At 40.5% G+C, this 144,179-nt stretch overlaps 1 protein-coding gene across 5 annotated transcripts; it reads left to right on the forward strand.

The window, feature by feature from the left end:
• The first annotated feature begins 21,764 nt into the window (after window positions 1-21,764).
• On the forward strand, window positions 21,765-105,055 carry LOC124720290 (zinc finger protein 724-like). 5 transcript variants are annotated; one of them, XM_047245604.1, is made up of 8 exons: window positions 21,765-21,899; window positions 23,812-23,898; window positions 30,051-30,113; window positions 37,574-37,733; window positions 48,146-48,238; window positions 89,616-89,687; window positions 92,639-92,676; window positions 101,029-105,055. In XM_047245604.1, exons 5-8 carry the CDS (start codon window positions 48,173-48,175, stop codon window positions 102,527-102,529), a joined length of 1,677 nt encoding a protein of 558 aa, XP_047101560.1. In that variant the 5' UTR covers window positions 21,765-21,899; window positions 23,812-23,898; window positions 30,051-30,113; window positions 37,574-37,733; window positions 48,146-48,172; the 3' UTR covers window positions 102,530-105,055. The 5 variants fall into 5 exon arrangements, with proteins under 5 accessions (XP_047101560.1, XP_047101561.1, XP_047101558.1 ...); XM_047245605.1 differs by having other exon boundaries at window positions 37,574-37,714; XM_047245602.1 differs by lacking the exon at window positions 37,574-37,733.
• The last annotated feature ends 39,124 nt before the right edge of the window (window positions 105,056-144,179 follow it).

The raw sequence follows: 144,179 nt of genomic DNA on the forward strand, positions 1-144,179 counted from the left end.
TATCATGAGATCCTCAGTAAAGCACAGTCATTTCTGCACTTCTCTGTTGGACTGTGCCGGCGTTACCAAAAACAAAATAGCGGCCAGTTTTCTCCTGAGAAGCTTAGGATTTTGAAACGTAATTAGTCAGTGGAACAATTTTCAGACAGAATTCTCAAAGTCAGTGCTTAGACCTATGTTTCTATCCAGAATGCAGAGGCGAATAACGTGTTACTGCAGGAGGCAGAAAACAGGACGCTAGACGTTTTGTTGCGCAGAATTCCCGCAGAATTGCCACTATTGGTTCATATTGAGAATGTGAGTGATTTAACAGCAGCTCCTAGAATCGTCACTCAATTGCAGGATATTTTGGCATGAAGCAATGGGTAGATCGCTGCACATTCGTTTCTGAGGTCAAAGGTTACAGGTGTGGACCCAAGGGACACATGCAGGAACAGTGTAAACAACCAGTGTTACTTGTATAGCAAAGTGGGCCACTGAGTGTCTAACTGTCGGAATAGAAAGAATGGGAAGCACTATTCAGAAAAGCAGCCATTGAACTCAAACAGGTATGCTTCAACTATCTGAAATCAGTTCTGATAGACCGTAAAACCGCCCAGATAGAACGCTGCTTATTGAATGTAGATAGTGATGTGCAACAGAGATTTATTGTAGGCACAGGGGTGCATGTTTCCATCATCAGTCTGGACCTAGTGAGTAGGAGCAGACTGAGACCATCACAATAATTTTATCTTGGTTAGGTGATAGTAGTCTTGAGTCTTTGACTATGATGGTACTTGAGTTTACCATTGAGGAAAGTATGTTTACAGAGCATATAGAAGGTTTGCCATGTGGATGAAGGATATTCAGTGATCTTTCGACTGGATTTTCTCAACAAACGTCATACAAGGACTGATCATTGTCAATGCACAGTTGATCTCAGTGAAACTTTCTTTCGGTTGGGTTATATAGTTGCAAACGAAGCCATGTTGCAAGGCTCACCTGTCATGAAGGTGTTGCCAACTAAAATGCAGATGAGTTCATTAGAGATTGATCAACAGGACAAAATACTGGCAAGTACAGAAAAGGAAGTGAGGGTTTCAGTGGGTACAGATTTGCCTCGTGGAACTTCATACGTAGCTGAGCCAGTCTCAAGGAATAAAGATTTGGATGGTTCAACAGTTTTGTACGAGAACTCAAACAGGTAAGCTTTTGTATGAGAAGCAAAACGTGCATGAGGAGTTTTAATAGGACATGTATGGTTCCAGTTAGAATAGATAACTTTGGCAGAGGTGAAATAAGCCTAAAGAAAGTTATAGCTGTAGCAGGATTAGAGGAGGAAGACTTCTGTAGATCAAGTCTGGATGTAAACCACAAGCAAAGAGTTGATTCAGCAGTGTCATGTGAAAGGTGGGTCACTTGATGGGCAGTGATAGCTGTGGAAGAAGTACTGTTGACGTTTAGCGACTTGTTTCGTACAGATGGGTGATTCCTAGCAGTTCCAGTAACTTAGCATCACATACCAGCATGGCATAGAACACCAATTTATAGCAAACCACATGGCACAGCGAGACATTTACAGTCGTTAATAGAGGAGTTCATTGAACAGCAACTACGAAATGGGACCATAGAACCTAGTGACAGTCTCTGAAGTGCAAATATCCTAATCTTCCCTCAGAAATCATTGGCTGGAAAGAAGAAATATAAATTTCGCTGTGGTTATCGGTTTATTAACGCATAGACCATTACAGATGCTTATCCAATCCCTAATATTAGAGAAACCTTGGATAATTTCGATCAGTATCTTTACTTACTACAATGGATCTCAAAAGTGGTCACCATCATTAGGAGTAGTACTTGAGGATAAGACAAAGACAGCATTTACCACATCATGTGGGCATTATCAGTATAAGCAGATGGCATTTGGTTTAAAAATGTACGTGCTACTTTGCAGCAGTTATTAAAGGGTTAAGGCCTATGACCTGTATGGTCTATTAAGATGATATAATAGTCATGTGAGACCATTGAAGGATGTTTTTAGTACATTACAGTTAGCATATATGACATTGAGCATGGAAAAGAGGCATTTTGCTCAAACTCGAGTTAGCTATCTGTGTAAGGTGTTTAGTGAGTGTTTTCTGCAAGCTGATCCTCATCTTTCAGAAGCAATTCTGAATTTTCCAGTAATGCAGGCGACCAAACAGGTACACTCATTCGTTGGCTTGTGCAACTACTACCGTAAATTTGTAATTTCGTAAAATTAGCAGAATATTTGAACAGTTTATTCAAAAAGGGTGTAAAGATTCGGTGAACACAGGAATGTCAGCAAGCATTCGAGATACTGAGGAGGCATTGATTTCTGATTTCATGCTGGTTTTTCCTGATTTTGAAAAAGAATTCATCCTCTCTTGTGACGCTTCTCAATGGGCAGTTCGCTGTAATTTGTGTCAAATGAATGATGGACAAGAACACCCAGTAGCAGATGCTTTGAGAAAAGGAAGTGCTAGCAGTGGGTGTTGGACACTAATCCCTATACACCAAATGGAAAGAGAAGAACTTCTTGACCAGATATCATGGACTATATCAGGTCGTGGTGATGACCTCACCAGTTAACACAAAGATACAGTTTCGTAAAAAAACATCTATTGTGCACTACTGTTGAGTGAAACCATTTAGGGGCTGTTACAGTATTAAATATTTCCATGGTTATCTGTATGATAGATTTAAAGTTGTGACTGCTCATGCATCATTGAAATGGTGGCTTGGTCTAGAAGATCCATCTATTCGTCTAACACATTGGGCCCTCAGGCTTAGTTAGTCTTATTGCGAGGTTGTCCACAACTCAAACACACAAATACAGACTTAATGAATGGCAGGGTAGCCATGTTGAGTACAATGAGCAAGAGAGTGTTGGAATGTCAACATGCTGAAGCAGAGAACAAAGATTGTCAGGCTTTTAGATCACAGGCGCACTGTATCATACATGGGGATTTGTTATGCACAGCCACAAAACGTAGGACATGTATCATGGTCCTCAGAGATGTGTTGCAGGAGGCTCATGACTATGTGTCCACAGGTCATAGCGGCTGATAGGTGTGTTGCTGAATAGTTTGGCGGAAAAATTGGAAGCGTGATATGAACAGTATGTTGGAGAGTGTTTACCATGTGCGCAGAAATACGATATTTCGGATCAGAAAATCGCTACACAGAGGCTACCAAAGGTGTCGAAGTCATTTTAAATGTTTGAGCTCGACATTTATGCGGCATGTAACAGAACACCTTCAGAGAATCGGAGTATGCTTACAATCATTGACCATGTTTCTCGCTTTATAGTGGTGATAGGAATTCCTCACCAACAGGAAGGTATTGTGCCATTGGCAGTAGTTAATAATTGCATATTGAAGTTTGGAGTGCCTGATACCTTTGTCAGAGATAGGGGTACGAACTTTGTTTCGTAAGTTGTGAGACACGTATGTCATGTGTAGCGTATTTGGGAGTTATTAACCAGCTGTTGGACCAATGGTAAGACATAGAGCATTCATAAGACCATTTCGAAAATGCCAATATTTGACGTGAGTGGTAGGCACAACGTCTAGGATATCTGTCTTCCATACGTGGTTTGCATGTACAACTCAAAGGTTCATGCAGGAACAGGCTTGTCACCATTTGAGGTAATGTACAGGACGAAGATGCTGTCCCCATATCACATTTTAAGTCTTAAATTAGGACCGAACTGCGAATCAGTGAAGAAGTTTGAGAGAAGAATGCGGGAGGTATGAAGAAATGTACAAAAGGTGAACATAAATGCCCTGGTATGTCAGGAACAGCCAAACAGAAGCATGGGCAGACCACCACAGCATCGTACAGGGTAGTGGATATTGGTCACTAATCTCTATACACCAGAGGAAAACAGAAAAAGTTGTTGACCATATATCACGGACTATATTAGATCGTGGAGATCATCTCACCAATTTAATACAAAGGTACAGTTTCCTACCAAAACGTCCATTGTGCACTTCAGTTGGGTGAAACCATTTAAGGGTATAGTGGACGTGGTACCACAATTAGGTGCCATGGAGCTAGTACACAGCAGTTCAGTAGGGAGAAAAAGGAACCTCTAGCAGCTAGACAGCACAAGACACTGAACGTGCCTTGTGGTTTGATAAATAGCAGTTACTTATGTTGTTATATTCTCTGCAATTTTATGTGAGTGCCAGATTTATTCTTGTTATTTGTGGTATGGATATGCTTTGCATTGAGTTGTGTTCAGATGGATTTAATGTTTTGGTATTTGGGTATTTTTCTTTTATTGTTGTAGGGTTATTTTCTAGTTGCTATTACTGTTATTTCTTGTTTCTAAATGTAGTCAGTTCCTCGTTTCAGAAGAAGGGAAGGGATAAGGGATGATGGACGGTTCCTTTCATCAGGTGGTGACATCGTGAGAGCATCCTGGATGATGTCAATGGTCGTGGGTTGGCCATACTGCATTGGAAGTAGAACAGAGCGCTTAACAATCGTTTAACCATTAGAACCATGTGTTGTTCTTTAGGCAATCGGGTATCTGGCTTACAAGCCATCAATGGACACTGAAATCAATAGTAGAGACACGGGAAGTTAGGGATGAAATCCATAGTTTGTAAGATGCTTTTTCGGAATTATGTAAAGAGGCCCAGGGAAATGACATTTATAGGAAAGTGCATGGGAAGTACCATGAGTTACAGTTTACCTACGATAAATTAAGGACACAGTTATCACAGCTGGTGGATAGCGTACCACAGATCATCGTTCTGAGGAAATTAGTGGATTGAATGTTGGAAGTAAATCATAAAAATCGATGTTTGGGACAGTGGATGACGAGGACATTAAGACTTGGTCACATCCAGCAAATGGCGAGTTCTACAAAGTGTGTTGTAGAATGGCAAGCAACTCGGTTGTCTGTTTTAGAGCATGGTGTATTAAACAATACGACGGTAGTATGGGAGTTAACTATGGTATAGCAGCGAGACAAAGAAGATTTTGAAAATCGATTTGTGGAAGGTACTGCGACAATTAAGTTTGTTGGATAACAAGTTGGCCATTGCAAGATTTGCATGCATTAGCAGATTGGCTGGGTGATGCAAGGAGTGAGATGATCATGTTGCAGAAAGCAATTCATCATGTAGTACATGAAGGCTAAGAACTGGTGTTCATTCCTGTACGATAGTTTACGTAAGAATTATGCCTAGCAGAGAAGGATTTCTCAGCAGAATTAAAGTGTGTAGTGGAAATGACTGAAAGTAATTGAGCATTATTTTTTCATGTGGATAAGATAAGGCTAAGAAAGGATGAAGCAGGGGTACATATAGTGTTCACTTACCTTTAGTAGGGATTGGTTCGAAATTTAAGTGTTACATCATTCATCCATATCAGCCAAAGTGGGGTAATAGGGTAATGGATACAGATAAGGAGGTGGGATGTATTGTCAGTTTCGGGTAGTATTCATATGGTTACGTTGCTAGCAGCCTCTCAATGGAGTACTGTTGAGTGTCCAGGAAGACTACTACAGACTGATATGCAGAAACATGAGATTAGTATGTTTTCAGGGAAAATAAGTGAGACAGTTTGCAAGAAAGAAATCTTGCCCACATGGTCCTACTTCTAGGAGGTAGGAAGGCATTGGCTGTACTCGGTCTTCTCGCCAGAAACTCTATTGACAAACTGCTGTGAAAAAAGGGAAATCTGAGGGGATGAGAAAATTAGAGTTGCAGGGAAGCAGTATTGTCATGAACAGTACAGCTTGGGAGATAATCAGGAAGGATTTCCACCTTATGGACATGCTCACCGGTAGGACTGTGATGAAACTGTTCTAGAATACGGGGCATTGGCTGGAAAGGTCATTAAAGATACTAACTAACCAGAAATTACCTTACCTCAGTGCTATCCCCAACCCCAAACTTAGGTGTTCATTAGACAAATTTGTTGAACCACAACTGGGAAAAATTTCAGTGAAGTAGACGTAACAATATGTTCAAAATTATGAAGAAATCATAATCACGGGATTATATCGCTAAGTATTTCAGCTACTAGTTGTGGCATGTTTTTTACTAGGTATTTTCATATTTTAATTCTCTAATAAATACAGATGAGTGCAGTCTACAGATCGGTCAACCTATCATCTGCCAATCGAGAGGGTAGCGAGAATAGGCTGAGGGAAGACTTGATGAACGTAAAACTCTGTATTAAATAGTATAAGCATTCGATTAAGGATTGTGGTATAATAAGGTCCTGGAGACCGCACTTAGTAAGCTCATGTTAATAGTGGGTAAGGGAGAAATCCGTATGGGACAACTCATGGTTGGACTTGGGTGTTGCTGTTAGCATGGCACAGAGATTTTTTTGGGGTTACAAGTCAGTTTAACTAAAGACTTAACTTGGAAAATTTGGGACGAGTCACTCAAAAAAGGGAAAGTGTACTGTGTCCCAGAAAAATTAGGCACATAAATTGTGAATTTTTAAAGATTTATTCCTATTGTAGCCAGACACAGAGCCCAGCCCAGCTGATGTGCTAATCAAGTAAATCACTGAACGGTATTGTTGACGAAACTCTTTGGGTGGATGAGGGTTTGTGACACCAGTCAGCAGTCGAGCGCATGGGACAGCTAACATGTACGATAAAGAATGAAGTACACTTTGTACATCACACCTGATGTACAAAGTGTACTTCATTCTTTATCGTACATTTTTGAGAAAATCACACATTGTGTGTTTAACTGGGCCTAGCAACCTGTGTTCAGACCAGAGCAAGAGAGAAAAAGCTGATAGTACTAGTAAACTTACTCATCCACCTCTCGTGAGTCCATATCACAAGCATAGCTATAAGCATATACACAATCGAGCTTAGGGGCTCAAAGCATCCAGTCATGCCGTTATTCTCTCTGTATCATCAGATGGAGAGAATGATGGGCTTTTGAATTTCAAAGGAATCATTGGTGATGAAGATTACCTACCATCTTCTGCAGCCTCCTAGCCACCTAGACACCATTGGCCATTATCCTGGTTGCTCCCTCTGGGATTGACTAGGGCATTGTTGCTCAGCATCAGGCATCTGGTGTCGGCTACTGCACTCAAGAGCATGACATGGGGAGCACAAGTAAGTGTGGGGATATGTATCTGTCAAGACTCCAGAGGACCTGGGAGGGCCATACTCGTTCTTCACCAATGGAGCATGCAAGACATCTACTGCTGGTGGACTGCTTGGTAATTGTGGTAGCTACTGCCAATGACCCAGGACAATGAGCATCACTAGCAGACTGGAAAGTCAGTGCATTCGGTGATCACCTACATTTGCCAGCACATAACATGGCCCTAAGGGCGGATGGAGTGCCGTATAAGGTTGCTTGAATAAACACCTGTGAGTACTCACATTGTTTGACTCTATGCCCTAGCGTAAATCTACCTTCTCTGTCACCATTCTTCTCATGCATCCAAATGCATAGTGGCCCGGAATTGGCCAGGTCATTATGGTAGCATATGTTGTGGGCTGGTGAATCATGAAATCTAACTGCATGGTGTTTTCACAAACATCCAAACTATTTTACAGCACCACAAAATGAGAAATTTTGAGTTTCATGCCCACAAGTAATGTCAATAAAAGGCAGCTACAATAAAAAGTCAGTGACGCAACCACTCCGAAAATCATTGGTGTCGTTCGTGATTTCATTTGTGCAATTAAACACTGTGTAACCCTCACCATTTTTCTTCACATAATCTGTGATGCATAAATATTACACTTATGGCTAACAAATACTATATGTGTGTATCAATAAATAAATCTAAAACAGAAAAAACGATGCACCACGAACGGATTATCCGAATGGAACAGAAATCGGTACATGTGTTGTAAATGTTCACAGACAAACAAATGATATCTTCTTCAGAAAAATTGGATGATTTATTCAAGAGAAAGATCTTCACAAATTGAGTGAGTCAGTAATGCGTTGGTCATCTCTAGCCATTATCCAAGCAGTTATTTCTCTTGACATTGATTTGTTGGATATGCCCTTAAGGATGTCATGCCAAATTTTGTCCAATTGGTGCATTAGATCGTTAAAATACCAAGCTGGTTGTAGGGTCCTCCCATAATGCTCCAATCTATTTCAGCCGGCTGGAAATCTGGCCAAGAAAGAATTTGATAAGCACAAAGACCAGCAGTACAAATGCTCGTCGTGTACAGGTCAGCATTATCTTGCTAAAAAGTAAGCCCAGGAAGGTTTGCCATGAAGCACAACAAAATGTGGCATAGGATATCGTCACATAGCGCTGTGCAGTAGGGATGCAGTGTATGACAACCAAAGAGCTTCTGCTACGAAAAGAAATGGCATCTCAGACTATTACTCCTGGATGTCATCCAATATGGCGGGTGACAGGCAGGCCGGTATCCCACTGCCATCCAGGGCATCTCCAGACACATCTTCACTGGTCACTGGGGCTCAGTTCAAAAAGCTGTAGGATAACAACCTGATTGTCGCCCACCATACAGCCCGACAACCAGGAGTGATGGCCTGGGGATGCCATTTCATTTTATAATAGGACTGCTGTGGTTGTCATCAACAGCACCCTTACATCACAGCTGTACATCGACGATACTGTATACCCTGTTTACTTCTCCTTCATGGCATTCCATTCTATGGTTACATTTCAGCAAGATAATGCCCGCCTGCACACCGCAGCAGTTTCCATTGCTTGTCTTCCTGCATGCCAAATCCCATCTTTGGCAGCAAGGTCGCTGGATCTCTTCCCAATTGAGATCGTTTGGAGCATTATGGGCACAGCCTAGTAACTGCAAGGGCCATAGCTGGATAGCTGGAACAACACGTTACTAACTTGCTCAATTTCTGAAGCTCTTCCTCTTGAATAAATCATGCAATTTTTCTGAAACTGTAACAATTCGTTTGTCTCTACATGTACATCACATCTACCGATTTCCGACCCATTCAGATAAATCCTTCATGGCACTTTGCTTCCTTTGCCTTAGAGTGAATGTAATGTTTTACCTGTCCTTACAAGCCACCATACACTTCAAGTGCCAGACTTTTACCACCCCACAGGCATCCACCCAGAGGTTCAAAATACCCTGTGCCTGCAGTAGCCTCAGAGAGTCTAGTTATTATTACAAGGTCTGCGTTTGAACTGCTACTATAAGCTCCAACATCAATTTCCAAAGCTATTTATGTGGAAATTATGTCATGATCCCACTCATACACAGCATGCAGGATAATGCACAAACAGTACAGTTTGTTCTAGAATCTACATCGTTTTAGTTTCCATGCGAAAGAAAAGTGACATTTTAAGGCACTTTCAAAATGTTTCTGCAGTGTTTCGTCACCTGACTACATTCTACACTGCAGCGAATCATTAAAAACTGCAAGTTCTCTCTTAGCTATTACCCGTGTAACAGTAAACTTGTCGTGTTATTCAATATCAATACCAGTCACTGCAAAGCCTAAACTAAATTAGTAACAGTTAACGTAAAATCAAAAACTGCATTTCAATTGTTTTTTCCCTTACAGACATATCATGTACTGCACTCAATCACTGTGCAAGAAACATTTGACTTCAACTTAGTGGGACTACTTTGTACTAATTTCACAAGGTTCGTACTGACAAGTTCTTCTACAATCTTAGTTTTGTGTGTCACTATTTTAAAAAATTATTTGACTTTTCTACTGCATTTTAACACCATTCAGATTCGTGAAACATTTGGAAACTGGTGTACAGACAGCTTAGAACTGTGCTATTTTGTGCCAGAAACGCACACACCATACAAAGTGAGCTCTTAACTCAGTCTATTGGAAATGTTCTCTTTATGCCATCTACGTTATTCTTCAAATTTTAATGTTTGTCAGGTTGCCGTAGATTCAATAAAGTCTTATACTTTATTTATTGTTTTTATATTTTTATTTAGCTATCACATCTGATCCAATAAGGGACCAGGGTTTCACACATACAGTATTTCTTTTACTCTACATTACAGTAACCTAGCAAATAACACTCATTTCATAAGATAAATATTAATAAAATTGCGTAATAAATTAAAAATTATTTGAATGTATGCAGAAGAAATGTTTGCAAATAGTTCTGATTGAGAACTAGTAAAGCTAATACTAGAGTATACTACCTCTACCACTTGCTACTAATAATACTAATGATGTAGATAGTGATAGAATGAGATGTTGTTGTTGTGTGGTGGTCTTCAGTCCTGAGACTGGTTTGATGCAGCTCTCCATGCTACTCTATCCTGTGCAAGCTTCTTCATCTCCCAGTACCTACTGCAACCTACATCTTTCTGAATCTGCTTAGTGTATTCATCTCTTGGTCTCCCCCTACGATTTTTACCCTCCACGCTGCCCTCCAATACTAAATTGGTGATCTCTTGATGCCTCAGAACATGTCCTACCAAGCGATCCCTTCTTCTGGTCAAGTTGTGCCACAAACTTCTCTTCTCCCCAATCCTATTCAATACTTCCTCATTAGTTATGTGATCTACCCATCTAATCTTCAGCATTCTTCTGTAGCACCACATTTCGAAAGCTTCTATTCTCTTCTTGTCTAAACTATTTATCGTCCACATTTCACTTCCATACATGGCTACACTCCATACAAATACTTTCAGAAATGACTTCCTGACACTTAAATCTATACTCGATGTTAACAAATTTCTCTTCTTCAGAAACGCTTTCCTTGCCATTGCCAGTCTACATTTTATATCCTCTCTACTTCGACCATCATCAGTTATTTTGCTCCCCAAATAGCAAAACTCCTTTACTACTTTAAGTGTCTCATTTCCTAATCTAATATCCTCAACATCACCCGACTTAATTCGACTACATTCCATTATCCTCGTTTTGCTTTTATTGATGTTCATCTTATATCCTCCCTTCAAGACACTATCTGTATCTGTATGAGATACACAAAGTATTTGTAGATATACAAAAGTAACCCAAAATAAGCATCAGACTGACAAAAAATTAAAATCATCATTAGAGTTGTTACAAATCAAATTTAGAGATATTCAATAAGTAGACACAAAAATACATAATGATGAAACAACTTCATAAAGGATAACACACCACTTTTATAGTAACTACAGGTTATATAAATTTTAAAGGTAGAATATTTATGAATATAAGCAATCCAATTGTTGTAACAGGTGTTGTGAACAAACAATACTTACAGAATGAGTTATCCAATCTTGTTGGAAAACCAGAATTCACAAGTATTCTAATACACCTGAAAAATTATACCTTAAAATGGATTTTCATAAAAATATTAATCAACTCAATAAAACTAATCTAGCAAATTATTTTGCTAATAAGATGGCGGTCTTTCAGATTATTTCCCAGAATCTCTATACATAAATGAGTTAAGTAAACTTAAAGTAAAATAATTGAATTTAAATTTATACTGTAGGCAAACAAAGAATTCAAAATGTTGAATATGCGTTTAGACTGGAGAGTATTATTGTTGTTGGTAAGAATATTAACAAAGATCATAAATTTGATGATTTTGATATCACTGTAAGTGTATCTGATAGGCTATATGAAAAAGATAATAGTAACCAATCAATAGTGGTGTTTAAGTGGAATTTTCTTACTGCAAGAGTAACAAACAGTTATAACAGTTTCTGCAGATGTAAAACTAATTATATTTTCTCAAAAAATTTAAATATTATTAAATTTTTCTTCTGTATACATGGGCAACCAGACCTACAGTTTGAAGTTTAAAAAATTTTGTAATATACATGATCCTCACAGAGTCATCACTAAAAATGGAAAATAGGATTAAATATCTCTGTACAGTATGTATAAGCCAAAAAAGTAAATCCTTAAAGATTTTTGTAGGTGAATGGGAGAATCAGTCGATCACTCATGAATTATTAATGAATTATATAAACCTAAGAGAAAAAAATTTAAGAGAAGAAATGTAATTTATCTCGGTATTGATAGTATATGGCAAGCAGATATAGTCGAAATGGATTCAAGTGATTTGAAAGGTATTTTAAATATAAATAAAGGATATAAATTTTTGTTAACTGTTGTTTTCTAAATGTGCTTGGTGTATTCCAATTAAAGATAAAATGTTTGAGAGTATAATTGTGTCTTTTGAAAAAATATTTACTCAGACATCACCAAAAAATTTACAAACAGATAACCTGAATGAATTCTATAGTAAGAAAAGATGAGGAAACAATTTGTTCTTATTTGTAACTATAAATGGATAGACATCGTTTCTGAATTAGTTAATGGATGTGGTATACACAAAACATTCAACAGTAAAAATGAAACCGATAGTAGTTAATGATGAGAATTAACTGTTGTAGCAGCTAATGAAAAGTCGAAATTCGAAAAAGGTGATGAAGTTAGCATCAGTAAAGTTAAAGAAATATTTGAAAAAGGATACATTCCTATTTGGTCAACAAACCTTTTTAAAATTCAATATGTTATTAATTTTAAACCAATCGCATAGAAATCAAGAGAATTAATTGGTGAAGATACTAAAATAAATTTTTATGAACAAGAATTGATGAAAACAAAATATCCAGATTTCTTTGTTGTTGAAAAAGTTTTGTAAAAGCAAGTAAATAAAGTATATGTAAAATATTTGGGATCTGAAAATTCACACAATGCTTGGGTATATAGAAATGATATTACCTTACAAAATTTTTTATACATAAATGGAGTTCATTACTTTATCATAGTAACATATACAAAATTATATTGTTTGATGCATGAAGAATTAAAATTAGAGTTTCTAATAGACAAATTGTTTGTTCTCCCTACCTTAAAAGTATTAAGTAAAGAATATCTTTTTGAGATGGCCTTTAGATATAACCATTTCTAGTTTTTTGTTTAACCTTGTCAGTAAGGAATATCGAATTCATATTGACTTGCCCTGGCATTTAATTTTTATTTCCAAATTATTCTTTTTTATATTTATGATTGTCAACTGATTTCTGAAATCTATAGCTAGTTATTCTTTATCTTTATACACTCCTGGAAATTGAAATAAGAACACCGTGAATTCATCGTCCCAGGAAGGGGAAACTTTATTGACACATTCCTGGGGTCAGATACATCACATGATCACACTGACAGAACCACAGGCACATAGACACAGGCAACAGAGCATGCACAATGTCAGCACTAGTACAGTGTATATCCACCTTTCGCAGCAATGCAGGCTGCTATTCTCCCATGGAGATGATCATAGAGATGCTGGATGTAGTCCTGTGGAACGGCTTGCCATGCCATTTCCACCTGGCGCCTCAGTTGGACCAGCGTTCGTGCCGGACGTGCAGACCACGTGAGACGACGCTTCATCCAGTCCCAAACATGCTCAATGGGGGACAGATCCGAAGATCTTGCTGGCCAGGGTAGTTGACTTACACCTTCTAGAGCACGTTGGGTGGCACGGGATACATGCGGACATGCATTGTCCTGTTGGAACAGCAAGTTCCCTTGCCGGTCTAGGAATGGTAGAACGATGGGTTCGATGACGGTTTGGATGTACCGTGCACTATTCAGTGTCCCCTCGACGATCACCAGTGGTGTACGGCCAGTGTAGGAGATCGCTCCCCACACCATGATGCTGGGTGTTGGCCCTGTGTGCCTCAGTCGTATGCAGTCCTGATTGTGGCGCTCACTTGCACGGCGCCAAACACGCATACGACCATCATTGGCACCAGGGCAGAAGCGACTCTCATCGCTGAAGACGACACGTCTCCATTCTTCCCTCCATTCACGCCTGTCGCGACACCACTGGAGGCGGGCTGCACGATGTTGGGGCGTGAGCGGAAGATGGCCTAACGGAGTGCGGGACCGTAGCCCAGCTTCATGGAGACGGTTGCGAATGGTCCTCGCCGATACCCCAGGAGCAACAGTGTCCCTAATTTGCTGGGAAGTGGCGGTGCGGTCCCCTACGGCACTGCGTAGGATCCTACGGTCTTGGCGTGCATCCGTGCGTCGCTGCGGTCCGGTCCCAGGGCGACGGGCACGTGCACCTTCCGCCGACCACTGGCGACAACATCGATGTACTGTGGAGACCTCACGCCCCACGTGTTGAGCAATTCGGCGGTACGTCCACCCGGCCTCCCGCGTGCCCACTATACGCCCTCGCTCAAAGTCCGTCAACTGCACATACGGTTCACGTCCACGCTGTCGCGGCATGCTACCAGTGTTAAAGACTGCGATGGAGCTCCATATGCCACGGCAAACTGGCTGACACTGACGGCGGCGGTGCACAAATGCTGCGCAGCTAGCACCATTCGACGGCCAACACAGCGGTTCCTGATGTGTCCGCTGTGCCGTGCGTGTGATCATTGCTTGTACAGCCCTCTCGCAGTGTCCGGAGCAAGTATGGTGGGTCTGACACACCGGTGTCAATGTGTTCTTTTTTCCATTTCCAGGAGTGTAATATAGTTCGATGATAGTTACATAAGAGAACAACAATTACATAATAAATAATAATAACAAGAAATAGAAGCAATTACTTAATAAATAGAAACTTCTAGTTCTCAGACATTTTTAATTTGAATGAACACCTTTACAAGAAATCAGACAGCCGACTTCAAGATTTGCACATAATTACCATCTAGTGTGAACGCCTGGACTTACATCAGGACTACTCTGTCTGCATGATGTAATCAATTGACATTAACCAATGTGCAGTTCCAAACATGTACGCTTGGGGCTCTGCTGCATAGACCTAGGACTACATCTTAGGTACATCATGTAATACAGGCTTAAAACCAGCTACAAGCGACGACTTCAAGTGACAACAAATGGAAGACAGTTTTTGACAATGTTTATTTTCAGTGATGAAGACAAGTATTGTGTGTCTCGAAAGGTGAATCATACACACGAGATTATAGAAAAAATTTGTGGTTCACCTAACACTAACGTCTTTTGTGCCACGTCCTCTTCAAAAGTTTACAGACTACTTTTCTTCCTGGAGAAAACTGTGCCTGATTTCGTGTACCTACACACACTGCAGCTGTGGCTTATGCCAGAGGTACAGCAAGCAAGTGAAGTGTTCATTTGGCAACTACAAAATCCTCCACCTTACTTTCTTTCAGACATTTATGATTATCTCAATGCCAAACTGCCTCAGTGTCAAAATGCACATGGTTCCCATTGTGACCCTCTTCTCCAGTGCCCCTCCCCCCACAGTCACCTGTCTTAGCTTCATATGATTTCTTCTTATGGGGTTAAGTCAAAGATCACCACGTTCCTGCTTCCATTGCCACTTAATTTGGAAGAGTTGAAAGGAAGGACTAACATGGTCGCTGACAATGTAATTGGTAATATAGATAGAAACTGCCTTGGACAGATTTAAAAGCACAGAGAAAATAACATTATGGCATAAAACAGAAAATTCAGCTTCCAGTTCTTCAGAAGGATGAGAAATGCACTGAACTCTTCCTGGGACTGACATGAAAGAACGCAAAAAACCGATTTAAAAAAATGGATTGGGCTTGTATGCCACACAGTGATAAAAATTTCTCTGTATTCCTATCTGATAGTAAATATATAGCAGATGATATGTATATCTGACACTGAAAAATTTCAAACTAGTATTAGTCATGAGCAGCATGACACCAGCAAATGATGTACTCTAGAACTAGACAACCTTAGGGCACTGCTAATTATTTTGAGCAGCTTGAGCTAATATGAAGAGACTAACACATTTTTATTCTTTCATTTTTCTACAGTGCGTTTGTGGAGAAAGACGTGTTGCCCTGAGTGGCATGTGGCAGAGAGCAAGTGAACTAGTTGTGACATGTTTACCACAAGCAGCCAGAGATGTTAAACAGCACTATGAATTTTGAGTCAAAGGGTTCCAGCATGTCCTTCACTCTTTATGTAAATGTAAACAGTGGTATAAATGTGCACTCTTGCTATACATTATGCATTTTAACAACTGACAAGCATCAAAAGAGTGCTGTGTAGACCAGTTTCACAAGGTGCATTTTAGCTGTGTATGTTTTTACTTGCGACAATTCTATTTGTAATGAACTTTTTGTCAGACCTGTGTGGAATGTGCAATCCGATCTCCACTCAAATGTGAACATCACATGAGTGATGAAAGCACAACGGAACATGATGTAGACCTGAACAAGTTTTTAAAGATGTAAAGGTGACAATCTTAGCTGTTGAAACCAGTCAATAAGAAACTGTTTAGATCGAAATCTTGCCTATAGACTATTTCTTTGAAGTACATAGAGATCGCTGATTCTTGTTTCTCATTACAAAAAATTCAGAGACGTTATATGCCAGTTTAAGCTTAGGGAACAGATGTATAATTAGCAGGCTGGTGGAAATATGGGATGAAATATCACAAAGGTGCCATTATAAAACAAATTTTGTAAACAAACAAAACAAAAATTTTGTACAGCTGCTTGATATGTATTTATGTAGAAATCTATAACTGGCTGTAGTACCTTTCCAATATAAGGAAACTTTTGAAAGTGGAGTCTTTTTAATTGACATTAGCAAATTAGAATAAAAAGTGATTGATGAACTTTTGTCATAGACTTTCTTCTACCAGTATGAAGCTTACAGTAGACGCTCAAGTTAACAAAACACACAGATTTGGAGAGGAACAAAGCACAAACTGAGTGTGACTTTACCTTCTGGATTCTTTTCTTGACTTTATTTCTAAACTAATTTTTAGTAAAAATCTGAAAATAAACAGTTAAATATTCATCTAATGCACTTCACACATTTTTAGCACAATTATTTTCTTACAACATTATAATGTTTTCTGTCATTGTTAGCACTTTCTTAAAGAGAACATTTAAGCTTCATTTGTCTTCTTTTTTTTTCCTGAGGATCGGAGTTTCATGTGACTTTTCAATATAAATACTACATTACTTGTAACAATTATTAACAAAAGGTTTACATGAAGTAATTGTATTTTGAATGCCATTAATCGCTTCCTGAAGCAAAATTAAATCAATCCAAGAATAACAATAATTACCAACTGATGAAACTGTTTCTGTTATGCCACTTGCTGTGGCGTCACTTTGGTTGCAAATCACTCCTGCACCCCACATCAGTTACATAAGAGCAAATATTGAAGTTACTCTAAAACGAATTTGGAATTATGCTTCGTGCAAGTGCACTTAAAGACACTCTAATACAATTCGTTTGCATTGTTAGAAACTACACTTAATCTCTGTAATCTCGTTCATTTCCTATATTAAAGAGTATACTTAATCTGAAGTTATACTGTCACCAGAAATCTCCATACTTTCTTCCTCAAATCCACTAGGTCAGTGTCTAATGCTTTGTACTCTGTAATGGAGACATAGGGCATCTGTGTACACTCATATTTAAATCGCCACCACCTGGTGGCGAGCGTGCCACAGGGAATTGCACAAGCCTCTTTGTGGAAACAATAAGGTCACTGACCAACAATTAGGGTATACATTAAAACAAGAAGTGCACTTTCATGCAAGCATATTTACATAACCATTACAAACCAAAACTTTTCATTGTTTGATATTTTTTTAATCTCTTCAGGGTGGTCTGTTTCTGCTATCATTTTACTTGAATTGTTTACAAATGAAACACTGTCATTATAAAGACTATTGTCATGGAAATAGTTGTTGTTCTAATTTCCACTTTAAGATTTCTGTACAAGCTCTACACTGTCTACCTCGGAAAGGAATGTATATGAAGAATTAGCCATTTCACACCAACTTACTTGAACTTTGTAATTACAACTTTTCTCTCAACATTATGGCTATAGTTCGACACTGAGTTAACACAGACTTCCCTAAATGAGAAGCAGCCAGGTTCGAGAATGGGGCATGTAAGAGCTACAAAAAGCAATATTTGGAATATCGATCGCCACTGGCCATTGGAGTGGGAAGGATTGAGAGCATTGAAGCTGCCAACCCTAAAATCAGAATATACTGCGAATACTGTATTTAGTTTCACCATTTGTAGAAATGAGTGAGCTAATGTGAAACTACAAATCATCTTCCATTAACTATCCAATAATACTTGCTTACTCAGACAGAAATCTTAACTGTGCGTCATATAATGGGACAGCATAAACAATATAAATTAAAAATGATGTACCCAGAACTGCAGTGGCCAAACGTTTCATTGCTGGCAACCCTAAATGTAGAAATTAAATATTATATTCCTGTTAATATACACATCATATAGTCACAGTCAGGGCACATGCCGTTTGGAATAAAAACACGCATGACGTTGTCAAAGTTACTTGGTGCTTACCAATAATGAAATAATGCTCCACATCTTTTTCTCTTTTTTGGCTTAAGTATGGTAACATTATTATTGTGATCAGACTTTCACAACAGTCTCTCTGCATTTCAAAGAATATATAGGATATTTTTCAACATGCACACAAAATTAACTAATAATTTCTTTTAGTAGGCTATAATATAACTTACTTACAACCATACAGTTGCAACATAATTTTTAGAAATAAGTCTGTATGGGTGCCAGTTGGACTGGCAGACACACCACTTCCGGTGGCTGTAGCACAACAAACAGTACTAAAACCGACACTTTTTGTAGAGATCTTTGATATAGTCTAAATCTGAATCTCCATATTATCCTAATACACAGGTATAAATATCAAAGCTATCAATACTGCATACTAGCTTCAGAATCACTGAAACCATAATGGCAATTGCTCGATTTACTTCTGACACTAGTTAGTGTGGGTGAATGAAAGTGATGCCAAATAGTTAAAACGACTTTATCTTTTATGACATAATCAAAAGTGGCTTCTATTGAGTGATGCCACAGTAATCGGGGTGCTGTAATTTCTGCATAGTTATACAGTTTTCTATATGGCGTCTGTGTCAACGGAAATTATTGAGGCAGGTATTATGTAGTAGTATAGAGCATGGCATTCGAATAATTAATTACACATGAAAGAAAATGCAAAGGATACCAAAACGGATTTCAGGCAGGAATAAAATGGAAATCACACATTCACCTTTAAAAGAATTACCATTCAAACCTGAAAATTGTTTTATAAATCATTTCTGAATTACAAAAACAAATTTAGAGTACTTCTTGAATCATGTATCAAGCTACATTTAAAGACGAGGAACACAAATTTTGGACGCAAACCCAGTTTGCCTGAAACTGCAGGTGATAGATACTGGCATGTCAGCGTTATAGTGCCTCTACAGTATCCTCAAAAATACATTTTTGGGGTACTTACATGAGATGCTGGATGATGTTTACAGATGTAGCAATCATAATAAAATTTCTATCTGTGGACCACTTTCAAATAACAAGAACAAATGTTGCATAGTTGTAGAGCTGCATACTGGACACCATAAAAAATCCGATACTCATATTAAAGATGCATTATAAGTTCGAGTGAAACTGCAAATGACACTTCGATATTTGACATGTGGTATATACCTGTCATCTCTCCAAAATTTATATCATGTCCCCAAATACAAATTTTTAAATTCTTGCATGTTCTGTTCCATGTTGTGTACTATGACCAGAAGATACAATTGAGAGCTAATACTTTTTCATCCATGCACCCGATGTCAGTTAAAAATGACAAAACAATAATGTTACTCTATAATAAATTTTGTAGATATGCTTTGTTCAAGTGCACTATAATATAATTGAACATTGAATATCCATGTTCCTGTATTAAAAGCTAGAGTCAAGTTGAAAGTATATTGCCAACAGTAACCTTATTTACTTCCTTTCTGAAATTCACTGGATAGATGCTCAAATGTATGTCACCAGTACTATGATCTGAATACATTTTCAATATTGTGTTGACGTTCAACATTTGTAGAATTCAGTGAGCTGCAGTGAAACTACAAATCCCCTTCCACTAATTACACAATGACACATGCTTACACACAATCAGAACCTACCCATGTGCATGACAGCACAGATATGATACATTTCCACCACATAGATTAACCATTTATCTGCAATCTCAAAAAACTTCAGCTATGAACAACTTCGAAAGTAGGAAGTTGATATATGCTCCTACTGAAATAATTTAACTAAAAACATACATATCATGTTGTAAGAATTGCTTGGTACTCACCTTGTACACAACCTACAGAATGATACCACACTTTATATCTTCTTGTTGCCTCACTGGCTAAGCAGAGTAATAACAGTATTTCTACCCAACTTTCTCAAATTATCACAACATATTTTAAAGAAAATACAGATTGTTTTTCTAACAAAAAAAAAAAAAGCAAACACCATCAAAACAGGCCTTGAAGGTTCAATGGTACTGACTGGCCGCCATGTCATCCTCAATCTTTAGGCATCATCAGGTGGGGATATGGAGGAGCACATGGTGAGTACACCACTCTCCCAGCCATTGTCAATTTCCGTGAGCAGCTTTTGTAGACACATAAAATAAAATAACAGGTTTCTAGAGTACAATTTTTTTCATGTAGTGCCAAACATTTTCAGCAAACAATCTTTTTAGGTGCCAGATAAATCTGTACACATGCCTCTCTTCGAAGATTTTAACGATTTGTTATGTTCGTTGATTTAGACATAGTGATTAATTCTTATTTTGGCTTTTGGCACAAATAAATGACAACTGTAGACAATTTCCCGTGTACCTACATCAACATCTATGCTCTGTAGGCCAGCCTGAAGTCAATGGTACAGGGTATGTACAAATACCAGTTATTAGTGTTTCTTCCCATTTCATTCCCTTGGAACATGGGAAGCATGACTGATTGAACGCCTCAGCATGTGCTGTAATTAATCTAATCTTTCCCTCACTATACCTATGTGATTGATACATAAGGGGTTTTAATATATTCGCATAGTCATCATTCAAAGTCGGTTCTCGATACTTTGTTAGTAATCTTTCTTAGGATAGTTTATGTCTGTCTTCAAATTCTGCAGTTCAGCTTCTTCAGCATCTCTGTGACATTTTCACAAAGCTCAAACAAACCTGTGTCCATTTGTTCTGCCCTTCTCTGTATACTTTCAATATCGCCTGTTAGCCCTTTGTGGGACAGGTCAAACACACTTGAACAATATGCTAGAACCAATCACATGACTGATTTGTAAGCAATTTCCTTTGTAGTCTAATTGCACTTCCGCAGTATTCTACCAATAAACTGGAGTCTACCTTCTGCTTTGGCACCGACTGAGCCACCTCATATCCCTACAATGGGTTTTACCCAGGTATTTGTATAGCTCGCCTCATTGGTATTATAGTCATAGGATACTACACTTTTTCGTGTTGAAGTGCACAGTATTATGTTTCTGATCATTTAAAGCAAGTTTTCAGTTATTACATGCCTTTGACATCTTATCACGATTTGGCTGAACATTTACACAGCTTCTTTCAGACAGTACTTCATTATGGATGACTGCATCATCTGCAAAAAGTCTGAAGTTACTGTTAATATTGTATGCAAGGTCATTAATATACGCTATGAACAGCAAGAGCCTAACACACTTCCCTGGGGCACATCTGAAGTTATTACTACATGTAACGACGACTCTCCATCCAAAATAACATGCTGCATGCAATATATTTTCATCATGAGTGAGGTTCCTAGCTGTCTGTTCTAGTTAGTTTTCAGAGAAGGCAACGGGACCGATGACCTCACTGTTTGGTCTCCTCCCCCAAATTAACCAACAAACGACTTTAATTTTTTTCCTAGCAGATATGCAGCTCTGATTCCAAGAATGTTAGAACGACCTCCGTGGTAGGTTCTTTCTTCCGCATTTATTGACTTTGACCACAGCAGCAGACGGCTGTAGAGTTTAGTAGTTCGTGTCATGCGTTTTTACGGTATTATGTTGCGTTTTCTGTGTAATATATGAGTGATTTGATGGTGGAGACAGGACATCACGGAAAGACGCATATTGAGTATGGTACTAAGTCAATACTTAATTATCATTACAGCTAACTGCCTCGAATGAAGTAGTTAGGCAATGCCTTGTTATGATGCTCTAGTAACTGTTCGTACAGTTATTATATAGGTTTAATTTCATTTATTGGGCTCATTTGAATGATAAGTTTGTTCTACATTTAATTCTTGTATCATCTTTGGCGCCTGTGGTTATGGTTTGAGATAGCCCTAGAATTTCGTAAGTAATTATTTCAGGTTATGTGTATCAGAACCAAACACTTGTTATTTTCAGTGAGCTTATGTTTCCGCATTGCGAGCAGGAGGTGACTAGTGTTTAGACAAACATATTAGTGCACATTACGTACCTGTGCTGTTCGGCAATTACGAGAAATACCAGATAGACGTGTGGGTATGTAATATGCTTGCTGTTTTCGTTCTGTCCGATAAAATTGCAAAATGTTTCCCGTGATTTGGCAAAAGAACCGCCAGAAATTTTGATGTGTTGTCTGTAATTACCGGAAAAGTGTCTCTATGCTGTGGTGGTTAGAGAAAGTGAAGCCAATGTGAAATACTTTGTCATGGACGAAAAATGCCCTCATGAAGTTCACACACACGCTGCATTCATATTGTTATATTTACTTGTGTTGTGCATGCGAAGTTCGGTAACAATATTTTTGAAGGAAGGAATAGGGACAGTAGGAGTTAACTTTAATCTGTAGTTCGCCTGGGATGTAGCGCAAACCGTTGTACTGCCGACACATCAGATTCGTTAGCACACGTTAATACAGAGTATCGGGGATTGGTTATGTTGGTATGAAAGAGAATGCTGTAGAGGGAATTCATTGTGTTGCGTTTTCCATGGATTATCAATGTGCCTATGTGCTCCATAGTTTAGTAAATAGTGTAAACTGCTGTTTGTAGTAATGTGCAGGTTTCAATCTATGGAAGGATATGGGAAATGTAATTGACTCTGTAAGGCCTAATGAGTATGTGTAATTGCCATCGACAAAAGCATCCCAAAACCACAGAACATTGTCATGGGTACGCTTATGAGAAAGTAATTTCACTAAGTCTTGTTAGAGGAATTTAATCGGTGTTAAATCTTGACAGTCAAGAATCATTTATTTTTCCATGCAACGTTCTGGCAGCAGTGTGTGTTTTTTAGTGACTGGGTAAAGATTGCAGCATTGCGCTATATTAAGTTGATAATGTTGAATATAGATGACTGTATAAGGAAACAGTTGTTAAAAATACGTACTAAACTGACTGAAAAAGAAGAAAGTTCTGTCTGTATGGGTGGATTTTCATGTTCTGCTTTTCTGAATACCATGAGCAAATATTGGTTTATAGATTGATTGAAAGTGCAGCCAGTATCATTGAGAAATAATTCTTTTCTGTCCTTGCATACGTTGCTAAGAACATAATTCTGTATATTAAAGAATTTGCAGGATACATTGACAGGCTTAGATATAGCTCGAGACGCATTTTAATCTTTTATTCTTCATATGTAAAATTGTCTACAGTAAATAGATTTGTCTGGTAAATTCAATTTATCTTAGTTGCTTCACATGACACATAGAAATTTATGTGGAAAAAGCAAGCTATGTCAGCTACCATATTCAGAATATGATTGTATACCACAAGCAAATGCTACTAAGTAACAGCAGTAACTGTAAGTCATTTGTTTCCATTGTGTAGGGGTTTTTGTTTTCTGTCAAATTGAGGTGTGTTTTCCATTAGTGACAGTGAGGCTTCAGAGTCCTCATAACCAGAAAGTTGTAAATCAGTTCTTTTTATCAGGTTCTTTGTTCCTCAGCCAGATTTAAATTTTTAATATGCATTCACTCGTTTGCTGCAGCCAGAAAATGCTGCCTGTGCACTATGTTGAATAGTAACAATTTAAACAATATCACTTTTGATTTCTTGTTTTTCAGTGGATTAGGAGAGCACTCATGGACTCCAAGGGAACTACTTGGCTGAAAAAAGAGAAGAATGAAGTATATGCTGAACTAGGCTCCTTGGTAAATAGCTTCTTGTGTTTTTTACCATTGTTTCATTAATATCTCTGTGCAATGTGGTGTGTAAACAAGCAGATTATCTTCCCTGTTGTTTGTCAGATGAAATATTTGGTACTGGCTGTTGGTTTTGATTCTTGACCAAATGAAGTTGCGATGCTTGGCTGTGTAACATATTTGCAATGGATTGGTATCTTATAGTATATAATGCTGCTCTCCAATATTTAATTTGTTTTAAAATTTCTGTAGCTTATTGTTAATGTGATGTTGGAATGCCAGATGTTAATGATTACAGGTTTGTTGTCTACTAGGAAATTGTCACATGTTCTTGAACTATTGTGGTGTTTGCAATCACTTATTACAAATTAATTTTCTACTTTGAGATTTAGTTTGGTGTGTTGTTAATGTCTAGATTTGTTCCTTTCTTAGAAAGTGGTATTATTAATGGGTATGAGTAGGACTTTACTTGCTAGAGTACAGATGATTCAGCTGCTACTGTAGATCAGTTGTATGGCTTGCTGGATTAATTGATCAGATGCTCTATTTGTGGTCAGTTTTTAAGTTGACCATAGTTGCTTTCTCAGACAAGAGGGGATATATATATGAGGACTTACTGCATAGATAATAGTTGGCAGTCTATTTGTCATGGTGCCTGATGGTGAAATCTAAACACATGATCTACAATATTGTTTTCCTGGTGTATTATTTTTGCTATTGATCATCTAATTGTTTTTATGTACTCAATGTTCTTGTTAGCAATATTACTGTTCTTGATCAGTTTTTGATTTGGGGGTAGGTATTCAGAATCTATTAAATATAGGGAAGTGGTATGTGACAAAGAGCTCTTATTGAAATCCTTTGAGGAGCTGAAATACTATTAAATGAAAGAGCAGTTGGTAGTATAATTTACAACCCTAAGAAGCAAATGGTGGTAATGCTGATACTAAAAGAGTAAAGGAGTGTTACAGTTTTAACTACAGAATGTTTGCAATGCTCTTTAACAAGTAGATTTTCACATTACCACTCTAAATATTTGGTAACACATAAATTAATTAAATGTTAGTATAATCAGAGTTAAACCATGTGGGCTCAAATATGACACATCTGTAACACACAACATATGCCTACGGATTTGGTGCTCATAAAAGAAATAATTATAGCAGAATGTCACTGTCAGCTTCTGGCAAATTAAAACATGCTAACACTACTGTTAAAGCTCACTTCTTGATTCAGTATTTCTGAGATCAGCAGGATTTGAAGTTCCCAGTGTGTGGCCATCAACATTCTACGGATAATTCTCTCCTCATTGAACTTGTTTTGAAAATATATTGTTCATTTTTCACTTCATCAAAGTGCTGTAATTAATTTGTGTTTTTGTAGCTAGATCAAAACACTTGTGACCCTATAAAGGTGTCTTTGCTCTGAATCATTCATCTTGAAAGTTTATCTAGAAGCAGTGAAAGCACAAATGTATACCCATGCTAGACAATGTCACGTTATGAAAGTAGCCTTGACAGGTTTTTGTTAGTGTCAACTGCCAATGTCTGGGTCAAGTAGGACCTTTCGCTCCTCCTCCCCCCCCCCCCCCCGAAGGAAGCAAACCTTTGTACTTTCAATGTCTCACTTAACTTTCTTTCTACGAACTTGGTGTTCGTAGTGTCTTGCTCATATTCAGATTGTTCATTCTTCTAGTGGTACTGTAGGTCTAGCATTGATCTCAAAATGTAAGCAGTTGGTAAAGGCAAGTCATCATAGATTTAGCACACATGCCTTCTTATCACTTCTTTTTGGAACAACTACAGAAGTGACTACAATGCACTTTCATATCATGTGTTACATCTATATTGTAAATGTATCTGTTTTTCCATTAGCTCAAAGCTGTGTGACTGAGCAGTCGCTGTTCCAGCTTTTCATGTGAGGTTGTATCTGAACTAGTCCAATGGTGAAAAGCAAAACTCAGGCGCCTCAGTTACATTTTCCAAAGACCAGAGAAAGTAAAATCAAACACAGAAAATGTGGAGGTGATGCTGTGCTGCCTGTGGGATTGGTCAAGGACATAGGGTGACAGAATAGGGCTTCTAGGTGCAGTGTTGGGAGGCTGTACGGGGGGTGGGGGGGGGGGGGGGGGGGAAGTTGTGGGGTAGGTGTGTGCACTGCTCAGTGCTAGAATGAGAGCAGGGTAGGGAATAGGTGGGGCGGAGCATACAGACTAGTGAATATTGATGCTATGGGGGGTCATGGGGATGAGTGATACGTTGTAGGAAGAGTTTCCATTTTGTACAATTTAGGAAAGTGCTATCACCCTCTATGATCACATCCCCCAACACACATGACTTTGTCACTGAACAATACCTTCCCCAGTGTCTGACTGTCTCCTAACCTACAGCCCATTCCTGGTTGCCATGTCCAACTACATTCTCACAGACAATTACTTCTTTATTGAAGGGATTGCCTACAAACAAATCTGCAGTACATCAAAGGCCAACTGTATGTCACCATATTCTGCAAATTTATTCATAGGCTACCTCGAGGATTCCTTACTAACCACCCAGAATCACAAACCATTCACCAGATCAAGATTCGTTGATGACATTTTTGTGATCGTATTGGTTTGTTTATTGAACCTGATCTGATTAAGTCCATCAGACCCTCTATTAAATTGGACCTTGGTTTCCCTTTTTATATCATATTTTTCGGAAACTAAGTTTTAATATGGCAAATAGTAATACAATGATTTGAGTGTCTGAAGTAGCAGTGTAACTGAATAATACTATGAACTAAAAGTTAATACTGGCAGTACTTCTACTACTGCAGTTGTTACCACTAGTGGTTCTGGTAGTGGTGGTGATGAAAGAATTTGTAGGTGTGCAAGGTAGACTTTTTCTGATGCAGAGTGTTAGGGGAAGCGAAATGTAAGGAGACTCCACCAGCTAAGAATATTGGGAAACAATGTGGTTTGAAGGAAATGCTAAGGGTCACACTGAGGCGTGCACAGCCTAAAATTTCCTTTACAGGCGTTGCCCAGAAATGGAATTCCCATGCCTTGTCTTGTCAGTCACAAATACAGAAGCGTCTGATTCCACCCATCTGCTTTGACCCATGACGTCACAAATATGGCGGAAATGAACATACACTAAGACTACAATATGGCGCCTATGATGTCATGACATAAACATGACCACTAACACGAAAATACAATTAGAAACCAACACACACGTTCCACAAAAACCTAAGGAAACTAACGGGACAAGTGTGGGAAATTGGGGGTTTTGGGTGGGGACAAAGTAAATACGAACAAATTTAGACACACACCACCATACTAAATGACACAAAACGACAAAAAAAAAGATGGCACAAAACTACTCAAATTTCATTAACACAATATACTGTGGAATCGGACGCTTCGCTTGATCTACATAGCTCAACAGCAGCTCCCGATCCCACGAATTGGAATCGAACATTTCCCTTCACCTGTTATCCTTAAGACACCTCCACATATAGCCATCCCTGATCAGATATGCCAGAAGTTTATTAAGCCGCATTTCTTCACAACACACTGAACACTTCCAGACTTCATCCAAAATTCCGAATAGTTAAAGAAATTTTATTAGAGACAACGCACTGTCCCCCATCATCACCGACAACCGAAAACTGTTGACCCTGCTAGTCATATCCATACCTACCAAAGACATAAAAAAAGCAGTTTACCAAAATTCACACACACCAATAAAAAAAGTAACATTGACATAACAAAGCCAAAATTGTTAACTCCCTGAAAAATATTCCACTGAAAGCACAGTCACTACCAATACCACACACGTGCAATGCTACCATGCAAATGAACATCATACGCCACGTAACAGGCTACCCATAAACACACCACCAGAGAGAACCACCAACCGCAACAATACACCACCTATAAACACGCCACACATGCAAACTAAACCAAAAACATCACCTAACACACAACACATGAACACACCACCAGAGAGCACCACCGATCACATCAAAACACCTACAAATACGCCACTCTCACAAACTAAATTCCACACCACCATGATGTCACACACCACAGCAGTCTTAAGTCATGGGTCAAAGCCGACGGGTGGGATCGGACGCTTTGGTCAACCCCCATCTCCCACATACTCATAGAGTAGCACTCCCCTTACAAGTCAGTACTACCCATGACTGAAGCAATTGAATCACATTTTCTGCCGGGATTTACCCTACCTCTCATGCCTTGAAATGAGGAATAATCTCTCCACCCTTCCCACAGTTGTTTTGTCTCCAATTGAACTTATAAAATATTCTTGCCCATTGCTACTCCAGCCCTGCTTTCAAGCTCTTGCCTCATGTCTCATATCTCTGAAACAGAGCTACATGCAGGACATGCATGTTTCCTGCAGCCCTGTCAGACATCTCCAACACAAAGGCAGGGCTACCTGTGAAAGCAACCTTGTGATTGGCAACTACACACCTGCAGCCACTGTGCTGAACCCTACATAGGCATGACAACTAAATCACTCTGTCTGCAGGAGTGACCAGTGGCAAAGTGTGGCCAAGAAAGCTGGACCACCCACTTGCTGGAAGTGCCCCCAGCATGTTGTGATTCACTTCAGTAACTGCTTCACAGCTGGCCCCAACTGGATTCTATCTTCTAACACAACATATTATTTCCTGTAACCACTCTAGACTCAGCCTATGCTAGTCCATGTCCTCTACCCATATCCTCTTTCCCTGCTCTCACTTCAGCACCACACACACACACACACACACACACACACACACACACACACACACAAACACACACACACACACACACACACACACACTCTCTCTCTTCTTTCCTCCCAGTGCAATTACTATTTTCCCTTTCTTAATTTCTCTCCTCCCCTTTCCCTCCCACAGTACAGCTTCCCAAAACTACCTTTAGCAACTCATACTGTCTCTGCCACATCCTTGCATGCTATCACTGAGAACACATTATCTTCCCCCCTCCCTTCCTCCCACTTTTACACTACTATCCCTCTCTTGCTGCCCCGTGCCTCCTCATATCTCACAACCCACCCTAACAGATGGTTGCTCATACCAAAAGCAGATGGTCATTCCCAGTTCCTGGAGACAGTGGCCATGTGTGTGTTGTGTTCCTGTGAATGTGTTCTCTATTTCAGAAGGGCTTTGTCCAGAACCTCAATTTTTTAATACTGTTTCATTGTATTTGTCTGCAAGTCAGTATAGAAAGTAAACATGCCAGATTTCATGTTAATGGGAAAGTGAACTGGAAAAAAACACACCAACCAAATCTGCAAGAAAAGTCCTCAAGATTGCTCTACCTCGGGTGTAAACTGAGAGGAGTGTTTGGTTCAGATATGTGTTAATTCCCCTGATATCAGTAACATAAAAAAAGGTCTGTGTGATATGCTAAGTGGAACATACAGTGCCATCTGTATTTTGTTTACCAGGCTTAGAATACTAATAGTTTTTGATATCTCTATGACTCTGCTGTTGGCATCAGGGAGAATGTTAAAGAATGTGTTTCCAGAAAGCAGTTTACAAAGAAGATACTGTAAGTAATGCAAAAATCGACATCCCAAGTCATAGGCTAGCAAGAACAGGAAACTCTCAGTAAGTGAATGGCCTCAAAAATCTTACTTATTATTCCCTCCTTGCTTCATCCACATCATTTTGATATTTCAAAATAAAACAGGTTGATTGGCTGATAGAAAATTCATGTTGCAATTAGTTGTATGATATGGGTATTGTTGATTTTAATATTAAAGCTTCTAGTTGTACCCACTGATTTCATTACACTACTGTTTTTTATATGATGCGCATTTAATATAAAATACTTAATGATAAGTAAATAAATATTATGGAAGTAGGAAATATGACCGAAAAAAGCAGCATAGGAAAATGAAGTGCAAGATGCTAGTAAATTTTCAAATATGTTGTCACTAATCATTCATATAACTTTTTGATCATTACCATTGAAATGCACCTTACTGACTGTCACCGAGAAAGCCACTCTCTGAAAAGAATGAGTCATTTATTCTTTAGAAGTGTCATAGACTTACAATATGTGATACTTGTTTGTAATATATCTAAAATTGTCTTCTTAAAAGAACTCCTTGCAGATATTTTTTTACTATTCACCACAGGTTCAGTTACACACATCTACCATGAAAGTAAAAGAAGAATTGGATGAGCAAGTGAGCAAACAGGTAAGTCTAGAATTTGTGTGACTGTAAGAAATTAAGCAGTGTCATGTTATGGCTCAGTTTTGGTGAATATAGTATAGATTGGCTTGATGCACTTCAGTCTACCCTCTATAAACCTCTTAATCTCTGATGACTGTCACCTACTACATTCATTCGAACTTGCTTCTTGTCTTCATGCCATAGTCTCCCTCTACACTTTTTACCCTCACATATCCCTCCATTACCAAATTGACTATCCCTAGATGCCTCAGAATTTGTGCTATTAACAGGTCCCTTGTGTTAGTGAAATTGGTCCCTATGTTCCTCCCTCATTTGTTTCGTCTACCCATCAAATCTTCAGCATTCTTCTGTAGCACATTTCAGATGCTTCCATTCTCATCTTGTCTGAATTGCCTATCATTTATGTTTGTCTTCCACACAGGGCTGCACTGCAAATATCTTCAGAAAATACTTCCTAACACTTAAATTTATATTAGATGTGAACAGTCCTCTTTATTAGGCACATGTTCCTTGATATTCCTAGTCTTCACTTTATTTCTTTCTTACTTCAGCCATTGTCAGTTACTTTGGTGCCCAAATAGCAAAAGTTGTCTGCTACTTTTAGTGTCTCATTTTCTAGTTGAAACTCAACATTGACTGATCTATTTCAGCTAGATTCTATTGCTTTTATTGATGTTTGTCATACAATCTCTTCTAGTAATACTATACAAATTTTCTCTTCCAGCTTTTACCTCCCACAAATCCCTTCATTGACAATTTCAAGATGCTGGTTTTGTTGATAGAATTACATTGTCATTGGTAAACACACAGTTTCCTTTATCTTCGAGATTTCCTTCATGTCTTCATCATACAGAGTGCATATCAGATGTACGCTACAAGCCTGTCTCATTTCCTACGCAATGCTTCCATTTCATGTCTTTCAGCTCTTACAACTGGAGTCTGGTTTCTGTGAAAGTTGCAGACAAACTTGGGCTTCCTGTCTATTTATTCTGCTGCTGTCCAAATTCCAAAGAGTGCATTCAACTCCACATTCTCAAAAGCATTTCAGTAAATCTGCAAAAGCTGTAAACACAATTTTGTCTTTCTTTAACTCGTCTAAGGTAAGCCATAGTATCAGTATTGCTTTGTGTTACATGTTCCTGGTACCCAAAGTGATCTTATGTAAGGTTAACCCTCTAAAAGCGTTTCCATTCTCGCAAGCATGATATATTTATCTGATGGTCTGGTCAGATAGTATTCACCTCTTAGCAACTGCCTTTCTTCGAATTTGAGCTATTACATTCTGGTTGATGTATAACTTTGTCAGCTATCTCGTATCTTGCACAAAAGTGGAATAATTTTGTCAAGGACGGCTTTTCCAAGTATCCCAATAATTCTGAGCAAATGTCATCAACTGCAATGGCCTTGTTAAGACTTTGCTCTTTCAGTGTTGTATCAAATTCTGGCCATCTCATAAAATCTCCAGTTTTGTCTACAACTACTTCCTTTCCCCTTTCTGGAGCAAGTTTGTTCCCCTTTGCCTTACAACCATTCTTGTTTAGCCATATTGCATGTTGTGTTAACATCATTCCAGTAATGTCTGTGTTCCCTTTTGTCTGTTTTAATAGCCACATGTTTGTATTTTCTCTTCTCATCAGTTAAATTCAGCATCTCATGAGTTGTTAAGGTATTTGTACTAGTCCTTACGTTTTACCTATGTTCCCGCCTGCCTTCACTGTTTCATCTCAAAGCTGCCTATTCATCACCCAGTGTATAATTACCCTCTATTTATCACTTGTTGCCTAATGCTCATTTTCAAACTATCAATGATTTTTGGTTCATTGATCTTACCCAAATCCCATGTACTTAAATTCTACTTTTACCATTTCAACAACATTACTCTGCAGTTAATAAAAACAACTCTAGCCAGATTCCACATTTATCACTGGAAATGTTTTGTAGTTCACAATCCTGTTTTGAAATCTTTGTATTTGACATTACATAATCTGCTTGAAACCTTTTGGTTTCTCCAGGTTATTCCACATACACAAGCTTCTTTCATGATACTTGAAACAAGTGTTTGCAGTGACTAATTCATGCAATGTGCAAAATTCTACCAGGCAGCTTCCCCCTTTCAGTCATTTATGCCATTGGATGTTCTCGTAACTATTGTGCATCCTGTTCCTACTATTGAATTTCATTACCTTCTAGAATTGGCTTTCATCTTCCTTAGCTCTTGAATAATTACTCATCAAACTTTTTCCTATTCCATTCTTCTGCTGGTCTTGTTGCCATACAGATTTCTATCACTCTTGTATTTCCTTCATGCCTATTTTAGCTATGGTAATTCATTGACATTGCTGTTGATAATAGCTTACTTGTGTTCCTATTTTCTTGCTCATTACTGGGGCTCTCCCTGCATGACTCCTATTTGATTTTTTGTAGATAATCCTGTACTGACCTGACCAGAAGTCTTGTGCTTTCTGCCACTGCACTTCAGCTCTTACTACAACTGAATACAACCTATCAATGGTTCCTTTTTAAAGTCTCTAACCTCCCTAGGCTGTTGTCGTCATCATCGTCAGTTGAGAGACTGGTTTCGTGTAGCTCTCCATACTACCCTATCCTCTGCAAGCTTCTTCATCTCAAAGTACGTACTGCACTCTACATCTTTCTGAATCTGCTTAGTGGATTCATCTCTTTGTCTCTCTCTTTGACTTTTACCCTCCACACAGCCCTCCTATACTAAATGGGGGATCCATTGATGCCTCAGAACATGTCCTACCAACAGATACCTTCTTCTAGTCAAGTTGTGCCACAAATTCCTCATCTCCCCAATTCTCTTCAGTACCTCCTCATTAGTTACATGATCTACCTATCTAATCTTCACCATTCTTCCGTAGCACCACATTTCAAAAGCTTCTATTCTCCTACACACACACACACACACACACACACACACACACACACACACAGATATATATATATGCAGGGAGCTGAGACCACACTGCCAAGCTGTGCTTTCAGCTCTCTGAGACCGCATGCGAATGAGTGTCTACTGCTGACAAAGGCCTTACTGGCCGAAAGCCTTAATTATGTGAATCTTTTTATTGTGCCTATTGTGACTCAGCATCACTGCTGTATCATGAGTAGAGACATTCCTTCTCTGGTATTGTTACATTCCATTCTGGATTTTCCATTGTTTGATGTTTGCTTCTTTTCTCTTCTTGTTTAAACTGTTTGTCATCCATTTTGTCCACTTACTTACAAGACTACACTCCAATCAAATACTTACAGAAAAGAATTCCCAACACTTAAATCTATACTTGATGTTAACAAATTTGTCTTCTCGAGAAAAGCTTTACCTGCCATTGTCACGCTACATTTTATATCCTGTGTACATTGACCATCATCAGTTATTTTGCTCCCCAAATAGGAAAACTCATATACTACTTTGTGTCTCATTTCCTAATATAAATCCCCCGGCATCACTGATTTAATTCGACTACATTCCATTATCCTCATTTTGCTTTTGTTGATGTTCATCTTATATTCTCCTTTCAATACACTGTTCCTTCTGTTCAACTGTTCTTCCAGGTACTTCACTGTCTCTAACATAATTAAAATGTCGTCGGCAAACCTCAGTTCTTATTTCCTCTTCATGGATTTTAATTTCTGCTCCGAATTTTTCTTTTGTTTTCCTCACTGCTTGCTCAGTATACAGATTCAATACCATCAGGGCTAGGCTACAACCCTGTCTGATGTTTGTAAGAGGCTTGTGTCGATGTGGTGGGATGCTTGGTCATCCCTCCAAGGAAACAAGCTCCGGGCAGTAAAACCGCTCCCAACTGCTTGGACAACCTCCTCCCGACCATCTCGGCGAGAGGAGGTCCTTCTGACCAGGTTGCGGATTGGGCATTGCCGGTTTAGCCACCGCTACCTGCTCTCAGGTGACCCAGCCCCGCAGTGCCCTTGTGTTCAGGCATTAACAGTGCGCCATGTTTTATTGTTGTGTCCCTGCTTTAGTCAATCTCATGTTGTCCTGTCCCTGCCATCTACTTTACCGGATATTTTAGCTGATGACGCTCGAGCAGCTGCTCGTGTTTTGCGTTTTATAACTTTGACTGGCATGTCCGAAGACATCCAACTTTTTTACTTATTTTATCTGCATCTTTGTCAAGCCTTTCTGGTGCCCCCCCCCCCCTCCCCTTGAGTTTTACTAGATTCCATGTGCTCTAATAACTGTGACTGGGCGCTAATGACCTCAGTAGTTGAGTGCCCTTAAACTCCACCAAAAAAAAAAAAACCCTGTCTGACACCCTTCCCAACTGCTCTTTCCCTTTCATGCCCCTCAACTCCTTTTAACTCCCGTCTGGTTACTGTACAAGTTGTAAATAGCCTTTTGTTCCCTGTGTTTGATCCGTGCAACATTCAGAATTTGAGAGAGAGTAATAAAGTTAACATTGTCAACAGGATTCTACAAGTCTGCAAATGGTAGAAATATAGGTTTTCCTTTCCTTAATCTGTGTTGCAAGACAAGTTGTAGGGTCAGTATTGCCTCATGTTTTCAAACATTTCTATGGAATCAAAACTGATTTTTCCCAAGGTCAGCTTCTACCAGTTTTTCCATTCATCTGTAATGTATTCGTGTTAGTATTTTGCACCCATGACTTACCAAACTAATAGTTTGGTTATTTTCACGTCTGTTAAAACCTTCTTTCTTCGTGATTGGAATTATTATATTCTTCTTGAAGTCTGAGGGTATTTCATCTATCTCCTACATCCTACTCACCACATGGTAGAGGTCTGTCAGGGCTGGCCTTTCGAAGGCTATCAGTAGTTGTAATGGAATCTTGTATACTTTCAGGGCCTTGTTTCGACTCAGGTCTCTCACTGCTTTGTCAAATTTCTCATGCAGTATCATTTCTCCCATTTCATCTTCATCTGCATTCTGTTCTATTTCCATGATATTGCCCTACAGTATATCACCCTTCTATTGACCCTCTATATAATTCTTCCACCTTTCTGCTTTCTCTTCTTCACTTAGAACTGGTTTTCCATCTGAGCTCTTGATATTCATCCAAGTGCATCTCTTTTCTCTAAAGATCTCTTCAATTTTCCTGTAGGCAATATCTATCTTAGTCCTAGTGATATATGCTGATCCTGCTAAGATATGTAATACTCCACACTAAGACATATAGACTGCCTGGCCAGCTTTCCCTGATAACATCCTCCTGAGTAGACTCTGCCTGGAGATCTGAATGGGGGACTATTTTACCTCCTGAATATTTTGCCTAAGATAATTTCGTGCAGTAAAGGAAACAAAAGAAAAATTCGGAGTAGGTATTAAAATTCATGGAGAAGAAGTAAAAACTTTGAGGTTCGCCGATGACATTGTAATTCTGTCAGAGACAGCAAAGGACTCTGAAGAGCTTTTGAACGGAATGGACAGTGTCTTGAAATAAGATGAACATCAACAAAAGCAAAACGAGGATAATGGAATGTAGTCAAATTAAATCGGGTCATGCTGAGGGAATTAGATTAGGAAATGAGACACTTAAAGTGGTAAAGGAGTTTTGCTATTTAGGGAGTAAAATAACTGATGATGGTCGAAGTAGAAAGGATATAAAATGTAGACTGACAAAGGCAAGGAAATCGGTTCTGAAGAAGAGAATTTGTTGACATTGAGTATAGATTTAAGTGTCGGGAAGTTGTTTCTGAAAGTATTTGTATGGAGTGTAGCCATGTATGGAAGTGAAACATGGACGATAACTAGTTTGGACAAAAAAAGAATAGAAGCTTTTGAAATGTGGTGCTACAGAAGAATGCTGAAGATAAGGTGGGTAAATCATGTAACTAATGAGGAGGTATTGAATAGGATTGGGGAGAAGAGAATTTTGTGGCACAACTTGACTAGAAGAAGGGATCGGTTGGTAGGACATGTTTTGAGGCATCAAGGAATCACAAATTTAGCATTGGAGGGCAGCGCGGAGGCTAAAAATCGTAGAGGGAGACCAAGAGATGAATACACTAAGCAGATTCAGAAGAATGTAGGTTGCAGTAAGTACTGGGAGATGAAGAAGCTTGCACAGGATAGAGTAGCATGGAGAGCTGCATCAAACCAGTCTCAGGACTGAAGACAACAACAACAACAACAACAACAACAACAATTTCATGCAGTAGAGCTGCATGCTCTTGAGAAGAAAAACAAAAAGAGCTACAGTTTCGCATTGCTTTCAGCCATTTGCATTATTGGTACAGGAAGTTGGTTAATGCTACAAGGTCAGGTCTGTGGATAATCCAGACCATTGCTCCTGCAACTGATGAAAAGTATTTTGCCCCTCTTGAGGATCCATGTCTAAGTTTGATATCTCCTCAGATAATACTTATTTGTGTTTGCACCTAACACTGTTTTCAATGTTGTTGACATGCAAGCAACCCACTTAGCAGTGTCCATGGTTCATTTGGGGTGGGGACTGTGAACTATTGTTTAAAGTGCTGTCTTTGAGCAGGAGCAATAGTTCTAGCATGTCTATCTGTAGAATTACTTCATTATCTATATGAAGATAAATAACAATTCTGTGAGACTGCATTGGTACACATACAAACCAACAGATGAAAACTGTTGCTAGGTCTCAGATTTGAGGCTGTAACTCCTAGTTTCAGGATCAGTTACTTAAACAATTAGCCTAACCAAGCATGCCTCCAGGCTGCCAAGGGGATTTCACTTGGGTGTCCTCATAGATTTTCGTCTTAGGTTCAGGATTTGAAGGTCAATGGCCAGCCAATTATTTGGTAAAGCAGTATGATGCTGTTCTCCATAAAAGTAGAAACAAGAAACGCATTTGGCAATTGGGTGATTTGTGAGTGGTGGGAAGTGTAAGAAATGTATTGTATAGTTGTCTGTAGCTGAGTGCATAGGATAATATTATAATAATCATAAAATTGGTGGTTCAGATCACACTAAGTGCCACCAGTTCTTTTAGTTTTATTTAAATTCCATATGTAAAACAAATGGTAATTTTAATTCATCCTGAGTCATACTTTTCTAATAGTTATTTTTAGTTAAAAGTTACATGAAAATGCGAGTATTGTTAAAAAATTACATTTTGGTACAAAAATGGAGAGCATCAAATTGAAAATAAATAAATCTCGCATGAATGTATCAAAATTTTTGTTTTAATATGTTGAATGATGAAGAGATATGTGATTTTTACCAAACCATTACAATTCAGTATTTGTTAAATTTGCGAGTTGTTATTAGACGTGAAAGTTTTTAAAAAGTAGTAGTTCCTACTAGGAGATCCGAACCAGCAACTTTTTCATTAAGGCACTTTTATGCTATTCTTTCAATTACCAGCAATTGTCTTAATAAATAGGAAATGTTTTGTAGTAGGCAGCACTCAGAAGTCTTCTGATCTTCAAAGTCAATTTTTTTTAGTTTGGTTACTGCCTAGTGCTGGTTTAGGAAATTGATGTTCCAGCACTAAACTCCAAATACTGGAAGTCTGAAGGAAATTGAAGAGGATGATCTGCAAGATACCCTTTTCAGTCAAGTTATTATTGTCACAGGGATGTGTCCATAATGGTTAAGGTGGCAGCCCATAAAAGTGCAAGAAATCCAGGTATAACTTATCAGCGCAGGTAAAATAAATTTTTACATCTGTTGTTAGACAAATCTCTAATATTAGACAGTCACTAGATCACTATGTGAACGTTTGTGATTAGCTTAAATCACCCGGTATTCAAAATTGTATTGGCTGATTTCATTCAGCAGAACAGTGAGTGAATAGAGCAGTCAATTTTACTTGATGAATGACTGTAGGATTCATTTTTATTCATGCAGACGAACTGTTTTCTTTCCAAAATCATATAGGAGAACAAAATTATCTGCTGTTTAGGTCTTTAGCTCCAAACATGTTTGCTGTGCCTCTTCTTACAACTTGAAATGACCTGTGCATTTTTCTATTCCCATGAAACGCCACTGTTCCATAAAATAACATTTCCATTGCCAGAGGTAATCCTGCCACATCCACTTGTTTTATTTCATCTGATGGCTTCCCCTTCAGGTCTAGTGGTAAATTGTGCAGAAAAAGTTTGGTTTTTCCTTCTCCCTCCTCTCCCCACTTTAGTCAATTATGTATGTGTAATTTTAGTACCTGTGCTGTAGTAAGAAATGTGAAATGCATTTTTATGTTCTTTTGTGGAGAAAATTTCTAGGCAAAGCATTGTAATTATGTCTTTTCTGTTACTGTCTTCCGTTTTGCTACAATCTGCATCATTGTCAACTATCAACTGTAGAGATGTCTTTGATCCCTTTTCTAAAAATTTTCTTCAGAAGTTCTAAGGTTTTCGTTTTTTGTTTCATGTTTTGCAAGATATGATGTTGCTTATAAATTAATGGAAGCTTCTTATATAAGCTGTCTTGGTGGTTCTCATATGTTCAACTTTTGGTTGGCCATGGGGATTCAGGGGATTTAGCTTCATTTGAATTTGCTGTACAGATATCTGCTGTCATGTAACTATGTAATGTTGTTAACATATGCAGGTCCTCACTGTATTCCACAACATTCCCCATGCTAGGTGTATTGTCTGTTACATCATGTCTGATCACTTTATCAGGTTTGTTAGGCAGAAGTATGTTCCTGCCTTCCAGAGTTTGTTTTTAACAGTAGCAATCAGTGATGCTTCAGTAGTCCAGTGCTCATGTTCCAATCTCTGTATTTAGAGAATTTATAATTTTGGGCATGTTTATTGCTAACAGAATAAATATTTTCCTGTTGTGTGTGTTTTCTAAACAGTTACACAGGCTAATTTTTGGAAAACATGTTTTGTAGATTTTCACAGGAATTCATGTTCACAGCTGTGCTAATGTCATAGAATGTGATTTTGAGATGAATGAGTTCAGATTGTCCTCTGGAAATTTAGATCTGTTTTCCATGGATTCTCTAAATCTCTTCAAGGAAATGGATGGACAGCTCCTGATAAAATGGCATGGCTCATGTTGCTTATATTTGGTCAACCTCATGTCATGTTGTACTCTATTGATGTAATTTTCCTCCAAATCTTTTTCACTGTTTGAATTCATGCATCTTCAATTATGTAGCTGAAAAGTATATACACTCCAGGAAATGGAAAAAAGAACACATTGACACCGGTGTGTCAGACCCACCATACTTGCTCCGGACACTGCGACAGGGCTGTACAAGCAATGATCACACGCACGGCACAGTGGACACACCAGGAACCGCGGTGTTGGCCGTCGCATGGCGCTAGCTGCGCAGCATTTGTGCATCGCCGCCGTCAGTGTCGGCCAGTTTGCCGTGGCATACGGAGCTCCATCGCAGTCTTTAACACTGGTAGCATGCCGCGACAGCGTGGACGTGAACCGTATGTGCAGTTGATGGACTTTGAGCGAGGGCGTATAGTGGGCATGCGGGAGGCCGGGTGGACGTACCGCCGAATTGCTCAACACGTTGGGCGTGAGGTCTCCACAGTACATCGATGTTGTCGCCAGTGGTCGGCGGAAGGTGCACGTGTCCGTCGACCTGGGACCGGACAGCAGCGATGCACGGATGCACGCCAAGACCGTAGGATCCTAAGCAGTGCCGTAGGGGACTGCAGCGCCACTTCCCAGCAAATTAGGGACACTTTTGCTCCTGGGGTATCGGCGAGGACCATTCGCAACCGTCTCCATGAAGCTGGGCTATGGTCCCGCACACTGTTAGGCCGTCTTCTGCTCACGCCCCAACATCGTGCAGCCCGCCTCCAGTGGTGTCGCGACAGGCGTGAATGGAGGGACGAATGGAGACGTGTCGTCTTCAGCGATGAGAGTCGCTTCTGCCTTGGTGCCAATGATGGTCTTATGCGTGTTTGGCGCCGTACAGGTGAGCGCCACAATCAGGACTGCATACGACCGAGGCACACAGGGCCAACACCCGGCATCATGGTGTGGGGAGCGATCTCCTACACTGGCCGTACACCACTGGTGATCGTCGAGGGGACACTGAATAGTGCACGGTACATCCAAACTGTCATTGAACCCATCGTTCTACCATTCCTAGACCGGCAAGGGAACTTTCTGTTCCAACAGGACATTGCACGTCCGCATGTATCCCGTGCCACCCAACGTGCTCTAGAAGGTGTAAGTCAACTACCCTGGCCAGCAAGATCTTCAGATCTGTCCCCCATTGAGCATCTTTGGGACTGGATGAAGCGTCGTCTCACGCGGTCTGCACGTCCAGCACGAACGCTGGTCCAACTGAGGCGCCAGGTGGAAATGGCATGGCAAGCCGTTGCACAGGACTACATCCAGCATCTCTACGATCGTCTCCATGGGAGAATAGCAGCCTTCATTGCTGCAAAAGGTGGATATACACTGTACTAGTGCCGACATTGTGCATGCTCTGTTGCCTGTGTCTATGTGCCTGTGGTTCTGTCAGTGTGATCATGTGATGTATCTGACCCCAGGAATGTGTCAATAAAGTTTCCCCTTCCTGGGACAATGAATTCACGGTGTTCTTATTTCAATTTCCAGGAGTGTATATCCTGTCACTACAGTATGATAGAGGATTTTGTTTTGTATACAATATTTACCAGACTATTTCTTAAGCATTAATGTACTATGGTGGGTGGATGTTGGAACTCAAATTGTTACTTTTTCCACATCACATTTGACATTTCAAAATTATTTTTTCCTCACATTTGATACTTACCTGCATGCAGATTCCAAATTTCAGTAACATGCTATGAGATAAATGCAGATTTATCTCATTGTCCAGTACTTATTTTTCATGATAATGTATTACTGCCTGTGTTCTGTGGTGCATCTTTTAGTGGGTCCTCAGCATGGAATGTCTGATTTTGTAGCTAATTATTTCTAGTTTTCCTTCCAGTGTTGTATACAATGCCACTGTTAGTTAATGAAACTCTGGATCTTGTCTTGAATGCATATACAATTTTCTAAGAGTAAGAGGATTCCTTATTGAATGGGTGTGAGGCTACAAATTCAAGTGTTCTGGGTTCCATCCCAGGCATCATCTGTCACTTTTTCACGTGGAAATTGTCTATGTGGAAAATGACAGTTTCCATTCCATTGTGAAGCTCTAGGTCCTCATGTAACTTACTGTGTCAGTGAGTTCAAAAATTGGAGGAAGCCAGTGGTGTACCACATCCAGTAAGACAATGTCTAACAGAGCTCTAAGGTGTTAATAACTAACTCCAGGTTGTTGAAAGCTTTACTTTTACTTCAGGTTTGCATTAGTTTTTGTGACATTAGACATGTATTTTCCTCAGTACCAAAATTTGGTGACCCACACTTAGGCCCCCTGCGGGTTCGGGGGTTAGAATAGGCCCGCGGTATTCCTGCCTGTCGTAAGAGGCGACTAAAAGGAGTCTCACATGTTTCGGCCTTATGTGATGGTCCCCTCTCGGGTTTGACCTCCATCTTTCTAAATTATTCCGAAGAGCGAGCCAATTGGGGAAGGGCGCCTTACGTGGTGCACTGTATCCGTCGTGCATTGAGACCTTTAGCCGGCTTTTTTCGTCGTTGCAATGGTGTCCCGCTCGTTTTCCATCTCTTGGGCGAGGATACGTCCCTGGGTGCGATTCCCACGCTGCACTCTGCAGTGTTTCTTTTAACTGCGACGACGACCTTGGACAGTTTTGCACCTAAGATCCAGCATGGTAGCCAGTCCGTTGTGGTGGGGCCGCCATGTACCCTCTTGGTTGTAGCCCCCTGACAACACAGGGATCGCTCTACTGATGACTGCGCCATTAACTCCCCACGTATGCCAAGGAGTAGATGCCCGTCTCCCTGGGGCATCAGGACTCCCGGCAATGGCCATCCTGCCAGGTGGCTATTGCTGCGGCTGGGTGGCGCCCGTGGGGAGGGCCCTTGGTCGGAGTAGGTGGCATCAGGGCGGATGACCCGCAATGAAGCGTGGTACATCATCTCTCGCTGGCGGCCAGCCGCCAGCAGTCTCTAAGCGTTCTCGGGCTCAATTTAATGCTGAAAAGTACAATCCGAAAACGTTCCCCTCTCTGGCCACGCCGTGGGAGGAGCGTAAGTCTCAGGATGGAGGTAATAGTTATTCGCCCCGATTCTTAGTTTGTACGAGAGCTGATGGGGAGTCTTTTCTCTCCACAAAGCCTCAGTTCTTCGTCGAGCATTTAGAGGACAAGTTTGGGGAGGTGGACGGCTTGTCAAAAATGCGCTCTGGATCGGTCCTGATCCAAACGGCATCCTCTGCCCAGTCACGACGGTTGCTTGCTTGTGACAAGTTGGAGGATGTTGCTGTTACGATCACGCCGCATAAGAGTTTAAATATGGTTCAGGGAGTTATTTACCATAAGGACCTTCTTTTGCAGTCTGATGACGAGCTGCGCGCCAACTTAGAGCGCAGGGGTGTACATTTCGTCCGGCGCGTTCATCGGGGTCCGAAGGAAAATCAGATAGCTACCGGTGCCTTCATCTTGGCCTTCGAGGGTGATACGTTACCGGAAAAGGTCAAGGTGATGGTCTACCGATGTGACGTCAGGCCCTATATTCCTCCCCCGATGCGGTGCTTCAAGTGCTGGAAGTTCGGCCATATGTCTTCCCGCTGCACTTCCAGCCTCACATGTCGAGATTGCGGACGCCAGTCTCATCCCGATACTCCATGTGCCCCGCCTCCCATCTGTGTCAACTGCGGGGAGCACCATTCACCTTGCTCGCCTGACTGCAAAGTCTTTCAGAAAGAGCGCAAAATTATGGAATATAAGACCCTGGACCGGCTGACCTATACTGACGCCAAAAGGAAATATGACAGACTCCATCCTGTGAGAATGACATCTTCTTATGCAGCTGCTACAACAACTGTGCTAGCCCCATCAGTTTCGAGACTTCCAGCCAGCTCAATAAGCAGTAAGACTCCTCCTGCCCCCTTGTCTGTGGGGGGCTCTACCCAACCGGTGGCTCCTGCACCACCTACCTCAGGAGCAACCTCCTCCCGCCCGTCGGGGACGTCCGTCCCCGCTTCTCAGCCGGAGAAGCGTCTAACTTCTTCGGCTACTCTCGCCCGTAAGAGTTCCCTTGGGACCCTCCCTTCCCAGGGTTCCACCAGCGGGAAGGATGACGGCCGCCAGTGGCATAAGTCCTCACCAGCGGCCGGGCGTAGGGCTTCACGATCCTCCTCTGTCCCGGAGACTGACTCGGTGAAGCCTTCCCAGCCGGTGCAACCCAAGGTTCAGCGAGAGAAGTCCAAGAGAAAGACCTCCAAGGCCAAAGAACTTGCGGTGGCGCCAACCCCACCGCACCTTTCGCGCTCTGCGTCTGAGGATGCAGTCGAGATTCTAGCGTCCGCTGAGGACCTTGATCTCGCTGGTCCCTCAGACACCATGGATGCCTCTCGTACGGGTACTGAATCGGTGGCAGTGAGTGAACAAGCGGCGTAAATTGCCTTCCCAGTCCTTTCATGCCTTTCTCAGCCATGGACAATATCATCCTCCAGTGGAACTGAGGCGGTTTTTTCCACCATCTAGCTGAGCTCCAACAACTTATCAGCTGTCACCCTTTCTTCTGCATTGCTCTTCAAGAAACTTGGTTTTCAGCAATGCGAACCCCGCCCTCCGTGGCTATCGGGGTTATTATAAGAACAGGGCAGCATATGAAAGGGTGTCGGGTGGCGTCTGCCTCTATGTCCTTCACACTCTGCACAGCGAGTCTGTCCCTCTCCACACACCTTTAGAGGCTGTCGCTGTTCGGGTGTGGACGCCACAGGCTGTTACCGTCTGCAGTCTTTACCTTCCACTGGATGGTGATGTCTCACAGCATGTCCTGGCTGCGCTGATAGCCCAATTGCCGCCACCTTTCTTGCTATTGGGCGACTTCAACGCCCATAACCCTCTGTGGGGTGGGTCAGTGGCAACAGGTCGAGGCGCCATTGTTGAGCATTTATTGTCGCAGGTCGATCTCTCGATTTTAAATGATGGTGCCTTCACACACTTCAGTGTGGCGCATGGCACATACTCCGCCATTGACCTTTCAATATGTAGCCCTAGCCTCATACCGTCTCTCCAATGGAGTGTGCATGACGACCTGTGTGGTAGTGACCACTTTCCGATCTTTCTGTCACTACCACAGCGTCACTCTTCTGGGCGCCCTAGCAGATGGGCTATGAATAAGGCTGACTGGGACTTGTTCTCCTCCACTGCCGCTCTTGAGTCTCTCTCTAATGACGACATTGATGCGGTGGTTCAATCGGTCACCACCGGCATCGTTACTGCTGCCGAATCTGCCATTCCCCGTTCTTCTGGGTCCCCTCGGCGGAAGGCTGTGCCTTGGTGGTCGCCTGAGATCGCTGAAGCGATTAAAGATCGCCGGCGGGCGCTCCAGCGTCACAAGTGACATCCCTCCTTAGACCACCTTATCGCCTTCAAACGGCTGCGTGCGCGGGCCCGCCTCCTTATCCGCCAAGGCAAGAAGGAGTGCTGGGAGCGGTATGTGTCCACCATTGGCCTCCATGTCACTCCTTCGCAGGTCTGGGCCAAGATTCGACGCGTCTACGGCTATCTGACCCCTGCCAGCGTCCCTGCGCTCTCACTGAATGGAGCAGTTTGTACTGACTCCGACGTCATTGCCAATCGCTTAGCAGAGCATTTTGCTATGAGTTCCGCTTCTGCGAATTACCCCCAGGCCTTCTGCTCCATTAAAGAGCGGATGGAACGTCGGAGCCTTTCTTTTCGCACCAACGCTTCTGAACCCTACAACGCTCCATTCAGTGAGTGGGAATTTCAGAGTGCCCTTGCCGCTTGCCCTGATACTGCTCCCGGGCCAGATCGCATCCACTGTCAGATGCTGAAACACCTTTCAGTGGACTGCAAGCGACGCCTCCTCGACCTTTACACCGTCTCTGGGTCGAGGGTGAGTTTCCGTCGCAATGGCGGGAAAGTATTGTCATCCCCATTTTGAAACCTGGAAAGAACCCTCTGGAGGTGGACAGCTACCGTCCCATTAGTCTCACCAACGTTCTTTGCAAGTTGTTTGAACGGATGGTGAGCCGGCGCTTAAATTGGGTGCTGGAGTCTCGGGGCCATCTGGCTCCGTCTCAGGGTGGGTTCAGTAAAGTCCGCTCCGCCACCGACACAGCCTTTGCCCGCCGTCAGCACCTGGTCGCTGTCTTTTTCGACATGCGGAAGGCGTACGATACGACATGGCGTCATCACATCCTTTCTATGCTTCATGGATGGGGTCTTCGGGGCCCTCTGCCGATCTTTATCAGAAATTTTCTGTCGTATCGTACCTTCCGCGTGCAAGTTGCGGCCTCGTATAGTTCCTCCCTCGTCCAGGAGAACGGGGTACCCCAGGGCTCTGTCCTCAGTGTCTGCCTGTTTTTAATTGCAATAAGCGGTCTCGCTGCGGCAGTAGGAAATTCTGTCTCCGCTTCCCTGTATGCTGACGACTTCTGTCTTTACTATAGTTCTATTAGCATTGCAGCAGCTGAACGTCAGCTACAGGGCGCAATCCGCAAGGCGCAGACTTGGGCTGTAGCGCGTGGTTTTCAGTTTTCGGCTGCCAAGACCCGCGTTATGCATTTCTGCCTGCGCCGAACGGTCCATCCTGAGCCGCGGCTTTATCTTGCCGACGAACTTCTTGCTGTGGTGGAGACCCACAGGTTTTTGGGTGTCCTTTTTGATGCCCGGTTGACTTGGCTGCCTCATATCCGGCAGCTTAAACAAGCGTGTTGGCGGCATCTCAACGCCCTGCGTTGTTTGAGCCACACCCGCTGGGGCGCCGACCGATCTACCCTGTTGCGGCTCTACCAGGCGTTAATCCAGTCTCGCCTGGATTATGGGTGCCTAGCTTATGGCTCAGCATCCCCATCTGCGTTGCGGGTGCTGGACCCAATTCTCCACAGTGGGATACGCCTTGCCACTGGTGCTTTCCGCACCAGCCCTGTGGACAGCGTCCTAGTGGAGGCAGGTGTACCTCCATTGCGGTTCCGACGCCAACGTTTGCTGGCCGCTTATGCTGCCCATGTTTTTAGCTTGCCCAGGCATCCAAATTATCGTGTCCTGTTCCCGCAGTTAGTCGTCCATCTGCCAGACCGTCGGCCCCGGTCGGGTTGTCCGATCGCCGTACGCATCAAGGAGCTTCTCTGTGGGCTTGGGTTTTTCCCAGTTCCACCTCCTTTCCGGGCGCCTCTGCGTACACCCCCGTGGTGTGTTCCTCGCCCTTGCCTTCGGCTCGACTTGGCACAGGGCTCGAAGGACTCGGTCCCTCCAGAGGCCTTCCGCCGCCGCTTTCATTCCATCCTGGCCACGTATCAGGGCTCTGGAATTGTTTACACCGACGGTTCGATGGTTGCTGGTCGTGTCGGGTATGCGCTAACTCTAGGGGACCATTCCGAACAACGGTCCTTGGCGGCTGGCTGCAGCGTTTACACTGCTGAGCTAGTCGCCATCTTTCGTGCCCTAGAGTATATCCGCTCCTGCTCAGTTGAGTCCTTCGTTATCTGTAGCGATTCCCTGAGCGGTTTACGAGCTCTCGACCAGTGTTTTCCTCGTTCTCGTCTGGTGATGGCTATCCATGAGTCCCTGCATACTCTTGCGTGTTGCAGCCGCTCTGTGGTCTTTGTGTGGACCCCCGGTCATGTCGGTATCCCGGGCAATGAACATGTTGACCGCCTGGCGAAAGAGGCCACGAGTAAACAGTCTCTGGACGTTGGCCTCCCAGAGACTGATTTGCGGGCAGTCCTCCGCCGAAAAGTTTTTGCGCTTTGGGACGCTGAATGGCGCAATCGGATCATGCCCAATAAACTCCGTGCCATCAAGGAGACGACGACAGTGTGGCGGTCATCCCTGCGAGCCAACCGCAGGGACTCTGTCGTCCTTTGTCGGCTCCGCATTGGCCACTCCCACCTGACACACAGTTATTTACTGCGCCGGGAGGACCCTCCTGCATGTCGCTGCGGGGCGGCTTTGACAGTGGCCCACATTTTGTTGGCCTGCCCCTTTTAGCTGTGGTCAGGCAGACATTTGCGCTGCCTGATACGCTCCCTGCCCTCTTATGTGATGACCCTGGTATGGCTGACTTAGTTTTCCGTTTTATTCGGGCAGGGGGTTTTTATTATTTACTCTGAGTGTTTGTTCTGTTCTTTTGTGTTGATTCTGGCCATTGGCCTACGATTTTACGCTGAGTTTTTAATGTGTTCTCGGTGGTTGGCTTTTCCTTTTTATCTCTATGGTCGGCCAACCACTGTCACACTCTGTGTGATTTTAATTTGTTTCGTCTGATCTCTGTAGGAGTATTTCTTGTCCTGTGTCGTCTGACGTCTTTCCTGTTGTTCGTTTTTTATTCTCTTTGGGTGGTTTCCCTTTTTTTGGAAAAAGGGGCCGATGACTGTCACAGTCTGGTCCCTTTAATCCCCCCCCAAACCAACCAACCCACACTTAGATCTGCATTTAGCAGCTTATTGTCTTTACAGGTGGTTTTATGACCTAAAAAAACGAATTCTGCATATAACCTGCTAGTTGCTTAGTTTCTTCTTGACCATAGTGCCCTCATTGGCTTTGCAGAGGTACCCTATCATCTTCCACTGAATAACATAGGTCAGAAAATAGGGAGCTGGGATCATCATAAAATCAAATGTTCTTATTGGAGCCTGCACCTTGGCACATTCAGAGGGAGGGGGAGAGAGAGAGAGAGAGAGAGAGAGAGAGAGAGAGAGAGAGAGAGAGAGAGAGAGAGAGAGAGAGGAGTAGTAGTACTAGTAGTAGCTCCTTGGCAAGGGTGAAATAATCTCTGCTTGGTTGATACCTGATATGTCTACCACCAAAGTAAACAGAAATTTGATTTCAAATGTGCATCATGTTTTTCTGACATTTCCTACGTCCTGTAGGACCTCCTCAGTATGAATCAATTGGAATGAAAGTAAATCTAATTTAATGTGACACATTTTCTTGTTACCTAATGCCAGTAAGTGAATACATGTGACCAATAGCTTTTTAGCCCCACTTGATGTGTAACACAAGCACAAGAACAGAAGCTTTGAATTTGCCATTCTTTCTTTTTTCAGTTTCTTCAAGATCCACCAAGGATTGTAATGCCTAGTCTTCTTATAAAGCAAGACCTAGAACTGAAACGGGATTTAGATGGCGTTGAGCATGATGTAAGTTTTCACATCGGTGATGCATTGTGCATGAAGTACTATATGAATATCATGAAATGCATTGGGTGCAGTAAATTCCAGTGATCATAAATGATGAATCATTAAAACCTAGGATATTAGCACTTCTCCAGAATTTCAATTGACTGTAGGTATATTCTTCTCTTGTATGTAATGGTATTTGAATGAAACTTGTAGGAAACATAAGTTTATTAACTGTAACACATCGTAATTTTATTGTACATGTAAATAATAAATGTCTCAAATTCGTTCTTGGAACAAATGTACCAAAGAAGACTTCTTTGCAGCAGCTGTCAATTTGTCTGTGTCACAGTTCTGTAATAGAAAAGATGTAAGACGTAAAGCAATCAACTGTAAGCAGTATGTTATCAGATAAGTATGGTATTTGTCATACTATTTCTTTTCTCTGAAGTATTTAATGAAAAACATACGGCATTACTGGAATTATTTTTGCTCGGTGTAAAAACAATGGGTTTATCCAGTATGCATGACATAAATTTACAGTGTAATGGAACATTGCCTATCCCAAACTGCTTGCAAAGAGAAAACATTGTGATAGCAAGAATTCTTGTAAACAGCATTAAATTTAGCACATTACAGTGATAGTGTGTGAAATTCCATATTCATTTAATTATCACCATAGTGTACTAAATTTAATGCTGATGAAGGTTTTTCAGGTCTTCAGCTGCATGGTAGTGTTGATATCTCGCAACGTTTCAGGAATTGTCATACTACCCATCTTCTGGTGAAGTGTTCAGATTGGTGGAGAGCGGGTTATTTATATGTGCAGTCACCCCCCTCAACTAGACCTTGGGTAGCCACGGTGGACCAGTGGCGTGCACACGGTGTTGGTGATGACAGTCGCCTTGGCAGCCATGTTTGGTTCTCGGTGTAAGCATTCTGTCTACGTCCGTGGCGGAGGATGTTGACGGGTAAGCTCCCGATGGACTGCTGCTATCGCAGAGTTCCATGCTGTGCCGAGTTGAGATCCCTCATCTCTGTCGACCAGATAGTTGTGAAATCATTTCTGTGGATTCTTTGATAATGCTTTCCCATAAGCCAGATGCTCGGCACTGTACCTTTGTGTTTTCGAAGTTGAAGGTGTGTTTTTCATTTATGCTGTATTTTGCTTCGGCTGATTTTTCTGTGTGGCCTAGTCGCACACATCTGATATGTTCTTCACAGCATTTAGATGTACAGTGCTGTGTTTGCCCAATGTATTGTTATATGCATTTGCATGGTATGCTTTATACTCCTGGCGTGTTAAGGATCAGCAGGTCTTTGGCAGTACCTAGGAGCTCCCTGTCTTTGGTGGTAGTTGGAGAACGGTTTTGATATTATATTTGCCAAGAAATAGTGCAATTTTGCCTGAGAGTGGAACCGTGTTCAGAAGGAAAGCGAGTCGTTTGTCTCCTACTACTTCATCATAATCTGGGGTTCTCACTGCTTCCTTCTTCCTTTTAAGTGCCCTGTTGATCTGCGTTTCACTGTAGCCATTTTGGAGGAAGACTTCCCTCGGGTGTTGCAGCTCGGATGGTTGGCTGTCTTAGTTGCAGACGGCATGCACCCTATGTACCAGCGTGGTAAGTACTGTTTGGCTGGCCGGAGTGGCCGAGGGTTCTAGGCACTGCAGTTTGGAACTGCTACGGTTGCAGGTTTGAATCCTGCCTCGGGCGTGGATGTGTGTGACGTCATTAGGTTAGTTAGGTTTAAGTAGTTCTAAGTTCTAGGGTACTGATGACCATAGAAGTTCCATAGTGCTCAGAGCTATTTAAGTACTGTTTGCCTTTGTGCTAGATGGTGGCAGCTTGTTGCATGAAGGTATAGGTCTGTGTGTGTCTTATTCCTATGTACTGCATGGCCTAGTGAACCATCTGCCCTCCTCTTAATTAAAATATCAAGGAAGGGGAGGCATCCATTTTCCTCCATTTCTATTATAAATTTAGTGTATGGATGGATGCTGTTGGGGTGTTCCTGAAACTCATCAAGCACCTGTTTTCCATGTCCGCATATAACAAAAGTGTCGTCGACATAGCGTAAGAAGTGCTTTGGTTTCTATCTGGCACTTTGAAGGGCCACCTCCTCGAAATGTTAGATATAGAGGTTTGAATTCACAGGAGCCAGTGGGAAGCCCATGGCCACATTGTCAATCTGTTCAATGAATTCCCTGTGGTGCTGAAAGTAGGTTGTTAGTGCTTGTTTGAAGAGGCTGACTTTGTGGTTGTGCTGGGCTAAAAGTGTCAAGGAGTCTTGAAGGACACTTTCGTGAAAAGTGACGTCATGTTGAAGCTCACGAGTAGATCCTCGATTTGTAGTAGCATGTCCCTGAGTATTTTTACGAATTTGGCTGAGTTTCTCACATGGTGGCTGCAGTGTCGTACAAGGGGTTGGAGCAGTGTTGCTAGGCATTTAGCAAGTCCTTAACTGTGAGTGTTGGAGTCTGCAATCTGTCGAGAGGTACCCCTTTCTTATGGATCTTAGGGAGTCCATAGAGGTGTGGTATTGTTGGCACTCCAGGGTACAGCCACTTCTTCATTGGCTCAGGTAAGCCAGATTTCTTCAGCAGAGCTATCATCTTTCTACTCATCATCGGGGTTGGATCCTTCTTCAGCATCTTATAGGCTTCGTGTTTTGGAAGCAGGTTTATTTTCTACCGGTACTCGGCAGTGCTTAATAGCGCTGTAGTGTTCCTTTATCTGCTGGTAGGATCGTTATATATCATCATCTCTAAGGGACCAGAGAGCTGCTCATTCTTCCGCAGATACATTATTTGTAGACAACTGAGATCTGTCAATTATTCTGGAAGTTTCCCACCTGACTTCCTCTGCTTCCTTCTTTGGAAGCCCTTACTGCTTCTTCCACACCACTATAATGTCTCGTTTCGGGTTTGTTCTAGGATAGGGGCAAAATTCAGTTCTTTCTTGAGGACTGCAATTGTGGCCGTGTTCAGTTCTTTTCCAGCCAAATTGATCATGGCTCTGTCATTCATCTCCTTTTTTGTCAAAAACGTCGCAAGATATCAATGCTACCACCCGGCTGGAGACCCAAGAAACCTTCAACAGTCTTTTCTGGGAAAGCAAACAGTCAAATTTAATGCTGTTTACAAAAATTTGTAACACTTACTAGAAATCTATTCTTTGTAACAGTATCCAGCTCTGTGGACTAAGATCAGTTGTGGTGAATATTGGAATTTTTACTGGGTAGACTTGATTGGAAAATGAAAAGAAGGGAACTGAAACATTTCAGATGTGGGATTAGAGAATGCCATTGAAAATTAAGTGAACTTACAAGGAATATGGAGTCCTCAGTAGAACTGTTAAGGAAAGAAATGTACAGAAAATGCTGACTAAAAGAAGGGACAGGATGATTGGATAAGTGTTAAGACATCAGGTAGTGAACTAGTCAGATGTGTTTCCATCTCACTTGGGGAAAAATGCTACTATTACACATATCAAATAGGATCTTTAAATAGAGTGTAGTTAATTTTTATGTTAGTTGCATAGTCAATAGTGGAACCTCATCATGCACTTGCAACTCTAAACTAGTAGATAAAGAAGTGCTTTTTTGAGGAGGATATAGTGTAATTCAGTACACAGCAAGATTTGGACAATGTACTATTTATTCCAGTATGTATCTTGCAAAATGAGTGTGGCAACAAAATAGGAGGCATTAGAGCTAATATAGATGCTTCCTGGCAATTGTTCTCCCACAAACACCACCTGGATATGGAGTAGGAAAGGGTGAAGTAATGGATGTAGTGGTACCAGTTGTACCCTCTTCCATGCAACATTGGGTGACTAGTCTGGTGTAGGTGTACAAAGAATCAGATATTAATAGGCAGGGATATGGACTGTAATCACACATTTATTATGAGAGAATAAGGAACCCATTTCTTAAAGATCATAGTACTCACAGACAATGATTACACATCACTGTGAGGGTGTTGAAAAACATCGTCATCGTTGTTCAAGTGTGTTCCACATAATACTTGACAAATTAACAGTGATACATTGAATGGGAAAATCTGTGCTAGGAACTGTCATAGCAAATTCCAGAGCTAAAATGGTTGTCCATGGCATGCGTGAAAGTTGGTCTGTAGAGCATTACCTGAGAAAACAGGTTGAGAACTGTTGACACATGGGTACAAGCTACAGCTGAAAGTAAAGCACTAGAACATTAGTAGATCAATAACATTGAAATTATGAAAATGATTGTGTGTAAAATCACAATCTACCGTAAAATTAAAACTGAGGCTTGTGATCTATACTGTCCCCAAAAGTACTTTGGTATTGACATTAGAGCAGGAACACATGGAGATGCAAAATGCAGTTGCCTCATTCTTCCTTGACTGTTGGAATGATCTGACGTTTCATTGAACACACTTTAATTTGCATACTAATCAGTGTACAAAGGTGGAAGTGGGTTCTGGAAGAGTTGCACTACATTCTCATTTTAGATTTGTTTGTGGCAATAAATTTTGTTTTATATGCAGAATATTTTCGAAAATCCATTATCTAATGTTCCTGAAAATTTGACCCATAGGGAAACTTTGTTGCTGAGTTTAAATGACCAAATTGTGTTAACAAAATATTTAGAATATATATTATTTTCAACAGCTCCAAATTCTGTCAGAGATGTCTAACATAAGATTAATTTAAATTAAATATTATGTGTGATGCTCTGCTCATGTGATAGGGTATTAGTCATCTGTTTTGTTGAGAGAAACACAGCACGAGATCTATGGTTAACATGACATTACATTTTCTGATCAAACATTACAAATCCATGTAACAAGAAAGTTACGAAGTTTGGTAGAGGTAAGGAAATTTAACAGTTTGAAAGTAAGAAGAGTAGTGATAACATCATTCACTACCTTCTAATTACGACAATTATGATTCAAAATATTAAGATTTTGTTAGTGTCACTAGTGCTGAATTCCTGAGGTGCACTTCATTTGATTGTAGTTGCCAATAAAAGCCTTCTTAGTAATGAAAATACAATCTGCTCTGCAGGTAAATACACCACACATTCTGTGGTAATTCTCTTAACAGCTTCATTACTGAGTTCCCCAACTGGACAGTGTACCTTTTTTGCTTGTTTCATCAATGTTTTGCAACATAATCCTCAATTTAGGCCCATATCAATTCTGTTGGGTTGAAGTGCCAGTGAGAAGTTATCAGCCTAATTATTTTATGCCTGTATGTTTTTGTCAACCTGTAAGTTTTTGTATGTGGCCAACTGGTTTGTTGAGAGGTATTGGATGTATATGCTCTATCTTTTCAAATTTTTCACTTACTTCCACTTACGGATGCTGAAGCCAATAATTTCCTCTTTTTACTTTAACATATGTTTCTCATCAACAACAGTACATTCGGGAGCACTATCAACAAGAGGTGTTGATGATGTAGGCAGATTATGCACAAACCATTTCTCTCAACTGATTTTATATCGCAATGCCTTGAACAAGAGTGATATTGATATGCTGTTGTTGTGGTCTTCAGTCCTGAGACTGGTTTGATGCAGCTCTGCATGCTACTCTATCCTGTGCAAGCTTCATCTCCCAGTACCTACTGCAGCCTACATCCTTCTGAATCTGCTTAGTGTATTCATCTCTTGGTCTCCCTTTACGATTTTTACCCTCCACGCTGCTCTCCAGTATTACATTGGTAATCGCTTAATGCCTCAGAACATGTTCTACTAACCTATCCCTTCTTCTGGTCAAGTTGTGCCACAGACTCCTCTTCTCCCCAGTTGTATTCAACACCTCCTCATTAGTTATGTGATCTACCCATCTAATCTTAAGCATTCTTCTGTAGCACCACATTTCGAAAGCTTCTATTCTCTTCTTGTCCAAACTATTTATCATCCATGTTTCACTTCCATACATGGCTACACTCCATACAAATTCTTTCAGAAACAACTTCTTGACACTTACATCTATACTCGAAGTTAACAAATTTCTCTTCTTCAGAAACGGCTTCCCTGCTATTGCCAGTCTACATTTTATATCCGCTCTACTTCGACCATCATCAGTTATTTGCTCCCCAAATAGCGAAACTCCTTTACTACTTTAAGTGTCTCATTTCCTAATCTAATTTCCTCAGCATCACCCAACTTAATTCGACTACATTCCATTATCCTTGTTTTGCTTTTGTTGATGTTCATCTTGTACCCTCATTTCAAGACACTGTCCATTCCATTCAACTGCTCTTCCAGGTCCTTTGCTTACATCAGCGAACCTCAGTTTTTATTTCTTCTCCATGGATTTTAATACCTACTCTGAGCTTTTCTTTTGTTTCCTTTGCTGCTTGCTCAATATACAGATTGAATAGCATTGGGGAGAGTCTACAACCTTGTCTCACTCCCTTCCCAACCACTCCTTCCCTTTCATGTCCCTCAACTCTTATAACTGCCATCCGCTTTCTGTACAAATTGTAAATAGCCTTTCGCTCCCTATACCACCTTCAGAATTTAAAAGAGAGTATTTCAGTCAACATTGTCAAAAGCTTTCTCTGAGTCTACAAATGTTAGAAATGTATTGATATATCCACTGAATAACTTTTGCTGAAGTAGCTTTTAGCATTAAGCTCTGCACAGTTCACAAATGCTAACAGTAATGACAGGTAACATTGCAACTAGAAGTATATGAAATGAATGCAAACAAAATACATAGTGCAGTGAATGCTTCCATAGGACAGCGAGCTGCCTAAAACTGAACTGTACTGCACTTGGGAAATATATTGGCAGTGTGGTGAAGGTATATCCATTGGGATAGACTCAATGTATGCATGTATCACCACACTATTTCATTTCTAGTTGCCAGTCCTAAAGTAATTCTAAATAGAGTTCAATTAAATTACCCTGTTGCTTTCTAGAACCGGGTCCTTGACTGTCACACAGGCAGTCAATGCAAAATAATTTTTGCCGGCTGAAAATCTTGGATGTTATCTTGGGTCCAGTGCAAGACACTACTGTTGATTGGAGGGGAGGAGAAGTCAAAGATTACCAGAACAATAATACATTGCCCAAAAATGGGTGTAAAATGCCTGAACTCATTTGCACTAAAGTTGTTAGTGTGAGAAGTTGATAAATGCAGGCAACAACAGGCAGGTGAAGGCTGAAGATGAGTGATAAAAGGTGTGTGTATAGGAAAAGCACAACACTGCAACGTGAGGCAAACTTTTGGGTCACCAGACGATGGTCAGGGTCAGTATGTGCTGTGCTGTGCTGTGCTGGCTGTGCTGTGCTGTGAAGTAACACTGTAGCAGAGAGCTGTTACTGTCTCTGCAAAGAGCACAGTGAAATGTAGCACAAGGTGAAATCATGGGAATGTGGGTTAGAAAAGCTGATCAGCAAATTATATTTTTGTATTACAGATTTGCACAAGCTGTATTATTTCGAACATATTTGTCATTTTCTTGAAGTTCTGTTGGGAGTATCTTGTCACAGTGATTGTATCAGTGAGGATCACAGACTAAATTCGTTGTGGGATGATCTTGAGAATATTGCAAGCATTTACATCACTAATATTGCATATAGATTGAGAAAAGTTATCGGCTAGTTGAAAGCTAATTGAAATAATCATAGATTGTGAGTTTTCTAGAGATCAGCAGTATATTAGTAACCAGCTCAGTTCGTGGCATTGCCGGGGTAGGTATTTATTCCAATCTGTTAGTCCATCTTCTCCTCCCACGTTCATTCCATCTCCTCCTTTGCCACTCTTTTTGTATCTCCCTTGCCCACTATTTTTCCATCTTGTCACCTACTCTCTCTCTCTGTCTGTCTCATCCTTGCCCTTTCTCTCTGCCCCTCAACTTCTCCTCAAGGTGTGCAGTAGACCTATGAGCTCCCTTGCAGGCAGAATGACATACCTGTCTACTTACAGTGTCATGTAGCAATTGTATTCCAGCTACCACCTTGGAAAAAAATGTATTAGTCAGCAATATGAAGCACATACCAAGCAGTAGTAGGAATAAACTATTTCTTATGACTATACACAGCCATGTTCCAGTTAAAGTTGTGCTCAATGCTATGGGATGGTGGAAACTTGTTGTTAACAAAATTAAATTTTTTTGTTGATGAGAAAGCAATGACATTGCAGAGGCAAAGGGTGAAAGAATACACAAAACGAATATTAAATGTCTAATTTTCTGTATGCAAGCTATGGCAAGAATATGTAATACTGAGATGAGTGGAATCTGAATATCTATGCCAAAGGAAAAGCAGTAACATGTACACAACATAAATTCTTGGGCAATGTGATAAATGTGTTGTATGGCAGAAATTCTTTGAGCTTACGAACAATCCAAAAAAGTACCAACTTTACTAGAGGTTAACAGCTTATGTTGAAGAGAAATGGATAGCAGAGCTAGCAAACAGTCCGACAAGGGGATAGGAAAACAGACTGCGGCTGCTGTTATTTAAAGTGCTGGGTATCCCATCCAGAAACCATTTGTCATGGTGGCATTTGTTGCACATGTATCGACAAATTTAAATCTGTTTAAAATATTACACCTCATTTAGTATAACAGATGAGGTTTGTGGTTCAGATCCTACTACACAATGGATTTTCCTTCTCTTTTCCTCTAAGGAAAATCAGTAATATACTTCTCATTGCACCATGAACGTTAGATGGACAGCTTGCCACAGGTGCATTTAATTTACAATAAATCTAAGAAACAACTTACTAAGGACATTATGCGTCATTTGTTTTTTTATATTAATTTTACAGCTATTAGCCAGTATAAGATTTAAATTCAGCTTTCTTAACCATTATTTTCAGTCATATATGCCAACACATGCTGTCATCAACAAAAATATAAAAGTAAGTACAAAAGTAGCATCAAACCTATGAGCTGTGGAGCCCCATTGTGATATTACAGCACTCTTACCAATGTTACTGCATTTACTGTTCTTGTAGGTGGTAGGTAATTTCATCTCATGTGGTTACCATACATGAAGTTGCTGTACAACAGCTCAACAGTGTGAACAGCTCTACTGTAAGATAACTGACAGCTTAAGATAGGTTAGCACTATTCTTCTTCAACCCCAATATGATGCACATCCTCCACTTCTGAGGAAATATGTTCCCTGAATGAAATTCCTTTTTTCACTACACCTGTGTGAACAAATTATCATGCATAAATAATGCAACACAATTTCCAAATCGTCTTATCAAACAGATTTTTATGAAAATATGAGGCATATTACTGAAGTGGCAAGCGGCTTATTTTCACAAAGCATGGATTTATGTATATTGTCATATGATTAGGTACTGCCAGAGCAATCTTGTCTAAAGAACATTGCCACAGTGCCTGTCTGAATTTGTGTTTTGCAGTGATTGACATGTATGCTTTGCTTTTTACGGATACCACAGTTTTCATCGTTATGTCAACACAATTCAGTTTCTAAAGCATAAATGTGGCAGTACTGTGGGATAGCCTATGACACAACTAGATCTCTCTTTTCTCAAAGGTAGTAGTGCTGTAGACACAGTACCTAAACAGTTGCTTGCATACTAATGAGTACAGAATGTGGCACTGTGGTTCCAGGGGACCGACATTGAACTGAGGGTGACAGTATTTCCAAAATGCAGTGCAACTGTGGCTGTGATCTGATACGTGCTGCAGACAAATAAGAATTGAATATGGCAGTATACAGTAAGTGGACCAAACATTGAATGTAAGATTACAGTTATTGGAAGAACTGTCATCATCTGCTGGAGATTACACAAGATTTTGGGTTTTTGACATGAATCGCATTTAGGGCAGATACTCACAATCACAAAGAAATAAGTGTAAAGGTGTCCTCAAGTGTTCGATGAAGAAATGGGACCTAGAAAAGGGCTATGTGGGGTGATCAACATACTACTGTGAGTCAGATGATCACCAGTTTGAATTTTAAGGCAGCAGGGCCTATTGCTATGAGAAGTTTACTGAGAAAATTGCAATTCATAAGACTTTTGGCACTGAATCACATCCAGTGCTTACCCATGACTCTTACGTTACTCAGCATATATGAAGATACCCTTTTGGTAAAATCTGTAACAAAACAAGGTGTTCTTGTTCAATGTAAAATAACTGCCTTTCCTATATTGTTTGTGTTGCAGCCATCTGGTGCATGTACATACCCATGATTAATCTTCATTCTGTTTATACATCTGTATCTGTACTCTGCTACATATGAGTGGCAGTCTTTAAAAAAGTTGGTCACATAATTAATTTGCTTTGTTTGCAGGTACATATCAGCCTTGCTTGTACCCTTTCTAATTTCCGAATCACAGTAGGCTGCTTTATGACGAAAAAAGAAAAATTTTGGAAAAGCTTTAGTGTAGAGTAATTCATTTCTGGCAGCAGCAGGAATGGTTGAGCTGTGTCCAGCTTATCCTGATGACTGACTTAACTGTGTGGATTGCCCCCCCCTCCCCCAACATCCGGGTCTCGCCACTCTGGTGGGTTTGTGCTTGACTATGATGGGACTTCAGACTTTACAGCATCTTTTCCCTTTGGTGCTGCATGTCTATCCTCTTGGTACTCTTTTTCTGCTCCCGTGGGGAACAAGTCTGTGGTGTTTCTGGTAATGTTCCGCACTATCCACAGCTGACACAGGGACAATCTCACACTGTTTTTCGTTCCCTTTTCCGTTCTTCATTCACCTTCACCTATCCTCCTCCACTTTGGCATTTGAGGCTCCTATAGTTACTTTTCTTCCCAGTGTGCTCCTGATGGCTGGCCCATCTGTGTGACACGTAACAGGTGACTTGATAATGTGTAATTCCCAGCTCTGGTTCAACATGTAGGATTCAGAAGTACAAGCCAGGCTCAGGGAGGGGAGATTGCCTGAGCTGCTAACTTTCCAAATTGCCAGTTGGTCTCCCTATCAGATGTTTGGGAGGTGTGACCTGTTAGGAGGTGTGACCTGAGGTATGAACAATCACCTAAGGCGAGTGTGCCCACTTGTGAAGGGGACCTCTAGTTGAAAAGAGCATGCCCTTGGCGGCACTTGCAGTCATGGGGGGTGGGGATTTCCTCACAATGAGCCAATCATCTTCACAATCAATGTCCGTTGTTTGTTGTTGTTGTCTTCAGTCCAGAGACTGGTTTCGTGCAGCTCTCCATGCTAATCTATCCTGTGCAATCTTTTTCAGCTCCCAGTACCTACTGCAACCTACATCCTTACAAATCTTCTTAGTGTATTCATCTCTTGGTCTTCCTCTGCGATTTTTACCCTCCACACTACCCTCAATACTAAATTCGTGAGCCCTTGATGCCTCAGAACATGTCCTGCCCGCTGATCCCTTCTTCTAGTCAAGTTGTGCCACAAATTTCTCTTCTCCCCATTTCTATTCAGTACCTCCTCATTAGTTAGGTTCTCTACACCTCTAACCTTCAGCATTCTTTGTAGCACCACATTTCAAAAGTTTCTATTCTCTTCTTGTCTACATTGTTTATTGTCCATGTTTCACTTTCATACATGGCTACGCTCCATACAAATTCATCAGAAAGGACTTCCTGACACTTAAATCTATACTTGATATTAGCAAATTTCTCTTTTGCAGAAACGCTTTCCTTGCCATTGCCACCTTATTTCTTATATTCTCCCTGCTTCGACCATCGCCATTTATTTTCCTCCCCAAATAGCAAAACTCACCTACTACTTCGAGTGTCTCATTTACTAACCAAATTCCATCAGCATCACCTGATTTAATTAGACTACGTTGCATTATCCTCATTTTGCTTTTGTAGATGTTCATCTTGTATCCTCCTTTCAAGACACTGTCCATTCTGTTCAGTTGCTCTTCCAGGTCCTTTGCTGTCTCTGACAGAATTTCAATGTTGTCGGCAGACATCGAATTTTTTGTTTCTTATCCATGGATTTTAATTCCTACTCCTAATTTGTATTTTGTTTCCTTTCCTGCTTGCTTAATTTGGTGATCGAATAGCATCAGGGATAGGCTACAACTCTGTCCCACTCCCTTCCCAACCATTGCTTCCCTTTCATGCCACTTGACTCATAACTGCCACCTGGTTTCTGTAGAAATTGTAAATACCTTTTTGTTCCCTGTATTTGACCCCTGCCACCTTCAAAATTTGACAGACAGTGTTAGTCAACATTGTCAAAAGTTTTCTCTAGGTCTACAAATGCTGGTTTGCCTTTCATAAATCTATCTTCTGCGTTCAATAAACTCTCTGCCAGGCACTTACACGTGATTTGCGGAGTATTCATGTAGATGCAGGTGATGAAGATTTAGATAAGTCGTAGGTTCAGTATTGCCTCGCGTGTTCCAACATTTGTTTGGAATGCAAACTGATTTTCCCTGAGGTCAGCTTCTACCAGTTTTTCCAGTCATCTGTAAGGAATTCGTGTTAATATTTTGCAGCTGTGACTTATTAAACTGACAGCTTGGCAATTTTCAAACACCTGCTTTCTTTGTGATTGGAATTATTGTATTATTCTTTAAATCTGATGGTATTTCGCCTGTCTATCAGGCTATCAGTAGTTCTAATGGAATGTTGTCTACTCTTCGTGGTTTCACTTGCTGAAGACGGTCAGTCCTTCACAACAGTAAATCTGTTTCTAATTCAGAAAGGTGTTGATGCAATTGCAAGGCTTGTGATGTCCTGTTCTCATTTTGCGGAACAGCAATTTGCTTTTGGAAACTGCTTCTGATTCTCAAGCATGACGACTGCTTGCTGCTTTGCTTCTTGACGACATCCTGTTTGTTGAGGTCCATAGAACTCTGAACTGTTTCTGTGTTGGTGTGTACAGTAGGCTGCTGGATGGTCTGATCAAGGCCGAAATCCAAACATACCACTCTGACCAGGGTGCCATTGCCGTCAATCTGGTGATGAAAAAGATAGGTGCCTCCTTAGTGTGCATGCACGCGCGCACCCACCCTCTCTCTCTCTCTCTCTCTCTCTCTCTCTCTCTCTCTCTCTCTCCCCCTCTCTCTCTCTCACACACACACACCATTGATAGATTGGTGCTTCCGTCAAAGGTCAAAGCAAGCTATGAAGTTATCACAGTCCAACCATGTATTCTGAAACTGATGTGCTGCTACCAGTGTCATTATTTCAATCACTCGAATGTCTTGTTGACACCTGGCCAAATGTTTAACCTATGGTGGGGATGCACACAAGGGCAATTGTTCTCTTCCTCCCTGCCGTATAAACAGAAATGGCCACCATGCTGCTCCTCTTGAGATAGCTCCATGTATCTTGATGAGTGGGGTGTCCAGGAGATCTAGCTAAAAGAAAAAGTACCTTAGCTGGTCGTTCGAAAGTTACTGGCTAGTCTCAAACCCTTTCTTCTGCTGTCTGGTACTTAGAGTACCGTTCTTGCTAGATCTCGCTCCATGCAAACCTGACACCTTAAATTCTACTCTGAGGTTGTGAAATTGCCCAGTGTTACGGTAGCATGGCTATTCCTTTTTCCAGTTGTGCAACAAGCCATCCAATTCTGGCCACACAGGGTGAAGTCACCAGTTATACAACCGGCAGGCCAGGAAGGACAGCAGGTATACTCCCGTGAAGAACTCGTATGACTCTCCTGCCAACCACAGCCTGAGTATTCATCAGCTAGCCAGAAAGGTCCGAAGAAGTCCAAGAAAGGCAAATTGTCTTCTCCTTCGCCAATTCAAAGAGCCTCTTTGGTGGTGTCGCCACGTGATACCTTGGCCTGGCTGGCCTTTGTGTCTCCGGTGTGCACCACTAACCATTTCTGTGTATTGAACTCTGCAAGCTGTCGGCACAACAAAGCCAACACGTCTGTAGACTAAATGGAACACAATTGTCATGGCTCTGTGCCCTGTAGCAGTGAGTCTTGACAGGATGGCAATCGGCATCCTCTGAGGTGACGTCCATTCATTGTTTCCTTATCATGACTCCCTGAATGGATGTTCGTGGCCTTCAATCCAACAAAGAGGATTTAGGGCTGCTTTTAGAATTGCAGCATCCATTTGTATTCTGCTCTCAGGAAACAAAATTGTGTCCTCATAACTGCATTGAGATTTCGCATTTCTTCCTGGTCTGATTTGACTTTCCCCAAGCTCATCTATTGGGGAGTCAAGCTGCTCATACCGGATGATGTTCATAGTAAAGCCATCTCCCTGACTCCCCGTCTTCAAGCTGTCCCAGTTCGCCCTTTCCTTCCTCATTTGACCTTCTCCCTTAGCACCACTTACATCCCTCCATCATTCAATGTCACCAGGGAAGACTCTCGCAGCTTGTTGGGCAACTTCCTCAACCACTTCTGCTGCTCAGTGACTAAAGCACACCATCCCTTCTGCCCCCCCCCCTCCCCAACTCTGCAGGTCTGGTGGTTAGAACATGCTCGAGGTATTCCGGCCTGTCGTAAGAGTCGACTAAAAGGAGTCTCATATATCTTGGCCTTTGTGATGGTCCCCTGTGTGGCTTGACCATCTTTCTAAACTTTCCTGAAGAGTGAGCCAAGTGGGGAAGGGTGCCTTACATGGTGCATCGTGTCTATCATGCATTGAGATCTTTAACACACTTTTTCGTCATCGCATTGCAGTCCTGCCCATTCTGCATATCTTGGGTGAGACACCCTCCTGGGAGCATTTCCACCATGCACTATGCAGCGTCACTTTCTGTGCCTATGGTGACCATGGACTTCTTTGCACCTCATATCCAGCACGGTATCTAGTCCAGTGTGTGTGTACCCTGTTGGTTGCAGCGTCCCCCAACAACACGGATCACTCTGCTGATGTCTGCGCCATTAACTCCCCACATATGCCATGGAGTAGATGGCCATCTCCCTAGGGCATCGGGATTCCCAGCAATGGCCATCCTGCCAGGTGATCGTTGCTGAGGCTGGGTGGCCCCTGTGGGGAGGGCCCCTGTTTGGAGTGGGTGGCATTGGGTTGGAGGCATCAGGGCAGATGACACACCATGATGTGTAGTATGTCATCTCATGCTGGTGGTCCGGTGCCAGCAGTCTTTCAGTGGGACAAGTCTAACTTCAATGCTAAGAAATGAGCCCAAATCGTTCCTCTCCCTGGCCATATCATGGCAGGAACGCCAGGCTAATGATGGCAGTGAAGGTTATTTGCCCCAGTACCTCGTATGTACAAGAGTTCATGGGGAATCATTGATGTCCATGAAACCTCAATTTTTCATGGGGCATTTGGGTGACAAGTTCAGGAAGGTGGAGGGTTTGTCCAAAATGTGCTCTGGGTCAGTCCTTACAAAAACAGCATCCTCTGCCCAATCACAGGTATAACTCGCTTGTGACAAATTGGGGGATGTTTCTCTTTCCATCACACCCCATAAGATCTTAAATCTGGTCCAGGGTATTACATTCCACAGGGACTGGAACAAAAAAGGGAGGTAATGACAGTGGCACGTAAAGTGCCCTCCGTCACACACCATTGGGTGGTTTGCGGAGTATAAATGTAGATGCAAATGTAGACCTAGTTTTGCAGTCTGACAACGAGCTACATGCCAGTTTAGAGCGGCGATGTGTTCATTTCATCTGCCACATCCATCGGGGTCCGATGAATAATCAGTTTGCCACTGGTGCCTACATCTTGACCTTTGAGGGTGATACATTGCCTGAGAAGGTGAGGTTGATGGTCTACCGCTTTGACGTCAAGCCATATATAGATCCTCCGATGAGGTGCTTTAAGTGCTGGAAGTGGCCATATGAAACCGGTGAATTGCCACTCACCTACCAGCGTGATATACTGCTTTGTTGGTGTGCCTGTCGGCTACTGTCAATGCCCGACCACCCTTCTTATCGTTCCTTTTTTGACGACCATGTCGACCGTCAATACGGGTTGTATGTGTCTGCCCTGCTTCCCCCTGGAGTTCGCTTTTGTCGCCTCTTTCAACACCTTGATTTTTCACTCCCTGCAACCTTTAGAGTGGGCGAGAGCCACACGCCACCTTGGCTCCAGGCTCAGGTTCGTGTTCACCTTGACCTCAGCTCACTCCCAAAGGAGGTTACCCCCGGTTCGGTATACCACTCCCATTTTGTCGAACTTCGTCCGAAGTTCATTAATATGACGACCTTCATTTATACAGATGGCTCTAAGACCAATGATGGGGTCAGGTGTTCTTTTATTGTCGGGGCACAAAGTTTCAAATACTGGCTCCATGGCCATTGTTCGGTCTTCACAGCTGAGCCCTTTGCCCTCTACCAGGCTGTTCTTTACATCTGCCGCCACCGACATTCTGCTTATGTCATCTGCTCCGATTCCCTGAGCGCCATCCAGAGCATCAGTGATCCTTATCCGGTTCACCCTTTCGTGCACCGTATCCAATGCTCTCTTCAGCAGCTGGTGGACGACGGTTCTCCGGTTAGCTTTATGTGGGTTCCTGGCCATGTCGGTATTCCTGGGAACGAAGCTGCAGATGCCGCAGCCAAGGCTGTGGTCCTCCAGCCTCGGACACCTTCTTGTTGTGTCCCTTCATCAGATTGTAGCAGGGTCATTTGTAAGCGAATTTTATCGCTGTGGCATGCCGATTGGGCTGCACTTACGGACAACAAGCTTCGGGCTTTGAAACCTCTGCCCGCGGCTTGGACGTCCTCCTCGCGCCCTTCTCGGCGGGAGGAGGTCGTTTTGGCCCGGTTACGAATTGGACACTGCCGGTTCAGCCATCGCCATCTGATGACGGCTGCGCCGGCGCCGTTCTGCCCATGTGGGCAATTGCTGACGTTCCGCCACATTTTAACGTCCTGTCCGGATTTTAATACTCTGCGTCTTGATCTTGGCCTGCCATGTACTCTAGATGCCATTTTAGCGGATGACCCAGGAGCAGCTGCTCGCGTTCTTCGTTTTATCAACTTGACAAACCTGTCTAAGGACATTTGATTATGCTGTTTTTTGGCCCTATGCCTGTCAATCTGTCTTTTATCATGTTTTCCCTTTTAGTTGCTGGTTTAAACTTGTTTCTCGCGGTGCATTCCTAACGTAGTCTGGGCGCTAATGACCATTGAAGTTGTGCGCCCTAAAACCACAAAAAAAAGAAACATCGTTCTTGTGCAACGCCGAAGTAATGGCCGCTATCGACAGGGGATCTCAAGTTGATTCCGTATTTCTAGATATCCGGAAAGCTTTTGACACCATTCCTCACAAGCGACTTCTAATCAAGCTGCGGGCCTATGGGGTATCGTCGCAGTTGTGCGACTGGATTCGTGATTTCCTGTCAGGGAGGTCACAGTTCGTAGTAATAGACGGCAAATCATCGAGTAAAACTTAAGTGATATCAGGTGTTCCCCCGGGAAGCATCCTGGGACCTCTGCTGTTCCTGATCTATATAAATGACCTGGGTGACAATATGAGCAGTTCTCTTGGGTTGTTCGCAGCTGATGCTGTAATCTACCATCTAGTAAGGTCATCTGAAGACCAGTATCAGTTGCAAAGCGAGTTAGAAAAGATTGCTGTATGGTGTGGCAGGTGGCAGTTGACGCTAAATAACGAAAAGTGTGAGGTGATCCACACGAGTTCCAAAAGAAATCCGTTGGAATTCGATTGCTCGATAAATAGTACAATTCTCAAGGCTATCAATTCAACTAAGTACCTGGGTATTAAAATTACGAACAACTTCAGTTGGAAAGACCACATAGATAATGTTGTGGGGAAGGCGAGCCAGAGGTTGCGTTTCATTGGCAGGACACTTAGAAGATGCAACAAGTCCACTAAAGAGACAGCTTACACTACACTCGTTCGTCCTCTGTTAGAATATTGCTGTGCGGTGTGGGATCCTTACCAGGTGGGATTGACAGGACATCGAAAGGGTGCAAAAAAGGGCAGCTCGTTTTGTATTATCACGTAATAAGGGAGAGAGTGTGGCAGATATGATAAGCGAGTTGGGATGGAAGTCATTAAAGCAAAGACGTTTTTCGTCACGGCGAGATCTATTTACGAAATTTCAGTCACCAACTTTCTCTTCCGAATGCGAAAATATTTTGTTGAGCCCAACTTACATAGGTAGGAATGATCATCAAAATAAAAGAAGAGAAATCAGAGCTCGATCAGAAAGGTTTAGTTGTTCGTTTTTCCCGCGCGCTGTTTGGGACTGGAATGGTAGAGATATACTATGATTGTGGTTCGATGAACCCTCTGCCAAGCACTTAAATGTGAATTGCAGAGTAATCATGTAGATGTAGATGCTGACTTGGGATCTCACCTTTAGTGCCACGATCGTCAGATCGGCCAGTGCAGAGGTCATCCATTCGACCTCCTCACTATCACCTGCTCACTCTATGACTCGCCCTTCATCCTCTGCTGAATCGCGAGCTCCAAAATCAGACATCCGGCATTCAAAAAGGAGCCTACTCGTGAAGATTTTTTATGTACCCTGACTTCACAACCATCGATTCCTCCCTCATCTCAACGTCCTGTTTCCAAGAAGGCTCATAAGAAACCCAGTTCCTCTCCTCCTCCGCCACGGCATGTCTCGTCTACAGCGCCACCTGGCGGTAACCGCCCTCAGCCATTTTCCGTGTCGCCAAAGCGCTCTGCTGGCGGCCGATCAACCGGCCGATCGCTGGTGGCAGGAGCTGCTACCAAACAACCTATGGATCAGGATCGTCTGCCTTTGGCTGAATGCCGTTCCATGCTGTCGGCCGCCGTCCCTCAGCAGTCGTTGAGTTGAGAGCCACCATGATAAGATTCTTCCATTTTCTGTCCCCCCTATGTCCATTATCCATTGGCATATCCACGGCATTAGAGACAATCGGGATGAATTGTCGATCCTCTTACGATCCTACTCGCCGGTCATCTTCTGTCTTCAGGAAACGAAGCTGCATCCCCATGATAACTTTTTTCCCCTCATTTCCAATCGGTCTGGTTTGGCCTCCCCTCTCTTGATGGCACTCCAGCACATGGAGGAATCAGGATTCTTCTCCATTATACTGTCCATTATCACCCAATCCCCTTAAACAGTTCCTTCCAAGCTGTTGCTGTCTGTCTTTCCCTTTCTGGATACGTCTTCTCTCTTTGTACCAATACATTCCATCGTCCACACCGATGGCAAGAGGTGATCTCCTTCATATCCTTGGTCAGCTCCCGTCCCCCCACCCCCCTATTTGCTGGTTGGGGACTTCAATACCCACCACCTGATTCGGGGATCTCCGCGTCCTTGTCCGCAAGGCTCCCTATTGATTGATGTCTTTCACCAAGCGGATCTAGTTTGCCTCAACACTGGGGACCCTACGTTCTTGTCTGCCTCCACGACAAATTTCTCTGATTAGGACCTTTTGGGCGGTACTGTTCAGCTAGCTCGGCGCTTGGAATGGTTCGCTCTTGCTGATACACACTCGAGTGACCATTTTCCATGTGTCCTTAAACTGCAGCCACAACTGCCATCTATGTGCCCGAGACGCTGGAAGTTTGCCCAAGCCGATTGGACACTTTTTTCGTCTCTAGCAACATTCGATGACCGTCACTTTCCCAGCGTCAACGCACAGGTCACTCATATTACAGAAGTTATTCTTACAGCCACGTATCGTTCAATACCTCTCACCTCCGATTTGCCCTTGGGCCCCCTAGTTCCTTGCTGGAACGGGGCATGTTGTGACGCAATACGTGAGCGGCAACGCGCTCTTAGCGTTTTCTGCCACCATCCTACTTTGGCCAAGTGTATCCACTATAAGCAGTTACGTGTGCGATACCGTCCGCGATAGCAAGAAGGCAAGCTGGGACTTTTTTACTCGCTCTTTTAACACCTTCACTACCTCCTCCGAAATTTGGAGTTGAATTCGACAGTTGTCTGGCGCACCTAGTCTCTCCCTGATCTCTTAGCTCACTGTCGTGCATGATACCTTGGTGGACCTCGTCGCAATTTCTAACTCATTGGGTCAACACTTTGCTGAGATTTGAAGCTCTTCAAATTACCCGTGAGCCTTTCTCCTGAAGAAACGTGCAGCGGAAGTGCGATCTCTTGCTCTCTCCTCTCAAAATAGCGAAAGCTATAATACTGTTCTCTCTGTGCGGGAACTCCAACACACACTCTCTTCTTCTCGCACCTCCTCCCAAGGACTGGATGGAATCCACATCCAAATGTTGCTATATTTATCATACCTTAGTCTGCGCTACCTCCTTCACCTTTATTATCGAATTTGGACCGACAGTACTTTTCCCAGAAGATGGCGGGAAGCTATCGTCGTTCCTGTTCCGAAACCTGGAAAGGATAAACATCTCCCATCCAGCTATCGCCCCATTTCTCTAACAAGTAGTCTACGTAAGGTTTTGGAGCGTATGGTGAATTGCTGTTTAGTGTGTTGGCTGGAGTCCTGAAGCCTTTTAACACCTGCCCAATGCGGTTCCCGAAAGCATCGTTCTGCAGTCGACCATCTTGTTGCTCTCTCCACTTACATCATGAACAATTTTCTCAGGAAACGCGAAACAGTAGCAGTATGTTTTGACCTGGAGAGCGTATATGATACCTCTTGGAGGACAGGCATCCTCCGCACACTGTTCTCTTGGGGCTTTCGAGGTCGGCTGCCCCTTTTTATTCGTAAATTTATGGGAGAGCGCACATTTAAAGTGCAGGTTAACTCTACTCTCTCCCGTACTTTCTCTCAAGAAAACGTGGTACCCCAGGGCTCCGTGCTAAATGTTGTGCGTTTGCCATTGCCATAAATTCAATTATGGATTGTCTGCTTCCCGAAGTGTCGGGCTCCCTCTTTGTGGACGATTTTGCGATTTACTACATTTCTCAACGGACCTGCCTTCTTGAACGATGCCTTAAAGGATGTCTCGATCGTCTCCACTCTTGGAGCATCGAAACCGGCTTCTGCTTTTCTCCCAGTAAGGCCGTTTGTGTCAAGTTTTGGACTTGTGCAGAGTTCCTTCCACCTTCCCTACATCTAGGCCCTGTCAACCTTCTGCTCGCAGACGTCACTTAATTATTGGGTCTTATGTTTGACAGAAAACTGTGCTGGTCCTCCCACGTTTACTATCTTTCAGCTCGCTGTCTGCGATCCTTCAACACCCTTCGTGTCCTGAACGGTACATCCTGGGGAGTGGACTGAGTGGTCCTTCTCCGCTACTATCGCGCCTTAGTGCGCTCGAAATTGGTCTATGGAAGCATAGTTTACTACTCCGCACGGCAGTCTATTGTTCGGCATCTAGACTCTGTCCACCACCGTGGATTGCGTTTAGTGTTTGGAGCTTTTTACACCAGCCCTGTGGAAAGCCTTTAGTGTCTGGAGCTTTTTACACCAGCCCTGTGGAAAGCCTTTAGTGTCTGGAGCTTTTTACACCAGCCCTGTGGAAAGCCTTTATGCTGAGACTGCTGAACCTCCACTGTCCAATCGGCGCGCTGTCCTTCTGACTCGCTACTCTAGCCATCTGTCTTGCATGCCTGCTAATCTGGCCTATGACCTTTTTTCGACGCCGCCTTGGATTTAGGGTACGCAGGCCGCCCTTTCTCTCTACTACCACCAGGAGTCCGCTTCCGTCAACTGCTACATTCTCTTTCCTCCCACTTTCCTAAAATTTTGTTGAGAACTTGGTGTACAGCACTGCCTTGTTCCGCCCACAGACCTGCCTGCTCTGTGACCTTTGTCAGTTTCCCAAGGATAGTACCCCTTCTCTCGTTTATCATCGGGCATTTGCCGCTCTATGTGCGCAAATGAAGGATGTCACATCTATTTACACTGATGGATCAAAAACATCATTTGGTGCTGGGAGTGCCTATATTGTTGGCGACATGCCTAATCGATTTCGGCTTCACGACCAGTGTTCGGTTTTTACTGTGGAACTTCTCGCTGTTCTCCAGGCTGTCTAATACATCCATCGCCATCAGCGTGTACAGTACATTATATGCTCAGATTCGCTCAGCTTTCTCCTCGGTCTTCAAGCTCTCTTCCCTGTCCACCCTCTGATCCACCAGATTTAGGGCTGGCTCCACTTGAGGGGGGGGGCCATTTCTGTGGCGTTTTTCTGGATCCTGGGACACGTTCATATCCGTGGAAATGAGGCGGCCAATATAGCTACCAAGGCTGCAGTCTCTCTTCTTCAGCCTGCTGTTTGCATGGTTCCCTTTGCCGATCTACAGAGTGTTTTATGTCATCGTGTTGCTCTTTTATGGCAAGCACATTGGTCTACACTTCCCAATAATAGATTGAGGGACGTGACAGCCCTTCCTTGTGCGTGGACCTCTTCCTCCCGAACTTGTCGTCAGGAGGAGGTGATTTTAACTATACTCCGGACAGGGCACTGTCTTTTGACATAGACATCTTTTTAAGTGGCGATCCTCCCCCGCTTTGCCCCCATTGCTCTCAACTGTGGACAGTGAGGCACCTTTTACTTGAGTGCCTCTATTTTACTCTGTTACGCGCCCGTCTACAGCTATCGCCTGATACATCTTCCATTTTAGCAGATGACATGCCCTCAGCCGATCGCGTTCTCAAGTTTATTATCTGTAAAGAGAAATTATGTTGATCTAATACATTTGATTGTGTACAATGCACTACATGATTCTTCCTTTTGTTCTTCTCCCATCATGTGTTAGGTGATTTCACCTCTGCTGGTCAACATGTTCTACCAATCCCTTCTGTTATCTTCTCCACTTTCTTGTCCCTTGTGGTTTGTAATCAAGAATTAGTTTAGGAAGTTGCTTTCAGGCATTCTATCTACATGTTCCCACCATCTGTTTCCATTTCGTGTGCATTTAATCAACTTGCAATTCATTCCTAATGTCTTCATTTCTGTAACTATGTTCCCTGCTCATATCCATATAATTCATAATAATTGAAGAAAATGAAGAGAATCTTCAGAGAGCTGTCTATCATCTTGATTTGTTGGCTTCTGAATGTCACATTAAAATCTCCATTTAGAAAACAAGTGTTAAGGTAGTCAAGGGAAAAATCATATATCAGATCAAAAATTGTTATAAAGAATGTAATACTGGAACAGGTAACTCACTTTCAGTGTCATGGTTGTGGCATAAGATGAAATTCTTGCAATGATATTGATAACATCCTGAAATTTGAAATAATTTGTCTCCCATGATAAAAGTGAAACCACACATGTGAACAACAATCTTACTGTAAAGTGTATGTTTCTGTGTATGTTTATATATTTTGTGAGATAGGAATCATACTTTTAAAACACACATCAGATCTGTATAGTTTGGATACTTCGTTTCTTAAAACACAACTGGAAGAACTTATCATTTATAGAATAAAGGATTATTACTTGAAAATCTGATTAAAGTAGGAAACAGAATCTGGTTATAAAAACAGCTGTGTTTTAGAAAATAATTACAGTACGTATTGAGACAGTTGCAATATAATAGTGAGGCGAAACAGAATGGCCACAGAGGTGTACCACATGCCACAGCAATTTGTGTGACAAATCACACCTGTATGTTTATGCAGGCCAGTCTGCACCAACCACCATCTTTCCATGGCTGGCAGACATGAAAAAAATCCACGTTGATGGGAGTAGTGAGCCACTGGATATCGATTGTTTACTGGAGAACATTGTCATAAATATAAATAAGTGGTGTAGGAAAATATGTTCTGTTCATTAATACTCTTTTCTTTTGGAAGTATAAATTTGCTGCTCTTCAAGCAATCAAGATACCCCTCTTTCCAGCTATGTAAAATCATCTTGTTGCTATTGTCAGTACCTCTGATTTTATGGTTGTTGACAAATGTGTACCTTGTGCAGTTTTACTTTGTGTAACACTGTTTTATGTTACATTTTTAGCACCAGTGACAAACTACACCTGGCTGAAACAAGTACAAATAATTTCGTGTTTTAATGTCATTTGCAGTACCATTGTAAGCATCAGCATTATAGTGGTACTCAAATAATTTTTTGTATTGTTGCACGTCATTCTTCCATACACCAACCTAGATCTGGAGATGACCTGCCATTTAAACCACAACTGGCCGTTTTTAATAAAAATATAGTAAACGTGATAAGGTTTTTCATTGATTAAAACAGCAGTCGAGATTGCCATAACATTTGTTTATTATTACCAGTTTCAGATTATGTTAAAGCCATCCTCAAATTTTTTGAACCCCTATGGCTGGTGCTGTGCACGATCATGGTATTGTGAAGAAGTGATCGGTTGCCAGCACCAGCCATAGGGGGCGTTAAGTCTGAAGATGGTTTTAACAAAAGCCGAAGCAGATAACAATAAACATATGTTAACGTGACATTGACAGTTGTTTGGATCAAAGTTAGCATCAGGTTGCTGCACTCCATAGACAACGCTGTCTAAATTTATTATGCTTTTCATTCATTAGGCAAGTTATTAACAGAAACCTAACTGGTTGCATCATGTGTGGTGAGCCTTGAGTGGGTCAATGCTAATTCTTGTCAAAAGTGATTTCCTTTTGAATAATCCCAGGTGCAGACCCATTGAGTGAGTTTGTGAGTTTTGAGAGGGTTACAAGCCAACCTAGCTTCAATCCGGCTAGCCAATATATGATGCTTTTAGTCACTATTTGGTAGAGCGCCCAAGTCTTCACATTTATCTACAACTAGATATATATTTCTTCAGCCGACATACAGTGCATGATGGATGATACCTTAGGCCACCAATGATCATTAACATTGTGTCACACTTGCAACTGGAATGATGGAGAATTGACTGGCTATATGCTTCCATAGGAGCCCTCATTTTTTTATCCTGTCTTCTTAAGCCTTCTGAGATGTATGTTGCTGGCAATGTATCGTTGTACAGTCTGTTGCATAAGCTGGTTATCTGAACTTTCTCACTAGCAGTTTGTAAGAACACGTTCCTTCCACAGGAACCTAAAAATACTGCCCAGTTCCCTTCACACAGGAGCCACTTCCTGGGTATAGTGGACTCCTGACTTATTAAGCAGAACCCAGAAACCCACCACCCTATGGTGCAAGTCAAGGAATCTTCTGCCTATATGGTTGCAGAACCATCTGGATCCTTGATTCGAGCCATCCACTGGCCTCTGTACCCAAGGACCACAGTTGGTTATGCATACGATGCTACAGATGGTGGGCTCTGCCTTCATCTCACAACCAAGACTTGGTCTTCACTACTTCAACTAGCCACTCAAAACCATAGAGAATCTCTTCCAATCCAATGCAAGACATCTTTTTAGTTCCAACATGAGCCACTACCTGCACTTGGCAGCACTCTTTGTTTTTCATGGTATCTGGAAGCACCAATTCCCCATCTAGGATAATGCCTTCCAAATTTCGTCCTTATATGTGCACAGTGCACAATGGATTCCTTCCCCTCCTCAGCAGCCATATCCCCTAATGTTGGAACTCCCAACTACCAGTAACCCCCCCCCCCCCCCATGTGAATGCCCAGACCTTGTGGACTGAGAAGCTTGTTCTGGAAAAGAGGAATGCCTTCATCTGGCTCAGGAATTTTGTCAGCTACAAATAGCTCCCAGAACTTGTTCGTCATACTATCTGGGATGGAACTCTGATCAGCCCCTCAGAAATTCTTTTGCTGGAGCTACTTATGACTCGACTGCAGGTGAGGGGTCAGCTCCAGTGCAGGCAGTTCCGAGGAGGGCCACAGTAGTTGACCAATCGGGAGATGTGTGGGACATAGTAGATGTCTAGTCTTCTATAGTGATGCCCATTGGCAACAGACTGAAGCTGTGTGGCCGAAGCCAACACCACCTGGAGCTGTTTGCTAAGTCACCAACTAGGCTCAAATCTGAACAGAGCAGTCAGTCCCTATTCATACCAAAAATGGAAAAACTGTACTACACCCAGTTATTAGGATGATTGACTATGCCTGGTAGGTATTGAGACATGCAAGAAATTAGAAAGTAAACTGTATCCACAAAGATAACTGAAAATAAGTCGCTGCTGTTTGATGCTTGTAAATACAATTTGCAAACAAATGGTGTACTCACCTTATCACAGCAGCAGATAAGATAGGCACTCTAGTGGTTCAGCCAAACTGACCCAATCAAAACACAGCAAAAAACAAAAATGACATTATGATACAGGGATCAATAAAAGTGTCAGTCAGATACTCCATGCCACACTGTGGAATGAACAGTTCTCATGACACAATACGAATGCTAGCCCTATCTGGGACATGGTCACATGGTCAGTTATAGCAATCAACAACTCCATCCAGATAGAGGGCCTCCCTCTTCCAGATGCTGCACCAAGCTCACTTATGTTTTATAATTTCATTATCATCTCCTTTAAACCATTTAATGACATTGGTCCTCTCCGCAGACCTTACTGTGTGAGTGCAGCACTGTAATTCCTGCTCTTCACAGAAAACTGTATCACTAACAGCCCATGGTCTCACTTGATAGCCACACTGTTCACTCATGTTATGGATTGTCAAATGACAGCATGTATGTCATAGTGTCAGACAAACAGTGTACAGTGTCAAATCTTGCACTGGGGTGTCCAAAGTCGGAACTGGCTTTTTCCAGTGTCATCCAGTTCCCCCATTAATGCAGCTTCCAAGTTTTGCTTTGGTATGTTGATCAAATTCCATACTGAACCTGTGCAAGTAGCTGCTCTTTAATTACAAGCACCTGGTGCTGAGGTCCCATGTGTATAGCTCCCATATATGTCGTGTCAAAATTAGATTTATTACCGATTTCATGAACACATTTAAACAGTCATTCTTCCTGCGCTCTATGTGTGAATAGAATGGGGAAAAAGCCAGTGGGATGTTACCACTGCCGTGCACATCACAGTGGTTTGCAGAATTAAGATGTGAATGTAGACAGACCTCTCCAATTTATATAGTACTGTAAGTACCAGTTCATTATTTTTACCATGAAGTGCACACAAATACCTGTCGATTCAAACCTATGTAATAAACATTCTTTATACTTGGAGAACTCTATGATGGCATTTAATACTAACAGTCCTTGTGGATCACAAAAGGATTTATTTATTGTTGTTGTTGTTGTTGGTGGTGGTGGTGGTGGTGGTGGTGGTGGTGGTGGTGTTGTTGTTTTGGTCTTCAGTGCAGAGACAGGTGTGATGCAGCTCTCCATGCTACTCTATCCTGTGCAATCTTCATCTCCCAGTACCTACTGCAACCTACATCCTTCTGAATCTGTTCAGTGTCATTTGTTCATATCTTGTGTTATTTTTCACTGCTTAAACTAACATTATTGGCATTATTGCTAATTACTTTACATTACATTGCTACACTTCATTCCAAAAAAGGTGTTTGACTTTCATTGGTGTCTGTATGGTTGTATAGTGGTCTTGGCACATTCTTCATTCCCATATCAAAATATTGCTTTATTTTCTCTCCTTTATGTATATTGCCATTTTGTAGTAGACTGGTACATGGAATTCTGCTTTAACAGTATGTAACTTAGTTACCATAAATTCAGTGACAGTTATAAACTCATTCATATGAAATATAACGATGCCTGTATGGATTACACTAAATCCTAGTCAGTTTTCAATACATACAGTAACTGGTCATACCTCAACAGTATATTTTGAAATGAATAGATAAGGATACCATTTCAATCAGTCAATTTCTGCAAACAAAATAATGTTCTGTGCTTCAGTCTGGTAGCCTCCAAATCCAATGCATGTACAGAACAGTGTATAGCAGTTTTGTTACTTCATGACCCAAAGTACAAGTGCAGTAGCTCAGCAAACATTTCATACTTTGCTTATATTCATTCTTCAAAGACCTACATTTATTATTTTTACCATTATATTTCCACCGAAAACCTATTGATTCTAACCGATGTAATGTCAATTCTTCATACTTGTTACGAAATATTTTCATTGATTTCTCTAACAATCCTAGATCATGAAATACTTTGTTTCTATCCTATGTTGTTTCCTCGATATATCAATTAATGGTAGTGATGTATACAATCATATTTGGAATAAAAGGACCTGGCAAGGAGTTTGTAATCACTCAATTGGCTGTAAACAGCTCTGTGCTGATTGTTGCCATGAAGGCTGTGGGAAATGGTAGTTGAACTGAACAATAGAATGTGTGAGGTCCCCCACACCAGAACTGTAGAACGCCACTGAATTTTGGTTTACATGATAAATCATACAGATTTAAAGATTGTAGAATCAACAAAACACCCAGGGACTAAAATTACAAAAACCTTAACATAAAAAATGTTGTGGGGAAGGTGAACTGAAGTGTTTCATTGGCAGTCCACGTAGAAGGTGCAACAAATCAAGTAGACTACCTACACTATGCTTGTCTGCTATCTTCTGGAGTATTGCTGAACAGTATGGGATCCTTAGTAGATAGGATTAATGGAGGGGACCGAAAAAGTTCAAAGGAGGACAGCTTGTTTTGTATTATTGCAAAATAGGGGGGAAAGTGTAATGTGTATGTTATGAGATGAAGTGGCAAACAGAAGAAAGGCGTTTCTCTTTGTATTGAGTTCTTTCCTCAAAATTTCAATCACCGACTTTTTTTCCTCTGAATGCCAAAATATGCTTCGACACATCTACATCAGGAGAAATGATGATAAAATAAGAGGAATCAGGGCATACACAAAGGGAATTGTTAATCTCAGCACTGCTAGATTAGTCTCTGTCCATCCATACACACGCAAGTAGTCACAAGTAGTCTCAGACCTTTATCTGTATCTCCTAACTGTTAGTGACTACTAGCAGAGCAGTTCGTCACATGCCACTACTCTGAAGGGACAGGAACTGTGTGTGTGTGTGTGTGTGTGTGTGTGTGTGTGTGTGTGTGTGTGTGTGTGTGTGTGTGTGTGTGTGTGTGTGTGTGTGTGTTGAAGTGAGAGCAAGGAAGGGGATATGGGTAGAGGATATGACCTAGCATATGTTGAGTCTAGAGGGGTTGGGGTGGGGTGTGGGTAGTCTACTGATTGCAAGTACAACAAACAGCCTTTCAGTGCACTCGAAGTGTAGAGTCTAACTCAGTGGAGATGTTGTGTTGTATTATTATAGGTGAATGGAAGGAAAAATGGAAAAAGAGTGAAGAGCGTTTACATCCATGTCCTCATAAAAATCCATACTCTGGAATCTGGTGAGATTTATATGGCAGATAGTACTTCGTACTGTACCAGTAAGTAGGGCTTCTTCCATGCCATTCACAAACTGAGTGCAGGAAAATGGCCGTGAAAATGACTCTGTGCAGCCGGCCTGGGTGGTCAAGCGGTTCTAGGCGCTACAGTCTGGAACCACGCGACCGCTATGGTCGCAGGTTCGAATCCTGCCTCGGGCATGGATGTGTGCGATGCCCTTGGGTTAGTTAGGTTTAAGTAGTTCTAAGTTCTAGGGGACTGATGACCTCAGATGTTAAGTCCCATAGTGCTCAGAGCCATTTGACTCTGTGCATGCCGTAATTAGTCAAGTCTTGTCTTTACGTTCCCTGGGGAAGTGATACATAATAGGATGTAGTACATTTCTAGATTCATCACTTACATCTGGTCCTTAAATCTCTGTAACTAGGCTTTCATAGGATAGTCGGCATCTATCTTAAAAACATCGGTGTGTCTCGTTTCTTAGCATCTGCATGACACTGTCACATGAGTCAAACAAACTTGTGAACATTTGTGGTGCTCAGATATGATAGTCATATGTGGTGCAGGTGCCACACACCTGAGCAGGCTTGCAGTATGAATTGTACAACTGTTTTATAAGCAATCTTCTTTGTGGACTAGTTGCATTTTACCAGTGTACCAAAGTGTGCTATATAAGTGCAGTTTTACATTTCTGAGCAGACTGATGACCTCAGCAGTTTGGTCACTTTTCTGATCATTTACAGCAAGTTGATAATCTCTGCACCACTTTGAACTCTTATCCAGATGTGACTGACCATTCATGCAGCTTTTCCCGGTATATGGTGACAAAATATAAACAGCATTACAAATGACCTGCAAGCAACAAATTCGTATTCCTTGCTTTTATACTATAATTAAATTGTTCCATCACTATCCAGTACAGGTGACTCTTCTTCTGCCTTAACACTGCATAATATGAGCATGAGAGAACTACAGAGGAATGTATTTGATACCTTATGAGATAGGAAAATGCCGATTTTTTTTTTTTTTTATATGCACTTGTGTGGATTTTTAACACAGTGAGACCATTAAATAATGTGAGAGGAAGAAACACTTGGTTATTTGAAAAAAAATTTTAACACCACGCTAATGAGGGGAAGAACAATGGGATGTGTTAGGAATGGCATAAGAAATATTTAATATTGGAAAACTTCTTCAGTTCTTACAAAAATCTCAAGTGATCTCCTGGGAGTGAGAAACTTCAGTCACTGGGCACTGGTTGCAGATCAACCAGATACTTTCTTCATATATGTTTGCACCTCATGTATGCATTACCACCATTGGTATAATGAATGGAAACCACCATTTGCATTTGCATCACTATTATCTGTAATAAAGATGGTCAGTTTTCATAGGAATAGCAGATAAGTCCCATATAAAAGTTGGAAAAGGAAAAATGAGAGAAGACAATATAAATATTACATGTGTGTGTAACACCATAAAAATAGTGATAATGTTACAAGAAATAACATCAAATCATGGTCTCATTCATATCCAGTGCTTTAAGCTGCAGATTGCCAGTAATGACAATATTTCACAGAAAACTTTAGAAGGTATAGAGGATGCAATACATGGACTGATCAGGTGTGGTGACAGAGCGAGAAATTGTGAGAACAGTATGGAATTCTGTAAATTATGGTGATAAGTTAAGGGATGCTGTGTTCATTTGTCTAATGACCACTGAACTCTCTTTTTATAGCCCAGTCTGTGAAGCCCAAAGATGTTCGATTAGGGGGAAAAATATCGTGTAGCCACTAATTTTTGCCTAGTGCCAAGAGGGAGTGTCCTGATCAGTATGCTAAAAATTCTGAGTGGAAGGATGTGAGTCTTGGGATGGGGCAGTGATGTTTAAAGATCACTTTTTACGTTTTATTTCGAGTAACTCAAAAACTGCAGTTTCGACTGAAAAAGTTTCCCCACACAGAATCAAACTACATGAAATTTGCAAAAAATGTTCCCTTTGCATCTATGAGTAATAGCTTCTGCATTTCAGGGAATAGAAAAACCAATTATTAAAAATATTTCTTTAACTAAACAAAATTAATTATCTTTACATGGAGGGGTTTAAAATCAAATTTGTGTACCATGTGTAAGTGTAGTAGAGCCATATTACAGTACAAATCATGTTCTGAGAGTGCAACAGGGTGATGGGGAGGTATGGGGAGTAGAAGCAAAGGAAAGATATGTTGCCAGATTATGTTCATGCTCTACCTTCCTTCACAGGTCTGCAAACTAAAGATAAAGGTTGTGACTCCCCATTCGATCTACCCCACTATGTCACAAGAAGCAACCAAACGGTGTCTCACTGTCTCACAAAGTTATTACAACTTTCCACAATGTGCCGATGAAGAGCACGCTACCACAGTCTGCAGACATGCCTGGAGGCCATTTATTTTCCACAGAATGCGTCAAGACTTAATGGAAAGCTGATATCAGTTACTAATGACATTAACACAAGAAACACATACAGGGTCTCTGAAAATCTTTCCAGACTGTTCTACGCTGTTAGAAGGGAAATTGATTGTGTCATCCTTTATGGAAGTTGCAGCCTTCTTGTGGGAGGTGAAAATTCCTTCACCATGAGTGCTGCTTGCTTTTCAATTTAGACAGACTATACCTCCCCAGCATTTATTGTCCAGTTCGCCTGTGTGAGTAGACAAAATAACTTCACTGAGCTCATGTTTGTACAGTGGAGTTATTTTCGGTTTGTTAAGGAAGTACTTTGTTGCAGTTGTTCGGTGAGGTATTATGTAAATAAAATCTCAACAGAGGAGCTGTTAGTGTCCCCCACACTGAAGAGCCTGACTGAATTGTAACACTCCATCAATATATATGTGATTATGTCAATTTCTTTGTCTTTTCTATGCCTTTCTGGAATATTTTTCATGGCATCAGGGATTTCAAAATGCACCTCTTCAGCTTTTGCTTACCAACATCTGAAGAGACCCAGAGTCTTAAATTGCATTTATCTACAACAGAGATTGGTAACCTGTTGTAGAACGTAAGCTATTTCAGCATAAGACAAGCAATGCATTACAGCAGACTACTGTTCTACATGGAATATGGTCAGTCCCATTACATCAGACATGCTCACACCCATCTTGGAAGATACACTATGGATGTATGGTACGTAGGTCCACTCAGTGGAACCCATTTCACAACTGCATTAAGTTCCACTTACTCCTAAACGTAAATGATTTATGCATCCTATCACTAACACAATTAATAGTGAGAGCCCTGCAGTACCTTTCTGATGATTTGTTAATTCACCAAGTGACAGCAACATAATTACACAGCTTTACAACATGCTTTCAATGGTAGACAGCAACAAGGTGACACATTTACCAATCCAGTCTCTTTGCCACCAACACTATCACATCTACAAACTAAGTACTTTTCGGCCCTAATTTCAGGCTTGTATTTTACACATTACCTCACATAATACATGCAGTGAGTATTGATTTAATAATCAGAAAATAACACCACCATATAGCGCTTTTTCCACCATTTACAAACTACAGGGATTGATGGATGAGGGGATACAATACAGAAAAGGTCCTATGTCCTGAAATACATGATTTCCATGCTAGAGACCATTTATTGAATCACACATTGTCACATAGTGTGTGTTCTAATATGTACCATATCATCCAGCCCCAGTTACTGTATGCATGGTTTCCTACTAGAAAGTAATACTGTTTCTCATACATCTTGCCATAGGATCCTCTCCTAACATAGTAATTGGTAAAGTGTCCGATTCACTTCTCTTATTGACTTACCTTGTAGTGGATGTGATACAGCATTGTACACAATCGTTCCATATTCGTATTGAGAGCTTGCAAATGTGGTGTTTCCTTATGGAAAGGCGAATGGCGATGGATAGCAGGGTTGTATCAGGAGACCTATCCCCGCCAATAACAACCACACCATTCAATGTTGGCAACAGTGTTTCACTGTTTGTCTAAGACAGGATTGTTTCAGGAAGCAGGAAATCATGAAGGGTGTACCCAAAATATGCAGACACCAGGCTTGGAGGAAAATGTAATTAACGCTGTGGAAGGCAACTGTTGTGTTAGTTCGAGACAGTCGGCCTGCCAGTACAGTGTAGCCCAGATGACGATGTGGAACATTCTCTATGACAATTGTTGCTACCATTAACTCTTAAGACAACAGGGCTTGCTTGCTAGTGACAGATTTTCCACATCAGGAGCAGTTTCGTCTCTAGTCCCTTCACCAGACAACCACAGTTCTAAAATTTGTCATCCATCCTATCCACAGATGAGGTCACCTTTATGCAGAGTGGTATCGCCAGCTTTCATAAGTCATCTATGGGACAGTATGCAGAGCCCCTGTGGTATGGTGACAGTGAATCATCAGGATCAGTGAACAAAGGATTATGTGGCTGTATATGATGGTGCTCCAGCCCACTTCACTGTTAATGTCTGGACCCCTCTCAGTTGTTTCCACTGGTACATGTATCTGTATTTCATGGGGGGGGGGGGGGGGGAGGGGTCCAGTTGCATGACATGCTCATTCACCAGATCTCAACCCATTAGATTTCTGGTTATCTCAGAAGTACTGTATATGCAGAGCCCATTCCAGATGTGGAGACATTGGAGCAGTGTATTCATCCTGGCTTTGCCACTGTTTAGTTGCAGCTTGACCAAACAGCTTGTGACAGAACATGCTACAGCACGTACTTACATGCAGTGAGTCACATGGAAACCATTTCAGTACTTATTGTAACTGTGGCAGCTTGGTACAGCACAGTCTAGGTCGCAGTCTCTGTATGATTACATAAATGGTCTCTAGCAAGGAAACTATGTGTTCTGGTCATAAGTTCATTAGACCTTCTTTGTTCTGCATCCTCTCATCAATCCATCCCTAGAGTTTATACACGGTGGAAAAAATCACCATGTATAAATGCCAGCTGAGTGAAGTTATTTTGTCTACTTACAGAAGAGGACTGGACAGGGAATGCTGGGGAGGTATAGACTGTATGTAAACTGAAAATCGAGCTACAGTTGTAGTGGGGGAAGTTGATTTGCCTGGAAGAACATTTTAGTTACTGTACTGGATAACACACAAAATTTCTCCCTCTAGCAGTGTAAAACAGTATAGATATTCATAGAGATTTTGTCCATATGTTACTTATATTACCATTATTAGTGAAGTGTTAATGCATGTTGTTGAAAAGAAACAAAACACCTTCACGCTTACCCTGCCCATGCCATGGGCATAACTTCTTACTGGGTCCCCAGTACTTCATTAACCAAACTGTGGAAGAGTCGATATAATTTTGTGAAATACCCTGCTCTTAATTTTTGTAACAGTGCTGTTAAGAGAGTGTGAAATTTCCTGCTCACCATTTTGCAGGCTTATTAATGAGTGTAGTGTATGAACACAATCCTGCAACTTACTTTCCATTGTGCTTCTACTAAACACATCCCACTCTTCACATACCCACACACCCTGGTAAATAATTTATATGTTAATATTACTGTATTGCACTTGAATGTGGTACAAACCTTTAATATTTGATTTTAACCCATTTCATTTTGAAGTTACAAATTAATTATATACCGTTAAAACCGCTTATTTCCATCCTCTGCAATAGTATCAATATAAACCCATCCATGTGATAACAGCGTCACCTGGCAAAGGATGACTGTCACACATGCATGGTACATGTAGTATCAGTGAGCATCCTCTATGTGTAGAATGGAGAAGGTGTGTGATCTGTGCCGGCCGCGGTAGTCTAGTGGTTCTGGCGCTGCAGTCCGGAACCGCGGGACTGCTACGGTCGCAGGTTCGAATCCTGCCTCGGGCATGGGTGTGTGTGATGTCCTTAGGTTAGTTAGGTTTAAGTAGTTCTAAGTTCTAGGGGACTTATGACCTAAGATGTTGAGTCCCATAGTGCTCAGAGCCATTTGAACCATTTTTGTGTGATCTGAGTTTGACTGTGATAGCCCAGAGGTTCAGCACGAGTATTTCGGAAAATGTATAACTTGTCAGGTGTTGGAGTGCTGTGGCAAAACCAAAGTGAAAGAACATCCAGACATCGTGGAGCTGGGTGATGTCCCCTCGTTACAGATGTCAGATTTCATAAGCTAGGCAGATTGGTCAGAGGATGGGCAGCAAACTGTGGTAGAACTAACATCAGACTTTAATGCTGGTTGGAGAAAAGGGTGTCTGAACACACAGTGCACAAACACTGCTGATGGACCTCTGCAGCCTATGGCTCTTGAACATGCCAATGTTAACATCACATCATCAGCAGCTACAACTGAAATGGGTAAGTGACCACTGGCACTGAACGTTGGCACAGTGGCAGTATGTTGCATGGTCTGATGAACCCCCTCATCATGCCAGTGGGAGGGCGCAGATCTGTCATCTTCCATGGGAACAATTCTTTGTCTTGAAATTCGTACTACAGCTAGAGACAAAAAGGTGGCAGCTCCATTATGATCTGGGGATCATTCATGTGGCCATCCATGGATCCAATGGAACTCAGGTAGGGCACAGTGATGGTCAAAGGCTATCATACACTAGTTGCGGACCACATATGCCACTTCATAAGTAACGTTTCGTGACAGCACTGGCATTTTTCAACAAGACAATGCATGATGTCACAAGGGTAGGAGTGTGATGGAGTAGTATGGAGTGGTTGGAGGAAGACAGTGGTGAGTCCCAGTTGATGTGCTGGCTCCTTCTCCCCCCCCTCGCAAGATATGAACCCAATCGAATAGCTATGGGATGTGATTGAACATAGCTTCAGAGCTCATTGGTCACCCCCCCCCCCCAAAAACTCCCTTCAAATACCTACCAAGGCCTCATCGCTTCCAGGCCACAATGCCTTGCAGCTGTTATTCATGCTGAAAGTGGACATACTGTCTATTAGTTAGGTGATCATAATGTTCTGTCAGATCACTGTATATCTTTGTGTTTTTAGTAATAGTATCTAGCTTTGTAAAACAAGAAGAGCTAGAATCATTACTGGCTAGATGGAGGGGGAATACAGAAAATAAAATAACTGAACCATCTGAGATGTATTATTACAAAAGACTGATCAAAATAATTGAACTGGTATGACTGGGTGACTGGAATGAGGTTCTCCATAGAATTACTAAAAAGGCACTTACGGAAAACACTGATGGGAAGGGACAGTGTAATAGGATGTGTATATGAAGACAACAGAGAACAACTTGTGTGACACTAGATGGAGCTGTAGAGGGCAAAAACTAAAGGGTAATACACATTGGAATATACCAAACAAGTAGTTGAAGATGTTGGATACCATTGCTGCTATGAGATGATGAGACCGGCACAGGACCCCAAGTCATGACAGCCCACATCAAACCAGTCAGAAGTACCCTCCCCTCTCGTGGACAAAGAATACCAATTTTAATGTTATGTATGTCAAATAGGTACTGTAAATGGAGTGTAATTAGTGTGTGCATTTTGTGTGGTGCATAGTTTATACACATGTAGTACAAAGGAGGCAGCTCAGAACTGGTAGGTAATGTGTTTTTTGAGAACTATATGCTATACATCCATCTGCACAGAATTCTGTAAGAACAGTGTGACATAATATTTATTCCAGTATCGGACAACATGACTGTGATGTCTAAATTACAGTTTTGAGCACCAACATATGCGTCCTGACACTTGTTGATACAAGCACTGCATTCACAAGCACCTGAACTACAAAACTGTTTTTGCAAACGTGAGATGTTTCTACAATATTGCCTCTGTTGTGGGTTACTGGAAAGAGATAGTTGTATTGGTATCACAAATACTCTGACACATGATGTAAATTGCCTTGCACAGTTTAACTGTAGAAGCAATTGGATGTCAGTAGGCAGCAATGTGAACTTTAAATCATGTTTATGAGGGCATGTTGCAAAGTAATGCCTCCAAATTTATGTGAAAACTCGTACAGATTTTTGAATAAAACTTTATAAACATTCTACTCCTTTATTCTTCATCTCTACATGTTTGTGTTGCAACAAAGCCACATTAGCAATGAAAACATTTCTCCCAGTGAGTGATTGGTTCATTGATACTGTCGCTGCAGGCTGTTCACTTTGTTGATGGAGCCACAGCCTCACCTCTACTTGCACAACTTTATCATTATAAGACTTAATTCTTCAAAGATGTCTTTAAGTGTTGGCCTATGCAGCTGTCCACTTTGAGCTGAGGTTAGGAGTTCTGTTTGCTTCATTACAAGTATGAACAACTGAATGTTTTGACATTACCGACGTTGACATAGTGAAAACAATGCACTGGTTTCGTTCTTCTGTGGATTCAATTGAAGGCCCATTTTGTGCAGTTACAAACTTGATTAGAGCACACTCTTTCGCATGCAATAACATAGTTCCATTACACACTGCCATGTTACACACTACAATTAGCTGCATAATAGTAATGTTGCAACTTGTCAATGAAGTGGGAATTCGACCACGCAATATGCATGATAAGTAACACTTCAATTGATAATGAGAACAGAATAAAAAAAATTCGGCAGCATTACTTTTCAATGAGCCTCCATATTACGAGAGAATGGGAGAAGTGCAAGGAATTTAACTAACACATTTCTTCAGTGTTAATAGATTTTTTTATCACAGGACAATGGTCACAGAGAGAGGTTACACAACAGTGTGAGGGAGTGTTCAAATCCAAAAAAGTTAGTGGGTGTAGTGAGGAGATGGACAGGGACAAGAGCAAAGGTACAAATATGAGAGAGAAGATGCCCTGTACATTTAAAATGCGTACCGATTTGGGACAAGAGTCTACTTGTCACCATGAATGCTCAACATAATATTTGACAGATTATTGGAAATAGCAAAGACGTCAACTTGATATGGCACGTGACATAACAGTGAGGTTTGTAGTCCAAAACGCTAAGAAGCCATACGTGTTGACTCTGCCTTCAGGAGTGGTTCAAAGTGACCCAGTGCATACTGGAAATCTCATTTACAACCGTAGAGAAATTTTGTTGTGTGGGCACAAACTTACAGCTGGATGTTAAATGAGGCAGCATTAGTCATTCAAACCTCTGATACTCTGAAAATGATTGTCACTTAACTTAGTATCTCCAGCAACACTAACATTTAGGCTTAGAATAGTGTTACAGCCCCAGGGTTGGTCTATCAACCTAGTTCTTAAGTATTGTAAACACAACTGAGAGAAAATCTTATCTCTATGATCTTTTGTCCATTCTGAGACAATGATGATATCTCGACAGAAAGAAAAAACAGTGTTGCAAATGACATTGTTGAAAAAGTCTCATACGCCAGAAAATATTCAAACCAGAGATGTGAGCATGAGAATGTTAACCTGATAAATCCAAACAGGAATAAATAGGCAGGTGATTTAATTAAAAATTAAGGACGAGTGGATGGAAGAAACAACACTGTAACTGCAGGCAAACGATATTGAGTAGAAGAGGAAACGTGCTGACTACCCTAGTTCAGTAGCTCCACAGTGAGATGTCAGTTCGTCTACTTGTGACCCACAGAAGTATGTGTTACAATGGCAAAATTAGCAGACTGACCTACATTGTGGATCTTCGATATTATATGGAATACAAAGTTTTTTTTAAATATGTTTTCTGCTCCAAAACTCTGTATTCGTTCTTTTGTTGCAAATATCCAGCTAACACCTGCATATCTCTTATGCATGACGTCAACGAAAATCCGTGTTTATGTTCAGTTTCTGCAACAGACAATGAAAGTTTTACAGGAATGTACTGGCAAGCAAATTGTAACTTGTCCAAGCAGAATTAGTTTTACTGATGGGTGACGATTGCAACTCGGAGACCTAGAGATACCGAAATGATGCTGCTGTTGGGAGAGAGATGTAACCTCTTTTCCATAAGTATTTAGGTATTTCTAAGGTACTATTAGTGGTTACTCTTAGCGGCCAGTGTGTTCTTTCAGAACCAAAGCTTTTACTATATTGGCTAGAACGCTTCCCCATTTCATCAACTTTTTGTGAGCCTGTGCGTTTTGTACAAGGCATCACCAAGAGAATAAAAGTGTGTTGGCTAAGTTTTTCATCTATCTAATAAATAATCCCGTTGATTCTGGAGAACTATCTTGTCGATAATTGAAGTTGTTGATGCCATTGTTAAAAAGTACATCAGTTTTATCACATCAACCATTTGTTACTCAATTCATGACGTGGATAGCGTACGAAAATTCCCATATTCTTCTGGTCTTGTCAACTGCATTTGATATTGAGCAAGGAACTTTATTTTTTATGTCAGTAATTCCTAGACACTGCTGGACCTCTTTATTGTCTGTACTGTACCATAAAAAGTGAATGCAACAAGTGTCATTCTGGCTTGATCTAGCTGGATAATTACTTGAATCAGTATATGCTAGACATCACTAGTAGTGACATTGTGATTCGAGTACACTAAAATAGGGTGACTACTGTTACGCATCAAAGCAATGATAGGCAAAGTTACTACTACAGTCGTCCGAAGTATATACCCATAAACTGACGAAACAAATTTCCAGCAAAGTGTTACTGAAATGTAAATTTCCTTGTGCTTTACTTCATCAAAAATCAGCGTATCTTTGTTCTTATTCGTTCTTTCCGAAAATAGTTCTTAATTATTCTACAGCTTATTTGTTAATTTCACATGAGCATTTGAAATCATTTAATTTTGGAGATGTTTTCGAAGGTTGTTGCAACAATGCGTGCTTCAATGTCTATATTCTTTGAGCTGCTAATGTTCAAGGGACCGGTATCCAGAATGAATTAATTGTCACATTACATAATGCATTCTTTTTTTAATTGGCATTTCTTTAACATAGTGGCAAATATGATTTTCTGTTTTTACTGGGTTTACAATGATCTAGGACATTTGACTGAGCCATTTGATGGTTTTCATCAAAGACTTGCTTTTGGAAGAGATTTATTTCGGCATTTTCTGTCCTTAAGTTATCACATAATCGGACAGTTTCCAGTTCCTGGTACATCAACATCGTTTTAATGTGATTACTACTCCATTCAGTACTGATACGCTCCCTATATTTTCCTCAGCAAAAGCAGCACTGGCAGACATCGAAACTGCAGCTTGTTTACTGTCTTCTTTCCACAGATTCCCTTTAGCGAGTGCTTGACGGACGATTTTCTTTTGTGTAATATTTTCGACAGATATTTCAGTAAACTGGGAAATACACGAGGAACCACTGAGCCGCTCTCGTTTTGTAAGATCACCCATTTCTTACAATTTCAACTTGTTTACTGATGATAGAGATTTGTTGTTCCTCACTAAAATGAGAATAACAGACAAAACAACTCTTGAGTCAGATTGTCTTTCTGGGGAATTGCTGTCAACCATTTGGAAATTATACTTTAGTTTTTGGAGACCTACAAAATATTTACCCTTAGTTTCTCTTCAGCCATATCGGGTCACTGGATCGAGAAACGTGGACATGTTTTGTTCGTTTTCTTCTATAATTACCAGTAACTACAACTCTCACCACCTCTTTATAACCACAGCCTTCAACTCTTAACCATTCACTCACAAGTCCTAAACAAACTCTCAGAATAAATTGAGGCAGAAGCAACAAACGCCATCCGATTACATGTCAACTTGAGTCTCAAGTGACAGTGCTATTCGTAGTTCTTGGGTGTATGGAGATGTTACCTGTTGTTTCGGAAATTTACAAAAGAAAAAATACCATCTTCAAGGCTCACTGGCCATTTGACAGTCTCCTTCTACGCGGATGCACAAACAGTGCCTGAACTCTTACGGGAATCGGCAAAAAGCTGCGAGTAATGAGTATAATGGGCAGGGGCACTATGAGTATAGTACGGGACAATAGGTTGGGAATGTGGGTCTCACGGTAGGCGTGCCAGAGATAAGTAGATAAGTCCCTGCAGTTGCACTATCCTCTGTGTCCTCAGTGGCTCAGATGGATAGAGCATCTGCCATGTATGCAGGAGATCCCAGGTTCGAGTCTCAGTTGGGGCACTTACTTTCAACTGTCCCCATTGATTTATATCAATGCCTGTATGCAGCTAGGGGTATTCATTTCATTGTAGTTCTCAGGCTCGCCACATCTCCTGTCCAACTACATTAATGCACAGGGAGTAAGCACACTCTCTTCTTCTTGCTATGGGCAAAGTGTGAGGTTCCCAAATGAAGAATAAGGGTCAGTAAGCACCATGAAGTACGCTATGTACTGACTGATTATGTGTAAAATTAGTGCAGTATAGCACAGTGTGAAATTATGGTGATATATGTTGGCAGAATAACTGCTATATTCATAAAAAAAAGAAATACTGGGAGCCATGTCATAAGTACAGAAGGGTACAAGTAGTTTTAACTGAGACTTTCTCTCTCTTTCAGTGTCTTGAAGATAATTTGGTAATCTCTCGGCCAAATGATTTTATAAAGGAGGATCCTGAACTAAATTTGGAGGTGGGTGGAACTGAGAATACTGTAAGCACTCCCATCTCTGATTTATTGCATGTAGAGTGATAAAAATGTATTTGTGTAATTGATGTAAGAAATGCATTACTGTGGGACAGGCACAGATTGTGAGTTTTCTTGACTTAAGTGCAATTAATATCTTTACAGTACTCTTGTGATATTCCACTTGATGTGGATTAGCAACTGTTATTTGCTTATTATTGTGAATAGAATCCAAACGGAATTTGTAACAGTATGTTTAACCATACTTTCTGTGACCCTTCTGGATGTTAAACAGTTTGTATAAGTTTAAACCATGAGAGTGTAGATCATTTGAAAAATATTCCTCCTTCCAGTAACTTATGAATAACTAATTGCAGAATACATTGGACATGGTTTATCTTTTCTATAGATAGACAGGAACAATAACGGACACCTATAGATAAAAAGGGATAAAACTCTGTGGACGCATCACAGGATGACTGACGACAGGTTCACAAGGCAGATCTTCGAGGTAGCAAGCACTAGCAAAAACAGTTCAAAATGGATCATAGGTACAGAAGAAGTTGGACTCTCACAAGATAACATAGTAAATCGAAAAAGAGTCAAGAAAGACCATGAAACATACTTAAACAGCAACACATGGAAAACAGAAATGGATATAAATATTTGGAAGACCACAGAGGACATACACTAGGTGATCAAAAGTATCCGGGCACCTGGCTGCAAATGGCTTGAAAGTTTGTGGCGCCCTCCACAAGTAATGCTGGAATTGAATATGGTATTGGCCCACCCTTATCCTTGGTGACTGCTTCCACTCTTGCAGACATACGTTCAATCAGGTGCTGGAATGTTTCTTGGGGAATGGCAACCCATTCTTAACAGGCGTTTGCACTGAGGAAAGGAATCGATGTCGATCGGTGATGCCTCTAATGAAGTCAGCATTCCAAAACATCCCAAAGATATTCTAAAGGATTCACATTATGACTCTATGCAGGACAGTCCATTACAGGTTTGTTATGGTCGTGTAGCCACTCTGCCACAGGCCATGCATTACGAACAGGTGTGTCCGATCATGTTAAAAGCTGCAATTGCCATCCCCAAATTGCTCTTAAAGAGTGGGAAGCTAGAATGTGCTTAAGACGTCAATGTAGGCCTGTGCTGTGATAGCTCCATGCAAAACAAGGGATGCAAGCCCCCTCCATGAAAAACATTATGACACCACAACACCAGAACCACCTCCGAATTTTACTGTTGGCACTACACACACTGGCAGATGATGTTCACCAGGTATTTGCCATACACACACACACCCATAAGGTCACCACATTGTGTACCTTGATTCTTCACTCCACACAACGATTTTACATTTTTCAATCGTCCAATGTTTTCGCTCCTTACATCAAGCGAGGCGTCATTTGGAATTTACCTGCGTCATGTGTGCCTTATGAGCAGGTGCTCCACTGTGAAGTATAGGTTTTCTCACCTCCCACCTAACAGTCGTAATACCTGCAGTGAATACTGATGAAGTCTGGAATTGCTATGTGATGGTCTGTATAGATGTCTGTCTGTTACACATTACAAACACTCTTAAAGTGTCAGCAGTTTCTGTCAGTCAACAAACGTGGTAGCCCTGTATGCTTCTGTGCTGTATGTGTCCCTTCGCTTTTCCACGTCACTATCACATCAGAAACAGTGGACCTAGGTACGTTTAGGAGTGTGGAAATCTGGCATAAAGACATATAACACAAGTGATACCCAATCACCTGACCAAGTTCGAAGTGCATGGGTTCCTCGGAGTGCCCCATTCTGATCTCTCATGATGTCTAATGACTACTGAGTTCGCTGATATGGAGTACCTGGCAGTAGGTAGCAGCACAATGCACCTAACATGAAAAACCTATGTTTTTGGGGGTGTTCGGATACTTTTGATCACATTGTGTATGTAAAGAAATTGGGAAGGATATAGGAGTAAGAAGAAAATGTTAAATTTAGACACTATCTCTTACAAGTTAATGTATGGGATGGCGATGGCGATGGTGACGACGATGATGATGCAATCTGGAAATATAGAGATGACTCAGTCTTTACTGTTAATGTGAAATAGTTTGTTTAATCTGACATGTTACTCATTAGGTGATCATCTCTGGGTTTGATGACTGAATATTTAGATTATCCTTGATCTTAATGGTCTTCTGCTAGACTCGAGTAACACTTATTTTACAGCTATTGTAGTTGTCCACATGCTCATTGATACTTCATAGGTATTCATTGTATGTACATTCAATCATTTGAGGAGGACACTGTCCTCATGTTAACCATGTTGTTTATTTCCTATTTATGATAATACACGAATCTTTGTCATTTATATGCCTATAAAATAACAGCACTTCGTGTAATTATTCCTATAACTTTCATGTCATGCTGTACTCCATAATTTCCTCTGTAGATGAAACTGATGTGACATTTAACGACTTTGATGTTCCATGCAGTGAGCTATCTCAAGAGTATGGCATAATATTCAATGCTACAGTTGTGAAAAAAATACGTTCAATAGCAGTTCCGATAGAACTTTTTTCAGTTCTTTTCTTTACCTGTTTCATCAATAAAAATCAGACGATTTTTTACATTTTTCTCTGGTACTTCACCTTACTGTATGTGCATGGCAGGTGAATGATGTTTCACGCTTTTAATTTTGAAGTATCAAACAGGAAATTTGTTTTCAAATAAATCAGTGTCTTTATAATTATTTACAAAGCTAAAAGCAAAGTGCTGAAATGATGTGTTAATTTTTACTTATAATTTTCTTCAGTAACTGCTACAGTTATGTTGTGTCTCTTTGATAATAATATTTCCAACTATTGTTTGGAACAGTCAGATGTTAGTGGGTGTTAATACAATTTTATTTATTTACTGTTTCATCAATTTTAAACCACCAGTAATTCTTTGTATTCTTTCAGGTGGCAGCCTCAATAAGAAATGCATCTGATAGTTTAAGGTACGTTTTTTATTATTCACTGCAGAATTTTTTGAGCAGTATAAATTTTTATTTACTCCATGTGAAAGAAAAATAATAACCCCTAGGGACCAAAATACAAGAAGTTATTTTTAAAAAGTTCTGTTTTTGGAGTTCCATTTTTTCTGTATATTAACCATTTGCTGTATATACATACAGTATATACAGACTACAGCAATATTATGCATATTATCAGAGAAAACACTACTAAATCCACTATTCTATTATTGCAAAGGATTAAAAAGGAACTTTACGATATTACAACGTACATCAGTCCCATTTATAACATAGGTTTGCAATAACAACACAAACAGCAAAAATGAAAACTAAAGCCCTTACATTAAACACTGTACTGTAACGTACACTCCAATAATGTTCTAAATCTAGTATATTGTGCTGTCACAGAGAGGAACAAAAATGCCTGAAAAATTGCACTTGCAGATAATTTTCTAATGGCAAACATTCAATACATCGTGCTGCCACAGAAAGAAACAAAAATGCTTGCTAACTAGATGGCCAGCTGTAAGAATGTATGTAAAACTGTCTGTTCAGATGTTGCAGCAAAACTTTCTAAAGTGTCCAAGGCATTTAACACTTCATGGTGTAGGCAAAATGGCCTTGCCCTCCTCACATTCTTCTGATATATTTTGCACCTCAGACAGAAATGTTTGTACAACAGGTTCAGGGTTTTAAATGTCTTGCAAAATAATCCATAGTCAGGTGATGTGGTATTGTTGTCACCATCTAACTTGCCAACATAATGTCTCCAGTCATTGCTAAAACAGTTCTGTAAGTGTTATGAGGAAACTGATGGAACTGATCCCCAGCTTGTATTGCATCCAATGCTTCCATCTCGTTTTCAGCAATAAGGATAGCACAAATGGCTTGTGATACAATGTCTTCATAGCAGCAGTAATGCCTTGATTCAAAGGCAGAAGGCAACTTAACATATTTGGTAGTAAAAAGTGAACATTTAAATTAGTTAATATTAAAACAAAAAAGCCATTTATCATTAACTGTCAATCCAAGCTTTCCAATAATGAGAGTAGATGCAAGGTAAAGCATTAATTTCATGTTCTTCAAACATATCAGTTTCTCAGATTTATTGATCACCCAAGATTGTTGTTCATCTATGTTGTATGAATTACAGACAATTACAAAAGTTAAAAACATTATTTACTGCTGGCCCCACCATGCCACATGTCATCTTTTATTTTGTGGGTTTGACTTGGCAGAAGTTGTAAAGAAATCTTAGTTTTGCCTGCATTGCTGGCGTAATACATAGCAAACTTTTCTCTCGCTTAGTCAAATTCATGCAACCAATACTTGCCCCTTCTTCATCAACTTTATTCATTTCATTGCCAATCACTGAGCATGAAATTAGGCTTCTATTTTGGAACTTACACAGTCAGCAAGCAAAACACCTGATGTCTGTTTTTAATGTCTAAATTTTTTTCTGCAGCCTCATTTGTTGTTCATTGAATTATAGTTCCACTTAGATACATTGGAAGTGCACATATAGCTTGAACCATTGTAAAAGTAAATGTTCAGCATGTTCATGCATAACACTGTAAAATCACTTTGATTTGCACCTGGAACCCAGTGCAGCAGAATTAAGAACTTTTCATTTAAATAGTGTGGATAATCTAAATTTGCTGAGTCTAAGCTTTATGCCAGTTGTGCTGTTTTTCAATACACCATGTTCTGCTTCCTGCAGAATATTTAATTTCGCCTGTTGATCTATGCTTTGTACTTCCTATTGCATGACAACCCTTTCACTGCTTGGAACTCAATGTTACTAATAGTGGCCCTGTTTAAAGAATATAAAAGCACATCTCAGCATGGAATTGCACTTGTTGATGGAATCTAGTTTTCCACACTGTTGGTGTCACAATTGTTTTCCTTGTTGATGGCGATTGTTGAGCAATGATATGCATAAAGGTCAGCTAGAGAAACATAAGGAAAAGAGAAAAACGTTGACAATTCAGGTTTAATGAAAAATGTAATGATGCAACAGACTAAAAAACAGTTTGTAATTCATGCTGACTGAAATTTGCTAACCATTAAAACATTGTATAATATCATGTACATCACTGCCAGTACAGATATTTCGCTGGTGTTAACCAAGTGTTCACCTTAAGTGAGTTCATCTTCAGCATGATTGAGTGTTCATTATTATTTGTAAGTAAAAATATTACAAACAAGTAGGGTTAGTAACACATTCTATAAAACAGCTGGTTTGTGTATTGGTTCCTTAATAAAAACAGTTTACTTCTTTTATTAAAAAGAAGCAAACTAAAGTGCAGGTGAAGTGTCAGCAGCTGTATAGTGCTAACTATTCTAATTGAATATGACATGGAAGTCATAGAAATTCAATGTGATGGGTACAAGCTAATATTCTTCCATGTAGAATGAGTAAGAGGAAACGGTGAGTGGTTATATACCCAAAAACTGGAGTCAAGTTTAAGCCCCTTCAGATTAATGAATGTTGGGGTGAACACCTCTTTGAATACTGTGTCAGCAATGTGGATTGGGAAACATAAGCTTGTTGTACTGACAGTTTACAGGCCACCATCATGTTCTTAAATTTCATAAAGCAGCTGTAGTCAGCTTTAGTAAGACCATGAAGACTTAACTGGTGAGTCATCTTTTGTGACTTGAGAAGCTACTAACCAAGGATGCCTAGGATTACCAATGTCTGAATTTGGGAAATCTAACACAGTACAGTTCCCCAAAAGGACTTAATGCACACATTGCAAAGTTGGCTGATTTGGGAGAAAAACGGACAGTGATTTATCTGGCAATGACAGTAAAATGAATACTTATCAGTTGTGCTTATATCATAGAAGGAAAGTATTGTCACCACAGAATTAGAGAGAAATTACAGGACAAATGTTATCAATTGTGTTAATAATTTTCCTAATATTCTTTTCCTCTAAAGAACCATGATACTGAGTGGAAGTAAGAGCAAGGGAAGAATAACTCCTTGGACTTAAGTATCTTGTGCAAGGTAGATAGAGCTCTAACTACTTCAGAAGACAACAAACTGTGCATAGTGAAATATTCTGCTTTACTGTCTGTAGTGCACTATCAGATCTTCCTTTGTGTTCAGTAAAGCTCTTTTTTCCTGGCACAAGATGTTCTCATCCCAAATTGTGGCTATGCTTTTTTGGTGTTTGAACTGTATTAGCCACTTGACCTGTTGTATAGGAAGGCTGTACTCATGAGGTTGCAAAATCATTTTTAGGAAATAATTCAATTCTGCATTTACTGTGTATGTCCATGGTAAACGTTTATCATTTTTCACCTAGTAAATGCTCACAGATGAGTGTGACCACTATGTCTAGATCTACATCTGTTTCTTGCAAAGCAATGTGAAGTAAAAGATCCCTGGTTAGACCTATTTGATATGCATCACACACCCTTCAGCAATGTTCTGAGGTGAGTCACACAATTGTTTTGAAAGCATTGGATTTCTGTGGTATCCCAGCAATGGACTGACTGCTGTACCTACAACTGAACCAGTGTGATGATTCCATTGGTATCTCCACATATTGCTACACTCAAGAATTTATGAGTGTAGTGATAGGGCACTATGTTTCTCGATTTTGTGACATTCACTATTTTTAGTCCTAATGGTTAAAGGCTTGCTCCACTTCAAAATTTTATCTAGGTACAAGCTTATATATTCTTTTAAGTTCTTCATAATTGACAGAGCTAGTAATTATATGTGCCTGTACAATTATGGATAGTTTTGCCTTTTTATCTGTGTTGCCTGCGGAACTGAGTCAACAGTACTGTTCATAATAGTTTACCTACATTTCTGTATTATTATTTATAATTACTTCTACTCATGCATTACTTCTATTTCATTTTGTGTTGATAACTCGGCACTCACCTAACCAGAAATGTTCTTCTTCCTCCCATGCACCACACTAATTCCCACCGTATCAAACTTCAACTTATCCATTACTGATTTCATGTTCTCTGACTCATCTAATCAATCAAGGGACTTAACATTCCACACTCTCACTTGTAGTGATATTGTTTCTTTCCCCTGATGATATCCACCAGAGTAGCCCCCTCCCAGAGATCTTATGGGAGGCTACATTGCTACTGGAATATTTTACCCAATTGGATGTCATTATCATTAAACTATACAGCAGAGCAGCATGTCCCCAGGAATTTCAAAATAATTTCCCTAGTATATGGTATGGTGGTGGCTGGTACCTTTACTACTGGAAAGACCGGCCATCCATCTTCATTAACCACATGTTAGCGTGTGGATGCTCCCTAGATATCCTTCCATTACAGTTTTACGTACTGTATGTCTCCCAGTTTCATTAAGGCAGGCATGTCACTTCACTTTGGCAAGATAAATGTTTCATGTGGTTAGTGGGTGCCACACAACTGAAACATGTCAAATAACTTAGCTATTACCAAAAAGTCACAAAATTAGGAAATCCTGACATTGTGCTGTGGAGATGCTGATAGACTTTTTAATGGCACACTAAATATCATATATTCTCACAACACTATAGTAAGTTATTGTTTATCATAAGTTATTTTTCTGACGTTACACAGCAATTAAGAAGGGCTGGTAGAAATGAGGCAACACAATCTTGAGGAAAATTATGAATAACTAAAATGGTACGATGCAGTTAAGAGATATAATATTAAACTGAAGTTCATAAGGGTTAACAGCATGTGTTACTGTTCATATAATCAATCTTGACATGATGCCATAAGTCCCAAATATCACAAGCTTTGTTGTGGGATTTCACTGTGTCATTTAAAGGACAGGAACTCCATGAGAAATATCAGAAACCTGCATATGAATCAGGAACATAAGTGTTGCAACAATTCTACCACTTTGAACCATGACTGTCCAGCAAAAGACTACAATATTTGCTGTGTCATTCACTTTTGTTATGGGAAGGTTGTTCCAATGGGACATCTTGGTATATTCAGTGTTGGAACTTCCACTAGCAATGTCTTCAATAACACATTTGATGATGGCTTGAGGGTTGTGGCACGTGATAGGGGTGTTACTTGATGTTCTACTTTATCCCAAAAGAACAAGATAGAGAGTACTTGAAACCTAAACCACCACCATACTCCCTGGAGAAAAAAACATACAAGATAATAACTGTCCAAATAAAGAGACTTAGCACTTTCAGAGCATCAGGGACAAATACCCTATATCCCATGAATCACATGTGATGCAAACATTGATGGTTTTGTGATGAAACCACAAAGTTCCACAGTGAAAACCTTCAAATTGTCATCTCCCTAATGCCTTGTAGTAATAACACAAAAGCTTATCATTGGTTTAATATATTATACTGCAATGGAACATTCATGTTTTGATAGCACATGTGGAGTAAATGAAACTTTTTATTTGTAGAAGATCACTGTATTTCACATGAGTCACTTTGTAAATGTTTCAATACTCCCATGCTGTCAGGGCACAGTATCTGACTGGTTGCCACTGGGGGTAAGGACAGCTGGATGGGCAACCTGTATTATTTGCTGTGTGTGAGGGGTAGGTGAGGACTGAGATCAGACACTAGCTGTATGAATTCTTAGGGCAGTTTCTCAATGATAACAATAGATTTTGTTTTGATTTGCCAAGATCCTCTTTGCAAGAAGCATTGCTAATATTATCCTAAAATTTTGCCAGCCACTTCATAATATTGTCAGTAATATGCAGGTGTAATGCCAGAATCTCCTGGTAGGTTGTGAGATGAGCTATGTCTTCTGAATACAAGTGCTAGAATTTACTTCAGCACAGTTATTTATTTTCTCACAACTAATCTCTAGTCCTGCTTAATTATAATTGTAACCTACACACATACGCATGTCAAAAGGTCACTGAGGTGGGTACCACATGGAGCAAACAGAGGATTGTTTTACCATCTGGTGATACTCAAAATTGCTTACATCTTGCCAGACTATGATTATTGCAAGGTAGATTCACCACACTGTTGGTGCACTTGTCCTGTTGTGGAAGTAGGTGTCGACCCACAGTATTCACCTCTTGCAAAACTTGGTGATAGTTCCAATGTTGTTCATCTAAAGTGAATATTTAGCCCAGAACAGCTGTCTACATAGTTTCTTTTGTCAGCTGGCTCAACAAAAATACGAGTAATTACGAGGAGGATTTATTACTGTTGTGATAGCTCTTAAAACTGCTCTATCAGTCAGGAACAGATCTAAAAACCAGAGGGGAGAAAAGGAGATAGCTCAGACTGGCTGGATGTAATGCTGCAAGAAACCTAGATATGACTTTTTATTTTCAAGTAGTGCTACATAACAGCTGAAGTAGTAGGAAAATTTCAGCTTTATGTGAGAAAGCAATCTTGCCTGTTCTACTGAACCCAGGGGAAAATGATACATTGCGCAATAATTACTGTAAGGTGGCCCTCACCAACTGTAAGCCAAATGACAAGAAAAATTCGATCAGCATGTGGCATACCTGGTCTGTAGAATCCAAGAAACTACGCACTCACATCCAGTGTACATTTGAAGGATATTGCTCCACCCTGAGAATGTGAATGGCTGGAATACACTACGTTTCCCTAATCTGATAATATTTTGGAAATGTGTGTAATTGTGGCTGTGTCCTTGTATATGTGTACATAGGAGTGTTTGGGGAAAGTCAGTGCCTGCCATCTATGCCATCTGTAAGCTTTGAAAGTGGGAGGTGTTTTCAGCCACTTTGATTATGGACACATCAGGCATCTACTCTTATAATCTGGCAGATGTGGAAGCAACTGTATAAGAAATGTACCTACATAGGGCATACCCAAAAGGCGTGTTCTTTCTAAATTCAACATACAGTACTGTAGTCAGTGGGATACAATATTCTATGTTAACTTAGTGTCTGATGATTTTAGACAGCCTTTTGTAGCCTTGAATTTAAACTCATGTCCCAACCTTACCACAACTATATGAGCTGCAGTATATCCAAGAAAACAGAGATTAGCAATCTGCAGCACAACTGAGATCATGATTATTTTGTTCACAGCTTTTAGGGCTAACCTCTATGAGCGAACTCAAGACAGAAAAATTTCTTTATATGTTTCTTTGCACAGCCATCTACTGCAGCAAAATTTCAGTTTTTGATGAAAGCAAAGTGTAATGTTTCACTGTCATTGGTTACTTGATACCACATATCCATCAAAAAGCAAAACAGTCAAAAGCAGCAATCAGGATAGAATAATAGCATGTAAGTATGTGCATGCTCCTACACACCCACAGCCATATCCACACTCAAATGACCTCATTGGGAAGCTCAAAGATGTCCAGTTCCATGGTGATGGAATGGGGTAGCTGCAGGTGGAATGATTGGACCCAGATATCACATGGGTAGACCATGCACCTACTGCCATCACTTGCTCGCAGAAGACTATGGTAGGATGTACTGTACATGATTTGTGCTGATGTCACCATTGCTTAGGGGTGTGTGGTTCAGTTGAGGATGTTTTGGAACTCCATGGGACCAGGAGTTGTGAAGATACTTTCGAATGCGAGGCTGTAACTGCATTGGCATCCTCCCTGACAGACAATATGTCAATTAGAAAGGGCTACACATAAGCTGTGCTGCTAACAACACACTATAAAGTTGGAATAATTTGTGTGTGTCATTCACATTTGTTCATCAGTCTGGAAATTTATGTATGTGATCCTGTACAGGTGTTGACCACCTGGTTGATGGCCATACTACCTAGCCAAGAATAAATGTGATGTTTGTGGTAGTTGGGGATTCATTTGGAATCAAATAAAATGCCATGCTTCATTGCTTTGTGAAATAAATTTATCATGAGTGCTTTTAAGAATTTACACTCTAAGCTCAAAGTGTTCTCCAAAACAAAGAAAAATCCACTTGGAGAGAGTGATATATTTTTATTTTAAAATCATTGATTTCTCTTTTCTTTTCCTTTATCTTTGGGTGGAAACTGTTATGTCAAAAACTGGAGGATATTATATCTAATAAAAGTAATAATTTGGTCTAAAAGATTGTTGAGCAGTATTTTAAAAATATTACAAGACCTTTCAATAACAGTACCTACTAAAAAATTAGGAAACCCAATCAGCACTGAATGAGACTGATCATTATTGAATTTCCTGTGATCATTTGCCTTATAAAAATTCTATCGCTCTGGCAGAATGTCATGATAATTTTAAATCACTTACATGTACTGAATAAGTTATCTGTGACACCCACACATTTTTATCTTTCGTTTTATAGTCCCTGATTTTGTGGATGGTGAAATACTGTTTTTTGTATCGTGTAAATAAACATTTCACATCTCTTTTCTCCTTCCTCAGTTTCATTCAAAGTCCTGGTGACAGCTGTAACGTTTCGTCTCAAGAAGCATTACATCAAGGACTAGTCAATGACGATCTGGAGATAGATACAGAGATGACAACAGATATCAGTATGTCTCACAACTATACAAAGTTACAGACTTCACAAGAAGACAGCTTATGTGGCACGAGATTAAGTTGTAGCGTCAGGGAAAAGGAATTCCATAAGTTTAACTGTAGTTTCTGCCTACAGAGCTTCCCTTCAAAATACAGACTAATAATGCATGTCTTCATCCACATTGATGGTGTGCAGGCACCTGCATATGTGTGTAAGTCATGTGGTGAGGTATTGCCCACTGATGACAGCTTGAAAGAACATTTGAGAATGAGTGAGGGTGACCAAGCATTATCAGCTGCCAACAGTGAGAAACTTGAATGCAGTGAGGACCATGAAAACATCATCTCCATAGAAAGTGTACAAGAAGAAATCGTGGAACAGACTGAGAAGCAATCTTCATCCAAGGAAACCAGGAAAACTTTAAGGAAATCCTTTAGTGACATATGGAATACACATACTGTGACACAAGTTGCAGAGAAACTCAGATGTGATGACTATGGAATTATGTGTACAAGTGATCATCTTAATGTCCACACTGTGCTAAGTGCAAAAAGACATCACAAATGTGATAGTTGTGGTAAATTGTTTACTCGTTCGGGCAGTCTCAAGGTACACGAATTAATACACACGGGAAAGAGACCCCACAAATGCCGTGTTTGTGGAAAATCGTTTACTCAGTCGAGCACTCTCAGGACACATGAATTAATACATACAGGAAAGAGACCCCATGAATGCGGTGTTTGTGGAAAATCGTTTACTCAGTCGGGCAGTCTCAAGACACATGAATTAATACATACAGGAAAGAGACCCTACAAATGTACTGTTTGTGGCAAATCGTTTATTGGTTTGGGGAATTTCAAGGTACATGAATTAATACACACGGGAAAGAGACCGCACAAATGCCGTGTTTGTGGAAAATCGTTTACTCGGTCGAGCAGTCTCAAGACACACGAATTAATACATACAAGAAAGAGACCCCACGAATGTGGTGTTTGTGGAAAATCGTTTACTCAGTCTGGCTATCTCAAGACCCATACCTTAATACACACAGGAAAGAGATCCTACAAATGTACTGTTTGTGGCAAATCGTTTATTGGTTCGGGCAATCTCAAGGCACACGAATTAATACACACGGGAAAGAGACCCTACGAATGCTGTGTTTGTGGAAAATCGTTTACTCAGTTGGGCAATCTCAAGACACACGAATTAATACATACAGGAAAGAGACCCTACAAATGTACTGTTTGTGGCAAATCGTTTATTGGTTCGGGCAATCTCAAGGCACATGAATTAATACACACGGGAAAGAGACCCCACGAATGCGGTGTCTGTGGAAAATCGTTTACTCAGTCGGGCCATCTGAAGACCCACAATTTAATACACACAGGAAAGAGACCCCACTAGTGCGATGTTTGTGGAAAATCTTCTACTGAGTCGAGACATCTCAAGAGTCACTGATAAATACACACTGGTAAGAGACCCTACTACTGTAATGTTTGTGAAAATCGTTTATTCGTTCGGGCAATCTCAAGGCACACGAATTAATTCACACAGGAAAGAGACCTCACGAATGCAATGTTTGTGGAAAATCGTTTACTTAGTTGAGCCATCTCAAGAGGCATTTGTTGACACACAAAAAAGACCCTACAAATATAGTGTTTGTGGTAAATCGTTTCCTCGAAGAGGCAGTCTCAAGCAACATGCATTAATACACACTGAACAGGGACCACACAAAGTCAATGTTGGTGGCAAATCGTTTTCAGAACTGGGTCATCTAAAAACACAGAAATTAATACACACAGGAATGAGCCCCTACAAATGATACTTGTGGCAAATATTTTTCTTATTCTGGTAATCTCAAGGAGTCATTAGTACACACCAGTAAATGACCACGCAAATGTAGTATTTATGGCAAATTTTATAAAAACTCGAGTAACCTCAAGAAACAGCTATCACTACACACTGAAAAAAAGGCTACACAGATGTGATATTTGCTGGGAATCTTTTACTCTGGCCTAGCATATTTAGAAGCATCCAATAATACACATTACATAGAGACCACTTGAAGTATTGTTGAGGTCTGTAGATTTAAACATGTTCAAAGGAGACCACAAGTATGTTATGAATATTGTTTGCATGTGCTACAGAAAGGTCACAAAAAATATGACAAATCCGTTTTCACAGCTTCATGTTCAAAGACGTTGCATACTAAATACAATATATTAAGCACACAATTGCAATTTTTGGTTGTAAATGCTCCATGCTATAACGATCTGTCTACCAGAAATTGGTGCATTGAGAGATATGTTACTCGTTTGAGTAGAAGTCCTATGCAGTAATCACGACTCCATATTCTTCAAGAGAATTTACCAGTATGTTGCTAATTATTTGAAAGAGACTGCCATTTCAATATTCATGAAGCTGTAGGCAGTACCCAGGCGACAGCATAAATGTGTTTATTACACGTCCATCACTCAGGCTATTTTTCTCAACGATGGAGAAAGACACAAGAATATCATGATTATGCAAACATGTTACTGAGGTATGCCTCCTTAATAGTAATGCTATTTGTGTGATCAAAATTTGCACACATGTGAACTATCTGTGCTACTTCTACATTAGGAAATAACTGATGGTGGTAAGAATGCAGAGATCAGGCAAAAATAGCACTTTCAGACTGCAATACAACAGTGCTTCTGTATGGATAGACTCATTAGTTCTCTGTTAGTTTTCCACTAGTAAATTGGACTATATTTCTACACACACCTCACACAGTTCCCATTTACTGCAGGCTATCAGTTTGTTGCTGTGTAGTTGGTGTGCAATAGCATCCCAAATTCGTTTCACAATGATCTAATGAGGTGGGAAAGATAAGTGTGAGCTATCATGATGCTCAAACTATTGCAGTGTGATTCTGACCTTGTGATTGTGACCAGGGAATACATAAACCATTAAGTGACACTGAGGTTGCAATTATGTTCGTGATCTCCACATCTGTCATGGTGCTTCCAATTATGACCAGCTGTTTCTTGGCGTCTCATATGAATATCCCCCATAGCATGACATTGCACCCATCTTTCTGCACCTGTTGTGTTGTGCATTTGTTGAACGACTGTTCATCTGGATGATGGCACATCTGGGCACAACCATTGACCTGGTCCACAAGAAATGTCACTTATCCCAACACGTGACAAATCTTTATTGGTATGTAGTCCAATCTCAATTATCCCATTTGTATTACTATAGTAACTGACAATGTTGTTAGATCAACATGGGAATACAAAGCTGTTATATAACTTGGCGCCTCATGTTCAACAGTGTCTGCTGAATAGCTTGAAACTCTTGTGCCTGCTCAAGCATTTTCTCCTGTCTCCACAGATTGCCATCAGTCCCACTATACAGAGCAGCTAGGTTCTGATCTCCTTGTTCTAGGTAATGCATGGTAATCCTACAACCTTTTGTCAAATTGTGGATATACCATCTTTCAACGATGTTCCATAGAGGCTAATGATAGAAGCATCTGAGCAGCCAACCAGATTCACTGTTTTTTAGATGCACTTACCCAAGCACCAGGCAAAACCATCTGCTCTTTGGCAAAGTTATTTATGCCAGTTTTTTTACACATACTGTAACTAGAATGATCACCCATTCATTGCTGGTTATATAGTTTCGTTACTACTTGACATAACCGAAATGCCAGTGGGTAGCACACGCTCCTCCTAGGGAAGTGGGTATAATGATTTGGAACAACAGTGTATCTTGACACAAAAGGATCTTTTGGTAAATTGTGTAGTAATTCAAATTTTCATGTTTCGTTAAATTTTATGCCAATACACTATTGTCAGTTTAAGTGCCATATTTCTTGTGAAAAATATTTGTATGAAAAATCCCTGTACATAATTCTGATTAAATGAAGATTAATTTTATGCATCAAATCTTTTAATTATTTGTCTGTTTTTAAATATCATGTAACTACTGTACAAACATCAGTGGCAAAACTGTCATCATGTAGTGTCAGATTATAATTCCAATTGTTTGTATATGTAGTGTCAGATTATAATTCCAATTGTTTGTATAAACACGAGGACAGTTGAAAGAGCTCAGTGTGATTACTAGAATACGAATTTAATCCAAATGCATAATTTTTATTGTAATAAGTTAATTCATTAAATGTGCTTTCTTTCTAATTGCTTTGTTTTAATCTGATTTTTTTGGTTGTCTCTTATCTGCTTTAAACATGATTTCATAGTGTGTATTTTCTATAATTTCTCTGAGTAAATGTGAGGTTTTCAGAAATGTTTACTAATGCTTTGTCTTATATTTCATAATGTTTGTTTTTGGTCAGTGTTTTCGATTTCTCACCAATTTCTTATTGGTCTAAGGTAGTTCGTTTATTAAGTTTTGTCATACTTTTAATAACTTGAGACTATTTTTATTAATTGATAGGCATTTCTGAGGTTTCCGACACTTTCAGCTGTGTGGCTTTTTACTGTAATGAGAATGTATCTCTCATAATGGTTCTTGCAACGTAATAGTGTGCTCCTATCTATGCTGCAATATTGCAGTGGCTTTTAAATATTTAGGGAATGCTGATCTATTTATAGTTTTTGGCTCCCATCCTCATAAACACTTCATTAGAAATTTTGGTTGTGACTTGGAAAGAAATTGCATGGATTTTAAATTGTGTCATTCTCCTTATAGTAATGTTGTTACACTATTCTGTCCAGCTACTTAGTTGCATATTTCTACTTCAGTTCCTGTTGGTACTGTGCTTTTTGTGGTTGGTCTATTTTAATCAAAACAGAAAAATATTTTGTTCTCTCAGGAATGCTTGCCGAGACAAACATCATTACTATTATTATTCAGGTAAGAACAGAGCTTTGAATTCACAAACTTACAATACTATACTCACATGAAGCTTAAATTCTGGCTTGTAACTCTTCTATTTTAATAGTCTCATCACTGAAAATACGCTTGTGATGATTCTAAAGATTCTGAACAGAAATTAAGTAACCCACAGTGATATATTAAAATAGGAGTTCAAGTGACAGAAGCAATGGGAAATATTGACAATAGTACTTTGTCAAAATAAAGTGCCATTAATTGTTGTAATGTGGTATTTATATAATAAGACTGAAACAAATGTCATTATTAGTAACTGGTTATTATTGCTATCATCATATGATGTTCCTGATCACTTTTACATGTTTTCTGCTGAAATATATGTGGAAAATTCTATAATGGCTGTAATGAATGTCTTCACATTATCACCACTGCACTTCAAGCTAATATGGGTGGCATTTTATAACCAAAAAGTTCTTAGGAACATCATTTAGACACGATAACTGTTGCCTTGCACTCCTGTCCAAAACGGATCTTTTTGAGACCTGTATTGTTAGACATCTGTCGAAAGACTTATGTTAGTGTCAACTTGAGTCCAAACTAAATCATAAATCAAGAAAGTATGATTTTAAATATTGTTGTAAACAGAATTGGAGTACTTTTTGTTTGAAATTCATTGAGTGAATGGAGTTTGTTGGAAGATGATACAGGTTTCATTTAAAGATAGAAAAGCTGCTTTTCACTAAAATATAAAATTGTGAAAATACTTTGCAGATTCATGCTACTTATTAGAATTCTGTATTACGTATTCCTGCTATTAAAATTTTTTATGGTTTATGTTTCATGTGGCTACATTTACTAAGGGTAAGTTAACTAGTGTGCAACATAGGACTGCAGGTGTAACTCACTCATACATTTATACCCATAAATTTGTACAAGTTGGAGCTAGGCAGCTGCACATCGACATTGTTTCATATATTTGGTTACAGTGCATGGCACATGAGATAGACCTATGCAATTCATACATCGTCTCATAAAGAACAGATTGAGATACACCAGTATCCCCCTGTGGATGTTCCATTAGCTAAGTCTATTTGATTATACTCAGGTTAATTGATTTTCAACAAATATTGCTGTAAATCATGCTATGGGACATTTTTAAGCATTTGCGTTACTACAAATAATTATCTCCTCTCCAGAGTTAAGGCCTCATCTAATAATGTGGTACACGAAAGGAGCCTCCCTGAAGAATGCAATGTTTGATGATAAATACGGAGATATGAATTGCAATCAGGTGTACCCTGGGAAATGTCAGAATAACCTGGCAGCCGATCCTTTCACACCAGAAGTATTAGTCATCAAATCAACAGTCGTTTTTGGGCCACTGTTGACTATAATATCCATGAATATTGAAGGAATACCTTCCTGCAAGCAACAACTCTTGCAAGACATGTGCCACACTAAGTACTGTGATATTTTGTGTTGAAGAAATAAATAGATACCCAGCAGAGATGTCCTTCTGTTCCTGGAATGAAACTGGTTGCTGAAACACATGATGTACAGTATGGAAGCGCCATCCTTATAAGACCTGACTTTGAAGTCTGTAGTACTCGTCGGTCAGATAACAATAATGAAATTATTACTGTTAAGTAACTGTAGAGTCACATCAGCATATAAACCTCCAGCAACAGATTTTTCCTTCACCCAACCTGAAAATTTTATTACAGGGAAAGATTCTATTGTGATACCTGGTTTCAACAGTCACAGCCTTGCTTGGGGGTACACTCAAGTGGATCAAAATGGTGAGGCTGTCCTCATGTGGGCTGAAACTTTCCATCTTTCACTCCTTCATGACAGCAAACTACCTCATTCCTTCTACAGTGGACGCTGGCTATAATCTGTATCTGCTTTTCGTTAGTGAAAGTATTTTTAATACCTGCACTAAATCCGCCTGTAAGCCCATACTGAATACACAACGTCGACCTATTATGTGTCAAGTTCTCCCACAAGTAAGACCTCAAGAAATTCCTTTCAGACGAAGGTACAACTTCAAAACGGCTGATTGGCAGAAATTTTCAAAATTATTAGATGAGAAAATTTAACTATAGGTCCTGTGATAGATCAATATGAGAATTTTGTTAACATCGTTAATGCCTCCTCCCGAGCATCAATTCTAAGCGGATTCAGAATGAACTATATCAAGGGTATAACACATGAAACGACCACTCTTCTTAAAGAGTACTACAGGGAGTTGGAAGAAGATCCTTTCAGTGAAGCCACATCAAGCCTTGCACAGAATGTCCTCTCTTTAATATCTGAGGCTAAGAGACAAGAATGGATACAATTAATGGCCGACTGTGACGTGAGTAAAAGTAGCCAAAAGGCCATATATTTTTGACACTTCCATTCTTTTGACATGACAAATAAACAATCTAATAATAGTAACTTCAAGAAAAAACAATCATTTGGTTTTGATGTCCACTGAAAAAAAGATGATTCATATGTTAGTAGAGGAGATATGACAAGATGGCTTTTGGTACAGTGATATTACCAACGAACTGAACCCAATATGGCATCCTTTTTGTGGTTAACTAGATGGAATGCCACAATCATAGCATTAACTCATCATTTTCAGGTATGAAGAGGCACAACCTACTTAATAGAAACACAACTTGATATTCCTGCTGACAAGAACAGAGACAGTAAGGATATGGTGGAAAATATTAGTACTCTGTGTATGAAAATTAGCAAACACTAAAAGGATGATGGATAGCAGCAGCTACAAGAGTTGTGCCTGAACAAAAAGAAAAACGAGTGAAATCCTAGCATGAAGTAGTATCAGCATCATTTGTGGGAATATAGGAGCTGCTGCAGTGCAGAAAACCAGGTGGATTGTGGGCAAGATAGAGTTGATGGTTGTGTGGTTGTGTGAGCGCCAATTAAGAGTCATAAATGTTGTCAGAGAAGTCTGCAGTTATTGCAGTGCTAGTTTCTATTGGGCCCTCCAGGAAAGATGAAGTTGCCAATCTCAATAGAAACAGAGATGGGTCAGCTGCTCTGTAGCAGTGATAAAACACAATTGAGGCTCTTGTAGAGGGAACAAACCATGTTTTATTTAGCACAAGTAAATAAAAAGACTCACAAACATATTGGACTAAATCAACTCCCCTGTACCAGCATGTGCACCTAGCTATGATTGAGCACAGAAAGTGGAACCATAACGACAAAGAAAAGACAAAAATTATTAATATCTAGGGATCCTTGTTGGGACTGGCACACAGAGTTGTACATTCTTAACCTTTCACCCTTTCGAATAGGCCACGGATGTAGGAGAAAGGACATTGTTAGGGGCGAAAAATTACATTGCAACAGTGTTTGTTCAGATCTGAGTTTGGTTTACATTACAGTAACAAAATAAAAAAATATATGTCCATAATAAAAGGTTTGCTGGCCATTAGATGTGTTGTGGTATTCCAGATCTGGCACAACTGTTGAAGTGACATACTCAGGAAAAGAAAATATTTGAAACACTTGGACAGTTGTAATGGAAGGAGTCTTCAGAAATAGTGTAGTAGTAGTAGTGGTGGTGGTGGTGGTGGTGGTGGTGGTGGTAACAACAACATAAATAAGAAGGCTGTGTTGATACTGAGGATAAATGTAGTAAGCAATAATAATTTTAACAGTGGGAATCAAAATTAATTTGAAGTACAAAGTGCCAATACAAAAAAAAATGGCTCTGAGACTATGGGACTTAACATCTGTGGTCAGCAGTCACCTAGAACTTAGAACTACTTAAACCTAACTAACATAAGGACATCACACACATCCATGCCCAAGGCAGGATTCGAACCGGCGACCGTAACAGTCGCGCGGTTCCGGACAGAGCGCCTAGAACCGCTAGACCACCGCGGCTGGCAAAGTGCCAATACATTTACAATGAATAGAATGATACTGTGCAAAACTTACAATATGTTCGAAAATGGTAGACATTTGAAAATTTATTACCCAGTCCACAACAGAATTAAAAGAAAGAAGAAAATACAGTAAAAGGGGACAAATTCAAAAACAAGTGTGTACATTATTTTAGAAACTAGTATTCCATATTTTGAGAGGCAGTAGTATATATCATAACAAGAAAAACTGTGTAGGAGACATAGGCTCTAAAATACTTACTGTACCTTAAGGGGGGATATAATGGAAAATGCAAACATTTATTTAAAAAATCGTTACAGCTATATTTAGTAATGTACAAATCTAAAATTCTACATGTGTAAACCAAAAGAGCTGTGTTTTAACGGAAAAATATAATAAAATATGCAGGAATAATATTTTGCCTGAAATTTGAATTTTTTATTTTTTTATTGTCTTTTTTTATGAAAAATCTCAACTTAAATTCTAATCATGCAATTAATCTGAAAACTCTCTTTCAGTGTTCTGAGAAGGTTATAAGACCGCTGAACTACTGTTATTAATTTGTGGTACAAATTGTATTATTAACAGAGTTTCTGATTTTACATATCCAAAATAAACTTTTTTCTACATATCTAAAAATTTGAATTTAATAGCAAGCAGTTCCTGAAAATTTCATAGCATTAGCGCATATACTTTCTGAGAAAATGCTTCGAATAATGTGAGAAATGTAAAACAGAGACATGAGGTTCAAAAATTTTCTTATCATACTTCTAGATGTAATAAGCTTACCTCAGTTTTAAAGTCGTCCATACTGATACATCCTCCAGATTTTTTATCTTTCCGAATGTCCCTGCCCCTTTTTTTACAGGTCAGACACTGATCTGTTAGCTTTCTTGACCCAGCCCTCATTGATGGTGTAAAATGATTTTGTTTTAAACACACCAGGATCTACACCAGCTCTATCCATCACTTCAATTCTGCCATTATTTCCGTTGTTGCAACATAAAACTGCATCATAGACACCTATTTTGAGTACTTCAAGTCCACAGAATGTTCTTTTTGAGCATTTAATCCAAATTAAATTCTCGAGACTTTCATTTGCATATTGTGTCTTCGCTTGAAGACACTTCCTCAATAAATCAGGGTTTGCAAGAAACATGAACATGAAAACTTTACAGCCTGGCAGAGAAGCTGTAAATCAATAAGTCTGAATCCAGTGGAATCCATATCAACATCATTAACCAGTACAATTATCCAGAAGCTGAGAACTGAAGCTGAGAGCTTATGTTCTTCAATTCGAGTTGCTTCCTCTTTTTTGTTTGTAAACCGATTTCCATGAAACCTCCATTTCCTATACACTGTTTTTCCACCACCCATTATGCATAAATCTTTATTTCCACGTAACGGTTTGCGAATTCAACCCACACCTACTAATAATATGTGTTAGTATGGTCAAAACGTAAATAAACCACACGCAAGAAAGTTTTCAGGCAGAGGTATAGATGTCAGCCGAAGATATCGAAAGAATATAGCCTTCACACTGATAAAAATCCGCTGAAGCAAGCAGTTTCCCAAATGTTGGAAAAGGTGGGAGTGGCTGCCAGTGCAGAGTTAATCAGTTTAACAATTTAAATGCCTTTCTGAAGTTGCTATCACGGTAAAATTCACACAAAACATAGATTAAACTCTGTAGATCAAGAAAATACTGTTTTTTTACAAAATCGATTTTTTTGACCAAAACCCACTACATCCCACCGCAAGAGATAAGAGTACTTGTTGATTTTCGTACTGTGAAACATCTCTTCTCCTGCAAGCCGTTTTTTTTTCCAAAAGCTACCAAACAAATTGAACAGTCTATAGAAGGTAGTAAACAAATGAGTAGATTGCAGCAAATAAGACGACTGTATTCTGTTATTGTGGGACAGTAGAGCTTCCAATGCAACTGCTAATGTATACAGCCGGCATTTGTGAGCCATCACTGAAGGTGGTGTCCATTATGATGTCCATTCACAGTAATGCAAGCTTCTATCTATGTCTTAGGGAATCTTGTGTAATCACACCCTGTGGAGAAGCTCTCGTGTGTGACAGATGTGTTGGCGGATGTTGATGATGTATTTCTGTAGTGTTTGAACATTGTTGATGGCGCGTCCATGCACCAAATGTTCCAAGTGCCCCACAAACAAAAATACAAGGGATGGCAGTTGGGGGATTAAGCTGGCCAAAGTACTGGGTCACCTCATAAAATCCATTGTCCAAGTGGTGTTCTCATACATTCAGCAGAAATTGGGCTGATGCTCCATCTCCATTCGTTGGTGGAATGCTATAATGTCTAGCAGTGCAGACAAGTCAATTGTTTGGAATTAATGATACCTCATACCAATCAACATGTTTGGTAACGTTTGGTAGTATAGAGGTTGCAGTAGAAGGGCTGATGTGTTTCACAGTGAAGAAGATCAACAAGTTCTCATAGTTCTTATAGTATGCATTTTGAAGTCCATATTGACTGTACAGTTTTGTCTTGTTTTGATTCATACTACCACATCTAACAAAGTGGAGTCCGTTTTAACACCCAGTAAACAGCAGCATAAAATTATTTCACAAAAACGAAAAACAGAGATATGCTGTGTCAAAATCAATTGTGTGAGGCACACATGCTGCGCTGTGGAGCGACCAGTATGGCTGAAAATAAACGCACTTCATATGCGGGGGTCAGAGTGCAGGCAGTTTTGTATTATAATATTCACCACCACTTGCATGGACAATATGAGGATTTTGGCTGTGTGCTTTTTTACCATTTGTGTGCATTTTACCAACTGCGTGTATTTCATCAACTAGATTTTATCATGAAATTTATACATGCAGAATGCCATTTATGCTTTGACTTCATGTAATGTAGCATGGCAATTTTATAGCAAGTTACAAAAAATCAGATGATGGCAGCATAAGACTGCCATATTGGAGCAAAAGAGTGTCTACACTGTGATGGTGGCATATGAAGTGTGCTCATTTTAAAACCTATTACAATAAAACCTAATATTCTTATGAAACTAGGTTGAGAAAAAGATAGCAGAGCATTTATGTAAAAGACAACTGTAGCCCTAACTGTTAACAAGGATGAAAAACTTACAAATGCTTGTATTACATATTATGTACATTCTATCTCACATAGTCACATCTACATGTTTTTCTCTAATTCTTGCTTGCCTTGTCCCATTTTACGATGGGGGTTGACATTTTTGTTTGGGTTGTGGTAATGTTAGTGACAGTGGGTGACTGTGTGCCCTTCCTGGTGCCACTATTCCCCCACTGTTGAGTCTGTATATCCTCTCTGTCTGCATGTAGAGTAAATTTCAAGTGAAAAACTGAGAACATTTTGTTTTAAATTTTTGTGTAGTGAGTATCTGAGGTACGACAACACTAACCAGCCTGTATTTACATAATTGATTCTGGGAAATCGCCTAAAAATCATACCCTGGTTCATCAGCCCTCCATGAGGCTAATTCAAACTAGTGTTGGCTCGCCTCCCCAAATCCTGTATGTGGTACATAAACATGTGTGGCTATCTGGACAGGCTGCAGCATCAGAGTTATATAAATAACAGATAATTTAACCCAATAAACATGTGAAGCAAATGGCAGCAACAAGAGCAGCAGACATAGAAGAAATTGTAATTACTCATTTCCACACATTATAAAAGAAATACTGTGTTGTTTTTCTGTTTCCAAAAATTACCTTAAAGAATTATAATGGCGGTAGCTTGTTTACTTGTTTTTCAAGAGCAAAGACCTACACGATTTTAATTGTGAACTTCTGTGAAAGAAAAATGAATCACGTGAGAATGGATGGTCAGGAGGCCTGCAGTACGTTACTGTAGGCGGTGTTGCAGTGACATGGTGCGTTGACACCAGATTGTTGTCTTAACATTTCGTGATGAAAAAGCATAGCTGAAAATTCCTTTTATTCCATAACAAACTACAACACTAGTGACGCTCCTGGAAGGAGAGCAACATCCTCAAGTCACAGGACAGACTCAGACAGTGACAGCAAGCTTGCCTCAGCAATGGCCTGTTATATCGGGCAGTATGTAGAGTCAGGTGAAGCGATGTGGTCAGCACAGCAGCACAGATGCCGATTAAGACAGCGAGTGGCAGCCAGCAACAAAGGTCAGACAGACTTGGCACAGTTACACAGCTTGGACTGAGATGCGCCAGAATGTGCAGAATGAGACTGTAGACTCAGTGTGGATGGCGGTGATTCACAGCGATGATGAGTGCCAACACAGACAATGGAAAACAACTACTGTGTTTGCCCACATGAGAAGATAATCGACAACAGTGTTTACGTGCTCAGTCGAGTGCACCTTGGCTCTGGAACACAGAACAGAAGGTTAGGTGACAAGTAGTGGTCAGTGGTTTGCTAGTGGGTGCGAAGTCAGCAGCATTGAGATGCAGTTCAAGTAGTAGGCCCACACTTGGCGGAAGCAGGGTCTGACAGTGGCAGCTTTCTACACATTTAGTGGACTGACGTGGGCCTCCCCTCTTAACTAGTGTCTGGTGAGGACTCGTAATACCTGTCGAAATTTTGCGGTATGTGTATAAGCTGATGTGCTGTGGTTTGGAAATGGTAGCGCTCCTGATCTGTAATTAATAACAGGGTCCAGACTGACCACAGAGCAATCATGACATCACTGCTCTATCTTGCCTGTCATATCAGCAACTTCACACCATTGACAGTGCTTTAATGGTGTAGTAACTTCTTTCAGAAGACTAGGGCAATGTCATCACCCCCCTGATTACGGCTTCTTTTCCAAGAAAACTCATTCATTGTGGTTGCTGAGACTCCCTGCATCACCCCTGCTGTGACATTGCCTATTGAGCTGGTCACATGCTCTGTGCGTGCCTCCAGGTAAGGCCATGGTGCAACTGCATTGTGCAATCAGGTAGCCATAAGGCTAATAATTAAAACAGAAGAAAATATCGGATTTCTCACAGGACAAAAATAACTTACTTTGATATCTGATTCCACTTGCAGACCTGTCTGCCATATGACAAGCACTAACTTTACAACGATTTGCAACTGCTTGTGACATAAATGAGACAACATTCTGAGATACTTTTTGCGTGAAGTCACACTGAACAAGACGCTCAAAAGACGATGCGCACTATCTTCAATATTCGTTACCTGTATAGAAATCACAGTAGAAACGTACCAAAACGACAAATGTTTCGATGTGGGGAAGTGTTAAGGAGTGTTACAGAATAGATCGAATGGAATTTCAAGTAAAATAATGCCCCCAAGCTCAAGTGGGCAGTGCAAGAGTCGACGTGAATTTCTCTGACCACAGACGTTGGGAGGGTAACATTGTTGTGGTATTTACAAAGAAACACTCAGTGGTAGCTGTTGTGTAATAGCACGAGAGCATGCGAACACCCTAACTTTTGACACCTTTGGGAGTTTTTGGTGATTTGTCTTTGAATTTTGGTAAAAGTAATGTAGAAGTGATAATCTGAAACATACGGCGCTAAATCTACCACGCTGCACTACATTGCTACTCCTATAGAGTGTGTGAAACTTGGTTTCACGGTCGAGAGCACACCTTCAGTTGAGCGCGATTTAAGGGGCTTTTGCTCATGCACAACTGGAGTGACGCAATTGACTTATGGGCCAGATACGTACGAATTTGATAAACAACGTGCACAGTTCATGGTGTGCACAGCTAGCCCTTTCTATTCAACTAAAAGTTCATGTCAGTGGCCCCAAGTGGTAGCAGACTGCAGCAGACTCTTTTCGCCATTCGCTTCTCATAAATCCCATTACACCGTAGCACACTCCTCAGATACGCCAATTCACTCGCTATATAGTAAAATTGGATCGGATATCAATAGATGTTATTCTTACGCTGACAGAAAAATATATTTTGTAGTATTATGAGTAAGGTATAATATATTAAGCAATGGATTTTATCATACAGTATTCCGTTTGAAGCACTGAGAACCATGAAGTATATCATTGTCAATTGTGACACTGTAGCATGATTTCATGCTTCAGATAGCTGTTGATTTTATGGTGGGTCAGGTTTATCTGTGCTGTAGGCCCACATTGTAAATATGAACAATCACGAAAAGCTCTCTCACTGGTTTCTTTGATATTTAGTTAAATGTGGGATCAATGATAGTGTGCTTTTGGTCTGTATGGTACTCAGCGCCTCATTTCTATTGTTGTCAATTGATAGTGTTGGTAGACAATACTACATGAATATAATCATTTCCATAAACGGTAGTTTGTGTTAGGAGTTAGTTGTTTAGTGTGCTAGAGTCTGCTTTCGTGTGTAGTGTCAACATGAACTCTGTCGAATATGTTTTAAGTTCTAACAGAAAAGAAAATTAGTAGAAAAAGTTGGCTGCAAAGTAATTAGGGCTTCCCAGATCACCTCCATTGCCTGAGAAAGTGATGAAATCAAATAAGCGTGCCTATAAGCGAACAAAGGAGTGTGTAATAAACTAAGTTGTGTGGGTGTAATGTAACAGTGTCTGATTTTCTGCCTGCCAATTAATTCGTTAGCTAATGCATGTGATAGGGATCTTTTACATTTCTCTGAAAAAATTAAAAAGCATGCAGACTGCCATTTGCACAAAAATGCGAAACTGAGAGTAAACCAAACTTGCATATTATTTCGTTGTTGCCCTTAACTGTATTTAATTAGGTACAAAATAACAAAATCAACCAAAAACAATTCTTTTTTCAGGCAAGTTTTTGATATTATTGTTATTATTATTATTATTGTTATTATTATTATTACTACTGTTCTTATTATTGGCAAAGGCTGCAGTTGTGTAATTATGTTGATTATACAGAATATACTATTAATTTCATACTCTCACTATATATCTGAGTCGATAAATTTGTGAACACACAGAACGTATGATCATGAGCCACTACTGGCAACACTGGTGGGAAACAGTCGTTCATTCAAAAAACCTCACTGAATTATAAAGCTGAAAATATGTGATTATTTTCACTTGTTGTGTGAGATACTTTGACTCAAGAATGGGAAAAGATCTCTCAGAACATAATGAGTTTAATTTCAGAGGAATGGAGTACTGCATTCACAAAGGATTCTCACAGTGTCTGGTGCAGTTGGTGCTGAGACATTAGTACGTATTTGTGAAACAGAATAACTGTTCAGGTATACTGAGTCCACCTTGCATACCACATAAATAAAAGTAACAACAAACGGAAAATGTGATACCATGCAGGAAAACATCGATATTCCTCTGACAAGCAAACTTGTTACAGAGAACTGCTACACGCCTAAGATGGATGGTACAGCATTGGTGTAGATGTACATGTAGACGAAGAATTGTCATCCTTCGAGACTGCTCCCAGATAAATGGCAGATTTCAAAAAGGAATAGACTGCACTGCAAAGTTGACACGTCATTTTCACTCCCAAAGAGTATCTGATGAAAGAAATACAACAAATCTGGAGACTATTATGGATAGCCAGAAAGAAGACAAACTACATTTCCGACACTACAGAGAAATCAAAAATAGTTGACAGATACTACAGACATTGGCGTAAACATATTAGGCTTCGAGTGTTATAAAACACTTTGAGCTTAGACGAATTTAAATTTTTTGTCAACAAACACAGAGCAAAGCGGTAGAGGAGGAACAAATAAATTGAAACAGAAAAAATTTATGTTTTTCATTGAAACATAATTAACTCTTTATTCAGGTGAAGAGGCAAATGCTTTCGACAGATCTCAAATTGATTCCATATTTCTAGATATCCTGAAAATTTTTGATACCATTTCTCAGAAGACACTTGTAATCATACTGCATGCCTATGGAAAGTTGCCTCAGCTATGCGAATGGATTCATGATTTTCTGTCAGAAAGATCATAGTATGTAGTAATCAAGGGAAAATCATCGAGTCAAACAAAAGTGATTTTCCCCTAGGAAGTGCTATAGGCCCTGTACCGTTGTTAATCTACATAAATTGTTTAGAGGATAATCTGGGCGGCCCTTTTAATCGTTGCACATGATGCTGTTATTTATAGTGGAGTAAAGTCATCAGAAGATCAAAACCAAATGGAAAATGATTGAGACAAAATATCTGCATGATGCGAAAAGTGTGAGGTGCTCCTCATGAGAACGAAAATAAATCCATTAAATTTTGGTTACATGATACATTACTCAAATCTAGGAGCTGTCAATTCAACCAAATACCTAAGAATTAGAATTACGAACAACTTAAATTGGAATGATGACATAGATAATGTTGAAGGAAAGGCAAACTAAAGACCGCATTTTATTGGCAGAAGACTTTGAAGATGCTACGGATCTGCTAAACAGACTGCCTACACTACATTCCTCCGATCTCTTTTAGAGAGTGTATGTGCACTACGGGATCCTTATCCGGCAGGAATGACGGAGGACGTCGAGGAACACCAAAGAATGGCAGCTCGTTTTGTGGTACGCGAAATGGTGGAGAGACAGTCATGTACATGATAAGCGAGTTGGTATGACAGTCATTAAAATAAAGGCGCTTTTCTTTGTAGCGAGATCATTTCACGAAATTTGAAGCACTGATATTCTCCCATGAATGTGAAAATATTTTATTGTCGCCAACGTACAGAGGTGGTAATCGGAAAAAATAAGAGAAATCAGAGAACATACAGAAATATTTTACTACGCACTGTTAGAGGGCAGAATGCTATAGAAATAGTCTGAAGGTGGTTCGAATAAACGTCGGCCAGGCACTTAAGTTTGACTTGCAGAGTAATCATGCAGACGTTGATGTATTTCTCCCATGTCCATTGTAATAACCAGAAAAATATACAAAATTATATTTATCCCAACAAGGGCATGGGTTACTCACATTAAATTCTTTTTTAATTGCAACCTAAGAAATAAGTGTTTTGGATGCGATGCCCGATGTCTTTTAGTTGTTATTTACCGCTGTTTCACAGGAGTGTTTCGTAATAACTAAAAACATCATTCATATCTACATATACATCTATATCTATATCAGCAAACCACTGTGAAGTGCATGGCAAAGGGTGCGACCTATTCTACCAGTTATCAGTGTTTATTCACGTTCCATTCACATATGGAGCATTTGAAGAACGATTGTTTGAACACCTGTGTGAATGCTGTAACTGTTCTAATCCTGTTCTCATGATCCCTATGTGAGCAATACTTGGGGAACTCATCCGAAATTTCAATGTAGAATCGGACAGGGATTGCATTGGGGCCTAGAGCTTTGTGCAATTTTAACGAAATCAGTTGTTTCTCAACACCACTGACACTAAAAATTATTACACTCATCTTTAAGTTGCACAAGGTTTAAATTGGGGCAGTTCTCCTAGCTTTTCTTTGAAAAGGAACATTTGGAAACGGAGTTAAGCATTTCAGCTTTTGCTTTTCTGCCCTCTGTTTGAGTTCCTGTCTCATTCGCTAGGGACTGGACACTAACTTTGGTGGCACAAACAGCCTTTACTTACAACCACAATCTCGTTGGGTTTTGTACAAGATCATTTGACAATATTCTGCAAAGGTAATCACTGAGGAACTTGTCCACTTGATAAGGAAATGTGTTTCATTCAACATCTCTTTATCTATAGTGCTGTTCCTTGTTATACACCTGTTATGCACTGGTTTCCGTTTCTTTAGAAGTTTCGTTACAGTGACTGTATACCATTGATGATCCCTCCCATTACGAACTGTTGTACTGCATACATATCTGTCCACTGTGTGGTGAACCATTCCGTTAACTTGAGGTATAGTTCCCCTACATGCTCCCACCCTGTGCTGGAAGTTTCAAGTTCCCCATGGAGAAATGACACTACCGATTTTTTATCTAGTTTACTGAACACACATATCTTTTTGCTTGTTTTAGTTGTCCTTTGTACTTTGGTAATCATTCTTGCCACAATCTCATCATGATCACTGATACCAGTTTGGATGTAGACATCCTCAAAGACGTCATGTCTGAGTGTTCCCATTAGATACAACATATTTCCATCACGAGTGGGGTCCTGAACTATCTGTTCTAGGTAGTTTCCTGAGAAGATATATAGTACTGTTTCACAGGATGACTTATTATGCCCACCACTAACAAAACTATAATTTCCCAATTGATTCTTGAATGACTGAAGTCTCCTTCAATGATTACAATATGACTGGGTAACTTACATAGAAGTGAACTAAGGTTTTCTCAGAAGTTTCCGGTTACATCAGCAGATGAGTTTGGTAGGCAGTAGAGGGTCCAATTACCATTTCATGTCAACCACTGATACTGAATCTCCAGTCATTCTCTCATCCAGCTTCAATTTCTGATACTGAGTATGCCCAATCAGTCTCTCATCCAGCTTCAGTTTCTATCTCAGTGGATTTCATTTTTTGAGTACTGTGACAAAAACATTGCTTACATTTCCCGTTAGCCTGTCCTTACGATGTACACTTAAATTTTCCCCAAAAACCTCATTGCTATTAATTTCAGGTTTCAAATGGCTTTCTGTATTATGGAGGCTTCATTGCTTTTCAGTAGTGCTTCGAATTCTGGCACTTTGTTGCGAATGCTTCAGCAGTTAACGACTAAGATTTTAATACTCTCACCTGTGGGAGGCATTTGTTTCGATCTTACACAGATACTACTTCTGGATTTACTGCAACTCTTGTTCCCAGGATTGCATGGAAGGTCGCCTAGTCTAAAAAACTTTTGTTTGCTCCCACATACAGTCAGCTACCTGGATAGCAGCCTCTGATGTGTAGTGCACACCTGACCCATCTAGAGGCACTCTACAGTTCTCCACACAATGGCATAACTCCAGGAAGTAGCAATCTAGCTTGTCACAGAATGTTTGAAGTCTCTGGTTCAGTGCTTCCACTCAGTGCAGAACCAATGATCCAAAATCAGTTCTGGAGATAATGCTGCAAATTGTGAGCTCTGCTGAAACTCTGTGCACAAGGCTGGTCTTCTCAGTTGTCTCTATCAGTTTCTGAAATGATCCCAGTATGACCTCAGAGCCCAGACAACAGGCTTCATTTATTCCAACATGTGCAACAATCTGCAGTTGTTTTCACCTCATTCCCTCAATGGCTGTTGGAATAACCTCTTCAAGATGTTGAATGAGGCCTCCAGATATACACACTGGGTGCACCTCATGCCCTTTCCTGTCCCTTGCTGCCATTTCCCTAAGGGGTACCACCATTCCCTGTACAATTGAACTTCCAACAGTTCAAACACCTCTACCTTTTTGCGTTTACCTCCTACTGACACTGGACAAAAAAGGTTTCCCGAAAACAGGTGAAGTGAGTCCCACTGGCTTAGTTTCAGTTTCAATTTCAGTGAAAGACAGCACCTCGAAATTGATATTTAGGGTATCAGTACAACACCCTGAGTGCTCCATGGTCCCTGTTGACACTGTGGAGGATGCCTGGATCTACCACTGAAACGCCACTCACAGTCTAGTGCACGAGTAATGAGAGATTCTGTACTCACTGCAGAGGAGACAGGGTCCAAAGAAGAAGACAGTTCTTGAGTCACCATTGATACTGGCACCACAGGTATATGACTCTTGGGAACTCTTCTTCACACTTATATGCAGCGTCTGACAGTCCTTTGACAGTTGTCAAGGCGATTTCCAGCTGCCTACAAAAGTCAACCAGCTCATCCCATGACTGAGAATAGCACATTCACTGCGGGGCTGAATTTTGGCTGGCGCAATGTATTGCAGGACAGTGAACAAATAATTTCAAATTAACCCTGCTGATTATCTTTCATATCCATTGAGCTAAAAAGCTACTAATTCCCATAAGAACTGAAGCAAACATAGAGAACGATATTTCTATTAAGACAAGAGAGTAAAATTTTTAGGGTTAGTTATAGCTACTAGGAAACTTTAAAATGGAGTTAATTTATGATAAATGTAGGTAATATGTACGTTCTTTAATGGAAAACTATGGCTGCTACGGTACCTAAATCACAAACTTTGATTGACAACAAGTTAGATTATGCACAGGACAAGCAGCTTCTGAAAATTCTTAAAAATGCACGTTTATTTGCGTAGATACACCGTGAAATTTGGGGTGATCTACTCTTTGGCAGTAACTGTGAATGACAAACACTGATTTTCTACTAAATACGTTATCCAAAAACACTTGCAAAAATCTAGTTTTGTAAGCGACTGAAATTTCTCCCAAGTAACGTATTTCTCAATTAAGTAACGTATTTCTCAATTAGAAAAGGATTGTTTTCAAAAGGATAGGCCTCCTGTTCTAAAAAAATTTATGAGAATAAAATTGAGTTAAAGCCAACAATTAACAATAACAGTATGCATTTATTGTGACACTCGCAAACATTCGAATTTCACAATAGACCACAATAAAAACGGATATTGATACACTCAATAAAACATTATGCGGAACTGACGTGATCAGTAAAGTATGCGAATCTAGAATTTCAACTCGGCTCTTCAGTCTCACACAAAGGAAAATTCCGAAGTCGACTTTCATATATAAATAAACGTGCTAACTGCACGAGTTTTTAAGTTAGCTGTTTCTGAGCCAACTTCTTCCCTGGCGTGCTGAAAAAGAACACTGCAGCATGTGTTAATCAGTCGAAATATACAAAAATGTGCAGCACCAACAAATCACGTCTTCTGCTTCTTCGAGCTAGCTAGATATCTGGAAGTACAATATGAGTTACATTTTCAAGACCAGCACAGAAAAGAAAACCTCTAGTGTGTGTGTATGTGTGTGTGTGTGTGTGTGTGTATGTATGTGTGTACCTGAGCGTGTGCATGTGTGTATATGAGTGAGTGTGTGTAATTGTACATAAATACGAACAAAAATTTATGAAGCAATTTTCATTAAATAATTTGAAGTTAGGCTTCACTGGCATGTGTAAGATACCAGTGCAAGATATGCTTTTATCTCATGATCATTAAATTCATTATACTGAACGTCTGTAACATAATTCATCAAGATTTTAAAAACTTTTATTATTCTCATCAGTGTCTTCATCGTCATTAAACTCTTATGACAACATAAATTTGTAAGAAAGCTTGAAAATATCGTCAAAATATGTATTAACGTAAAACTTTCAGTGCACATCCCATTCCTCCCAATCCACAATACTCGCTGTAAGAGTGACAAGAAACAGTGCGTAAATTATATATTTTCAACTCAGTCATGCTGCCGATTATCAGGTGCGCAATACTACTTTAGAATTAGCCCACTTACTGTTAAATGCATTTAGCCTCAATGTAATTGAGCCGTGGCTGGTTCGCCTTATGCCTTACATTAAACCTTGGTTGCTATTCTGTGATTAGTCTCCTGCAGTTATCATGATCATGCTATTATCCTCTCTCTCCGAAAGTGGCAGCAGCAGCGTGTATCGATATTCGCATCCTTGTAGTATCTTTGGCCTCGTGCTTATACTTTCCTGCTGTGCGATGCTGGCAGTTGGTTGGTTGCTGTGGGGCAGTGAGGAAGTCTCTGTGGTGCGTGTCTCGCTGGGCCTACTGGCGGAGTCCACATGCAGTCAGAGTGTGAGGGGCTGTTCCCATTGATACAGTCCGTGGTTCACCAATCGTGGGCACGAAAGTTGAGTCTTTACTTAATCTACCGGCCAGTCCCAACTGTTCACATTGTGTCTCACGTAAGCGAGCATTGGTGTTTGAGGTACAGGCACAGTTTGATGTGCTGTCTTTTCTTAATTGTCCTTGTTGTTTGTTTTTGTATGGCTTCTAGCCGATTTTAAATTAAAGTTGTTTTGCCCTTAAGGAGTGAGATTGTTTGGGCCTTCAGCCTAATTTAGATAAATGTTTTAAGATAAGGCCTTCTGCCTTTTAAATTCAAATTCCTGTTTTTGAGTCTTATGTTATTGGCCTTCAGCTGATTTTAAATTAAAGTTGTTTGGCCCTTAAGGCAAGAGATTGTTTGGGCCTTCAACCTAATTTAGAGAAATGTTTTAAGATGAGGCCTTCTCCCTTTTAAAATTCAAATTTTTGTTTTTGAGTCTTAAGTGGTTAGCCTTCAGCCAGTTTTAAATTAAAGTTGTTTTGCCCATGAGGAGTGACATTGAATGGCGCATTTAACCGGGAATTAAGTTCTAAAATTAATGTTTGGCTTGCTCTGTTTTTAATGTTTCCTTTACTCTTGTAATGTTTGTAAAATGAGTAAAGTAGTATGTTCGAGTGCAACTGACAGCCACTCATTTTGCTCGCTTTCCATAAGTTAAACTATTTGTCCTGTCCTGCGGGTGTCACAGGGGATCTCAGTAATATCAAATGAGCTTGAAAAACGTAGAATGATAAATTGCAAATAATCAAGTGTGATGTCAGGAAGAGTAAAAGTTGAAGAAACGTCCCACATATCTCAAATACTACATGGTCATTAGGCACACTGCCATAAAGGTCGACTCACACATGAGAGAATAGAATGGCAAAAGCATTTCACATTGTATTTCAAGATGGCATTCACACAGAGTGTGAATGGCATGGAACACTATAGCAATGTCAAAGTTTTTTGGGAAGAAAGTATTGACACTGATGCAGGATGGAGGGGGGAGGAGACGACGATGACGATGAAGATGCTGTTGTCATCTAATACCACAAGTCAATCTACATTCACAATGCTTAACTCATGTTACAGTACTGGATTTCGTACATCTGCGTCTTCCTAGTTCTTATTTTATTATTATACTTTGCTTTCTTGGCACATTGCAGACTTTCTATGGCAAGTTGGTTTTTTTATTGAATGTTCTTCCATAAGACTGGCTAGATATCTGAATGCACAATATGTGGTAGGTTTTTCAGTAGCAGCACAGATGACAAAAATCAACACAGTGTGTGTGTGTGTGTGTGTGTGTGTGTGCGTGTGTTGAAACGACTCTGCATAGTATTCCAGTTTTGTTAGACATGTTTCTACATTTATAAATTCTTTAGCAAATGTTAGTGTCGATGTTCAGAAATGTTTAGGCCACACTTTTCCTAGTGATTCAGTTCCCAGTAATTTAACGTGCATTCGTTGTATAGAACATCCTTATGAATTTAGCTTTGGCTATTAATAAGCTTATGTCGGTTCATGGCTCATATCGGTACCATAACGTGTGTCTCTTTGGAGCAGAGGAGATTCACTGTGGTTTCAGGCAGCTAGTGGAAATGGTAAAGACTGCCAGTCTTGCTTGTGGGATTGAGGTGGAGCTCACCATTTGCAGCATCGTTGACAGAACCAACTGTGATCCGTTGGTGCAGAGCCAAGTGCAGGGCCTGAATCAGAGGCTCAGGCGGTTCTTTGACCGTGTAGACTGCAGATTCCTTGACTTGCACCATCGGGTGTCGGGTTTCCAGTTTCCGCTTAAAGTTTAAAAGTCCACTACATACAGGAAGCGGCTACACGGATAGCGGGGGCTGTGTGGAAGCGTCTGGGCGGTTTTTAGGTTAGAAGATCTCAGGAAACCATGGAAAGGGCGTCTGTCGAAAAGGGGATAGGTAAAACACAGTAAGTTAGTTGTAGAAACGATCGGTATTGTAGTTGTAAATGGTCGTACCTGTGACGGAAAAGAACCGGAGCTCCAAGCCCTAACAGAAAGCACTGAAGCTGAAATATTTATAGATAGAGAAAGCTAGCTAAAGGCAGAAATAAGTTCAGCAGCAATGTTTCAAACGATCTAAAAGTGTTCAGAAAATATAGATTAAATACAGTTGTTGGGGAATATTTATTGCTGTCAGAAGTAGTTTACCTTGTAGTGAAATTGAAGTAGATAGTTCCTGCGAATTATTATGGGTAAAGGTTATCCTTGACACTCGGACAAAACTATTAATTGGACCATTTTACTGAGACCCCAACTCAGAAGATATAGCTGCTGAACAGTTCAAGGGAAACTAAGTCTCATTTCAAACAGGTACTCTACTCATACAGTTATAGTCGGTGGTAACTTCAATCTACCCTCGATATGCTGGATAAATTATACGTTTAAAGCTGGTGGTAGGCACGAAGCGTCAGCCGAAATTGCACTGAATGCTTTCTCAGAAAATTATTTTAAACAATTAGTTGATGAACCTACTCGAAGGGTAAATGCTTGCAAAAGGATACTTGACCTCTTAGCAACAAATAATCCTGGACAAATAGTGAGTATCATGATGAATACAGCGATTAGTGAACACAAGACAGTTGCTGCTAGGCTGAATGCTGTAACATGTACAACCATCAAAAAGAAAAGCAAAGTACGAGTATATCTACACTCCTGGAAATGGAAAAAAAAAACACATTGACACCGGTGTGTCAGACCCACCATACTTGCTCCGGACACTGCGAGAGGGCTGTACAAGCAATGATCACACGCACGGCACAGCGGACACACCAGGAACCGCGGTGTTGGCCGTCGAATGGCGCTAGCTGCGCAGCATTTGTGCACCGCCGCCGTCAGTGTCAGCCAGTTTGCCGTGGCATACGGAGCTCCATCGCAGTCTTTAAAACTGGTAGCATGCCGCGACAGCGTGGACGTGAACCGTATGTGCAGTTGACGGACTTTGAGCGAGGGTGTATAGTGGGCATGCGGGAGGCCGGGTGGACGTACCGCCGAATTGCTCAACACGTGGGGCGTGAGGTCTCCACAGTACATCGATGTTGTCGCCAGTGGTCGGCGGAAGGTGCACGTGCCCGTCGCCCTGGGACCGGACCGCAGCGACGCACGGATGCACGCCAAGACCGTAGGATCCTACGCAGTGCCGTAGGGGACCGCACCGCCACTTCCCAGCAAATTAGGGACACTGTTGCTCCTGGGGTATCGGCGAGGACCATTCGCAACCGTCTCCATGAAGCTGGGCTACGGTCCCGCACACCGTTAGGCCGTCTTCCGCTCACGCCCCAACATCGTGCAGCCCGCCTCCAGTGGTGTCGCGACAGGCGTGAATGGAGGGACGAATGGAGACGTGTCGTCTTCAGCGATGAGAGTCGCTTCTGCCTTGGTGCCAATGATGGTCGTATGCGTGTTTGGCGCCGTGCAGGTGAGCGCCACAATCAGGACTGCATACGACCGAGGCACACAGGGCCAACACCCGGCATCATGGTGTGGGGAGCGATCTCCTACACTGGCCGTACACCACTGGTGATTGTCGAGGGGACACTGAATAGTGCACGGTACATCCAAACCGTCATCGAACCCATCGTTCTACCATTCCTAGACCGGCAAGGGAACCTGCTGTTCCAACAGGACAATGCACGTCCGCATGTATCCCGTGCCACCCAACGTGCTCTAGAAGGTGTAAGTCAACTACCCTGGCCAGCAAGATCTCCGGATCTGTCCCCCATTGAGCATGTTTGGGACTGGATGAAGCGTCGTCTCACGCGGTCTGCACGTCCAGCACGAACGCTGGTCCAACTGAGGCGCCAGGTGGAAATGGCATGGCAAGCCGTTCCACAGGACTACATCCAGCATCTCTACGATTGTCTCCATGGGAGAATAGCAGCCTGCATTGCTGCGAAAGGTGGATATACACTGTACTAGTGCCGACATTGTGCATGCTCTGTTTCCTGTGTCTATGTGCCTGTGGTTCTGTCAGTGTGATCATGTGATGTATCTGACCCCAGGAATGTGTCAATAAAGTTTCCCCTTCCTGGGACAATGAATTCACGGTGTTGTTATTTCAATTTCCAGGAGTGTATTTAAAAAATCGGATAAAAATGCCCTGAACGCCGTTTTAACAGACCGTCTTCACTCCTTCCGATCTGATCATGTAAGCATAGGAAAGTTGTGGAACGATTTCAAAGAGATAGTTTCAACAGCAATTGAGAGATATATACCATATAAATTAATAAGTGATGGTACTGATCCCCCATGGTACACAAAACAGATCATATCGCTGCTGCCGAAGCAGCGTAAATACACTCCTAATGCAAAAGAACGCAAAATCTCCAAGACTGGTAAAGTTTGACAGAAGTTCGAAATATAGTGTGAACTTCAATGCGAGATGCTTTCCACATCGAAACTCTGTCGCATAATATGGCAAAAAACTCAAAGAGATTCTGGTCATACATAAAGCACACCAGTGGCAAGACGCAATCAGTACCTTCCCTGCACGATAACAACGGTGAAGTCACTGATGACAATGGCCGTAAAGCAGAGTTACTAAACACAGTTCCTGAAACTCCTTCACCAAAGAACACAAAGTAAATATTCCTGAATTCCAATCAAGAAAAACTGCCAAGATGAGAAACATAGAATCATCAGTGTCGCAAAGCAGCTTAAATCACTTAATAAAGGCAAGGGTCCAGATTGTATACCAGTCAGGTTCCTCTCAGAGGATGTGTGTTGATTCAATAGCTCCATATTCAGCAATTATATACAACCACTCGCTGACAGAAAGATCTATACCTAAAGACTGGAAAATTGCTGAAGTCACACCAATACCCAAAAAGGAAAGTAGGAGTAATCCGTTGAATTACCGGCTCATATCACTAACGTCGATTTGCAATAGGGTTTTGGAACGTATACTGTATTCAAACCTCGAAGAAAACGATGTAATGACACATAGTCAGCATGGATTTATAAAATATCGTTCTTGCAAAACACAACTGCCTCTTTATACTCATGAAGTAATGAGTGCTATCGACAGGGGATGTCAGATTGATTCCATATTTTTAGATTTCCAGAAGGCTTGCGACACCACTTCTCACAAGTGTCTTCTAACCAAATTGCATGCCTATGGAATATCGCCTTATTTGTGCTACTGGATTCGTGATTTCCTGTCAGAAAGGTCACAGTTCATAGTAATAGATGGAAAGTCATCGAGTAAAACAGAAGTAATATCCAGCGTTCCCCAAGGGTGCGTTACAGGCCCTCTGTTGTTCCTGATCTATATTAACGATATAGGAGCAACACTCTGAATTTATACACTCCTGGAAATTGAAATAAGAACACCGTGAATTCATTGTCCCAGGAAGGGGAAACTTTATTGACACATTCCTGGGGTCAGATACATCACATGATCACACTGACAGAACCACAGGCACATAGACACAGGCAACAGAGCATGCACAATGTCGGCACTAGTACAGTGTATATCCACCTTTCGCAGCAATGCAGGCTGCTATTCTCCCATGGAGACGATCGTAGAGATGCTGGATGTAGTCCTGTGGAACGGCTTGCCATGCCATTTCCACCTGGCGCCTCAGTTGGACCAGCGTTCGTGCTGGACGTGCAGACCGCGTGAAACGACGCTTCATCCAGTCCCAAACATGCTCAATGGGGGACAGATCCGGAGATCTTGCTGGCCAGGGTAGTTGACTTACACCTTCTAGAGCACGTTGGGTGGCACGGGATACATGCGGACGTGCATTATCCTGTTGGAACAGCAAGTTCCCTTGCCGGTCTAGGAATGGTAGAACGATGGGTTCGATGACGGTTTGGATGTACCGTGCACTATTCAGTGTCCCCTCGACGATCACCAGTGGTGTATGGCCAGTGTAAGAGATCGCTCCCCACACCATGATGCCGGGTGTTGGCCCTGTGTGCATCGGTCGTATGCAGTCCTGATTGTGGTGCTCACCTGCACGGCGCCAAACACGCATACGACCATCATTGGCACCAAGGCAGAAGCGACTCTCATCGCTGAAGACGACACGTCTCCATTCGTCCCTCCATTCACGCCTGTCGCGACACCACTAGAGGCGGGCTGCACGATGTTGGGGCGTGAGCGGAAGACGGCCTAACGGTGTGCGGGACCGTAGCCCAGCTTCATGGAGACGGTTGCGAATGGTCTTCGCCGATACCCCAGGAGCAACAGTGTCCCTAATTTGCTGGGAAGTGGCGGTGTGGTCCCCTACAGCACTGCGTAGGATTCTACAGTCTTGGCGTGCATCCGTGCGTTGCTGCGGTCCGGTCCCAGGTCGACGGGCACGTGCACCTTCCGCCGACCACTGGCGACAACATCGATGTACTGTGGAGACCTCACGCCCCACGTGTTGAGTAATTCGGCGGTACATCCACCCGGCCTCCCGCATGCCCACTATACGCCCTCGCTCAAAGTCCGTCAACTGCAAATACGGTTCACGTCCACGCTGTCTCGGCATGCTACCAGTGTTAAAGACTGCGCTGGAGCTCCGTATGCCACGGCAAACTGGCTGACACTGACGGCGGCGGTGCACAAATGCTGCGCAGCCAGCGCCATTCGACGGCCAGCACCGCGGTTCCTGGTGTGTCCGCTGTGCCATGCGTGTGATCATTGCTTGTACAGCCCTCTCGCAGTGTCCGGAGCAAGTATGGTGGGTCTGACACACCGGTGTCAATGTGTTCTTTTTTCCATTTCCAGGAGTGTAGGTAATTGCAATAGTGATTTCGAACTAGTAGAACCAAAGTATAAAAGATCGTTTCTTAAATATATTATAGGTCAAATAACGGGTTCCGCCCGCAGTAAACTTATCGTTAGAGATTACACTGAAACATGGTCAGAAGTGAGGGAGATTCTCACAGAGAGTTATGCAAACATTATGACATTAGATTTCTATACGCGCAAAATCTTTAATAGCCAGCAAACGAGTGATGAAAGTGTGGTGCAATGGGGGGCTCGAGTAGATTCTCTGCAATTTCATTTCAGAGAAGCCATAAGGAAGGCAATGATGGCAGACGAAATTACAGGCAGTTGCGCACTGATAGGAGAATTAGGGAGAGCTGTTTTTATACAGGGACTATTTAGCGAAAGGATAAAGACGATAGTGCGAGCACAGGGAGAGAGAAGCACTTTGTCAGAAGCAATTGATTTAGCATCGACGGAAGAGAGTGCAATCCCCTCTGAAAAAGAAAAATATCGGCAGGTAGGATAGCCAAAGCAAATTAAGAAGAAGGGGTGCCATAACTGCGGGAAAATAGGGCATTTAGCGAGAGAATGCAAAAGCAGAGTACAAATAAGTTCAGCCAGAACAAGGGGGCTCAATCCAAACCCATGAGAACTAAGCTACCCATAAAGGAAATAGATGTTGACGAGCTGTGAGGAAATGGTGCCCACGGAGAATGTCCTCTGACAATAAGGTGTGTAAAGTGTAACCTAGTAGGTCATTCCCTCCTTGTAATAGAGCAAAACCTGTTACGTCTTTCACATGCCGTCGCACAGGACACTATGCTAGTGAATGTAGTGAGAGTCGTTGGACCAACATACATCAACTAGAGAAGACCAACATACATCAACTAGAGAAGCCGGGAAACGGACCACAAACGTAATGCAGCAGTTTCATTAGGTTGTGGTGACAGGAATAGTACGTACAGCAGACTGCATTAGTAAAAATGATTACTTACAATAGAGAGCAAGATAGGGCTGTTAGTGGACAGCGGAGCACACGTAAGTATAATGAAAGCTGAGGTTTTAAAGCAGAAAATAGTAGATACGAGAAAGGCAGTGACAATAAGGAGTATCGCAAATGAGGAAATTAGAACTGAAGGACAGGTTAGAATACAGCTGCAGACGAAAAGAGGTAAGGGATATTACCACGAATTCCAAGTTGTAAGGCCACAAATGTATTTGGCATTCGAAGGGTTACTAAGAAGGGGTTTACTAGAAAAGCGCAGAGTAGTTTTAGATTATGTACATAGAAGCTTTAAGTTTTGAGCTTAATGGTTAGAGTTGAGGGAAGCCACAGAAGACGCACTGTTATGGAAGCCATCTCGAGTAGTAAACAGAGAACGGGCCAGTTACGCTGCAGTTACCAAACACGGACGAACGGGAGCGTCACCGTTAGCAGATAAGCAAGGTATGCAAGGCGAAGGCCACGAGGACTGGATAGACACATATCGAGAGACATAGAGGGAATCTCACAGATAAAGAGAGAGTGCCATGCGTTGAAAGTGAGTGTAAATACGGAAATTAAGAAATATGAAGAAGAAAGAAGAGAAAACGATAAAATAAGGAAGGAAAACCGTTATTTAAAAGCTAAAGGGTATTTCGTGGAGAGTGAATTAGAAGCTACCAAAAAGCAGATAGAAAAACTGAGAAGGGAAATAGCTCATCCCAGGAAATCAGTTGAAGGTCAGATAATTAAAATGATGAATAGCACCGAGAAGCCAGAAGAACATAGGTTCACAAGAGAGAAACTGCTACTTAAGGCCAGTAAGGGGCAATCAGTGAAATGTAGCTAGCAAGGCAACCAGTAAAAAAATTTAAGTATGATTAATATAGCCAGCAGGGGCTAGCATCGCGCAAAATTACGATCGGTTCGAGGGAGGAAAGATTCGTATGAGTATTGAAAGTGAACAATACAGAAATGATAATTCCGAAACAGGGACGTGATTATCCCAGAGGCAATAGTAACAGTCCAAGGAGGGACTTGTATTACTAGTATATTAAATACTCGTGACGAAAAGGTACAATTAGACATGCCAGACGTGTTAGCAGAAGAATTTCCGCCACCAAGTAGTTATAAAATTAGACAAGTATCCATCAGAATAAAGAGCGTAAATACGTCAAGGCTCTTCATGTAAAGAGAAAGCAGGTGAACAAAACATTTAAATAGTTAGGAAGTACAGGCTTTCGAGAGGATATGTTTCACAAATAATGTTGTATTTCATTTACTTGGAAATGCATTGACTCATACTACAGTAGTGAAACATAGTATACCGTTAATACCAGAAGCAAAAGGAGTGATAATAAATCAAAGGCCGTATAGAATACCCCAGACGCAGCAAGAATTCCAACAAAAGAAGTACAAGGGATGTTAGCTGATGGCTTAATATCCCATAGTACTATCCCATGGAATTTCCTCATATTGATATTGCCAAACAAACTAGATGCCAGTGGTCGGCAAAAATGGCGAATAGTAGCGGATTATAGGAAGTTAAACAACATTCCATTAAATATGGTTTCTCCCATTCCCATGACAGATGAGATATTAGACATCCTGGGAAAAACGAAGTATTTTTCAATGCTAGATTTAGCGAAAGGGTATTATCAAGTGTTGACAGACGAAAAGGACCGAGAGATAACAGTTTTTAGCACTCCCGCAGGACATTATGAGTACAATAAAATGATCATGGGACCAAAAACCGCGCCGTCGACATTCCAGAGACTAATGAATACGGTACTCAGTGGAGTACAAGGCAACAGGGTTTTTATTTACCTCGATGAAATTGTGGTAGTGGGTGCAACGTTAGAGGAACATAATGCACACCTGGAAAAAGTATTCGAACGGCTAAGACAAGGAAACTTGAAATTACAAGTAGATAAATATGCGTTTCTTAGAAAAGAGGTAACTTTTCTGGGCCATGTCCTACCTGCATCAGGACTACAGCCAGATCCTGCAAAGATAGAGACCATCAAAAAGTACCCACCGCCAAAGACAACAAAGCAATTGAAATCATATCTGGGGCTCATTGGATAATACAGGCGCTTTATAACGAAATTTAGCAAAATGGCCAAACCCCTACAAGATTTATTGAAGAAGGGAATTCCGTATGAGTGGATCGAGCCAAGAAGAGGCATTCCAGCAGTTGAAGGAAAAACTGATTAGTCCACCGATATGGCAATACCTGGATTTTGAAAAAGAATTTATAGTAACCAAGGACACCAGCAAACACGCTGTCAGAGTTTATCTAAGCCAGGGACAAATGGGAAAGGATTTAGCCATAGAATTCATATCGTGAACATTAAATAACATGGAACAAGATTATAGTACGGTGGAACGAGAATTACTCGCCGTTGTATGGGCTGAGAAATATTTTAGGCCATATGTATTTGGTGTGAAGTTTAAAATCGTGAGCGACCACAAGACACTTGTGTAATTAGGAAGTATATCAGATCCATGATCGAGATTAATGAAGTTCCTGTTGAAGGTAGAAGAATACGACTACCAAATACTGTACTGAAAGACACATTACCACGGATTACGAGTATGCAAGAAAAAAAAACTGAGGCAGTGCCGAAGACGGAAGGCGAAGCACCAGAAGATAGAGAAACTGCGACCAGGGAGGCGCAAGAGGAACAAAAAGGCATAGAAAAGGCAGAGCAAGAAGCGGCGCCACCGATGGACTCAGAGATTGCATTGAGTCAGGAAGAGAAAATGGATATTTTAAAGCAGATGCACGAGTCACCGATAGGGGGACATAAGGAAATCGGGAGGACATATGAGCGAGTAAAACAGTACTGCAGTTCGCCTAGAATGAAGACAAATATCGAAAAATTTATACGTTCTTGCGAGAGTTGCCAGAAGAATAAGATAGCACAGACGAAGACAAAACAGCCATTGGAGATAACGCCAACGTTAGAGTTAATTTTTTAGAATTGTACCGTTGACGTAGTAGGTCCTATGACGCTATCGAATGCAGGAAACAGATACATCCTGATGTTCCAAGATTCTCTGACTAAATTTGTTATAGCAGAACCAATAGAAGGGCAAGATGCGGATACAGTTGCAAGAAAACTAGTAGAAAGTGTAATTCTTGAAATTCGGAATACCAACATCACTGCTAAGCGGTATGGGAAGTTAATTTGTAAGAGAGACTATGAAGCGGGTGTACAAATTATTAAAGATTGAGAAAATACAGACAACCAGCTTCCATCCACAAATGAATGGGGCTCTGGAGTGCACACATCATACACTAACGGAAATGTTAAGAAATTTTATAGCAAAGGATCAGATCGATTGGGATAATTAGATACCGTTTGCAACTTTCGAATTCAACACGACGCCACACAGTATAACAGGTTATACGCCTTTTGAATTATTTTGTGCGAGAAAGTGCAATATTCTGGGAATATTACAGAAGAAGCCAGAGAACGTAATATATAATTACAACGATTATTTGACAGAAAGAAGGCAAAGGATGCAGATATTACATCAAGAGGCTAGGGCTAACACGCAGAAACGCAAAGAACAAAGTAAATAACAATATGACAGAGACAGAATCCGAAAGTGTAAGAAGAGGGCTTTCGAGGAAACTAGATAGTCAGTTGAGAGGATCATTCACTGTTGTAGATGTAAAGGGGCCAAATGTAGTAATAAGGATAAAAGGACAGAATTACATAATAGTGCATCCAAATAGACTAAAAGAGTTCTTTTAATTACACATGATTGCAGCAAAGATTGGAGAGTAATAATAATTGGAAGCTTCTCAGTGGCCAGTTTAACAGAAAACAAAATACTTCCACAGGAGGTGCAGGTGCAGAGAATTCAGTCAGCACCTGGTACATATAACGATAATCAAGGAATTGTACAGCTACACAGCACAACACGGCGAATACCAAGTTATTTTAATTTGCAGGCATGGCACAATAAGTTTGAAAGCACAAATCAGGTATCCACAATGGCAGTGGCAAATTGCATAAGAGAAATAAAGAAGGCGAAACTAAGTACCCTAGAATGTGAGAATGCGAACCAAACCATCAGCTGGCATAGCGGGAAAGTAATGGAAGTGTGGACATTAATAAATCAACTAGCCCGACACCAGCAAGGACGTGCGAAACGAGGCATTTTGAATTTTATGGGGGAAACCAGTAAAGTGTTATTCAGTACATTATACGAGGAAGATGAGTAATTTTTTGAAGTAAAGATAGATGTTCTGGAAGAAAAGCAGTAAGAATTGTGAAGGCTGTCAAAGGAACAAGTAACGATCGTAAGGATATCATCAGTGGGGTTGAATCAGAAAATAATTGCGGTAACTAAAAAATGAGGAAATTATAGAAAATGGAATGCATAAATTGAGCAAACATATAGAGGAGTTCGAAAATAGTATGGATAAGAAAATACCGCTAACATTGTGTTTAATAGCAGTCACAGAACAGTTAGTTCAGCTAACGATGACATTTAATGAATTAGAAACAAAATATGATTTGTTCATATTGGCAGTTGTAAATGCACGAAAAAAATTATTAGAGGTGCACTTAATAAACCCTATTCCAGTGGTAAAGTCTTTTGGGGCTAATTAAGAATGAATTGAGAGATAAAAAGTTTCTGATTGAACTCACTGAAGACTATGGGTACCAGCTATTACTTATAATAGACTTAGTTGTATTTTTAGCCAGCAGTACATTAAGTAGTGTATTAAATGTACCATCAGTGGATAGCAATGAGTACTCTTTATATAAAATATGGTCTTTACATGCAGTCTATGATAGTAATATGAGGTAATTTACATATATCACCCCAGAGAGAGATTTTCTCATAATTGATTATGGAAAGAGGCAATACACACAAATGGCAGGAGACAAACTTGTGTGTGAAACGATTACCATGAAGCACCAAAAATGTAAACAGAATATTGTATTAATTTCGACGTATGACCATGAGAGGTATGAAGCCGGAATGCTTCAAGCAGTTAGTACAATACTGAAAAATTGCAAATTGAAATATATTATATTGAACGAAAATATCTGGACGCAGATATGGGGAAACAAATGGTTATTCGTAGTCCCAAAAGAGGAATGATTGACAATACTATGTAATGACTTGCCACAAGTCCGATCTCATAATAAGAGGAACAGGAAAATTGAGTTTTAAGAGTGAATTCAAAGGATATGGTGCTCCAATAATGTTACAATCAGAGAGGATAATTCTTACCAAAAATACTGTAAAAGATATAGTCCAACCCTTAAATATAGATATCTTTTGTTGTACACTGGAAGATGAGCAGCAGGAGGTGTCAGAAATACTAGTGATGTTACTACTGGAGCATATAGTACCTCATTTAGACGAATTAAAAGCAGCAGGACATAAGATATGTGGCCTGCAAAACGAAATATAATATCAACAATGGACCACCTTCTGAGACTGGTCAATGAGTACATATTCCATGTAGGGATACACGTGGTCTGTAACAATAGTGTTAATTATTTCTATCTGTTGTATATTGCAAATGTTGTCGAAAATGTGGACGAAGCATGTGTGAAATAAGTAGAGGTTGTTGTGCGAAAATCTGTGTGACAAACAATGTTGTAAGCAGGAGCCAAAAAGGGAAATAGTGAGGTATAAGCACACACAGGCCTCCGAACCTATGAGGCAGAAGAGGAACTAAACACTGTAAGTTTCTCAACAGAGCATTAAGAGAGAGAAAAATAAATCACCAGACATGTCCATAGCATCAAGAGCAACCACCCCCATGGTAGGATCGCGAAGAATATGCACAGATAAAAGGTAGATAAACTTGTAAATTGTAGTAATAAAACTTATTGTGTAATGAAATGTCCACTGAAAGAGTATTAAGGAAAATGTGTAAAAAGAAAAATTTAGTTGATATGCATTTAAAAAGAAATGGTAATTGCTGTATTACATATAAAGGAAAGTGATGAATGGAAAAGAGAATTCAATATTAAATGTTGTAAAATTATGTGTGAGTGAATATTCATGTGTCCAATCAATGTTAATGGACGCCATGTATTTTGATGGAAAGATATTGTAAGAATGTATAAAGCTAATAAACAAAAGAGAAATGTTCCACTGGCACTGAAACAGAGGTTTCAGAAATTTTATAGCCCCTCAGAACAGAGCTTATAAAATCTCCCCTGGGGAAGGCAGGTGTTGCGAATCTCAACCAGCGGCGATTGTGAATTAAATATATTATGACTTATTCAGATGGAAAAGCAGCTAGGCTCACGCTCCAGGAAGCATTGCAACAGTATTTGTAGGTGATACTGACCAGCGCTGATGAAGTGGCGCCAAGAGACAAATGACGTTACGTGACTATATGACTGCTGTGGTCAGACTCAAAACAGGGATCCAAGTATCTTTCAAACATCACATGATGATGGAAATACACCAAGTAAGTGGTCAGCCTCTCTGCAGTAGATATAATATGTTCTAGAAGCTTTCTGTGACACACGAAAGCTGTATAAATAGGGGCTCAGGAGGACCCTGTAGTCAGTCGAGATCTGCTGAGTATAACGACACAAGCTCAGTGTCGTTCTACGACAGACGTGGGAACTTTGTACGAATCGCAAGCTTCAGCTCCGTAGCATTCAGGGAGATAGATTCCAGATAAAAGGGTTCAACTGATAAAATTATTGCAAGGCATTGCCAGTAGGGCTTTTCAGTTGTCAAACTATAGGAATTTTATGAATTCTGCCCCGAATAAGTAACCACTCCTTACCGAGTTACATATCCTTCACTTTAGCAATAGCTTACTCCTTCAACAGGTCGGAGTTGCAGAAGCTGCCTGCACCTCCTTCCACTCTTCGAGAAGAGTGTCGATCTAACTCCCTCTCTGTACATGACAAATCTTAGTAGCTGTCTAAGATTGTCTGCAGATGATGCTGTCATTTTCCAGCTTGTAAAGTCATCAGATGACCAAAGCGAATTGCAAAATTCTTTGGGTAAGATATCTGTGTGGTGAGAAAAATGGTAATTGACCCTGAATAAAGAAAAGTGTGAAGTTATGCACATGGCTACTAAAAGAAATCCACTAGATTTAGATTAAGCGATAAGTCACACAAATCTGAAGGCTGTCATTTCAACCAAATACTTAGGGATTACAATTATAAATAACCTAAATTGGAACGATCACATAGATAATATTGTGGGTAGACTGCGATTCATTGGCAGATCACTTAGAAGATGCAACAGGTTTACTAAAGAGACTGCTTACACCACGCTTGTCCACCCTATTCTGGAGTATTGCTGTGTGGTGTGGGATCCACATCAGGTGGGACTGACGGATGACATAAAAAAAGTACAAAGAAGGGCGGCTCGTTTTGTGTTATCGCGAAATAGGGGAGATAGTGCCAAAGATGTGATACGTGAATTGGAGTGGCAATCATTAAAACAAATGCATTTTTCGTTCTGACGGGATCTTCTCACGAAATTTCAGTAATCAGTTTTCTCCTCCGATTCCGAAAACATTCTGTTGGCACCCACCTACATAGGGAGAAATATTCATCACGATAAAATAAGAGAAATCAGGGCACGCACAGAAAAATTTAAGGGCTCGTTGTTCCCGTGAGCCGTTCGAGAGTGGAACAGTAAAGAGACAACTTGCAGGTGATTCATTGAGCCCTCTGCCAGGCACTTTATTGTGAGTAGCAGAGTAATCACGTAGATGTAGATGTAGAGATCATTGCTAGGTTCTTTATTCTGACACTGTATTCAGATTTTTTGAATTATGGAGGACATAACTTGACTTTCGTCATTCAGTACTGTGACAAGCAAAGTGATATCATGCTGATGTTCCATCTAGTGTGAAGATGTTACCATTTAACCATTGCGTTGCCAGCCACTATTTACCATCCTATTGATGTGTAGTGTTAATAAATCTAAGCTGTCAATTCCTGTTCCTGGGAATTGAGTAGTATTGTTGCTATATATAATATTTTCAAGAATAAGGAATTTTACATGCCTCTCAGCTTTTAGTTTACTTGATATTTTACATGTTCTAACAAGCTACTTTATAATTATCAGACGTTTACACTATACATTGAATTACCACTTATTTTGTTAATTTACTACACATTTTATACTTCACTGCTCTTGGAAACCTTCTACTCTTCAAAAGCAGTTATTTCGAGTTTCTTTTAGAAACTCCTTTTAGAAACTGTTGTCCAATCTTATAAGTATAGAGAAAATCGTAGAGGGCAGAGCAGTCTGTAAGGCCCCCTTGTTAGCTTGTAACGCCGGAAATGCATATTCTCCCATTTCCATCTATTGTACTATAATTTTTTTCCTTGTTTTGTTACCTCAAGATATGACATTTCTGTCTCTTTATATATTGTAATTGTTTTACTGTTTGTATATATATATATATATATACATATATATATATATATATATATATATATATATATTTATTTATGCATTTATGTCGATGTATAATTCGTTGTTTTGTAAATATTATTTGTATTTTTACGCTGGGTCTTGCCTAGGGAAAACTATGCTATCGAACGAATACGTCGATAGGTCGTGTGGAGAACCAGAGTGTTTATAGGATCTTTGGTAGTGTTAACTCTGCTGCGTGGAGTGCGGGCTGAGCAGAAACAGAGAGAGTCTGGCTGGAGTAGCGAGTGGAGCAGGTGTGTTGTGTGACGCTCCCGCGAGTTGCCGCGCTTTCGGGGTTTTGCAGCATGTAATTGCGCTCGACTCGCGATGATAGTTTCTGACATGGTGTCGCGGACGGGAAGCATTAGCTGGCGCACATCAAGAGCCCGTTTCGCCTGGTGACCGTGTCGAGAAGAAGGCGCGCCAACATCCAGCTTCTGCAACAGTGATGGCCGACAATGAGTGACTGTCGCCACCTCCTCGATCGACGGCTTCAAACCTTCAACCAACCAACAAGGAAGACTGGAAGCACGTAAAGTTTTAGAACTGTATGGCAGACCTCAGCTTTTCAAACTGTACCATTTTCGTAACTATAATTACAGCAACTTAGCACGAACGTTTGTTGCTCATTGTCCCAATTGCATTGCCAAGCAGGGTCTCTTTCTTTTCCGGAATGAACCTGAGTGTCGTTGAAATTCAAACGCCAGCATTAAACTAATAATATAGCATTTCACTGCTTTAATTTCAAAGTTCAGTTAAAGTATTTATAGCTGGCTACAATATTTAGATTACATAAGCACGAATTAAGAGTGCGAGTGTTGTTACCGTATTTTAGCTTACCTGTGACTGCAGCTCAGCTTGGTACGTACTAAATTTTACTATTGTTAATTGTTCAGAATCATTTAATTCAAGTTCAAAGTTAAATCTCTTCTTTCTAAATTGCGTAGATTCAAGTAGCTTTTGAAATGATTGTTGAGGTAGTCCAAGACTAACCATGTTTTACTGAATTTTGATGTGCTTCAGCAAGAAAGCTCACTATTAACTTCAGTCACTAAATTAACTTTCGATTTTCCTGTTTTATTAATTCTTTTGCTAAATTAAGTCAGGGTGTAGCGAAATTTATTACTTCTGACAAACTTTCAGTTTTCACACTACACGTGTCAACCTTCAGTTGCCACGCTTCTAGTGCTAATTATATGTATAATAACCTTTCTTTTTCAGTTACTATAGTAATTGTCCTTAGGACTGGCGACCGTAATTTCCCCCAAATCTCAAATATCTGATTACCGCTAGTTAATTGTTAATGTAACGGCCGCACATTTACTTTCTTTATTAACTTTACCCCTTTTCATTAGCATTCTTCCTTTCATTTAGATGTAACCCTTTCCTCCCTCTTTACCGACAAATTAACTTCGGTGACGATTGCTTTTCCCAAATTTCCATTAGGTACACGCGGTTTAATTTTTCACTGTCATTAAGGTCGATAAGTGAGGGGGAGGTTACAAGCTAAATTGCAGCATCTTCACATACCATAGTAGACACCCATTATAAAATATAAATCTGACAAATAGTGCACCAAGTGAGGTGGATCTGTTGTTAGCGCACTGGATTCAGATCTGGGAGGACAACAGTTAAAACTGGCCTCTTACCATCCTGATTTAAGATTTCCATGATCTCCCTAAATCACCTCAGACAAGTGCGAGGGTGGTTCCTGTGAAAGAGGACAGCTGACTTTCTTCCCCATCCTTTCCTAATCACAAGGGACTGAGAACCTCATTGTTTGGTCTTGTCTCCTAAATCAATCAAGCAACCATCAAATAATGCAGCCCTCTAGTTTTCGAATGCACAGGAGACAGCACTTGAAAGAAAAGACAAGTGAGACATACAATAAAGCAATATTTCCATGCAAATCTGCTCTTCACCATCACCTGCAACAAACAATGGCATCCACTAGATGGGAATTTCTCCTACATACCCAGTTCCCAATAGGCTAAACACAAGCAGCATAACATTTATTCTTTTTGGCTTCCAGTGCCCATATTACAAACAGCTATGACACAGGGAGGATTCTCTGAAGCAAAAGCTGTGGTGGTGGCGAAAGCACAAGGAAAACTGTGCGGCAATTGTTAGCTGTGCCACTTATATCACAGTGGCATCAGAAAGCAGTGTGGAGCTGGCTGCAGTGCCATCATGTGCAGTGGCAACTGACCAGTAACAAACTCTTAACCTGAAGCCTTATTTGCAGTGGTGTAAATGCGAGCAGAATAAGTGAACAAGCATTTGCAGGCAACTAAACAGTGTTTACTACCATTTAATTATGCATCTTCTAACGACTGTCTGTTATACTGATAATAGTGAACTAAAGAAAACGCCTTTATATAGCAATCGACATGCAAAAACTATTGTTTTTGCAAAAATTAAGGTAATTTTATAGTAGTGGTGACAGAAAGTAAAATAGTATTATTACCATCTTCTTGGCAATAATGTCCAGTGGTTCAAATGCCTGATATCATTTTTCAGTAATCAGATCCATATCAAGACTGAAACACCATTTATATGTTACACTTGTGAATTTATAACAACGTTTTTCTTTCATGGCATTGATAGATAATTTTTTAGGGTCGGAGACAAAATTTTGCTTATCTTGTAATTCAATAGTAGAACAATTACACATGACTGACTCATTCAAGGTAACTAACTGATTACCAGCATGCAGAAATGTCACAATTGCATCCCTAAAGGTACTGCTATGCATATATATAAGTATTTACAATGATATAAATTATTAATGTATTTGTAATATTGTAAATAAAAATAGTTCTCATCTATTAATTCTCTTTTAAAGTATTTCTGCATCACAAAATATATGATTTTATTTATTTTTATGTCTACTGGATGTAATAAATATCTGTATGATTAAATGTCTGGTGTATACATAGTCAGTTATGCATATTATATTTATAGAAGATAAATAAATAGTAACAACTAAAAAGTATGCTAATAAACCTAGCTCCCAGCAAAAGCCAATAACTGCGTAAATAAGATCACAAGTGGTACCATATGTATATATACGGAAACTGCCAGTGGTAGATTCAGTTTTGATCAGAGGCTATCAAGCTCATCACCCTCACAGAATGTCATGCATAGCTCAATATGACATTTTGTGCCCCATGGAAGCATAAATTGCACAGGAACAGTCATCCAGTACAATTATGAAAGAAAAGTTTTCAAATAGTCGAACTGTCTTTATGATATGAGAAGTTTTGAGGGAAGTAGCTATTGTTAGTAAAAAGTGTGACAAAGCAGCAATTAATCATGCATCATATTACAAACTGAACAATACTGTTCTTAACAAAACAAAATTTCTGGATTTTATCAACATGTTGTAAATAAACATACAGCTGGTTAATGAGGTCATAAAAACAAAAGCGAAATATAGAAGTTTCAGATCTGATAACCCAAAGACGTCAAGTGTGTAAAGAATGGCTACATTGTTTTTGAAATTGATGTTAAATCTGCAAAAGATGTAGCTTATGTGAGTGTGTGTGTGTTTTATCCATAAGTAACAAAAGCTGATAAGACTTATCAAAGTTTACTTTTATATGAAACCAAGATCAATAAATGATTTCAAACATAAACCAACTTTGGATGAATGAGTGATATGGACTGAATTTACAATAAATTTTAAACAAAGTTCATAAATCTGTGACAACAAGCAGAATGTGAACTGATATTTGACAACTATAGAATTTTATATTATCTTCCAGAAATCAGATTGATGCAAATGAATGAATATGTATCGTGGTGTTAGTTTTAAAATGAAAGGTGCAGTTACAAATTCATGGCAATGAATAATTATTGCACTTCTTTGACAAAGGTAGGTTTTAAACCCATTTACACACTTCTACTAGTTGGAAATAAAAGCCGAGAATAATGAAATTACAAAAATACTTTCACAAAACTCATTAAATTGCAATCAGAAGCACTAAAGTAACTACTAGTCACACAAATTTAAAAACGCTTGAATAATGCACCAATTATATAACAAGATATATTTCTGAACATAGTTGTAAACTGAAATTATTGCCAATGCTCAGCCTTATCTCATGTAACTACTCCACTTATTCCTTCAAACGTAAGGAAAACATTATCCCTGGAAAATCTCTACTGAGAACAACTTTACCAAATGATATGACAATACTGTTCAAAAATAGTTAATTTACGTAGAATATTGCCAATATCTTCGTCATAGAGTTTGACCCCTCCACAACCACAAATTATTATTACTTATTAAACAGCTCCTTGAGACTCAAACTTCACAAGTAAATCCATATAATGATTATCCAAAATAGCTGTATCTGAATTCATAGTAGGGGAGACGGTGACAAAAGTAACACGGAATCAAAGTAACATTCCCACTCCATCTTTGCATGTAGCTCCGAAAATCACATGTTTCGAACAATGAATGTCCTTGAACATTCTGCACTGCCTATCAGTCGATGGCTGTTATTGGAACTGTTTAGTGTGATGCAATAAAACGTCTTTTCAGTACTTTGTGTACGTTT

The sequence above is a fragment of the Schistocerca piceifrons genome, chromosome 11, assembly GCF_021461385.2.
Source record: "Schistocerca piceifrons isolate TAMUIC-IGC-003096 chromosome 11, iqSchPice1.1, whole genome shotgun sequence".
Lineage (NCBI taxonomy): Eukaryota > Metazoa > Arthropoda > Insecta > Orthoptera > Acrididae > Schistocerca > Schistocerca piceifrons.

Excerpts from the sequence above, each read along its gene's own strand:
- LOC124720290 (XM_047245602.1), top strand. Across the intron at positions 89,688-92,638 it reads ATCCTGAACTAAATTTGGAG|GTGGCAGCCTCAATAAGAAA; the intron begins GTGGGTGGAACT and ends GTATTCTTTCAG. Across the intron at positions 92,677-101,028 it reads AATGCATCTGATAGTTTAAG|TTTCATTCAAAGTCCTGGTG; the intron begins GTACGTTTTTTA and ends CTCCTTCCTCAG.